The 144179-nt window shown below is 43.9% G+C and overlaps 1 protein-coding gene and 1 long non-coding RNA gene across 2 annotated transcripts; both read left to right on the forward strand.

Annotated features, from left to right (window-relative positions):
- The first annotated feature begins 49407 nt into the window (after positions 1-49407).
- NEUROG1 (neurogenin 1) lies at positions 49408-51662 on the forward strand. Its single transcript, XM_053300037.1, has 2 exons — positions 49408-49664; positions 49974-51662. The coding sequence occupies exons 1-2, from the start codon at positions 49657-49659 to the stop codon at positions 50656-50658; spliced, it is 693 nt and encodes a 230-aa protein (XP_053156012.1). The 5' UTR covers positions 49408-49656; the 3' UTR covers positions 50659-51662.
- Positions 51663-62527: 10865 nt separating this feature from the next.
- On the forward strand, positions 62528-109115 carry LOC128348220 (uncharacterized). Its single transcript, XR_008318006.1, has 3 exons — positions 62528-62685; positions 67597-67661; positions 108742-109115. It is a non-coding gene; the product is annotated as an uncharacterized LOC128348220 (long non-coding RNA).
- The last annotated feature ends 35064 nt before the right edge of the window (positions 109116-144179 follow it).

The following is a 144179-nucleotide window of genomic DNA, read 5'->3' on the forward strand; positions in this document are numbered from 1 at the left end:
ATTAATCAACTACAGATTGCCATCTTGGGCATCAGTGAATTAAAATCGACTGGAATGGGACACTTTCAGTCAGAAAACCATACCATTTACTACTCAGGACATGAAAACCAAAGAAAGAACGGTGTTGCTTTCATAATCAGGAACGATATAGCAGTGACAGTACTTGGGTACAATGTGGTCAGTGACCGACTAATATCAATTAGATTCCATGGACAAGCCCCTTTAACATGACAGTTCTTCAAGTCTATGCCCCAACAACTGATGCAGAAGAAGAGTAAGTTGATGAGTTTTATGCTCAAGTCCAGTCTGAAATTGACAGAACATGCAAGCAAGATGTGATGCTGGTGGTTGGAGACAGGAATGCCAAAGTTGGAAAAGGTAAGGAGGAAAACACAGTCAGCCTATATGGACTAGGAAACAGAAACGATGCAGGAGAATGACTTATTAGTTTCTGCCAAGCCAATGATCTCTTCACTGCTAACACATTCTTCAAACAACCAAATAGGGATGTGCAAACAGGTTCGGGGGTTCAGGTTTGGAGGTTCAACGGTTTGACCCCTGAACCAACCCCACCCCACCCCAGGTTCAGTACGAACACAGACCAAACCTCCCCCAAAGTTCGTGGACCAGTCAGTGACTCCTCATGAGTCACTGCGGTGCGGTGAGGAGCTGTGGTGCAGTGAGGAGCTGCGCTGTGGTGACACATGACCAGGTAAATAGGGTTAGTGGAGTGTTCGCTTCACTAACATGATTTAAGGGGGGAGAATTCAGAGGGCTTGTTGCCAGGAGCTGCACAGCTTTCAGCGGTTCACACACGTGGTGGAAACCAGGCTGGGCTCCCGGTTTCCACCATGTGTGAGAATAGCCTTGCAGAGTGTTAGATTTTGTGTGACATTGTGCTAATGGACGAGTGAAGAAGCAGACTGTGACATTTCCTGGAAGTCACTTTGTTTGTTTGCTAAAGATATATTCCTCTCTTTCCAACAGGCTCAGAGCAGTTTATAGCTTAAAAAAAAAAATCCTGTCCCAAAGGAGCTCACAATCTTTTTTAAAAAATTTTTTTAAAGGAAATAAAATGTTTCAGAGGGGAGGGTCCAGAAGGCACTTGGTCTTTCTCTGGTGAATGGAGGGGCCTCTGCTGCAGCCTGATGGTAATGGGCTATGGAGAAGACTTTTTTCTTGATACACCCACCTGATACATAGCTTGCATGCTACTGTATTCTGAGACAGACAGTCTCGACACAAAGGCCTACAGCACTCAGAACCCTTCCAAACCGGGATTTATTCCATCATGAACACTGATTGTGATGGGTAATTTTGCAGTGTCCAGATGATGTGCTCTGCATCCCATGTGAGTTTTTTTCTTCCTCCCATGAAATACCTGTTTCTGTTTGTGGTCAGTTATTCTGATTTGATAATGCTAGCCAAAACTGTGACATGAGGAAAGATGTAGATAGACCATAGAACCACCTGCACCTGCTGGGTCTAAGGAGAATGGTTTCCTGCATAAATTGTGGTGTTTTGGAGGAACGCCTCCTAAGGGCATGCCCCTCCTTCACACTTAAGCACACCTTTGCCTCTTAACTTCTGGTCATTGCCATTTACAGTTCTTAAATAAAATAAAGAACCTGAGGCCAGCATCATCATCATTATAATCTCCCACCTTCTATTTCTGGCTTTTAAAATAGAAGCCCGCTCCCATACACATTTATGCAGCTATTAAGTCTCACTGCTAGCCTTAAACATTAAGCATTAGTGAGAGGACAATCATGATTATTTAATAGGGTTCTGCTGTGTATCTATTCAGTTAATTGGATTTTAAAAAAAACACTGTTACTATCCCAATCATGGTGATTTAAATGGCAAACCCCTCAAACTTCAAACATTCAAGGTGTGTGCACACAGAAACCCCCACACCTTTCAGCCTGAAAATTGGGCAATATAATGGACCTACAGGGGTCTATCATACATGCAATTGTCATCCCATTTTAACAAGAAAAAAAAAGCTATTAAGTATTTCAGTGAATTCTTTCTTTAGTCTATTCTTTAGCAAAAAGAATAGCAGCAATAGCATTATATCCCTTATCCTCCTTCCAGTCCTTGTAATTGAAAGAATGCAAAAAATTGCAATATAACATAAAATTTAAAAAGCACAAAATGGTGGGCTCAGCAGCATGATGTATGCATGTTTACTTGGAAGTACGTTCCACTGTGTTCAAGGGGATTACTCCCAGGAAAGTGTGCATAGGATTGAAGCCAGTCATTAAAGTGAAGGTATGTTTCCCAAACTATATCGGGCAGCAGCAATATAAGAAGATGCCTGAAAGGAATCATCTCATACTATGCGGGAGGAGGCAATGGTAAACCTCTCCTGTATTCTACCAAAGACAACCACAGGGCTCTCTGGTTGCCAGGAGTCGAAACCGACTCGACAGCACACTTTGCCTTTATTTTCCCTGGGAAAAACCTATTTCAGGAAGTGACTAATTAAAGATAAGCAACAAGATCTGGAGACCAGTTGAACCTACATCAAACCTTTCCTCCCTTTTGTTTTGTTTTTTCCCCTTCCTGAGCTCCATGGGTGACTCAGCAGAAGGCAGGGGCAAATTATTCAGAATGTTAGTAAACTAGAAGTATGTGGCCACAGAATGAGATGGGGACCATGGGAGGGACAGAGACAGACAACGAACTGGCAATGTTTCATACTCCAGTGTATGAATGGAAAGCAAAAACATGAGTACAAAAAGAAGCATCGAAGCTGCTTGCATAGTGAGCCAGACTATTGGTCTATCTTGCTCAGTATTTAGTACTCTGACTGGCAGTGGTTCTCTAGATTTTTAGAATCTCTTGTATGCTTAGCTCTATCACTGAGCAACAGTCCAGTCCCACAAGCACTGATGTCTGTGGGCGCTCTGTTTCTCTTCTGCACGTGGCTCAGTGAGGAAGCCCATGGAAATAAGCACCAAAAAGAGAGCCTCCATGTGGAAGGGTCTGTTCATTTTTACATACACACAGGTCATTCCCACCCTTTGTTCCTTTGCCCCACACACCTCTACTTTCCACATTTTGTACTTTGCTGCCACAAAGTATTGGGCACTGAAGGCTGAGATGGCCTAGTAGTGACAATGTTTGCATTGTATCATGTTGGTAGTTGTTTTTTTTAGTCATAACTAGGTCAACTTAACAAGGGCATGATCTTCTGTAGGGGATACAAAGGCAACACAGATCTTAAGTAAATTGTAAATTATCACATTGTGTCACACCCATTGGAGTTTTAGCATTAGACTTCTGGCTGACAACTCAATCAACCCAGTGGCCTTTTATAAAAGCATGATATTCGCTGCCAGTTCTAGAGGGAGGTGAAGTTGTTTATTTCATAGGTTAAGATTGCCACCTAGTGACTACTACTTAAAGTTACATTACTTTGCAAAGGTAGATCCTTCTTGTTTCCCTGATGGCCACACCAAATGGATGAAATTACTAGAAGAGGATAAATGTGTATGTTGCATTGGAGCTGCTGAGTTCATGGAAAAATTGTCCACTTCACCATTTAGTATAATGACACTTTATTTTCAGTAACGGAAGAGTATTTCCTGTCCATTTCATGAAAAGGTGATCACATTGCTCCACTTAATGAATCACAACTTTGCCTGAACTAGCAGGGCTGTCCTTCGGGAGAAGCAGGGTTGGGGTTGAATGGTTAGCAGGGAGTGGTTAGCATATCATGGGGAGGTGATTGCAGGGAAGACTGAGTGTGTGACCCATGTGGGGCCTGCCTCCTCCTGCCTGCATGTCTCCTCCCAGCTGTAGGGAGAAAGAACGCAGCCACTGCACTGCAGATAGTTGCTCACCATCGCCCACCTGGCACCCACACTCCTGCCTGCTGTGGCCAGGAGGGTCGGTGGTGGAGTTGGGGGGGGCACAGGTAGGGAGTGGGGCTGCCACAGGGAGAGGGATGGAGGGTGGCAACCCTGCTTTGCACCCTAAGTGGGCTCTTAGCTCACTTTAATGGGCAGGTGAGCCCTGGAAAGGCTAGAAATGTCTTCAGAGTACAGCACCTGGATACCATCTTGCAGGACTCTTCCTATGGGGGCATGGTGCGGGGGGGGTCAATCGGCATGTGCGGGGAGGTGGCTGTTGGGGAGAGTGCATGTGCAACTGCAGATGGCTGGAGGAAGGAATATCCTCCCCAGGGCCAGCTCAAGGGTCACAGCTGCCCCAGGCAAATCCTGCCTGGGTGCCCCCTAGACACCCCTGTTGCTGACCCAGGCACCACCTGCCCTGGCACCACACCCAATGTCCTGTCACCTGCTTGGGCACCCTCCTGGCCACTGTGTTGGCACTGGGGAATGTGCCCTTGCCCTCCATCTCTACAGGCAGCCTTGGTCTGGCCCGCACAGCCACTCTGAGCAGCAGCCGCTCGGTGTACAGGGTCTGGGGTTCCAGGCCCCATGGATACATTCTCCTGCCTGCCCCAACCACCCCCCACAATCCAGTGCCCAGCAGCGGCAGATGTATCTAGGGAAAATAGCGCCTAGGGCAAGCACTGAAATTGTGCCCCTATCCAAACATCGGACATCCATCTTACAGATAGCTTTACCATAGTATCAGGTCAAAAATACAAGTCAAGCTTGTATTTCGCTTTCCTTTCACTGTCTCTACATCTGGACTAAATTTGGTGCAAATCAAGGTCCACATGTTAGATCTCTTGCACTTCAAATGTTCATGTGTCCATCATCTTGAATTGGGGTGGATGGCATTAGCAGTGCACAGCCAGGGAGGCAATAAAGACAAGTAAATGTCTTGTGGTTTTGCACTCACTAATAATGATGGCCTTACCCCAGGCCTCTACTCAATTACTAGCTATGGATACTAGCATTTATTATATTGCTCATCTGAAGTACACAAAGTGCTCCAGGTCCATGTTCTAAGTACAATATCGTGGAGTAGCAGACTTGATACATGTTTGCAAGGCTCCCCTTATTTAAAACAACAACAACAAAACAGTAAAGTTTCCTTCCTTCCTACACATACACACACTCACTCACTTTGCAAGGCAAATAGCAAGTGTAAACAACAATTCTCTCTGGCAGGGAAAAAGGCAAGACCTGCTTAAAGATGCAAGAGGTTTCCCATGGCTACAATTCAAGCTTAAAGATGCTTTCAGGCAGCAAGCCTGCCTGAAATGACTCCGAAGAGCTTGCTCAGGCTCTTCGGATCTCGAGACCATGCCCCTTTGACATCACATGCAAAGCGGGCATGGCCTCAAGCTATGAAGAGCATGAGCAAGCTCTTCGGCAGTCATTTCAGACAGGGCTTCCTGCCTGAAAGCATCTATGCTTCCTTTCTCTCCCTCTCTGGAGGGAGAAAAAGGGGGATAGATGCTTTCAGGCAGTAAATTCTGCCTGAAATAAGCGGCAAGTGCTCGCTGCGGGGGGCGACTCTCCGGACCAAAGTTGGGGGTGGGGCATGGCAGGCACTTTGCGCCCCCCTGCAATGGCGCCCAGGGTGCGTGCCCTGCCTGCTCCACCTTCATTACTCCCCTGGCGGCAGTGCAGCTGACTCTCAGAGGAGGCATGTGGGGCAGGCCAAGACTCGGAGGAACTTTCAGCACTCTCCTCTGTGAGAAGAGAGTGCCATGGGGTCCTCTGTATCCTGGGCCCAGCCTCCATACACCTCCTCCTCTGAGAAGCAGCTGCTCAATTTATTATTAATTTGTTATTTCTCTGTATAAACTGCCCTGAGCCATTTTTGGATGGGCGGTATAGAAATCGACTAAATAAATGTGTGTGTGTGTTTGGCTTACATCTGGGTGCACAACCCAAATGTCCTGGAGCCTTTACAGGCAGGGTTTCATGCTCTCGGACTATCCAGCTAGTGAAGCTACTTCAAATTAGACTTGTGCATTAGGGAAGCAGCGCCTCCCCTCTCTGCTCCGAGTTTTTTGTGTAGGTTCACACTCAGCTCACTTCCATGTTTTGCTTGTGGCCAATGGCCACAACTCCCTTCCCCCCGAAGGGTTTAGTACTGTAATTAAAACACCCTCTGTGATCTGGCACTGTTGGAGTCAATACACACACACACACACACAAACACACACTCACTTCTGCTTAATTCGCCATCAGCCTTGGCTTTCTATTCCCCCCTCACTGCATGACCCCAACACACACACACACACACACACACACACACACACACACACGTCTCTAGTATGTGTCTGCCTTTCTGCAGCCTCTCTTTTGCAACCCCCTTCTAGCTGTGTGCTCCTCAAACTCTCGCTTTGCATCCTTTATTTGTCTCCTTGCACTTCTTTTGGCAGAGTTTATGTTCATTTCTGTGCTCTTCATTGGGGCAAGACTTCCATTTTGTGAATTAAGTCTTCTTCCCTTTTATAACTTACAGTCGTACTGAGCAGATTCTATGATAGCAAGGAAATGCTCCTTTTCAGCAAGGAAAGCCCTCTGTAGACTGAAAAGTCTCTCTCCTACCCAGATCTCCACCCTCCAAAAACTTTCAAAGACCAGTAAAGAAAGAAATCCACTCTTTGCCTCTGAGTGGGCAGCTTTCTATAGTATTTGCATTTCATAAGCATGACTTGCTCATGCCATGTTAATATGAAGACTTTTGTCAGTGCCTGCTTTGATTTATCTCCAAAACTCTGAGGTAAAACAGGATTTTTTTAAAACTCGCACATAAATTGGGGTGAAGTGAAATCCAGAAGAAAAAGCCCGGTTTGTTGGGCGGGGGGCAGTGTTCCCTCTAATTTTTTTCATCAGTGAGCGAAATGAGGTTGGTTCTGGGTGGCAGAATCAAGGAGGTGTGTGCACATATGCATTATGTGCCACTATAGATACAACACGCATGCATGAAAACAAATACTGAAGGAAAGAAGTGTATTTTACAATTCTATTCTATTTATAAAATTATAATATAAAATAATATTTATTATATTAATAAAATTTGGATTTATAGCTATATAGTGTCAAACTGAGTATGTTAGCTTTTGGTCTGAAGCTGAGCTCTTAAAATTCCATAAAGACAAAATTTATTCTGTCTGAGCTTTTCTGAAAGTAGCGTCTTCTTGATATAGTGATTGGTTTTGACTTATGTAGTAGGGTCCTAATTGCTGTACTCTATTATCTTCTCTGACACTTATCAAAATTTGATAATTCTCAGGGAATAGTGCTAGATTCCCTCAGTAAACAAGATCTGGAATAACTGGATCACATAAAGAACAAAAACCTTCAATTAATTAACTAGGAAATATATTTATAGCTGTTTTCAAATGGCCCGCCGCGTCTGACATCAGATGCGGGGGGCGTGTCTGGGGCCACACTTGTGGCCCCTGATTGTGGTGGCCCGGGTTCTTTGAACCCATTTACCCAATAGTAGCTCTACCCCTGGAGCTGGGGAAGGGAGGCCGGGAAAGGAGCGAGCCAAGGTAGGCTGCTGGCTATTGGGGGCGGGGGATCCTTGCCAGGCACCTTGGCAAGAGGCTGAGCAGGAAAGGAGGATGTGAACCCAGGGATGGATGATGGCAGTGGCTCGCTCCTCCATGGTGAGCGCCTACTGGAAACAGCTGTGCAGGGGTCTGGAGTTTGGTGCATGCACGCTCACATGTGCACCTTAGAGGGAAGCTAAGTGTGGGGTGCTTCCAAAGAAATCAAACTGATCTCGGCAGGAATCTGGCTTCAGTGAAAACAAATACCCTCCCTTCCAGAGGAGATTCTGGGTAAAGCCCCTGTGTACGAAAGTTCCTGGTGAGCCAAAATCAACTATGGCCCTATGTCCAGGGCCAAGAACAATTTTCAGCACATTAATTTACACTAATTTTTATTTTATTGATGAAAGTGAGGGGGCGGAGGGTTGGAGGGTATAGGGAAAGGTGCAGGGAAAGAGAGATGAGGGATGGCATTAGCAGGTTTCAGTCCAGGGACTGAACTAGAAAGGCAGGTGAGGAACATCTGCTCTCAAGCAGACAAATGCATTGAGCTGTTGCTGTTGCTTGGCACAGGACAGGACAAGAGCTTTTCATTGTCCCTGCTGTTGCTAAAAGAGCTTTCCCAGACAGCCGGCTTTACCTCAGGATTAAGAGGGGTAAAGTACTGTGAATTATGGATATTTTGAATTTGCCTAAAAAGCTGACACAAAAAGTGGATGTTTCTACCCTGGACATAAATTGGGCTAAGTTCCAATGAGCAATGAAAAACCTGAATCCTATGGAGTGCTCCCCAATAGCTTGCAGGAACTTAGTCTTAAAGCTGGATGATTTGTGAATGCACACTTGCCCTTCTGTGGTTCATCAAAGTAAAACAGCCATTTGAGAACGTTCTAGGACTTTCTTTCCTGCAGGCCAGCAAAAGAGTCCACACAGGCCAGATCCGTCCTCCAGCCCTTTTGTTGTACAGGCCCAGCTTATATACAGCACAGCACCCTGCTGATTCACAAGCGAGCCATGCAGGCTCATTCTGTGCCTCTCCGAACTGTGTTCACACTGCTAATGCTTGGAGAGTATCTGTGGCATCTAAGAATTGTGTCATCACTGCAGTGATGAGCTTCCCATTATTCCCAATGGGAGGATCATCTCTACAGTGATGATGCTGTTGTCAGTAGCAATGGAGCCCTTGTGAACTTGTTAGCAGCACAGATGCAGTTTGGAATGGCACGAAATAAATGCACCCTTCTCTTGGATCAGCAGGCTGCTGTGCTATATGCAAGGTGTGTGTGTGTGTGATTGCTATTTGAATCAAACCAATTAATGTACACATGTTTATTTCATACCTATACCAAAAGGTGCTAATGTATATGCCAACTTACACATAATGCATTTCATGTTTTTAATTTGGTACATAACAATAACGTTTGCATGTTTGCAATAACAGTACTGCATGTATTTCACTTTTCCCCAAAAATCTTCTTTTTTTCCTGCCATCAAATTTTCTAGAAGCTTTACATTTCTGCTTGGGACACTACTTTTCCATATTCATGCCTTTAAAATACAAGAAGGAATGTGGTTTAAAAAACCCTATTCAAATATATATTTCATTGGATTTCTTAACATTCTAAGTATCAGGCTTACATTTATTGGATATACAGTGGTCCCTCGACCTACGAACTACTCGACATCCGATGTTTTCGAGTTACGAGCGACAAAAAAGACCAGAAGTAGTTGCCGGTTTAGATTCAGCTTACTCGACCTACAAATTTTTAGATGCGGTTTCCTCGACTTACGAATGTTTCCAGACTTCCGTGGTGTGCTCTTCGACTTACGAAAATTTCGACCTCCGAACGTGCGTTCGGAACGGATTAATTACGTAAGTCGAGGGACCACTGTATAACAAATTCTTTTAACTTAATTTCATCTTGTTATTGGACCAGAAATATGAAATGCTAAGCAAAATAGGTTCATATTTTTTTTACTGTCAGTCCAACAGATGGCGCCATCTTCTGCAAAAAGAAGACTGGAAAAGCTAAAATCCAAGAATGACATGGACATTAAAGATCATGGGACTACTGTAAAATAACAGGAATTTTATCCAAGAAGACTTTGCATTGAGCAGTCTACTGAAATTATGCAACACAAATAATGCAGTAGAAAGAAAAGCTATAAAGCTTGAGAAGAATAAAGTAGTGACATGTACTGTATTTGATAATACAGATAATAATAAATATATCTATTTTGCCAGGCTTTTAATTTTGTGTGTGGGGGGGGGGTGCCTTTGTTTTTTTGTTTGTTTTCACTGTTGTTGTTTTAATGTATGTAAACCTCCTCAAGTCTAAGGAAATTAAGAGGTCAATAAAGTTGCTAAATAAATAAATAATAGAAATGAATAGAAGAGCAATATCTTTCATTGTTTTTATTTCATGGTAGTATCTAAAGAAGAGTTTTTCTTCAAAGGAAAGAAGTAGTTGAATTACTTCAACATACCGAGATAAGCACATATTGACTTGTTTCCATTTTGGAGTGAAAGCAGCCCAATCAGAAACAGACCCACACCAGAATGATTGTTTTCAGCTGGATATCACAGGCACATCAACATGACGCTTATTTAGAGGCTCTTAGTGGGTACCTGGAATATATACACAATGGGTATTTTCGGACAAAGCGGGAAAAACCCGAGGTTAACTCTTGAATCTGGGAATCGTCCCACAGAGCATTGTCCAGTCATGATCTGGCAACCTCTATTTATTTGTTTATTTGTTTATTTGTTTATTTGTTTATTTGTTTATTTTATTTATATACCGCCCTTCCGAAATGGCTCAGGGCGGTTTACAATTAAAACAGAAAACATTAAAAACCATTAAAACAGAGATACAAATATAAATACCAATTTAAAACAACTTAAAAAACAATTAAACTATCAGAACAATTAAAACCCTGAAAACCAGGTATTAAAACAATTAAAACTGATTAAACACCCTGAAAGGCCAGGCCAAACAGATAGGTTTTAAGGGCTCTCTTGAAGGACAGTAAAGAATCAAGATTACGAATTTCTGCCGGGAGTGCATTCCACAGTCCAGGAGCAGCTACAGAGAAGGCCCGCCTCTGAGTCGTCACCAAACGAACTGGTGACAACTGGAGACGGACCTCCCCAGATGACCTTAACGTGCGGTGGGGATCATGTAAAAGAAGGCGCTCTCTAAGATATCTTGGACCCAAGCCATTCAGGGCTTTAAAGGTAATAACCAGCACTTTGTATTTTGCCCGGAAACATATTGGCAGCCAGTGTAACTGTTTCAAAACAGGCATCATATGGTCTCTCCGGGTTGCCCCAGAGGCCAATCTGGCTGCCGTATTCTGAACTAACTGAAGTTTCCGGACTACGTACAAAGGCAGCCCCACGTAGAGCGCATTGCAATAGTCAAGCCGGGAGGTTACCAGCTGATGCACCACTGTTTTGAGGTCATCCTCTTCGAGGAATGGGCGCAGCTGTCGAATCAGCCGGAGCTGATAGAAAGCACTCCTGGCCATGGCCTCCACCTGAGATACCAGGGTGAGGCCTGGATCCAGGAGTACTCCCAAGCTACGCACCTGCTCCTTCTGGGGGAGTGTAACCCCATCCAGCACAGGAAGATCTAACTCACCCCTCAGATTCTGAGCCCCAACAATGAGCACCTCCGTCTTGCTTGGATTCAGCTTCAATTTGTTCTCCCTCATCCAGCCCATTACTGCCTGTAGGCAGGCATTTAGAGAATGAGTGCCATTTCCTGGAGATGAAAAGGAGAAGTAGATTTGGGTGTCATCAGCATACTGATAACACCCAGCACCAAACCCCCTGATGACCTCATCCAGCGGTTTCATGTAGATGTTAAAAAGCATTGGTGACAGAATGGAGCCCTGAGGGACTCCATATAACAGTTCCCATTTTGAGGAGCAACTGTCACCAAGCTCCACCATCTGGAATCTGCCCGAGAGATAGGAACGGAACCACTGCAAAGCAGTGCCCCCTATCCCCAACTCCCCCAGGCGATCCAGAAGGATACCATGGTTTTTTGGGCAGAGGATCTTTGCCCTCTTCCTTGTCTGCCAGAGCTGAATCCCAGAAAGCCACAGGCCGCTCACGTTGCCAGACTGCGGGCAAGTCGTCAGCACCACAGTAGGGCTGCAACCATTGGCTGTGATTTTCAAGGCGTTGTGCTGAACACAATTGTGCCTTTTCAGCCTTTCCCTTGGGAGGGAAACCCTTCATTAAACCACTTCATTAAACCACTGGCAGCAGACCCCTTGCAAAGACCCAGCAGCTGCACAGTCTCACAAAAGCAGAACTACTGGTATCGGGGAATGAAGAGGGGCACTAGTTTTCTAGTGGGTCTGTTTCAGGAAGGGATCATGATTACGTCCTAGAAGGGAACATATATATGGGGAAAGGATCATGGGATTTGTTCCACCATGATGAAGGATGCTCTTGGACTCATAGACCCAGTGTCAGCAATCTGGCCACCTGGTAGGGAAGTCTAGGATGATAGTTCACAAAAGACCAGTCTGGGTTGCAGAAGCAAAACACGACTCGGAAATCTCTCTCTCTCTCTCTGGCTCAGGCTGAAGGCTGTCGACACTAGGGATGATGTACGGTGTCTTCCAGCAGCTAACTGCAAGCTGTAGATGTGCTTTATAGTCCAAGCTGATAACTCTCAGCTGGCAGGGATTCAAGGCTTATCAGCCCTCTGCAAGAGACGCTTACTTCTAGGCTTGTGTATTTCGATTCGGGTACAAAACGTTTTGTGCCCGAAAATGGCAATTTCGGAGGTTTTGTAACCAAAACAAAATCAAGAATTAAAAAACAGATTTTTGTTTCCAAATCGAAATGACTGTGTTTCGGACAGAATGCTTTGTTCTTCAGAAAAGCATTGCAATTCAAATTGACTTCTCTGACTCTCTCCACCCCAGCTGAGGCACTGAGTGATTAGCAGAAGATAAGATATGCAAAAAGCTGTTGAGCATGAATGGTTTAGTTAAGTATGTGTTGTAATCAGTGTGATTGAAATGCAAACTGACCTTGCAAAGGGATTTGGAAGACAGCATTTTGAGACAGAAATACCCAAATATCTTTGGGAGCTCAATGCAATTCCAAAGCGCTTGCTAAAAGCCATGGTATAAATTGTGTGGAGAAGCTTTTTGAGAAAGTTCTGAAATTACATAGGTTTTTCTTTCCAAAGGTTTAGAAAGAATCTCTTGACTTGTTCAAGGGTCTTTTGAAGAGCTATTTTGTTTTTCTTCTGATTTTTATGAGTAATAGTGGTGTCTAAGTTTTGTTGCCCAAGTTGATCAGTCTAATGTAATTTAGGCCACAATGTAATTTGATGGACATGATGTCTAAGCCAGTGGTTCACAACTTTTGCCATTGCAGGGACAGGTCATCCACATGGGACTACAGGAGACAAAAGGAAGGGGGTGGGAAATACCCCTGTCAATTTATTGACATCCCCAGGAATCTTAGTTGCTTCTCTCTTTCTTGTAACCATGATCCATGGTTTTGCACTTTCTTAAATGCAGTGATGATCAATCTCAACAGTTCTGAACAACAGGCTGATTTGTTTGGGCTATGAATTTTTGAGGTTTATGCATCTTTAAGATTTTTCCCCATAGGGAATAATGGAGGTCTCAGCAGCCCCATAACTCCACCTGGGGGGCACTGGGATGGCCCAAAGCGAGTGGTGGTGTAGTGCACAGAGAGTGCCAACCACACCCCTGGATTGTTAACCCATTGGGGTACTGGGCTTTGTTGTTTTCTGAGGTCTTGAATTTAGATTCTCTGGTGGCAAATGAGATTTTTTAATGAAAAACCATGAATCCACTCTCATATGCTGCTAGAGAATTTACTCTCAGAACACCTCTAGAACAACAAAACCCTGTACATCATGGGTTGGCAACCCATGTGGGTGTTTGGCACCCTATGTGCACTACACTGCCACTTGCTCTGGGCCACCCCAGTGCCCCTCATGTGGAGTTATGGGACTGCAGAAACCTCCATTATACCCTATGAGGAAAATCTGAAAGACACATAACTTCATTAATTCTTTAAAAATCAGCCCTTTGCCAAATTCCTCTGAAAAAATTGTGATAGCTTCCTTGTACCAACTGGACACTACCACCAACCACACTCCACTATGGGCCACCCCTCCCCCAACCCTGTGTGAAGCTATACTTTTCTGAAACCTCCATCATACCCTATGGGGAAAATCTGAAAGATGCGCAAACTTCAAAAATTCACCAAAAATCAGATGTTTTCCCAATTCCTTTGACATTTTTGTGGTAGCTTCCACTCATTGGGCACTATAACCGCCACCCACTCTTTTGACCATGTGACCCATTTTTAAATCTGAATTAATTCAGATTCAAATTAATTTGGATACAAAACAAAGCTGGGGTGATTCGGAAAGCTTAATTTTGAACAAAATATAAAATGGGGTTGATTCAGATTTGGTACAAATCAAAACAGAAAAAATACAAAGCGTGCAACCCTACTTACTTCTCCTGATAGATTCCAGCTGTGCCTGCTGCCTTGTGACCTGTCTCTGCTGTGGAATCAGTGGCGGGTTGCCTGCCCAGCTCATCCTCCAGTTTGTCAGTCCCTGTCTCTGCTGGCTCAGACTGCTGTGCATGCTCTGAGACATCAGCTGGACCTGCCTCAGCCATCTCTTGGGAACCGACAGCTGGGCTCTGCCCCTCAGGCACCCCTGCATCGGCTGAAGGGCTGTCAGCATCCCCTTCCTCCTCGCTATCTGAGAGCAAGGGCGTGACACCCAGGCCAAGCAGTACAGGGAGCACCAACACACTCCTGCCCCATTGTCAGCTTGCCAGCTGGGAAGGACCAGAGGCTCCTTGAGCTTTGGATCTCCATTCGACTGCACTCTCATGATATAGCAAGTCCAACTATACAGGGCCCCATTGATGTTCAGCCCCTGGTAAATGTGTTTAAGAATAGAACTCATACTCCATGCCTTCCCCTCTACATTCAACCTTTACAGACTCTCAAAGAGTCCTCCGGTATGGTGTTATGTGTGAAGGCGGCCATTGTATAGACTTCAGACCTCACTGGTTTGATGGGTCTGACCACATGACCACCACATTCTTCAGTGGGCTGGAAAACAATCAACAATCACAGATGATTCAAAAAAATGTAAGACTAACTAAATGCCCACCATTATGACAGATAATGAAAGGCAACTAAACCAGAAACCAAATAACTATAGGACTTCCGGTGGGCTTTTCCAGTTGGAATGTTGGCTTCTCTGTGAGCTCCATAATCCTCCCACCTGCATTCAACAAAATCTGGCCCCTTAATTCCCTCCTTGAACACCGGAGACCCACCTAAAGAAATCTCACAGACACAGCTCCTTGCCCATCACTTTAGACTGCTTGCTATTACTGATGGCCCTGATGTACCTGCCCTCGACATTCGGAAGACCCGGCTACTGGAGCCTCGTCACTTTCCCTTCCCTCTTCACCCCCCATGGAACAGAACAGAGACTATCTGCTTGAGAAGGTTTGTCAACAACAGTAGCTTCCTGAGAGCAGGAGGGAAGGGAGTGAACAAGGAGAGATGGAGGAGGAGGACAGGGCTGGGCCACATGGCAGAGGGACCGGGAGGAAAAGAAGCAGAGGGAGAACAAGTGAAGTAAAGTTCCATAACTACAACAAAACAGATTTCTGGGGATCCCTGCCTGCCTTTCAAATTCAAGAAAACCTGGCCCTGAACATCGGAGTACTGGAACTGACTGGCTTCTCCCTTCCCCGCCCAGAAGATACTACTGCCTGGGTAAGCTTTAATGGCCTCCCTTCCCTTCTCTTCCCTTCCCTTCCCTCCCCTCTCCATATGAAAGAACCGGCAATCAGAGGACCAATGGAGCAAGCTTAATCTTGGCCTGGCTACCTGAGAGGGGAGAACTAATGGAGGGGAGAGCGAGAGGGAGGAAGACAGAAGGGAAGGGCGATGTGGCAAAGAGTAAGGAGGGCAGTACAGACACACAGAGGGGGAAGCAGCCAAAACTACAAGTATAAATATAAATAAAAGTAAAGCTGTGTTCAGTAAAGCAACAGTATCTCCCCACCCCATTAACCCCATAACCAGCACAGGAGGGGGAGAGAAGAAAAGAAAGAGCAACAACCTGGGAGCAAGGGGCAAACAAATCAGAGTCCCTACGGGTGGGACTGAGGCAGACCCCAAGATGCCAAATACAGACAGCAAAACTGAGGAAGAGGCAGATACCAAAGCTCTCTTCTCACTCCTTAAGGCAGTAGCGAATAATACCAAAAGCCTAAAAATGGGATAGGAGAGAAGGCAGAGATAGGCGAAGTCTGGGCCTCTATGGAGCAGCTCACTTCCAGAGTGCAAGAAGTGGAGGAGCACATTTTGGTGGTAGAGGACAGGTCCAATGCCACAGAGGCCTCTCTCCAACAGATTAATTGTGAATGAGGAATCCTTAGAGATAAGCTAACGGACCTGGAGGGCCATAACCGAAGGAACAACTTGCACTTAGTTGGGGTGAAAGGAGGCATGGGAGAATGCAATATGATAAAGTTTGTGACCACTTCATTACATCAGGCTCTGGGCCTCCCCAATGACTATGTCCTTGAGATTGAGAAGACACGCAGAGCTCTGGGTACACCCCCAGCTGTATGTGCTCCTCCTCAGGCCATTGTTTTCAAATCGTTGAAATTTACAACTAAAGCAGATCTCCTGGCAAGGGCCAGAGATAAAGGCCCACTAAGGTGGGACCCAAATAACAACTGGATCTGTTTCAAGATTACCCAAAGGCGATCATGGGTCCAAGAAAGAAATTTCAGTTCTGCAGGACCATGGCAATAGAAAAGAAAGTAATCTGCTTCTTTTAGATTTTTAACAAGTATTTTTCTACAGTGCATTTTGTGTGCTACATTTCTTCTCTTGGTGAAGGTGCAGGGTTCTCTCCCTCTTAGCTTTAAAATGTTAAAGTAAAAGATTGGCTGGATGCATCGTGGAGGCTCCAAGGAAGCATATGAAATCTTTAGACGGCTACAGACTGCATAAGGATCTGGGAGTGGACAACCTATATACAGAAAAATGTCTTGGTCACAGTGTTCTCTCTAAAAAAAATTCATCTCTGTGCAGAATGAGTTTTGTTCTGGGCAGTAGTATCAGGGCAGTGTGTGTGCACATGCATTCAGAGTGGGGCCTTCCCAATTCAGCATGAGTGGGGTCTAAAATTAATTGAGTGGACATAAAAACAAACAAACTTGTGAGCGCAGACATGTGTGCATGCCTCAAAGGGAACACTGCTTGGGCATGGGGCCTGCATTAGAGGACACTTTCTCTTGATAACTGAAGATAGCAGCTATAACTTCCACAAAGTGCTTATACACAAAATGCCAAAGAGACTGCCAGAGAGAATGCAATATGTCAACCTTGGGGATATAGCTTAGGCTGTGCCCTTTGGCAGCAGCCACAAGAACCAAGGTTACTCTTGTCCTATTACCCTGCAATGGCTTTTTCAGCGGGAGGGTGGAAACAGGGGATATAGAGCACTGGGAGGGTGAGAATGGTATCAGGCTTTTAGTTTTTGTATTGGATGTGAGGCGGGGTGGGGGGAACATGGGAATTGCCTCATAACAGGCCCTTCTGAAACGTTTAATAATGATTGTCTTACTTTATTTACCTCTATCTCCTAACTTTCTCCTCCTCTTGGCTACTTTCTGCTTCTCTACTCCACTGTTCCCTACACACCTTACTCACCATTGCAGCCATACCAATAAATGCCAGAACTGCTAACCTGGCATACAAAGCATTATTATTATTATTTCTTGTTTACACAGTCAGACAGGTGTTATTGACTGGTTTGTTTTATCCAGACATCGAGTCCTTCCCAAGGACTTGAGATGCCAGAATTTTATTGTCAATTGTTATAGATATCGTCGCAGAATATAGGCTGTTCCCAGTAAAGCTGCTTTTTGTAATTGGCTGATGGTGATTTCTGTGGCCCCTATGGTGTTGAGGTACTCTTCAAGGTCTTTTGGAACTGCACCCAGGGCGCCAATTACCACTGGGGTTATTTTGGTCTTTTTCTGCCACAGCCTTTCAATTTCAATTTGTAGAACTTTGTATTTGGTGATTTTTTCTATTTATTTTTCTTCTATTCTGCTATCCCCTGGTATTGCTATGTCGATTATTTTCACTTGTTTTTCTTTCTTCTCGACTACAGTTATATCTGGTGTATTGTGTGGCAGATGTTTGTCTGTTTGTAGTCGGAAGTCCCATAATATTTTTACATCTTCATTTTCTTCAACTTTTTCAATTTTATGGTCCCACCAATTTTTGGCTACAGGTAGCTTGTATTTTTTGCAGATGTTCCAGTGTATCATCCCTGCTACCTTGTCATGCCTTTGTTTGTAGTCAGTCTGTGTGATCTTTTTACAACAGCTGATTAGGTGGTCCACTGTTTCATCTGCTTCTTTACAAAGGCGGCACTTGCTGTTTGTTGTTGACTTTTCTACTTTGGCTCTTATTGCATTTGTTCTTAGTGCCTGTTCTTGCGGAGCCAGTATTAAACCCTCTATTTCTTTCTTCAAGTTGCCATTCTTAAGCCATTGCCAGGTCTTGGTGATGTCTGATTTTCCATTTATATTGTGCAAATACTGACCATGCAGGGGCTTCTTTTTCCATTTTTCTGCTCGGTTCTTGACTTGTTCTTTCTTGTAGGCCTGCTTTGTTTCATTGGTGTTGAATAGTTTCGTGTTATTGACCATTTGAAGTGCATCTTCTTCACTGTCCTTGATATATTCTTCAAGGCCTCTTTTCTACTCCTCTACTGTTTGATGGACTTGCAGCATTCCTCTTCCACCTGAGCTGCGAGGGACGTATAGCCTATAGACATCACTGCGGGGGTGCAGAGCATGATTGAGTATTATTATTATTATTATTATTATTATTATTATTATTATTATTATTAATTCGATTTCTATACTGCCCTTCCAAAAACGGCTCAGGGCAGTTTACACAGAGAAATAATAAATAAATAAGATGGCTCCCTGTCTCCAAGGGGCTCACATTCTAAAAAGAAACACAAGATAGACACCAGCAACAGTCACTGGAGGTATTGTGCTGGGGGTGGATAGGGCCAGTTACTTTCCCCCTGCTAAATAAAGAGAATCACCACAGTAATAGGTGCCTCTTTGCCCAGTTAGCAGGGGATCATACAGGAGCTCCACTCCGATGTCTACTAATCCGTTTTCTAACACATTTCTATTGATTTCTAAAAGTCCAGATTGGGAGGGGCTCCCACTGAACCGAGCTGCCCAAACGACAGTTGACCTCTGGTGCCAGATGGAAGGATACCAGGCTACTTGCTTTAATGAATCAATCTGGGGAAGAGTGAGCAAGTGAAAGAGACCTGATGGATAACAGGCACTAGGGCAATAGATCATCAGGCAACTTGTATCTTTACAATTACCTCATGGAAGGACATATGAATTTTATTACTTGGAATGTTAAGGGGTTGGGAATGCTGCAAAAAAGAACCCAAATTCTCAGATATTTAAAGAGAAAAAATGTAGACATGGCCTTTTTACAAGTAACACATATGTCGGAAAAGGATATTCACAGGCTCTAACAGAGCTGGGTAGGCTATGTAGTAGGGGCCAGGTCCTTTTCCAAATCAAGAGGGGTGGCAATCCTAGTTCATAAGCACATCACATTTAACCCCCTTAATGTAGAGGCAGATCCTCTAGGAATGAAGCCCAAATAGGGCCCCAAAACTTCCTGTTAGATAACCTGTATGTCCCCAATGAGGATTGCCCCTCCTTCTTTGCAACACTACACTCTAAGCTTCTTACAAGGGAGAACAATAATCTAATCTATGGGGTAGACTTTAACGAGGTCTTGAACCCTCTAATGGATAGAAGCACGGGGCAATCCATGTTATCAAAATCACGTGCTGTGTTAAATGATATAATGGTGGACCTTGGCCTTTATGATGCATGGAGACTACTACATCCCAAATACGGGTATTACACTTTTTAAAAATCAAAAATCCATAGAACAAGCTCAAGGATTGATTTCTGGCTCCCCAATTTTGGGAAAACACATAATTGCATGTGAAATTGGTCCACTCATTATCTCAGAACATGCACAAGTAGTATTAAAAATACAAGTGACAGGTATTGGAAACCAGAAGCAGAAACAATCCCTGTTAAAGGACCCCAAATTCATTACAATGATTGGGTCTGAAATTCAAGAGTTCTTGATGTCTAATAGAACCTCAGGAATTAGCTGGGCGCTCCTTTGGGATACTCTCAAGGCATAGTTATGAGGCAGGATTATTGCATTTGCCTCATATTTTTTAAAAAAGGAACAGCTCAAGAGAAACAAGGAATCTGAAGAGAAAATCAAAGTGGCTTGGCTGGAGTATAATGCCAACCTGTCCCCTCATACCTATGCTAGGCTTCTGAAGCTATAGTATGAAGTAAATCTGATACGTGCCAAACAGGCTGTCTTCCTCCAAGCTTGGTTGAGGCAAACATATTGGGAATCAGGAGAAAATGCAGGCAAGCTTCTGGCCTATAGGATCAAACAAATACAGAATCGATCCCATATAACAGGCATCAGGGACAGTAAAGGGCAATTACATACAGACAACAAGGCAATTGATTTTGAAAAGTTTTATTCAGCACTATATAACCATGTCCCCTCCCATGATAGTGAAGGAATCCAGTGATTCCTTGATAAAATCCAGATGCAAACCTGTAACGAATCACGTTATACTCTTTGCTGCACCTATATTCTTAGCTGAAATCCAAGAAGCAATTAAAAACATTAAACTGGGAAAGGCCCCAGGCATGGGTGGCTACCCGTCTGATTTGTACAAAACATTCTCTGATAAACTAGCCACACTGTTGGCAGAGGTGGCTGCAGAAGCCATGAATACACATGAGTTGCCACAGATTATGAGGCAAACGTGTTTCTTATACTAAAGCCACAAAAGGATCCACACCAATGTGAAAACTATAGACCAATATCATTACTAAATGATGGCAAATATTTTACTACAATTTTGGCAACCTGTTTCAATAGCTGTGTACATACAATTGTACACCCAAGATTGGTGTACAATACCTTTATACCTAGGCGGCAGGGGACGGACAATATCCTTTTGGTGTACAATCTTAGTCATATCATGTCCCGGAGGAATAAACAGGCCCTCCTGCTGTCCCTTGATGCAGAGAAGACATTTGACAAAGTACAAAGGGACTTCCTTCTGGCAGGTTCCCAACTAACTTCCTAAACTGGGTATGTACAATTTATAAAATGCCTATAGCAAAGATTAATACTAATGGCCAGCAGAAATGAGCCATTTCTCTAAAGTGTGGGGTAACACAGGGCATGGAAAAACAAAGCAAGTTCTCCAAAGGTTCTCTGAACTCAGATGGGGGTTTGAACCTCAAATTGGCATATTAAGGGATGCCAAAGGACAGATAGTAACTGATTCAGAGAAGATCAAATAGAGATGGAAGGAGTATACTGAAAATCTGTACAGCAGGGATGTCAACATTCAAGAGACTTTAGAAGGTATTCCCTACTTGCAAGAACCTCTAGTACGGGAAAATGAAGTTAGATCAACACTCTGGTCATTACCAAGTTGGAAGGCTACAGGAGTTGATGGAATAACTATAGAAGTATGGCAGGCAACAGAAGAAGAATCTGCCAAGGCTCCAACCAAACTATGCCAGCAAATTTGGAGAATGACACAGTGGCCAATAGATTGAAAGAGGTCAATCTACATAGTCAATTACCCATACGAAAGAAAGGAGATTTAACTAATTGTGCAAATCATCGCACAATATCCTTAATTTCACATGCTAGCAAAATAATGCTCAGGATCATCCAATGTAGATTAGAACCCTAAATGGAAAGGGAAATGCCAGATGTTCAAGCTGGTTTCAGAAAAGGCCGAGGAACAAGAGACATCATTGCTGATGCACACTGGATAATTGAGAAAGCCAAAGAATACCAGAAAGAAGTCAATATAAGTTTCCGGGCAAAATACAAAGTGCTGGTTATAACCTATAAAGCACTAAACAGCTTAGGCCCACGGTACTTAAGAGAGTGTCTTTGTCTGCATGATCCCCATCATCCACTACATTCATCAGGGGAGGCTCGTCTGTGGCTACCTTCATGTCGTTTCGTGGCCACCCAGGGACTGGCCTTCTCTGTTGTCGCCCCCGAGACCTTGGAACGTGCTTCCCGTGGGAATAAGAGTCTCCACATCTCTAGTGGCTTTAAAAAAGTTTCTAAAGACTTATCTTTTTACCCAAGCCTTTTAGCTTTTTAGCTTTTTAACTTTTTAAACTTTTGATTGTTTATTATTTGTTTTAGACTGTTTTTAGTATTTGTTTGTTGTGAACCGCCCTGAGACCTTGGGTTAGGGCAGTATAAAAATGTGCTAAATAAATAAATAAATAAATATGTGCTTCATAGACTACAGAAAAGCCTTTGATTGTGTTGACCATGTCAAGTTGTGGAATTTCCTTAAGAAAATGGGCATCCCAGAACCTCATTGTTCTCATGAGAAACCTATACACAGGACAGGAAGCCACAGTCCAGACGGAACATGGTGAAACAGACTGGTTCCAGTTTGGCAAAGGAGTAAGACAAGGCTTTATATTTTCTCCTTCTTTATTCAATTTATATGCTGAACATATACTGAGGGAAGTTGGATGGGAAGAAGATGAGCGTGGTTTTAAAGTTGAGGAAGAGCCATCATAGGAACATAGGAAACTGCCATATACTGAGTCAGACCATTGGTCTATCTAGCTCATTTTTGTCTTCACAGACTGGCAGCAGCTTCTCCAAGGTTGCAGGCAGGAATCTCTCTCAGCCCTATCTTGGAGAAGCCAGGGAGGGAACTTGAAACCTTCTGCTCTTCCCAGAGCGGCTTCATCCCCTGAGGGGAATATCTTGCAGTGCTCACACATCAAGTCTCCCATTCATATGCAAACAGGACAGACCCTGCTTAGCTATGGGGACAAGTCATGCTTGCTATCACAAGACCAGCTCTCTTCTCCATCAATAACCTGTGCTGTGATGATGAGAATGTGAATGATCTGCAAGCTCTAGAATTGAAAGTCAAGGAGCACAGTGAAAAAATGGGACTACCACTAAATGAAAAGAAGACTAAACTAATGACAATAGGTACAGCAACCAGCCTCAGAATTGACAATGAAGACATTGAAATGGAGAATAGTTTCTGCCTTTTAGGATCGACTGCCAACAGTAAAGGATCCAGCAGTCAAGAAGTACGCCTCAGACGATCACTTGCCTAGCACAGACTAGCCTTGGAAAGGATATGTAGATGCCGTGATGTGTCTACACCTACAAAGATTAGAATCATTCGGACAATGGTTTTTCCTGTGACACTCTATGGATGCAAAAGCTGGACTTTGAAGAAGCAAGATAGAAAAAGTATTGACGCTTTTGAACTTTGGTGCTGGAGACGACTTTTGAGGATACCATGGACAGCCAGGAAACAAACAAATGGATCATAGAACAAATCAATCCAGAATTTTCACTTGAGGCACAAATGATCAGGTTCAAGCTATCATACTTCAGACATATTATGTGAAGACCCAGCTCCCTTGAGAAGTCCATAATGCTGGGAAAGGTTGAAGGAAAGGAAAGAAGGGGACGACCAGCAGCAAGGTGGATGGACTCGATTACGACAGCAATGAATGCACCACTGTGAGACCTTAAAGGCCAAGCTGAAGACACAGCATCCTGGAGAGAATCTATCTATGTGGTCTGTAAGAGTTGACACCAACTTGATGGCACTTAATCAATCAATCAATCAATCAATCAATCAATCAAGACAGGGCTGCCCTTTATCTCCACTGCTCTTTGATTTGGCCCTTGAACCCCTGGCCTGCGCAGTGAGGCAAGATGTATGTATTAAGGGGATTGAGGTGGATGGACAAGAACCTAAAATAGTGCTATATGCTGATTACACCCTCCTGTTTCCTGCTAAACCACAGGAATCCGTCCCTAAACTCATGGAACTACTGCACCAATTTGGGGACCTATCTGGATATAACATTAATTGGTGCAAATCTGAGGCTATGTCCATAGGGAAATTACCTCTCTCTCTCTGAAATACCTAGGAATTCTGATTACTAAACAACTAAATTTGGTAGCCGAGACTACCAAAATGAAATACTTATTCAGATTAAGATTGATGAAATACTTATACAGATTAAGATTGATTTTGTTCTCTGGGCTGACCTCCCTCTGTATTTGTGGGGCAAGATAGATGTTATAATGTTGAATTTTATGCCCATTATACTTTAAGAGGACTACCACTGCTTATTCCTCAAAGATACTTCAGAGAAATAATCAGATATGTGAGGAGGTTTTTCTGGGGAACTAGCAGGCCTCTAATTGCTTATACTAAGCTCCAACTAGCTGCAGGCACAAGGGGCTTCAATCTAGTGAATCTTAGATTGTATCATAACATGTTTTAAATTGCACAAACTAAACTAGCATGGAAGGGGAAAGGCCTAATGCATATATTCTGGGACTGTCCCATAGTGCAAGGCTTCTGGAGGGAGGTTATTATGTGAATAAACTTAGTGATGGATTCATCTCTTCTACTGAAAGACCTAAATGCAGTATTGGGGTATATCCCAACTGACTGTGGCCTAAAATCGTTCTAAACAATGGCTACGGTGGAGCTTACTGGTAGCCAAGAGATTAATATTGTGGCAATGGAAATCTCCCCAATCCCCTAGGAGTGAGGATTGGGTGCATGACCTGCTTGAGATAGCGGCACATGAAAAATGGGCCCTCATAAAAGTAAATAAATTGGATAAATGGTCAGAAATCTGGGAAAACCTCCTTGAACTATTCTTAGAATAAACCCCCCTCTGATCTACCCGCATCTACTGGTGCATCGGCATGTATCCCTTCTCCTCTTCCCTCTGATATCCTTTCTCCCCTCTATCTCTCCTTTCTTTTCTCGTCTCCCCCCAGCCAGCACTGGCTTTGGGAGGGGAGATCAGGCTTGGAGGTTGGGAACTGGGAAAGATGTTTGTAAAATACAAAATGTCAAAAAGCATTAAATTTAAAAAATAACTATAGGATACAAACATCTAAGGTATGGTGTCATACCTTTTAACACTGGGTACTCTGTCACAGGCCCCAACAAAGTAATTAACATAGTGCAAGGTTTCTACATATACACTAATATAATATATGTGACATCTTCTTGACAGTATCCAGCAACAATTTACATAGGCCTAACCAGTTCTTGGTTAAGGGAAAAGGATGACCAAACACAAATTTGGCAAAGAATGGGAATGCCTCAAAACCAGAGTGAGCAGCTCTTCCTCCCTCCCTCCCTTCTCCCTCCCTCTTTGAAACTTATATTATGTGTTATAGCCTCAAGAGGCTCTCAAAGCAATTTACAAAAGAACCCCATAATAAAATCACATTAAAGTGTGGAAGCAAGAACAGCATTGGTTCCAGATGGTTCCAGGATAATTTAGGCAGAATTTCCTGCCGTGAGATTTTGTCTTCCCTGGTTATAATTTGGTGTCATCTTTTGGCAACTTCCTTCCAGATAGTAGCTCCTTCTGAGGCAAGGGAGTGGGAGTTGTACTCATGTAGCATTTAATGGAGTCAAGTCTTCCCTTGCTGCTCGCCTTGCTTCCCTTGCATCAACAACCTCAAAGTGATTGCTCTAACAATATGTTCATCCACATAGGAAGTTTTTATTTTTTTATTATTTATTTATTTACACAGACAGTTGTTATTGACTGGTTTGTTTTATCCAGACATCGAGTCCTTCCCAAGGACCTGGGGTGGCTAAATTTTATTATCAATGTTGTTGCTATTATAGATATCGTTGCAGAATATAGGCCGTTCCCACTAAAGTTGCTTTTTGTAATTGGCTGATGGTGATTTCTGTGGCCCCTATGGTGTTGAGGTGCTCTTCAAGGCCTTTTGGAATTGCACCTAGGGCGCCAATTACCACTGGGATTATTTTGGTCTTTTTCTGCCACAGCCTTTCAATTTCAATTTGTCGATCTTTGTATTTTGTTATTTTTTTCTATTTCTTTTTCTTCTATTCTGCTATCCCCTGGTACTGCTATGTCTATTATTTTAACTTGTTTTTCTTTCTTCTCAACTACAGTTATATCTGGTGTATTGTGTGGCAGATGTTTGTCTGTGTGTAGTCGAAAGTCCCATAATATTTTTGCATCTTCGTTTTCTACAACTTTTTCAATTTTATGGTCCCACCAATTTTTGGCTACAGGTAGCTTGTATTTTTTTGCAGATGTTCCAGTGGATCATCCCTGCTATCTTGTCACGCCGTTGTTTGTAGTGAGTCTATGCAATCTTTTTACAACGGCTGATTAGGTGGTCCACTGTTTCATCTGCTTCTTTACAAAGGCGGCACTTGCTGTTTGTGGTTGATTTTTCTACTTTTGCTCTTATTGCATTTGTTCTTAGTGCCTGTTCCTTTGCAGCCAGTATTAAACCCTCTGTTTCTTCAAGTTGCCATTCTTAAACCAAAGCCAGGTCTTGGTGATGTCTGATTTTCCACTTATATTGTGCACATTTTGACCATGCAGTAGCTTATTTTTCCATTTTTCTGCTCGGTTCTTGACTTGTTCTTTCTTGTAGGCCTGCTTTGTTTCATTGGTATTTAATAGTTTCTCATTATTGACCTGAAGTGCATCTTCTTCACTGTCCTTTATATATTCTTCAAGGCCTCTTTTCTCCTCCTCTACTGTTTGATGGACTTGCAGCATTCATCATCATCATCATCATCATCATCATTACACATATTTTTATACCACCCAAAACTTACGATTGCAGAACAAGAACAAAAATTTTAAAAAGTAATTGCATGAACCAAAGCCCCATCAGGGACTTTTGGTTCCTTTCTTATTATAGATTGAAGAAATAATGGCCCCCTTCTGACATATCATGGAACTGTGGGTCCAATGGAACCACAGTTTGGCACACACACCCCTCCGCCAACTCTCCCTCCGCATTTGGATGAAATGGAGCGCTTCCTTTCTGCAGTCTCGCTGACTGCAGAGAGGGCTTTGGTGGTTTCCTTCTTTAATGGACAGCCCCAGCAGCCAACAGCAGCAGAGGCTCTCCCCCAACTCTAGTTGCATGAGATGGAAACTGTGGTGCCATCATTCGGACGTAACGCTGGCATCACAAAACTGGAGTTAAAGGCAGCGAAATGTCATTCAAAATAAAGGTACAAACAGTAGGCGCACTTTTTCACTAAATTGTAGTTGCCTGCATTCAGACATACACTTCCTGAAACCAGAGGTGAAGGGATGTGCATCAAGTATTTTGTGCATTGAGAGTGGGGTGGGGTGGCGGAGAGTGGTCACTTTAGAAGGAGGCAGGCAGGTCTTACCTGCCCCTCCCTTACACGTTCACCACCCCCCACTGCGGCGCTGTCCATATTAAACAGTCGCAGTGTCTGTTTTGAAAAGCCATGCTGCACGGCTGCTTCCTGATTGGGAACAGGATGTTCCTGGTTCCCAGCAGCCCATGGGCAGCATCGGCACGTAAATGGCATCTGCACATGTGGCAGCTCGAAGCGTTTTAGCACCTCAAATTTTAGGCGCCAAAATGCTTCACGCACATCCCTGTCTCTGGTTACGTGAGAATGCAGCCAACGTGTTTCTCTTAAAGAGGAAGATTCCACCAAGGTAAAGTCATTTCAAATAAAAACTGTTGACTTGATGTGCTTTTTCAGACCATTTCAGCATCTGAGTGGAGTGGAGTCTACAGAAACTCATGCTCTTAGAACAGTTTTTGAAGTGCTACAATCACCACATCTTTTCTCTTGGGAAAGCAGCCAGAGGAGCATCAGCAATCAGTGGCTGCTGCACTAGACTGCAGTCAGCAGGTCTAGAGCTTAACCCCCTTTCCTCAGCAGCGCACAAGGAAGCAGGACCTCTTCATGAGAAGCAATCACCATTCTCTCTTCTTCCCCTACAATGCTCAAGAAATGCTTTCTTTGCTCAGGTGATACATAAACAATGGCTTGCTATCATTCACTAAGGACTAACGGAGCCAACCTTTCAAAGACTCTAGAGAAACGGGAGTCATTTATGACACACTTGTACTACTGGTGCTGGCAAGGATATAGATCAGAGTAGGTAGAGGTGATAATTACCAATGAAGTCATTGTAACACTAGTTGAGCTTCAAATTTCCAAATAAAACACAGAATGGATGCTTCTGTCAATGCCAATAAGGGTGTGCACAAAACCAGGTTGCCCAGTTCGGTTCGAGTCATAGGAACATAGGAAGCTGCCATATACTGAATCAGACCATTGGTCTATCTAGCTCAATATTGTCTACACAGACTGGCAGAGGCTTCTCCAAGGTTGCTGGCAGAAGCCAGCGTGGTGTAGTGGTTAGAGTGCTGGACTAGGACCGGGGAGACCCAAGTTCAAATCCCCATTCAGCCATGAAACTAGCTGGGTGACTCTGGGCCAGTCACGTATCTCTCAGCCTAACCTACTTCACAGGGTTGTTGTGAGAAGAAACTCAAGTATGTAGTACACTCTGGTCTCCTTTGGAGGAAGAGCGGGATATAAATAAATAAATAAATAAATCTATCTCAGCCCTATTTTGGTGAAGCCAGAGAGGGAACTTGGAACCTTCTGCTCTTCCCAGAGCAGTTCCATCCCCTGTGGGGATTATCTTACAGTGCTCACATGTGGTCTCCCATTCAAATGCAACAAGGGCAGACCCTGCTTAGCTAGGGGGACAAGTCATGTTTGCTACCACAAGACCAGCTCTTCTGGACTCGAACCTGACTGGGCATGTTCAGTTTTGTGTATCTCAAATCCCACCCCAAGTTCGGTTCAGGGGGTTCACAAGTTTAAAAAGTTTTTTTTAAAAACTAAAACCACAGTGACTCTAGGGGCTTCTCTGAGGCCGGGGTGTGTGTGTGGTGGTTTCCAGAAGTTCCTCCTCCCCCGCCAGCCTCCATTAGCTTCCAAATTGCCCAGTTTGGGCGGCCTTCAGCCCATTCCGGGCCTCACCCCCATGGCGGTGGCCATTTTGGAGGCCACCACAAATGCCCAATGGCCCTTTGCATGACCCAGCCATAGATACAAGAATGCATAGGTACAAGAAGTTTAGATTTTGGTTGATAGGAAGGAAAATTTCTTTTGTTTAGAGTGAGGGCAAATCCCTGCACACTTTCTTTCTGTCCCCAAAAAAGAACAAAGTCTGTTACTTCACAAACACATATGGAAAAGCAAACAAATGTACAAACATAAAAATAAATAAAAAACACAAACACACAGAAGAGCAAGTAGAGGTTTAATACAAGTTATACATGAAATCTGCGTAGATAATGGAGAGAATGCCTGAAGCTTTACTAGAAATGTTCCCCTCTAATGCATATCTCTCTCTCTCTCTCTCTCTCTCTCTCTCTCTCTCTCTCTCTCCCTTCAGATGCAAAGCAAGTGGACATATGGCTCATCTCCATCTTGAGGGGCGGTTCCCTTCCTCGCAAAGTTTCAGATTGTATGACAAATCACGTCCTAAGCAGAGAGACTCTCGCACCAAGCAGAGGAGTTGAGGCGTGTGCCTCATTACCCCCAGACAACGGCTTCATTAGACTTGAAGGGGGGCTGGCAGCCCCACCCGCTCAGCACCACTGACCTCTCCTTCTCAATTTCTCTATTGTTTGTGCATTGCTGGTTATTGCTCTCTAAACCATATGGTTCAGCTGAACTTTTCCCCCACTTAAGTATAAAGCAAAAGATCCATGCTGTCTGTATTGGGAACATTCCAAACTTTTCACAGGCAGCTTGGGTATGAAAACACACTCCAAATGCAAAGATTTGGACAGCCTTTAATGCTGAGGGGACAGGAGGAGCTGTTTTTCTTTAGAATCACCCCTCCTGTAAATTGCACAGAAATGTGTACCTCAGCCAGTGTTACAATGACGCAATAATTACCCATCCTGATCCAAATCCTCGCTTGAATTCAATAAGGCAAATGTATTCATGCCTATTGGTTAATATTTCAGTATTGTTATTATCCTTGAAATACACCATTTTGCTCTGATGACGACCTCAGCTGAATAACACAGCACTGTATGTTCTAAGGTGCTGTTTGGAACTGCTGGATGCAAAGAAGAGTGAGTGGGGGAGAGAACACCCCTGATTTCAGTAGTATTTCAGTGGCCCTCTTGAAGCTGATAGCATTAAATTACGAACTGCAGAGTAGGCTGTTGTAATAAAGAGCTTATTCAGTCATGAGTTTTGGGGAAAGTAGCCTATAGCTGTGATCCACAAAGCAATCCTGAAATGTTTCCATAGGTTTTGTTTAGAAAAGTCACTCATATGAATGTAAAATGACTATACTATAGATTGCCACCTCAGTGCATATCACCACACATTTTTGGTGAAAATATGAAATACTATTATTTTAAGGGCAAATTGTTATTATCTTAATGATGACTTCTGGACTCACACAATGCATAATATTACAAATCTTTAAAATCTGCCCTCCTGCATGCTGAAATGCATGCAGGAGGGGAGATTTTTTTAGGATTTTTAAGTTCGTATTCTTAGCGTAGTTGTGCATACTTCCTAGGGGTTTTGCTGGTCATCTTTATACTTCGGCTAAATAGTGTCAGTTTTAAGAACACCATGGGGATTCCTCCACTTATAGGTGCTGCACTCACCAGGGACAAGACTGAGTCCATTATATATGCATCATACTTCATAAAGATCCTACTAACATATCCTCTAATAATTAACTGCTATTATTTCCTAGGTTTGCAGTGTGCTTTATTAATGAACATAATCATTTCCCAATCTGTTTACCATACCAAAGGAAAAAAGTTCAGAAATATTCTGAATTCCATATGTGAGGAAGAGACTGTGAGATCTTGTTCCCAAGAGAAGAGTACTGTGTAAACACTTAATTCATGTGAATAATAATTAGTTCTGTAGTCCGCTAGCCAGAAAAATTTCACAGGGAGGGGGGATCTTTTTGTCTCCATAGGGTATATATGCTTATGGTCCTGATTCAACTTATGTCGTATGCAAAACTTAGTGGGCCCAGAAAATGGATATGCACACTCCCAGTCTCATGGCCTTAAAATAGATCCAACATGTTTAGTAGACTAAGGTGAACTCACAACGTAGATATAGATGTGCATCCTTGGTTTCAGATCTATATCTGCATTCCTATTGGCTGCACATGCAGAGGTCATAAGGGCAATGGTACTGAATTTGCTGGTAAATACTCAAGATAATCACAATTTCTATCTTTGAAAAGAAAGGATGCTCGGGTTACTTCAGCTAACTTCTACGTTTAAATACACACACAGCCCAAATTCTTCACAATTTATCTGTCCAGCTGACCTGCCCACACCCCAGGCAGGGGCAGCATGGGTGGCCAGAGTCAGGCAGATAGCCCAATGGGCCAAGTGGTGCCCACTGATGACATCAGTCCAGAGGCATGGCTAATGGAAACGGTGAACACACGAGAGACAGGAGTGACTCAGGAGGAGGACAAAAAAGGAATGGAGGGGGGAAGGCCGAACTGGAGGGTCTAATAAAGCACATGGAGGAGAATATAGGAAGGGTGGGTCTTGGGTGCTCAGCTTGTGAAGCTGCCTTTAAATATGGCCCAGTCCATGATGAAAGGCAGAGAGAGATTACACGCTGCCACGTGTCCCATTAGTGCCCCTCCGTATTGCCACTGTTTTGACATCACGCTCGCTGCGCTGTCAGCAGGGTGCCGTCCATATTTCCAATGCTTTGTTTCAAATTTTAATGATGTATTATGGCCCTATAACATGGTAATTGTGGTGCAGGAAAGTAGTTGCATTTTTCCATGGTAGAGAAGCTTGCTATGGAGTTTATGCGTTGCAGTATGGACAGTTCTCCCCCTCCCTGGCCCGTGCTTGCTTCCTCTGCCCCCTTGCCATGGGGAGAGATGCGGGCAGGAAGAAATCTTGGCTTCCCCCTCCTTTCCTCCCCAAAGATCCCAAACCCCACACCTCCCCCCTCTTCTGCTTACTTCCAATATAACTTGAGCTTGTCAACACAGAAGGGAGGGTAGATGGAGGGTGGGGGGAGATCAGAGGATTTTTATCATTATTATTTTTCCACTGGGGTTCTTTTTAGACATGAGTCCGAACCGGTTCGGAGGCCATTGCAAAGGCCTCCGAACTGTCCGGACCAGTTCGGTTCGGGTGGGGGGTCTCCCTTTAAGGGCGGGGAGGGTTTACTTACCCCTCCCGCCACTTTGCCCCCTCCAGCGCCCGTATTCTTTGTAGAAATTGGGGCGGCAGGATACCTCCCCGCCGCCCCTTCTGCCTCCAATGCCGCCTCCAGGACGGGGTGGGCGCGCGCGCGGCTTCGCCTTGCAAAGATCCTGTTGCTGGTGCTGAGGGACTCACGGTTTAGTAATTACTGCTGCCAATGGTATTAAAAAACCCGAACAGAAGCCGGCACAGCACCGAGCCGGCCTCCACTCCGGCGCAGCCACTGAGAACCGCTCCGCCAGGGAGGACGCGCCGACGCGCCGACGCGCCCAGGCAACCCTCACTTCCGGCTTCCATGCGACTTCCCCCCCGCCCACATACAGAGTGGCAGAATGAAGGCTGCCACTCTGTATGTGGGGGGGGGGAGAAGTCGCATGGAAGCCGGAAGTGAGGGTTGCCTGTGTGCCGCGGCGCGTCGGCGACGCCGCGTCCTCCCTGGCGGAGGCGGCATTGGAGGCAGAAGGGGCGGCGGGGAGGTATCCTGCCGCCCCAATTTCTACAAAGAATACGGGCGCTGGAGGGGGCAAAGTGGCAGGAGGGGTAAGTAAACCCTCCCCGCCCTTAAAGGGAGACCCCCCTTCAGTGCTGGTCCGGACCGCTCCGGACCATGCACATCCGTAGTTCTTTTGTGCATTCCCCTTTTAATTTGCTACTTTGGCCAGAGACTCATACTAGTGCAGCTGAGCAGATTTCTGAATCCAACCCTTTCTTGTGCACTTTTTAATTAAGAGGAAGCCCACTGAACTAAATTATAGGAACACGGGAACATAGGAAGCTGCCATATACTGAGTCAGACCATTGGTCTATCTAGCTCAGTATTGTCTTCACAGACTGGCAGCGGCTTCTCCAAGGTTGCAGGCAGGAATCTCTCTCAGCCCTATCTTGGAGATGCCAGGGAAGGAACTTGGAACCTAGATGCTCTTCCCAGAGTGGCTCCATCCCCTAAGGGGAATATCTTACAGTGCTCCCACTTCTAGTCTCCCTTTCATATGCAACGAGGGCAGACCCTGCTTAGCTAAGGGGACAAGTCATGCTTGCTACCAAAAGACCAGCTCTCCTCTGGGTATCATTTACTTCTGTGCAATCCCACTTGCTTACTACAAGGCAAAGGGCAGGGAGAGAGAACAGTCACTTACTTAAAAGGAAGCCCATTGAACTGAATCATGATTCATTTATTTTTGTGCAAGTCCACTGCCCTCACTCCCCGCCACCTCCTCCCTCATATTTATTTATTTATTTATTTATTTATTTCTCTGGAGTCGTGGCAGTTCCTGTCTTTCCCCCTTCCTTGCTCACAACAGTATTCCCTTTGGCTCTCCCCCGCCATAAGCAGTTCACTTGTTTTGTCACTTCAAAGGATCTCCTCACGCACCCCCACTCCCCTCTCTCTCCCTCTCCCCAGTTATTGCTTGAGCAAAACTGGAATGATGCAAGACAAAGTTAGATTTTTGTTTTGGAATGGCGCTTCCCTCTGCTGGTGGATTTGCAAAAGGCAGTCAAGAAGTTACAACATAAAAGTGCTGGAAATGTAAAGATAGCGAGGGGTCCTTCTATCATATTTGGTGGTCCTGCAGAGAGGTAAAGAGGTTTTGGGATATGATTTATGATGAACCTTAAAAGATTTTAAAATGTGTATTTCATAAGAGACCTGAATACTTTCTGTTGGGCATAATTAATGAAGAAATCTCAAAAGAAAATAGAAATTTATTCCTATATCGATGGCTAGAATGGTTCTTGCTCAGAAATGGCTAGAATGACGATGGCTAGAATGACGATGGCTAGAATGGTTCTTGCTCAGAAATGGAGATCTGCAGAAATTCCAGCAAAAGAAGAATGGTTGATGAAGGCATATGAATATGCAGAAATGGCAAAACTTACTGTATTAGTAAGAGATAGTCACATAGAAAACTTTGTAGAAGATTGGAAACCCTTTTTGCGGTATATGAAAAACAAAGTGAATTTGGACTTATTAACGGGGGTTGAAATGTAAAAATAACAGTTGGGGAATTTGTTATAATAATGAAACTAATAGATTACTATGGTGATGAAAACAAGGATTAAGGCATAATAACTAGATATATAAATGCGAAGAAAATATTCATATGAGAGCAAATACGGATGTTGTAGTATAACTGTGTTGAAAGATGAACTGGAAGTCACACTGATATGTAGAAAATTAATAAAAAATAAAGTGCAAAAAAAAAGTTACAACATAAAATTTCATGTCACACCCCACCCCCCGCAACTCCACTGGCCCAAATGGAACAGAAGGAGGGGGAGATAAACATGTTTCAAGAAGAACATGGACAGTCCTGCCTTGAAAACACATTGCAATGGATGGAAAATATGAATGGCCACCAGCCTACAACGAAGCATTCAATAATGCTTTACTCTTGGTTTTAAACTGTAGTCCTGAATCTTGTAGTCCAGAAAACGCTCTGGTGAAGAGCCAGGCCCATTACTGAACTGCCAAGGTGGAGGACCCGGGTGCTGCTAAGCCCCTTCCCTTTCTCTGAGGCCTTGCTGAGGCATGTTCAACTGACCCCCTGTAAGGGGCCCAGGACATAACCAGACTGACATAATCTTGAAATGACATTCTTTCTATGTAGATCATCTGTCCATTGTATTACATAGATCATCTATGCTGTGCTAAAAGTGGTGATTTGACCAAAAGGGACAGTGGCTGACTTCAAGGGCAATATGACATGGGGCTGCTTAGCCACCCACACTGCTTGCAGTAAAGTGCTGGTGATCTTGCACTTTTGTGCAAGAGAGCAAATACTTCCAAAAGCACACCTGTCCTCTGGAAGTGCTAGTTAGATTGGAAACACAACCAGCATCAACATGTTCCCAATCTAACTAGATTTATGGAGTACATGCACACTACTCAGAGTCATTGCATTCTTACACAAAGTGCTAGACCGCTAGCACTTCTGGCTATGAATCTGCAGCAGCATGGGTGGATCAGCACTCCCCGCATTACACTGCACTGGATGTCATCCAGTGCCCATTTGTAGGCCTCAGTCCCAGATGGGTTCCAAATCCAGGATTCTCCTGCAAACTTCTTGTCTGAATCCCATGGGCAGCTCTTCATCCCAAGGATTTTTGCCTCCATTGTCAATAAAAAGATTCAGTGAGTGCTATTCTTTAGTCTGTATTTGGAACACAACACTGGCATATATTTGGAGAATTCTCAAACCGATCCCCATTCGAGAGCCAGCGTGGTGTAGTGGTTAGAGTGCTGATCTAGGACCGGGGAGACCCAAGTTCAAATCCTCATTCAGCCATGATACTTGCTGGGTGACTCTGGGCCAATCACTTCTCTCTCAGCCTAACCTACTTCACAGGGTTGTTGTGAAAGAGAAACTTAAGTATGTAGTACACCGCTCTGGGTTCCTCGGAGGAAGAGCGGGATATAAATGTAATAATAATAATAATAATTCCTGCAGATCTTCCACAGAAGAGGACAGTAGACACAACTCCGACCTCTCCTGCTTTCTCTTGTACCTATTACCTTTTTTACTGGAGGGAGGCCCAGTGACTTGGGCTTTTCTGATAAAAGGGCACCCTATGCCTCAGTCTCCAGGCTATCTCCATCTGGATAGTCTGGGCTCATTCCTTCTCTGGATTTTGCATAGGCGGGGATATCTCCTGCCATCTCAGTCACCCTCTTTGCTATGCTATCACTAGTATCCCTCTGATCCCTCCCCTCTTCTTGGAGCTGACACCTCTTGTGTCACTTCTAGATTCCTTTCTCCTGCATCAAAGGGATGAAGTTCACTTGGCTCCAGATCCCTTCTCTCAGGGCATTGGTGTTCTTTTAATCTTTGGAGGTCTGCCTTCTCACAAAACATCATGGGTCCCCTACCTGTAGGACCCACTCCAGCACTTTCCCACTGCCTCTTTTGGTGCCCAGACCACCTGAAGGTGACATATGCATTCAGAAGAAAGTTGGTCTTACCTTAGCTTAATTTTATTTGTTGAAGTCAGGACCCATAACAATTATACAGTAAGTTATGCATAACCCTTTCATTTTGGACAAACAGTCTGGGAGGTCATCAGGGTAGTCTTGCTGCTCGGCCATTGTGCTTAGTTTTGTATGTGCCACACCTTGCACGAGTTGAAATGGATTTGAAGCTTGATGTCAGACTGAATGGAATGTATTCATTACTTGCTCATATGAAATTCAATGCATGGAAAACAGCCATGTTCTACTCTTGTGTTCTTCGTACAGTGCCAGTGCTGAGCGCTGGGACATATACTAGAAACAAGGATGTATCATTCTTCATCACACCTTCCTTCATTTGATCTGTGTGATGAAGAATTATGTAGCTTGATTTTCTTTTTTCTAGAATTGACAATGTCCTAGTAAAATGTATTATCTTTCCTATTCTCTCTCTCTCTCAAAAAAAATTTTTTTTAAATTGACTGCAATACCTAAATTGGTGAGGTATGGAACTGAACTTTACCTTCAATATGAAATGGAGATGGGAATAAAGAGAACAGGAGCAGGAATACCAAAGAAGAATATTGGACAATACATCCTCTCCTATCTGGCCCACTGCATGGAGGGAATAAGATGTTTGGGGTGCCAGCCCTGCCTCTCTATGTCCTCAGGAGTCTAAACACAACCTACACACCTTAATCCATTGTGCCAAACAGATCCCTTGAAAACAATCCAGGAATGGACTGCACAATTTTTGCATATGAGTGCACAATCTGACCTATGTACAACTTTATTTCTGCAGATCAGATTTGGATGTTCCATCCCTGTATGAATGTGAGGGGCTGGCAGAGGCCAGGCCAGCATATCAGATGGGCATGGTCAGCAGGTGTGGACTTGTTCCCTTCTACACGATCACCCAGATTAGAGAAGACTAGACTGTCTCTTCTGCCAAGGAATAAAAATGAACCAGTAGATCCAAGGAAGCAAGTGCTCGGACAGTTACAAAGCAATTGGCCACCATCAGCTGTAAAAGCAATCTTTTCTAGTTTGCGTCCCAACACTGTGCACAGTTTGTTTGTTGTTAATTTGTTTTCAGCATTTATACCCCAAATTTATAATATAATTCAAGGTGGCTTACAATCAAAATAAAACTATCCCTCCAGCCCTCTCCTACCAAGATGAAGGGGAGAACTCCCAGGATCATGAGCTGCAGTGAGACACAATTGAAGCACTGAAGTAGAGAATTCATTATGATTCCAAGCAATGGGCCTATTTTGCCTTGCTTGGTTTCAAGCCTTCCTCCCCCACCCCCACCCCACCCTTCACTCTTTAAAAACAAGAGAGAGAGAGAACCAGAAAATCTCTTGTGGCTGCAGTACTTGTACAATGCCAAAGGAAGGGATTATGCCAGGGATTAACATTTTAAACTCTTACCAGAGTTTTGACTCAAAGATCTGTGGGACAGTAATCGTATTACTGTCTTCTTCAGGATTATTGCTTTACCAGATTCAAACTTGAATTTTAGAGCCCAGTGGAGATAAGTTACGTTGTTTTAACAGGACTCCAAAATAAAGTGGAGACTTCTTTTCTTTATTAGTGCAATCTTTCACCCTAGGCTTTCTTCCCTTCAAGCCAGGCTGGGGGAAGACCAAACAGTCTCTTTCTTGTCTCCTGCCTCCTCCTAATTCCTAGTAATTTATCCCATATTAAAACTTCTTTAACTAAGAATGAACAAGAATCAAGCACCTGCTATGCAAATGACAGCAAATCCATCCCTAGTTCTGCTGAAGGAAGTGGGGCGAGGGAGGGAGGCAGGGGGAGAAGGGAACAGAGGGGATTGCAAAGCAGAAAGTAAGCAACATGCATTCATCCTGCTTGAAAGTTAGGGTTGGTCGGCTGTTCATATGTAAACAGGTTTGGAGCCGTGGCAGATTGCTAAATGCTTCCCAAGAAAATTCTGATATTAAACAGGAATAAAGTAATTGCAGACAGAGATTTCCCCGCTCCACCCACCTTAGATGTCAGTTTGACAGTGTCACTTATACCATAAGTGAGTTTCCCTGCCCCTGCACATTCTAATTTTAAATTTGAACTGTCTGTACTCCAGAAAATCAGAGTATTATTTCTTACAAATGACCTACATTTGATAATGTTAAGACTGCTTATTAGCCTTACAGTTTGGGAAATGAAACCATTTCGCTCCTCTCCTTAATCCCACTTTTTCTTTTATTGCATAGATATTTTGTTCCTTCCTTAAGAAGACTTTGGGCTCCACTCACCCATTCCTATATTTATTTCCTTCCTAATATTTATTATATTCCTCTATAATAAATATTCCCCTCCCTTTCTATATGATACTATTGCCACCAAAAAGGAAAGATTGGAAGATAAGACAGCAGTTCTATTTCAAAGGTAGGTGGGTGGGTGGGTGGGTTTGTTTTGCAAAAAGGAGCATATACTCCAATTTTCTTTTGAAACTGATGTGTTCTTGTAATGGAACTGGAGGAAGAGGCAAAAGCAAAGTACCCATAAATTTCTAGCAACTTCAGCACTATTGTTTTCTCTAACTCTTCCCCCCACCTTCCATTTCCCCCACAACTCCCCCCCCCCGGCCGCTTCTTTGATAACATGGATTTTTTGGTGAAACTTTTAAAAATAGTTCCATTCTTTTTCCTCACATGTCTCTCGTGCAGTCTAATCCTCTCAGAGGATCTCCTTGGAGAATCCTCTCGGCTGCTCTCTTTCATTTCCAGGCAGGAGTGCCAAACACAAGGATCTCTTCAATGAAAGATGCTTCAGGACCTTCTCCCCATGATTGTACTCTTGTACAAAAAAAAATGTATGCTTTCACTTTATAGGGGGTAATAAGGTTAAATTGCAGCTATTGCCAGTGCAACAGGCATTCTCTATCACCAGCATTAGAATCTCTTTGAAAATGGCCTCCTTGATCAATTGGGGGTGGAATGAAGACTTTTACACTGTCCTGTGTCAGATCATTTATTTTCCACCGCTGAGAGCTTGACTGACATTTAAACTGTTACTCTGCCACAGATATTGTTTGGGTTGAAAATGCATTGTTTAGGCTGCTCATAAAAGAAATAAGTTAAATGCCCTGCTAACCCTCCCTTTCCCCATCCCTCCCCCACTACCCGCTCTCTCTCTCTCTCTCACACACACTGATCACCATAAAATCCATGGAACAGAGGTAGTGTTCAAAGAGACAAGACACAGCCAGTGGTTATCAGTCTGTGTGCAATCCTCTCTGCTTTGTCTTTTAAAAAACAAAACAAAAAAACAACCCAGAAACAAGGGAGTGAAAATTTTAAAACTCTCCATTTGAGATTAAGACCTTGAGATCGAGACCATCCACCAAGAACACCAATAATTGATGGATGTTATAATTCTTCATCATTGCCCTCCCCTCATCAATAGTCTGGGAAAATTGGAAGGGGGAAAAATCCAGAAAGTTATGGTAAAACTTAAGATGCGACAGAAGTAGCTTTCGCTGCTCACGCTGTGACTGTTTGAATAAGAAGAATGCCCTTGCACTGTAACACGCTAAAAAGAATGGAGAAGACAAAGGATTTCAAGAAAAAGGTTTGGATAGAATACAAGGCAAGTGAAACTGAAAGGAAGCACAAGGGGAAAAAACCATTTACAATGGAACAATGCATGTACTAATCGCTTTGATATATTATACAAGCCCAAAGACCCAAAACATTGTGTAATTATTTATAAATGACTTCTCCACTCCTGTGTATAATACTGGAGAAAGAATAAAACTGCAGGCTACTCTCTAAACTATTTCTAAATAGACCTACCTCAAAAGGACGCAGAAGTGCTTGAAAAAACATAATTAATGGTTGATTTTATGGTTGTCTCATTAAAACATTTTAATTGCTGCAAACATTGTGCTCATAGGCCACAGTAATTTAGTTTAGTCCTAAAAATGTGTATAAAATAAAGAGCAGGAAATATATGACTGTTTCTTTTCCTCATTTCTTAATGCCCTTGTGAGTTCAAAGTGCAGGTGATGTAATTAACATATTCATGCAAACTTGCACATAAAATCATTTAAAATATAGTTGCTTGAACATATCAATCCAGATATGAAAGATGAATGATCTAGAGGTTTTGAGTTTTTTTTTAAAAAAATGACTGTTTGTAATCTCCACTCATAACATTTCAGGTACATAGAGAAGCAAATTGAACGTTCCATTCTTGAAAAAGATTTTGAACTGAGATTTGCATCATTTATTTTGAAAGTTAATCTGAGAGCCATTTCTATAATTATCTTTAATTTAGAAAATAAGAATCTGGGCCTGATTCATACATTACTTCTGCAGTATAGGTGCTGTTTTCCTGTGGTCCAATTGCACCCCTGTCCCTCCAGCAATACCTTGAAGTAGAATTGTGAGGTGAGGTCAGGTTTGCATGGTTTGCATATAATTTGACCTGCTTTCACAGTTCCTCCATTTAGCCATTAACAGAGTGTTGTGTGTTCAGGCTACAGAAGAAGCCCCAACAAACAAGTAGCCAGATGGTCGTCACCTGAAACCAGCCCAAAGCCAGCCATTTGTGTGTAGCAGTTTATCCTATGGATCTCCCAATTTCACTATCCTATTCCAAATCACTGGAGAATTGTGGTGGCTGTAAAATCTGTACAGCCAACAACAAATCCATGTGACGAGGAACAGACTCATGTGGTAAGAAGCCATTCCAAGTACTGAGTGGCACTGACTGTTCACGGACACCATGCAGATCAACAATTTGGATTTCAAGAGGTTGCTGCTTTGGCTGAATTTGGCCTTGAAAAGTAGCGTGATTCAATTACTTTTAACAATCTTTAGCTACTCAGATGATCCTACTAGTTAATAATGTGTCAGCTAAAGACTGTTAAAAGTAGTTGAATCACCCTACTTTTCAAATTCAATCATACCAGCAGCCTCTTGATATCCAAATTGCACACATGGTGTCCGTGAGCAGTCAGAGCCTCCATTTCTTTTTGTAATGTCTAACTATTGAAGTATAAACTGATTCCGATGTGTTTTCTGGGGGCAGAAACCCTTATATCTCTTGTTCACTTTGACAATTCAGCAGTACAATCCTTAGCAGTCAGCAATATACAAGATATTCAGCAATTTCAAGGAACAGCTCCTCCTTAAAAAACATTCAGCTGCACAATATCAATAAGAATAGAGAAAAGGCAAGGATATGAGAATATGTATGTGTATCATTTCTTCTACCATTTACCAGCTCTGATGGCCTCCCCTCCTTAGCATAAGAAAGTCAAACTTCATAAAGCACACATGCTAGAAACAAATTCATATACATTATGCAGTCAGCACATTGTATTGTATTATTGAATTCTTAATATGAACATTAGTGTAGAGTTCATTTGCGAGACATTTCCCAGCTGACATATTTCAGATCCACCACCTCCATTATTTGGAAATTTCCACAAGGAAACTCTAGTTCATTATCTAAAACTGCACGCTGAAGAGAGAACATGCCCCACTGGACACAGGAGGACTTGCTTCTGAAAAAACATGCATAGGATTGTGATGCACAAGAACTCATTCTGAGACTACTCTTAGGGGAGAGAAATGTCTATTTTCTAATAAACTTAATTTTATAAACTTTGAGTAAATCTCATTTTAAATCATGAAGCTGCTGTGATATGAATGCCTTCCAAATGATATCCATTAATTATATCAGTACAGAAACTTCCATAATTAAATCATCAAAGTTAATAACACAATACATTAAATTTGTATTTTGCCAAGGCTATCAAAGTCTACATACCCATACCAAAGAAAGGAGACTTAAAAGATTGTGCAAACCAACGCAAAATATTCTTAATTTCACATGCTAGCAAAATAATGATCAGAATCATCCAGTGTAGATTAGAGCCCTACGGGGAAAGGGAAATGCTGGATGTTCAAGGTGGTTTCAGACAAGGCCGAGGAACAAGAGACATTATTGCCGGTGCACTCTGGATAACTGAGAAAGCCAAAGAATACCAGGAAGAAGTCAATATGGGCTTTATTGACTACAGAAATGACTTCAATTGTGTTGACCATGTCAAGTTGTGGAATGTCCTTAAGAAAATGGGCGTCCCAGAACACCTCTTGTCATGAGAACAATGTCATGAAAACAATACACAGGACAGGAAGCCACACTCCAGACGGAACATGGTGAAACAGACTAGTTCCAGATCAGCAAAGGAGTAAGACAAGGCTGTATATTTTCTAATTTATTCAATTTATATGCTGAACATATACTGAAAGACGTGGAATCGGAAGAAGATGAGCGTTGTTTTAAAGTTGGAGGAAGAAACATCAATAACCTGCACTATGCTAATCATACCACACTGATAGCTGAGAATGCAGATGGTCTACAAGCTCTAGTAATGAAAGTCAAAGAGAACAGTGAAAAAAATGGGACTACCATTAAATGTAAAGAAGACTAAACTAATGACAACAGGTACAGCAACCAGCCTCAGAATTGATAATGAAGACATTGAAGTGTTGGATAGCTTCTGCCTTTTAAGATTGACCATCAACAGTAAAGGATCCAGCAATCAAGAAATACACCGCAGACTAGCACTTGGTAGGGTTGAAATTAAGGCATTGGGAAGCATATTTAGATGTCATGACATGTCTACACCTACAAAGATTAGAATTGTTCAGGCAATGGTTTTTCCTGTGACACTCTATGGATGTGGAACCTGGACTTTGAAGAAGCAAGATAGATAAAACATTGAAGCTTTTAAATTTGGTGCTGGAAAAGACTTTTGAAGATACCATGGACAGCAAGGAAAACAAACAAATGGATCATAGAACAAATCAATCCAGAATTTTCACTTGAGACACAAATGACCAGGCTCAAACTGTCATACTTCGGAAACATTATGTGAAGACCCAGCTCTCTTGAGAAGTCCATAATGCTGGGGAAAGTTGAAGGAAAGAGAAGAAGAAGACGACTAGCAGCAAGGTGGATGGACTCGATTACGACAGCAATGAATGCACCACTGAGACCCCTTAAAGGCCAAATTGAAGACAGATCATCCTGGAAAGAATCTATCTATGTGGTCTCTAAGAGTCGACACTGACTTGACAGCACTCACTCAATGGATAGTGTATCACAACTTAGTTTCACATAAATACTGTACCTTCCAAAGTTTGATAACCAGCATTACCACTGAATGGACAGCAGTTACACAAATGGAATAAGTAATGAGAAATGTTCTTTCCAAAATCCTTGTTATGAAATAACAGTTGCAAATATTTCATTTTAAAAAGAAAAGAAATATAAAATAGGTAAATCAAGTCTGATATCACATCTCCTGCATACCAATAATTGAAAAAGAACAGTGAACAGAAAGTGACCATTTCAATCTCAGACAATATGGTGTTATGTTGGAAAGCAAACATATTCAAATGTTTTTTTTCAGTGGAACTGAATGATCTGGACACATGCTATTAATTCTCTTAACCATATTCTCCAATTATTCTCCTGTTCTTGATTTTTGAGAAGTCAATGAGTCTTTTGCAATTGACTTCCATTGCAAAAAGTATAAGTGGTATTATCTTTGTTGGCTGAACAATTTATTCACAAAATTAGTAGACTGACCGCTATTGAGCCAAGCTGAATTATTCATTAGGAATCAATTATCTAAGAAATTTAGCACTTCTTTCTGTCTGCAAATGAAACAGTCCTCATTCTCTCAGTGTATTGGCTATTCATAAGTATTTGCTGAATAGATTATGCAAACAAATTTCAACCGATGTGTGACTTGCAAAATTCTTTTCTATTTATGGTGCATTGTTACTGATCAATAAAGCACATGGCTTTTTTCTGTCTGACTCCTGACTGGATGAAGACAAAAATCTATTTAAACAAACGACAAAAACGTAGACTATAGGTAAGAATTGTTGAAAAGAATATGCTTCCTAAGGCATTTTCAATGCAAACAATCAATTGTGTGAAAATCTGAGGAAGTCCATAGTGCCATCTTGTTTTAGTGGCAAACTAACTGTTCATTTCAAAAACAGTCAAAAAGTAAGATTTCCCCTTACCTAACAGCAGCATATACAGTAGGTAGTATGCTCAAATGAAGAAAGCTGCAGCTTGTTTTGGGCAGACCTGCATCATTGTGTAGGCTTGGGGATTTCCCAGTCTGTAAAAGGAAGATAATAATGGCCTGCCTCACGAGAATGTGTGACGGAAAAACACAATAAAAACTGTTCATGTTTTTAACAAACTGTGAGGCTGTTCTCACAAGCAGCCAAGCCAGACTTAAGCAGCCAAGCCTGGGCTGCCCATGAGAACTTCCGGGACCTGCACGGATCCCAGCAGTGCTACAACACTAAACCTACTATCGTAGCCTGGCTCAAAGCCCAGGGTAAGGGTGCAAATGCACCCTCCACCTGGGCTCCGGGAATGTGGGTTAGCATGAGCTGCTTGCAGCTCACACTGACACAGAGACAGGCGCCTAGGGCCCCAGTGCACTGTACTCAGCACACAGTGCACTGTGGGATCCTTGGAGACTGGGACGACAACTCCCCGCCTCAGAGCAATATGTGCTGCTCCACAATACACAGAGCAGCAGGGATCTTATAGGAGCGCGGAACGCTAAGAAATGATCATCTGAGGGGAAGGCAAGGTTTGGGAAGCTTTTCTCCAGCCTGCCCGCCTGCCCAGCAGGTCACGTAAATGGCCCCTAAAAGTGCCCTGTAAATTAAAAGTAGAAGTCCAAAGTATCAGCAAGGAGTGGAGTTATATTTATTTCCATAATGCTCAACTTGATATTATGAGTACTAATTCTGTGGCCAAGTTTTGTTAGATTGCATGCAAGTTGCGTATTGCCATTTTATGATGTCTTTTTCTTTTCTTTTTTTGTTCTGGTCGTTGATCGAAATAAAGCTTAGGGCTCAACTAGTACTTCTGACTTTTCCTTTATTTATATTTCTATACCACCCCATCTATCAGCTCTGGATAGTTCACAGCAAACAAAACACACAAATAATCCATTAAAGCCAACAGAATATCAGTAACTAAAACAATATAAAACAATTTAAAAAAATTTAAACACAGTTTTAAAACCCTGGTAGCCCAGACCCAAACAGAAAGTCTTACGGGTCTCTTGAAAGCCACAAATGTTGTTAAACCTCAGATTTGTGCGGGGAGCACCCTAGGTGCAGTTGCGGAGAAGGCCCAGCCCTGAGTCACCAACAGACGAACTGGTGGCAGCTGGAGGCAGACAACCTTAATGTGTGGTGGGCATCATGTAGAAGACGGAGCTCTCCATGGTAACCCAGACTTAAACTGTGCAATGCTTTAAAAGTAATAACCAGCACTTTCTATTTTACCCAGAAACATACAGGCAGCCAGAGCAACTGTTTTAAGTACAGGCATAACATGGTCTCTCCAGGTTACCCCAGAGACCAATCTGGCTACTGCATTTTGAACTAATTGAAGTTTCCAGATTGTAAAGGCAGCCCTACATAAAGTGCATTATAGTAGTCAATTCTGGAAATCACCAGCTGGTGCACCATTCTTTTAAGATTGTTCTTTTCAAGGAATGGAAACAGCTGTCAATAGGGGTGTGCATGGAACCAGCTGGCCCAGTTCAGTTCAAGTCTGAACTGGAGTCAAACTGGTCCAGGCCAGTTCAGTCCAGCACGCCCTTGAACACACACACACACACACACACACACACCAAGTTCAGTTTGGTCCGGGGGGTTCATGGACCTTTTACTAAAAAAAAAATTTTAAACATTTTTTGAACCTTACCCCCTCAAGGGGGCTTCTCCAAGGTGGTGGCAGTGGGGGATCCACAGAGGTCCCCCACTGCCAGATTTCCTTCTCTCAAGAATGGCCCCATTCAGGAATTCTTTGCCCCCATGTGGCAGCCATTTTGGAGGCCGCCACACCTGCACAATGGGCCTCTTCATGGCCTGGGTCATGCCCAGGCCACGCAGAGGCCTATTGTATAGGCACGGCAGCCTCCAAATTGGCCACTGCACTGGGGGAAAGGTTTTGGGGCCATTTTTGAAAGAAGGTCGATGGGGGAGGGGAAACCTCCACAGACCACAACCCCACCATTTCAGAGAAGCCCCCCAGGGTAAGTTTAAAAAAACAATAAAAGGTCTGTGAACCTCCTGAACAGGCTGGGGGTGGTGGTGGTTCGGGTCAGGGTTGAGCTGAACCAGGAATGGTTTGGCTGAGCCCCAAGCCTTCAAACCAACCCGGTTCAACTTCAAACCAGTTCAGTTCTGAATCTGCTCGCACATCTCTAGCTGTCAAATCAGCTGAAGTGATGTAAAGCACTCATTTTCATAGCCTCCACCTGAGATACTAGGATGAGGTCAGGACCCAAGGGCACTCCCAAACTGCAAACATGGTCTTTCTTCAGGAGTGTAACCCATCCAGGATAGGAAGATCTATTCCATCCCTAAAGTTCCACTTCCCCACCAAGAGCACCACTGTCTTGTTTGGATTCAGCTTCAATTTATTATCCTTTATCAAGCCCATTACTGCTGGTGGACATTTCTGTTGACAGACAGGCATTTAGGGAGTGAATGCCATTTCGACAAGGCAAAGCTTCCCCTACTTTTATTCATTCATTTACTTACTTACTTGCAGATGTAGATGCATATTTCACCCTTTGATGTAAATATAAGTATTTCCAGAATGGTTTTTGATATCAGAAACAGTAAAAACAATAAAGAGTCTTGTGTCACTCTAAAGACAAACACATTTGTTGTAGCACAAATGTTTGTGTCCATTTCATCAGATGCATGGTTTAATCAAAGAGGCAAGAAAATATACATAGGTGTAGAGAACAAAAAAAATAAACACCATAGGAAATGGCAGGAAATGCCAGGGGCCTAGTGAGCCTTGTACTTTGTTGAGGATTGGGGCAAACTTTGTTGCCCTTTTCTGAATCACAGGAAAGTTCCCATGTTTGTGCTTCTACTACATAGTTCGTTTTTTGTTGTTGAGAACTCTTTGAAGAGTTCTCTCTATCTGTAAGCAAGAACAGGTTGATCATCACCCAAGGACTGTTCAGAAGTGTCATTTTCCACTACAGGCGGTATGTCATACATGAAACACTGGAGTGGTTTTAGTTGGGAATTATAGGTGACAACCTATGGTCTTTGTCTTTTTCACTGCTGTGCCTGCCCTGTAGTAGGTTGTCCCTCGATAACAATCTAGCACTGTCAAAAACCATTCCCACCCCCACCCCCTTTTCATTGGGTGAGTGTTATAATTTTAGGAATGCCTTTTGTGTGAATCCATAAGAATCTTCATTGTTTTGGCTGCCTTTGCTGGTTTTATTTTTGTGTGGCTTTATTCATTGTATTGTTAAAATGTCTTGTTTTTATTTCTGGGGGGATAGTCATATTAGTCTATCCCTCTGAGTATCCCTCTGGAAATAAAAACAAGACATCTTAAGAATACAACTAATAAAACCACACAAAAATAAAACCAGCAGATGAATTTAAAGCAGTGGTTCCCAACCTGGGTACCTCCAGATGTTTAATTTAATTTATTTATCAAATTTATAGCCCACCCAAACTTATGTCTCTGGGGGGCCAACCAGAGCTACAGCTGGGAATGATGGGAGTTGTAGTTCAGCAACATCTGGAGGTATCCAGGTTGGGAACCATTGATTTAAAGCATTACAATGATCTTGCCCAGGCTAAAAGACCTGGGAAAATAAAAAGATCTTGGCTTGGTACTGAGGGAGTGAGATGCTACAACTCTCTAGTGGCCATCCCCCTCAGCTCTGATGGCATTGGCACTTGAAGGAGGACTCCTGAAGAAGACCTTGGTGTTCAGGCAGGTTCATATTGGAGTGGATTATCTTTCATGCCTTCATTTCCAAGCTATTAGGATGTTATGGGTTAGGACCAGCACTTTGAATTGTGCTTGGAAATGGACTGGAAGCCATGAAAACTGCTCAGACACTTGCAAGCTATGTTCCTGCTGACCAGCAGTTCCAACTAGCAGCCGAGCAGATGTATTTCAGACTAAATGTAGTTTCTGAGCATAGAGATCACTATTTATACCTTAGAAGTTATGAGAGCACAGAGAACTATGGAGGGATTACAGCTGGAGCACCATTGTCAGCTGATGAAAGATGCTCGACACAAAGACCACTTGGGCTTCCAGTGGCAAAGCTGGATCTGTGAGTACCCTTAAAGTGAAGACTTGATTCTTTTGCATGAGTGCAACCCTGTCCAAAACAGCAGAGAATATTTACTTTAACTGTGTGCTTCATCCTTTACAAATATGCTTTTTTGTGGAGTGGGCAGTGTTTTCAGCACTGTATAAAAAATATCCACAGTGCAGAGCTGGAGGGCAAAGAAGTATATAAATTAATTATAACAACATGAATATTTTATCATCATTTTTTTAAAAAAATTACTGGCTAACAAGACACTCTCTTTATTCTCAATCCATTTATCTTAAAAAGATTTTTTTAAATCATTTGAATCAGAATCCAAACATATTTTATTGGTCACGCCTACATTACAGTACATAGCATTTTGGTAAAACCTAAAGATTTAAGTTTTTGTTTAAAATAAATACTTTAAGTAAAATTAAAGGTAGAGAATGCTACAAGGATAATGTAAATATATGTAAATTTGTAATATGTGTAAATAATGTAATATATGTAAATTTTTTCAGCCAGGGAAAAAAAGCAACAAATGCATAAGACTTATTGTTGTATTGGACCTCCAATACAAATATAACAACAAATTGCATCATAGGTGGGTGGCATAGACTCAGCTTGGCTAAAAGTTTCCAGTAGCAAAATATTTTTCCTTTGAGTAAAACTTCAACACTGAACAGCTACAAACCCCCAACCGCTTCCCCATAAAAGCCTGTCTGTTTTTAAAAATAGCTAACACGAAACCCACACGAACTGAGGATAAAGACATATTCGATTTCTCAATCGCCAACTGATTTAAACAACAACAAAAAATCCTATCCATTCTATCTCAGCTCTCTGCCACTGGTAGCAGCCCCCCGACACAGGCTTTGATATTATTAATAAATATCATCACCATCATCCAGCTCTTTTAAAAGAAGAGAGCACTGTGTCCTGACTAGCTGCGATGATATTATTTATCTTGATGCCTTTAGTCTTGTCACCCCATGCTTTCTTCACGAAGGCATGGAAAAGGGCCCGCTGAAAGAACCAGGGAGAAAAACCCCGCGGCCCACATTCCTGCCGGGTGCAGCAGGGCTGAATGCCTTGGACCATTCTGTTCCAAGAAGCAGGAGGTAACCACTCGCTTCGCCCTCCCTTCCCAAGGCTCCTTCAGGGACTTGTGCCTCTGGCCCTAAGGCTAATCACTTTGTTCCTCAGCACCCCCCTCCCCCCCCGCCCCCTCCCCTTTTAATAGACTAATGAAGCTCAAACAAGTAGGCTTAGCCTAGTGATAGCTCACGTGGCTCCCAGGCAGTTCTCGCTCGCCATTGGGCGTCAGTAATTATAGGCACACTCCCGGGAGAGAACGGAACCCTCGCAGCATAAATTATGCAAATATAGAAAAGTGCAGCACGGGGCAGACCTGATGCCTTGATTCATTCATTCCGCCTGAGCTTGCTGGGGGGAACAGGCAAGGGGGGTGGGGGGAGGAGAGGGAGAGGAAGAGGAGATCTATTGTTTTACAGGGTATATAAGATGTCTGAGGCCAGTCGTGTGCCAAACTCAGTGCTCACACGACTTGATAGCAGCGGAGATCACTTCATAGACAAGAGCTGTCGCGTGTCCTCCGCTCTCTCGCTTTTCTTCTCTCCAGGACCGCCGAGAGCTAAAGTTTTCCTCTTGTCTTCGAGTTACACTTGGAAACTTGGCGTGCGTGTATGTGTGGAGTGCCGCCCTGAATGTTCAAGTGAGTATGAAGCAAACAGAAAGAAAAACAGAGATCGATCCAGGGTATTTATAGGTTAGGTTGCAAGATCGGTTGCTTTTTCTCAAAGCCCTAACATGGAAGACAGTAACAATGAATTATGATTATATCTCAGACTCAGTCATCTTCAATTTCTTGACAATGTATTTTTATAATCAACCTAGCAACTTTGGTGTTTGATTTGGGTGTCTTCCTTTTAACCATTTCCACTTGGTTGGTTGACATTTCCATTTTACTTCTTTCCCTTTAAGTTGTGGTGACTAACAGTATTTCCTTTCCTCTCCTTCACAGAATGTCCTCTGCCCTGGAGACCAGTTACTCTGACTTGGAAACCAGCAGTGATGTGTCCTTTTGCTTCACTGATGATGAAGGAAGCCTCAGCAGCCTGCAGACCCCTTCCCTAGCCTCCCCCAAACATGCCACTTCCCCAGCACACAGCCCTGAAAAGGGTGAGGGAGAGAAAGAAAGGAAGAGGCGACGGGGCCGCACCAAGGTCAAGAATGAAGCTGTCCTCCACACCATCAAAAAGACTAGGCGGGTCAAGGCAAATGACAGGGAAAGGAACCGCATGCACAACCTCAATGCAGCCCTGGATGAACTCAGGAGTGTCCTGCCAACGTTCCCAGACGACACCAAGCTGACCAAGATAGAGACCTTGCGCTTTGCTTACAACTACATCTGGGCCCTCTCGGAGACTCTGAGGCTGGCTGATCACCGCCTGCAGAAACCTCCCAAAGAGATGCTTCTGCCCAGCTTCTTGAGCTCCACGGAGCCACCCAGCCCCAGCAGTGATGCAGGCTCCTGGGTGTCTGCTCCATCTCCGGCCACCTCTTCCCTCTCTGCCTACACGTCCAACCCTAGCAGCCCAGCAACCTCCGAAGACTATTGTTATGGGCACACAGAGAACCTCTTCTCCTTCCATGGCCTCCCTAAAGACTTGTTGGAAAGCACTCCCTGCCTTCTGCAGTACCATTAGATGAAGGCACGTCTACTACTACATGTGCTCACTGAAGCAAAAGCATCCTTTCTCTTATCGTTGCAAAATGATCATCTGTGCTTAGTCTGGTGTTCTTTTCTGGTTAAAAAGACAGGGCAGAGAGATGGACTTTGGCTTTTCAGATCAAAGCTTCTTTAGTTTATACTGTTTTCAATCAAAAATATCAAAGCTGAAGATGTAAGAAATGTTTACAAATCAAGCTAGCAGACTATTGAAAATGGAGGGGGGGGGATGTAGGAAGTATTTAGATTGGCCTACACAGTGTAGTTTTAAAACCAACCAAAACCAAACCTTTACTTAGCTGTAATGGCATCAGGATCCAGCTCACATGATTTTTATTATTTTTTCCCCTTTGCTTTCTAAGGATTTCTTTCTCCCCGTTTTTGCACTTCTATGAACGTCACATAGCCCACTTTGTTTCTTTCCTTTCCACTGACCTGAGCTCTTGGGCATCAATATGATTTAGAAAAGGGACAGATTTGCTGCTACAGACAAGGTGAAAAGTCAATTTTACAATTTGTAGAACTCTAATGAAGAAAAATGAGCATGAAAATTTGGTTTGAACGCCCTGACAATACATTGAAAAGGCTTAGGGAGGGGTGATTCAGCTGGGTGCACAGGGCTTCCTGCTTGATACTTAGCACACCAAATTCTTGGTGAGTACCCAGGTTGTGGATGGAGCTTTGCTTCTCCCTGGTGGGGCTCTGAACCCTGACATGATCAGCCCCTAGAGAGGGCAGACAAGGAACTAGGTTCATGCATTATGGATCTTGACCTCCAATGCCACTGTCTTGTTTTTGAGTAGGACTAGACGTGGGGCATTCAGTGACTTGGTCGGATGCTAGTTTAATTTATTCAAGAACTTTCATTGATATGAAAATTGTATTTTTGTACATACAGAGATTTATTCTTATTATTATGTCCACATCATAAAGATTAAAACAAGATGTACTTTTTAAAAAAAATTCTTGTTGTAAATAAATGTTCTTAACATTTGTAACATCTGTGCATTTGGATTAATTTTTTCCCCAAGGCTGGTGATTTTATGAAATGATCCTTTGTTTGGAGAAGGAGATGGTCAATTTTATTAAGGACTAGGAAAAAATGGATTATGGCACAAACATCCAAAATATAATTAAAAAGCAGCCATCCATTAAGCAAACAATACACGTTATAGAATACTCATACACCACCAAAAGTTGAATGCAAATATAAACCATTAATTCTCACAATGAAACAAATTAAAATTGGTGGCTGTGGTTTAACTCTCAGCAAGGGACTACCTGTGGGATTCACATACTGCAAAGAGAATTCTCTTTGGTGTAATGAAACATCAGCTGGCAACAGATTTTCAAAGAAAAGGGATTAAAAGGATCAATAAAAAGTGACAGTTGTGCATAAAGTGAGAAGTGACAGGTGGATGCCTAGAACACTAGCTTTTGAAGGTTTTATATTTTTGTATTTTATTAGGAACCCTGCAGCTCGTTAAAGATTTTAAGCTTTCCATCCTTCCTTTTATTATTTGTACATGTTTTATTTTGACTCAAGTGTACACAGTGAAAAGCCAATCAACATGTTGAAAAAAAACATGCAGAACAGCTCAAAACATATGTCTATTTTTGTCATTGTATCAGATTCTCTGGGTACTGTTCTTTCCTTTCATGTTTTAGGATCTCTTAATGATAAAGGTGGTGAGCTGGGCCATATTTTCTTGAGTATATAAACCAGTATCTTCTCATACCCTCCATTAAGCAAATCTCTGCTATGCCCTTTCTCCATGGAGCTCAGGGCAGCAGCATGCATGCGAGTCATTCCTGTTTACAACTCTCTTTACAAAGCTGAGAGCCAATGGGCTCCATGGCTGAGCAGTGATAGACATCTAGCTCTTCCTGTCCCAGGTCCAGAACTCTGCTGCATGACATTAGCTCCCCCCCACTCCGGCATTACTATTGGTGTAGCCAAAAAATCACAGTATGTGATAAGGTCTCTGTGCTATAGCCATAACATTTGCTGTAGCACAACATGGGGGTTGGATGGATCACGTGCTACAGTAAGTTGTAACCCACCTCAAAGTCCAACTTGTTGATGCAACATTTTGGTTTGACTCCACAGCTTCATCTGAAACAAAGCTAATGTGTATGCAACTGCATTTGCTAACATTAATCCCTTGTTATCGGTATTCACTTCTTTGTTATACCTCCCTTTCTGTCAGAATGTAGATACTAAGCACCTCAGGACAGGAAGCAGGATGTTCTTGTTTATGTTGCTTTATTAATGCAATAAGTTAGGAAGAATACATTCCCCATATGAGGACCACACCTCTTTGGGAGACCAGACGCCTTGATGTAAGAACTTACTGTAAAATCTGTCCAATTTGTGAACAGGGCTGGCCCTGCTATGCTGCCAGGTGAAGTGAACTAGTTCAGGCAGGCAGTTTGTGGAACTGGCTGGTTTCAGGTGCGTAAGCAAAGGGAAGTGCAGGGGGTGTGGCAGACACAGTTCACCAATGCCCGTTGGCCACCCTCCATGAATTCCCATCACCACGCGCCACTGCTGCTACTGATGGGTATGGGACCTTTGGGGGCCCCATGGGCTGTCCAGGCTTCCACTCACTGTTGCTGGCCTGCTTTCCTTTGCTGGCCATGATATGGTCAAATGATGCTCACACTGGTACATGATGTCATTAGACCATGTCGCAGCTGTCAAAGGGAGACAGGACGGGTGGCCAAGTGGTGTGTCAGTGACATGAGCGGAGTGAATGGTGTGGCTGGCGGGTTGCAGCCACTGCTGCAAATCTCACCCCAGGGCCGCTTTCAATGTTGCTATACTACTGGCCAATCTGGAGCAATTCCTCCCTGCTGTCTTATCTCTGTTGCACCCAGCAGCACCACAGAGTCAGCAGGGCCACCAAACCGGCTCACTTTATGGGTGTGCCCACTCTAGCACTTCTCTTCATGTCTCCTCTTCCACTCCCGCCCCATGGCTGCCTTTGTTGTCAGATGCAACAGTGTTCTCGGTTGCCACCAACCCAGCAACAAAGAGCAGAGGCAGGGTTATAAAAACTAACAGCAGTGTGCTGTTAAGAACATAAGAACAGCCCATTCTAGTCCAGCATCCTGTTTCACACAGTGGCCCACCAGATGCCGCTGGAAGCCTACAGGCAGGAGTTGAGGGCATGCCTTCTCTCCTGCTGTCACTCCCCTGCAACTGGTACTCAGGGGCATCCTGCCTTCGAGGCTGGAGGTGGCCTTTAGCCCTCCAACTAGTAGCCGATGATAGACCTCTCCTCCATGAAGTTATCCAAACCCCTCTTAAAGCCACCCAGGTGGTTGGCTGTCACCACATCTTGTGGTAGAGAATTCCACAAGTTGATTATTTATTTATCTATTTATTTATCTATCTATCTATCTATCTATCTATTTATTATGTCATGTTTACACAGTCAGGCAGGTATTATTGACTGGTTTCTTTTATCCAGACATCGAGTCCTTCCCAAAGACCTGGGATGTCAGAATTTTGTTATCAATATTGTTCTTGTTGTTGTTATAGATATTGTCACAGAATATAGGCTGTTCCCAGTAAAGCTGCTTTTTGTAATTGGCTGATGGTGATTTCTGTGGCCCCTATGGTCCACAGAAATCACCATCAGCCAATTACACTCACTGTATTGTATGTATGTATGTATGTATGTATGTATGTATGTATGTATGTATGTATGAGCCAATTACACTCACTGTACTCATTTTTTTATTTTTATTTTTATTAATAATTATTATTTTTTTTATTATTATTTTATTACATTTATAAACCGCCCCATCCAGAGGCTCTGAGATTATGCATTGTGTGAAAAAGTACCTCTGTTTGCTGGTCCTAAATTTCCTGGCAATCAATTTCATGGGTTGACCCCTGGTTCTAGCGTTATCTGAGAGGGAGAATAATTTCTCTCTGTCCACTTTCTCCACACCATGCATGATTTTATAGACCTCTAACATGTCTCCCCGCAGTCATCTTTTTTTTCTAAACTAAATAGCCCCAGGTGTTGTAGCCTAGCCTCATAGGAAAGGTGCTCTAGGCCCCTGATCATCTTGGTTGCCCTCTTCTGCACCTTTTCCAGTTCTACAATGTCCTTTTTTAGATGTGGTGACCAGTTCAGTCACTGGGTTTCTCATCCAGACAGGTGAGAGGCAGGAGATAAGTCCTTGGCTGCTACTCTTCATGAGTTTCCCAAGCGGCAGCAGTATGAAGCTCCTATAGTGGAAGAGCATTTTCAGAGGAAACTGCACTGCACTCATAGAGGCTATTCACACGATTGCAGAAAATCGGGCTAGCCTCCACTAGCCCGATTTTCTGCAATCATGAGAACCACTGGGCTCGGCTGCAAGGCCGGTGGTTCTTGAGTGGGTAACCCGCTCAAGTAGCCCATCCACAAAACTGGGTTTGCGGAGTGAGCGCTCCTCAAACCCGGTTTTTTTTATCGTGAGTAGCCGCGGTGCAACTCCGCACCATGGCTACTCATGAGGAGATCCCCGGAGGGGAGGTGAAAAGCTGCCTCCCAGCTCTGGGAGTCTCGTCAGCATGCCCTGCATGCTCACGCAGGGCATGCTGGAGCTTCCGGGGCCAATCGGCCCCTGCTCCCCGCAGCTCTGTCACGGAGCTGGCAGTCGTGTGGGCGGCCAATCCGGCCACCCAGGGCTCCCACCCTGCTCACCCAGCTTAGCCCGCTCTCCCCACTCACTCTCGCAAACCGGGTCTCACTGATCGTGAGACCCGGCTCAAAGGGTCTGCAGATTTGTGTCTCACTGCTACAAAGTTATGCATCTGTTTCTCCCCACCTCCTTTTTCTTCTTCTCATGTTTAAACTTCATTTTATTTTATTTTAAATTCCCTACATTTATTCTCCAAGGTGACTAGAAAAATCAACATGAAGTGAAACCTTTTGCAACAGAACATAAATGATTAGGATGGATGAAGAGTACCAGGTACTACACTAGGACAACCTTAAATTCAGCCCTGGGAGGTATTATTCTGCCATGCAGGCCAATATTTCAGGCCAGGAAATCTGAAGTCCAAGAATTCCAGTTTCACTAAAATATGAACAAGCTGAAAGGGAAATGAGATGTAAGGGACTAATAACCTAAAATTCTGCAAAGTGACTGTGAATTGAATCCCACTGAGTTCAATGGGACTTATTCCCAAGTAAGTGTGTATAGGACTGCAGCCTTACTTTCAATGAAATGTGCATAGAATTGTCTCCTAAAGCTTCAGTCCAAGTGCTCATAATGGGCTTGGAAACCAATTCAGTTTTCACTAGACAGAACCTGTAGAATTTCTGTGGCATTGTACTTCAACTCCTCTAACTGGACAGATAACTGTAGTCAGTAGGATTTCATGAAAAATGCCAGTTGCATTAGCTCTCAAATGGCAGACCCAAAGAAATAGCACATGTAAAATCCTCATCACTAGGGAAGAAAGAAACATAGCAGCTATTTTGTCCTTCAGTATGAATGCTATTTTTCAGCACTACTTTCCTTACCAAACAAATTCAAACAGAATAGTGATCTCAGCCAACTTGGGACAACATGCTCAGCAAACCAGTATGAGAGTCGTTTTGTTCGACAGAGAAGTTGTTCACACACTCAGTAGAAGCACAGTGGCTTTCTCCTTGTATATATGTCACATCATGTGTGAAAAGATTGGTTGTGATCAGAAGCAGAGCAGACAAAGAAAATAAAGTCTGGCCTGAGGGCAAAGGTATAAAGATGGATTAACCCCTATGTTGAAACCTGGAGAAATAAACTTATGGGCTTGAAAATTATCTTCGCTTTCCCCTGTCCATGTTTTCTCCATTTGAATTGTTCGACTCTCTTCACTTTAATAGCTGGCGTAGGGTATGCAAGGCAGGATTTGCAGCTCCCATTATGCAGGGGGGCTCTTGGAGAGGCTTATTCCATTTCTATAGTGGAGGGTAAATCCTCTATTTGTGAGTCCAGCAAGGGGTCTCTCCAATCCTCCTGTAGGTGCACGTGTCTGGGATAGAACACTGGTTTTCTTTTCCCTTAAGCCCTCAGGAGACGCACCAGGAAGCAAGTACCAAAGCCAGACTCGCATCCTGCTCCAGGGAGAGCACACCGTGCGGCTGCTTTCTGAGTTGGCAGCTGGCTGCAGCACTGCAGAATATAACGGAGAGATCAAGCTGATGACGACTATTGCATGGGTGGCGGGGGGAGGAATGTGCCCAGATAGCTACACCAAAGAGTGTTGCATGCACATAGCACTCTGACACAACAAGGATCAAACCAGGAGCCCTGCAATACACAAACGTGGCATTGCTAACCATCTTCTTCATCTCTCATATATAGAGGATGAAAGGGGAAAAGATGTTATCAATACAATGCATAGGATGTCTCACAGGAGAGGCAAAGCTACCTTTGATCTATGAAAAGTTCCTAACAATTAATAAATCTGCCTTCTCAAACTCAGGTCGCTACCACACTAAAATATAGCGCTACATAAAGCACATTAGTGATGGGGTGCAGATTGGGATGGCATGGCACTGAGACCAGTGGTGCTCTTTGGACTGGACCTCCACTCCGTAGTCTGGTCCTCTACCACCGGGGGGCCTCCAAATGTCCCACAGGCAGTGGCCGCACCAATGGCCTGTGATGTGCTGCCACTGGGTGCCCCACAGCAGCCCGCCCACCAATAATGCAGGTTTGCAGCCCACGCAGCCAGCCCGCCCACCTGATCCCCTGTTGCCAAGGGAGTCGGAGGTACTGTGGACCAGGTGTGGCTGGGGTCTCTGGAAGTATGACTTGTTGCTCCCAGCCCCCTGTGGGAACCTAAATGTATTATCTTCCAAAGGAGAAGATAATGTGCATTCCCAGACCAAAGTTCATTCAGCCTTGGAGATGGAGATTCAGCCATTCCAGAGAGAGAAATGTAACAGGCTGAGTGCACTTCCCTTGGGCACTCCTTTCTGACTTCCAATAAGGAACCTATTAGACCTTCTCCAGTAATGCCTGCCAGCCCAGAGTAGCTTTCCATGGAGAGACACAGACTAAGCTATCAAGATGGCCCCCACTTGGAGAGAGGGAGAGAGAGAGTGCGATGCCTCTGTGGTCTTGCTCTCCCCCAGCCAAGCGGTGACTACAGGTATGAGTGGAGATGCAGAGGCAAACAGTAGCACCGGGCAAATCTGCAGCAAGCCAGTGAGCACGTGCCTCCTTTTCTTGACACCATGCACCAGGTCTGTGCACCCAGACCAACAGAGAACAACCCCCAGAACAGATAACATGAGAGTGAGTGACTAATCAGTGGGCAGGGGTGTGTGTGTGGTGCATTCAGCTAATTGAAGTGGCAGGATTGTCCATGCAAAATGTGGTATCTGCAGGTCAGTGTGGGAAGTGACTTATTCATAATTTCTTCTAAATATATATATTTTTTAAATGTCCCAGCTTTCCCTGAGCATGTCCTGGTGTAAAAAGCATTGCAGCTTATCTGGCTAATGCAGTGGCAGGGGCGGGGCAGGCCTGAAAGGCCTTTAGGTCCAGGTTCCAAAATTACTTAGGTGCAACTCTGATAGGGACTATCTAAAAAATCCCACTTGAACTGGTTCAGTTTGAAGGCTTGTCCTTAGAACAAACCAAGTCCAGTTCGGTCTGAGGTAGAGCTGAACTGCTCCGGTCTGTATGGGCCTAGTTCGAGAAGGGTGGGAGTTCAAAGTACTTACTCCCAGTGGTGGCTGCGGCCACCACGGGGGTGCAGTGGCAGCCACGGGGGTGTGTGTGGCTGCAGCGGCTCCCCCTACCCTGCTGGCCTACCCCCAGGTCTCCCAGGTCCAGTTTGGTCCAGTTTGGCCCTCTGCACATGCATGGAGACCAAAGACATGTCTGCCACATGTGCAAAGAGGGCTGAACCAGGCCTGAACTGTGCCGAACTGTGCCTGGGAGACTTGGGAGAAGGCTGGCATGCATAGGGGGAGCCACCACAGTCCCCTGCCCATGGCCACCGCAGCGCCCCCTGCGGCCACCACAGCCACCACTAGGAATAAGTACTTTGATTTTACTAACTCATATAACACTTAGGGAAGCCCCTCGCACCCCTCAAATCGAGCCCAAACTGGCTCAAATGACTCAAGCTGGTTCCCAGTATGGCGAGAGCAAAAATGAACCAACCCGGATTTGAACAGAACCACAAAAACTGGTTTTGTGGACATCCCTACTAGACAGGAAAGGGCTCTGGATGGGGATCGGGGCATGCTTTACGCATAGCTCCAGTTCAATAATTCTATGACATATTTTACAAATGATGATATGTTTTGTTTCCCCAACCACTAGATTTCTGCAGTATTTAATTATGGTTGATACAATATTTTGATAGCTATTAAGGCCTATTTGTGACTAATGTATTAACTTTTCAAAATCTACTTGGTATCTGGATTTCATAGATAATTTATGGCAGAAAACATAGTTTATTGAATTCTTGTACCTTTGTAAACTAAGAAATCAGTTCCATTTGTGCAGACATATGCAGTACACATTGAAGCTATTCACACATCTGTGCAAAACTGGGCTAATGAAGCACAGCCTGGTTTTGTATGTGCATGTCAGCCTGATCCCAGCGGCACCACAGCAGCAAACCCAGCTGTGGAGACTCCCTCTAAAATGAGGTTAGGAGAGCGAGTGCTCTCCTACCCCCCCCCCCTTTTTTTTAAGATTGTCTGCCAGACGTGGCTGCTTGCAAACATGGCTGGCTGACTGTGAGACTCCCAGACAGCTCTGGGGAGGGGAGGAGGGATCCCCATCATGCTCCACACATTTGTGCGGTGCATTATGGGAGCTCCAGGGGGAGGGGCAACATGGGGCAAAGCACCCCGACTCTTGGAGCAACCAGCAGTAGCTGGTAATTGTCTGGGTGGGCAATCCGCTCGTCCAGAGGGAAGGACTTGCTCATCTGTGGGGAGGTAAGCTTTTTGATTCTTCCTCCCCATTTACCCTCTTGCCCTTTCTCACTGGTCATGAGAAAGGGCTCATTATGTGTCTGTATCATCATCATCATCATCATCATCATCCAATATGTGTATCATGAATTTCTGCCCCAGCACAGGGGCACCTAACTTATAGCACAATTAAAAGCAAAAATACACAAAATAAAAAACAAAACTATAAAAGATAATAATTAAAGTTAAGGAGCATCAGAAGCCAAATGAGATGAAGGTTTATTTAAAAGAAAACCCTTAAAACATTAGTGCATGTTTTAAGTGTGTGTGTGTGTGTGTGTGTGTGTGTGTGTATTTCCGTAAGTGAGAGGAGCAGCATTTATTAAAAGCATATTATTAACCACTTTGAGGCCTTTTTTCAACAAAAGACAGCATCAAATTTAAATGTACAATAAAATAAAATTAGGAAACAAACACATCTGTATGAATAAGTCATTCAGTCTTTAAGTGCCACAATACATGTTGTTTTTGTTTAATATCTCCGACTCTCTAGCACACATATGGATGATGCATGCAAATAACTATACCTGCCCAATAAAGCAATATTAACAATGCTGAGGAAATGCTATAAGAGTCACTAGTGAAAACCTTTAAGCTCAGGGTGTTGCAGTGCTAAACTCCAAGGAAAAAGCATTGTAAGCCAGATATTAATGCTTTAAATCTCTTTACACTGAAATCAATGTCACAGACCATTGGTCAAGTGCAGTCTCTAAACTACACAGGTATTCACTCTCTGTTAAGAAGACTGAAAAGAGTAGATGTATTTTAATGTTTATTTCTCTCTGCAATGGAAATCTTGTGGCTTGGGACACCTGTGATTTCAAATGACCTTTCATCTTCATGGGCACATTTCTGGCTCAAAAGGGTTCTATATAAAACCTCCTAAATTTTGGGGACATGTTCATGGAAAATATCCAGTGATTCTAAACATCAAGACATGCAATTGCCTCTACATCTAGAAATTAGAAAATCCTTATATTTAACATCATCTCCCTAAAGCAAAGACTTACATACTTACAAATGTGTCTGTTTCTTAATTTTATTGTACATTAAAATTTTATTTTATTTATAAATGTTAAATTCGTCTTTTGAAAAAATAATAATACTAAAAAAAGGCCTCAAGGTGGTTAATAAAGCACAAGCTTTAGTGGACTGGGGGAAATAACTGTGGTCCATGAAGGTTTATTTCACAATTAATCTGCTAACTGAGTGACAAAACTTTATACTGCTTTTTCTGCAACAGTGTAATGTAGCTTCCTCTTTCTTCTCAGATAGTCAAAGGATTTTATTTATGCGCACATACACGTTTCAAATGAATGACCCTCATAATACAGAAGACAATTACTTTCTCTTTCCAGCTATCTTTATATGGATCGTTCCATTTAGTTTATAAAGGCTTGAAAGTAGCGAATATGATCTCAAAGTATGTGCAATAGGTGATCACTCCATGGAATTATATATCCATATTAAAGGAACATTTTAGTCCTGAATTTGAATATGTCTGAAACATGGAAAACTCAACAGGTATAATTCATTAAAATGACAGCTTAATCACTGACACCTCTGTTTGGTGGAAGCCGGATGCACAAGCAGAAATTTCACAGGCCGTTAAAGCCGGCTTTCTCTGGAATTACAAGGTGCTACTGCCCAGCACACATTTAATAGGGGACATACTACATTGCTCTTTTATAAAGGAACATCTGTGACATCTCTCCAAGCCTAAAACTAGATCCCATCATTATATATCAAATTCAATACTTCCTATCACTTGTAGGTTCCCTGCTGCCAACTGGGATATTACTTGCAAAGCTAAAGCATCTTTATTGCTGGTATTAAACCTTGAACAATGCTTGAATTTCAGCAATTAACAAGAACATCTCTATAAGGGATCTCCGTCAATAGTAATCTGCTGTAGATGTGATTTACTGTCGACTTTTTCTGAATGCCTACCTTGGTACCCGTGAGCACATGAAAGGCAATACTATAATTATAGATCACAGTCACTCTAATGAACCATTAAGATTGATTTGTATAGCAGGTAGAGATTATAAAGGCAGAAGCAGGTGAGAACTAAATGTTCAGCATGACACTCTTTTTCATTGGTGGTATGTGAAATCCCAAAGAAATCATTTGGAGGATTAAAACAATGAAGGGTAGCAACGTTTTGATGATTACCGTATAGAGGTGGTTTTTAAGAAGTGCATGGCATAGTATATAGCTTGGTATATAGCTTGGTATATAGCTTGTGCATATGTATGAATCAAACACATTGGTGTGGTCTCATTGTGCTCAGTGTAATGAATGGTTAGAAATAGCATGCCATGGACTAGTTTGGACCCCAGTTTGAGTTAGAAGACTCTATGGTAGTTTAAGAAGTGTATAAAAATAACATGGTTAATTTTAGTATGCTCATTGTGTATATGTATGAACCAAATGTGATGGTAGGTCTCATATAATGGGGTGGATTGGGCCCTAGCTTGAGTTGGAAGTCTCTGTGGTTCTAAGTGATTGCTTCAATATCTCCTTAAGACAGGGCAGTCAGGTTCTTTCAGAAGAGTTGGTTGGCCTGAGCCCAAATGGAGCAAAGAAGCTCTCAGAGCAAGAGCTCTTTTTCTCTTTCCAGGCGCGTAACAATGATAGGGCAAGGGGAGACAGTTGTCTGGGGGCCCCACTGCCTGGAGGGGCACCCCAGAGGCACCTCACGTGACTCCCCATTGCCCCCTGCCCAGCCCCAAGGCCCCTCAGCCACTTGCCCTCTTCGCCGTCTCTCCTGCTTGTTCTGCTGGCCCGCAATGGAAGCAGCAGACAAGCTGCAAAGAGCTCCTTTTCTCCCGCCTCTCAGCTGATCGGCGGGTGGGCGGGGCTTCCACGGAGGCCTCCTTGTAGGCCGCAGTGAAGCCTGAACTCGAGTAGGGCCCAAGCAAGCCAGGAAGGAGGAGGCAGCCAGAGTGTTCTCTGCAGCAGAAGACCCCTTGCTGCCCTGCTTAACCCAGACCAGCATTTGCCAGGTAGAGTGTGAACTCCTTTTTGTGGTTACCTTTCCCGCCCCCCCGCCCCATATATAGGGATCTGCTTGCCATAGGGCTTGGATATGGGGGGGGGAGGGACCGAGAAGTCTCTGAATATTTATTTTGAAACAGCTTGGAAAATTTGCTGGCTTAAAAAAAAAACTATCTAAAAAGTCCTATAAGTGGCTTGTTTCATGGCAGAAAATTGCAAAAACTTCTGGAACAGTATTTTATTAATTTTATTTATTCATTCATTCATTTATAAATGCACTTATGTTCAAATTGTTTTGCAACCCAGAAGGTCTGAGTGAGAACTGTGAAGCATGTGTGGTGCTTTTATTTTATTTTTCTTGTGTGTGAACTGCTCCCCAATAACTTGCAGGGACTTCAGGGTAAATCTGGCCAACATGTGAATGCAGCACCTCCATTCCAGAGGAGATGTGTCTTAAAGGGCTTTAAAAGCCTCCTGTGAAAAACCTCCTGCAATCAAATTTGACTGAATTTGTTCAGAATTCTGGGAAAACAAACATAGGTTCACCCTGCATGGTTGAAAGTCTCCTTTGCTAATCTGCAGCGAGGGGCCCATTTTAATAATTCATCTTTCTAGTGTGTTCTAGGCATTAAAAGTAATACAAATGTATAGTACTCAATGTATATCACTATATATTGTGACGTGTGTGTGTGTATTCAGTGAAATGTATTTGCAGGCAGCATACTTATTTTGGAATATCAGACTTAAATCCTTGGGGGCCTGGGGTGTGCGGAGGCCCTGGACTTTGGGGGGGGGGGGGGGGCATTTTAAAATCTTGTCTCTGGGCCCACTCCAACCTTGCTACGCCCCTGGTCAAATCCTTTTTTTAGCCATAAATCAAGACAGTGCCCAGACTGGCTTGAGCACATAGCCTCAGATGGTAACTGGAAGCCTTTTGGACCTCATTCATCCAGGATATCCAGGCTTTATAGCATAATACTGATATCAACCATATTAACATACTACATTAACAAATGAACAAGTAGTGTGATGCAACTGTGAAAAAGCTAACACAGTCTTAGGCTACATTAACAGAGGCACAGTATCCATATTATGAGAAATAATAGTTCCACTCTGTTCTGCTCTGAAAAGGCTTTACTTGGAATACTGACTCCAGTTCTGGGCCATGCACTTTAGGAAGGACATTGATAAATTGGAATGGGTTCAGAGGAAGGCAACAACTATTGTGTGGGGTCTGGAGCTATGAATTCCTAAGAGGAACCACTGAAGAACTGGGTATGTTTAGCCTGGAAAAGAAACATATGATAAAGCAGTGATTCTCAAACTTGGGTCCTCAGGTGTTATTGGACTTCAACTCCCATAATCCCCAACCAAAGGCCACTGAGGCTGGGGATTATGGGAGTTGAAGTCCAATAACACCTGAGGACCCAAGTTTGAGAATCCCTGCGATAAAGGAACATATGATGGCCATCTTCTGATACATCTCCAGGGCTGTCACAGAGAAGGATCGGACTTGTTCTCTGTTGCTCCAGAGGGCAGAATTAGAACCAGTAAGCTAAAATTACAAGGAGGCAGATTTAGGCTGGGCATTCGGAAGGACTTCTTGACAGAAAGAGCCTCATGCAGTGGTAGGCTCGCCAATAGAGGCTGAAAGAATGGCTGCAGCAGAGGGATGCTGTAGCCGATTTGTGCAGGGAGCAAGAGGTGGATCCAAAGACCTTCCAAGTCCTGTCCAGCTCTTTTGTTAGCAGTTTTGTTACCTTTTGTTACCTTCATACTATAATGGATGATAGATAGAGAAATGCAGCAAAATAACGATTACCAAACCTAATCAATCAATGTGAGGAAGCTGCCTAGCACATTATTATATTGCTAAACAATATTAAATGGCTGACTAGGACATGTCCATAGCCAAGAAAGCTCTTAATAGTTTTAGGACTGCCAAGTTACAACCCTTATATCCCACTCCTCCAGTGCAATACTGCTCATGGTTGTGCATAACAATAAAAGCAGTATAAAATTAAAAACAAAACAATAAAACAGATAAAACACTAGACAGTGAGGTTGTTCTCCCAACGCATGAGCTACTTGGTTTACCCCAGGCAGCTCATGTCACCTGGAGTGCCAGGAGCCCTGTGGCCCCAGCTGCTTCAGACACAGGTAGCCCGACTTTGATACATGAGAGGAGAGCTGGTCTTGTGGTAGCAAGCATGACTTGACCCCCATTAGCTAAACAGGGTCTGCCTTGGTTGTATATGAATGAGAGACTTGTTGTGTGAGCACTGTAAGATATTTCCCCTTAGGGGATGGATCAGCAGATGGTGCCAAGTTCCCTCCCTGGCTTCTCCAAGATGGGGCTGAGAGAGATTCCTGCCTGCAACCTTGGAGAAGCCGCTGCCAGTCTGTGGAGACAATACTGAGCTAGCTAGACCAATGGTCTGACTCAGTACATGGCAGCTTCCTATGTTCCTACCTGCCATTTTACAACAGGCAATTGTGTGTGCTATCGCAGCCGGGTAGCTGGGCTTCCCCCCGGCCCATGGCCATTTGGGGCAGCAAGCTGGGGAGAAGGAGTGGCTGTGGAGAGCAGCAACTTCACTCCTCGTGCTGGGCACACTGGGATGCGGGAAGACTTCCTCCTCCCGATCCCAGCTCAGGACTCTGCCACAGCGCTGCTTGTGCAGGTGCATGGTGTGACAGAGCCTGAGACGGTCGCCCTCCTGCCTTCCCCCAGTCCCCCACACCCAGTCTTGCAGAAAAGTTGGTGAGACTGACCTTAGTATAAAAGAGATTAAAACAAACTCAATTAAAAATTTAAAAACCCCAACATTTAAAAGCATCTCTAAAATAGACCCAATTTTAGTCTAGTGTCGGGATGCCATGTTACCTGGTCGCTTGGGTGGCCCTGTGGAGGCTGGAGAAGGGCGTGGCATCCCTCCTCTGAGGCTTGTGTTCCCTTTAGGGGGCAGTGGGGATGAGAAGGGCCCAGGCTGGTCAGATCACAGTGGGGGTGAGAGGGCAAGGCAGGGAGAACTGCAGGAAACAGCTCTAGGGAGATAGCTAGGTTAGGCGGAGCAAGAAACAGGAAGCAAGGTGAGGAAGGGGGCAGGGCTGGAAGTAGGCTTTAAGCCCCATCAGCTCTGCACTGGGGCATTTAAAGACAAGGCAGTCAATGATGTGGGACTATTTCTGAGTAAGGGACCTGGGAGTTCTCCAGGAGAGGGAACCGGCTGAATGCAGCAAGCCAGGAGGAGGACAGGTGATAAACTAACCTCCTCCCCTGGCTGTTCCTGAGGCTGACCTTTTCTGTGCCTATGCAGTGATTCTGGAGTTCAAGAAGGGCCAGGATCCCACCTCTCCTGACAACTAGTCTGATGCATTCTTAAAAACATTAAAAAGCCCCTTTAAACAAATTAGTTTTAAGATCCTTTTTTTTTAAACCCTGAGGGAGTATGGTGAAGCTCTTCTGGGAGGTCATTCCAGAGCCGAGGGGCTACAACTGAGAAGGCCCTGTCCCCACTAACCAAATCTCAACCAATGGTGGGTTAATAAGCAGGATCTAAGATGATGAACCCTGGCAGATTTGTATGGGTGAATGCAGTCATACAGGTACTCTGGACCCAAGTTGTGTAGGGCTTCAAAGGTCCAACTCAGCACTTGGGCAATAGCTACAAGCAGACCATCAACCAATGAAGCTGCTGCAAGGTGGGTGTAATCTTCATGAAGTGATTAACACCCATGAACATCTTTGTGGCAGCATTCTGCAGTTTTTAAACCGTTTAAGGGGCAGAAGCTCACTGCACACACCTCACTCACCAATGCTGAGCAATGAGTGAGGAAATAAAAGTGCTCAGTTCACATGCAAAAGACTGTTGAACTCTTGATCTCTGCAGTCCTGTCAGTTGGTCATCCTTGTCAATCACAGCTCAGCTGCAGAGGTATAACACAGGCATCTGCAGTGATAGTGAGGTTATAGGCCCTTTCTCGTGATGTTTTGAAGTTCCTTTACATACTTTTTAAAAAAGGCTACCACATATACATTACCCATTTAACAGCCTGCTGCAATCCACACTCCCTTCTACCATACCTTTGTAGGAAAGGGAGGTGATCCAGCCAAAGTTCATCGCCTTTAAAGGGCTTTCGTGTTAACAGATGAATTAAGCATGTGTTTAACTCCATTGAAATCAATGAGAGTGAGGCTAAACTACACATTATGTTATGTTTTGGCCATTGGCCATAAATAAAGTATCTATCTATCACATTATGTTAAATATGTCATAGGCTTTAACTCTTTACACAGGGGTGTAGCTATAATTGAGCAGATGGCTTCAAAGAGCCTGGGGGCCCCAGCTCCTGAGGGGCCCCACAGCTCCACCCCTCCCCATTTTCTTCATTATCTCCCTCACTCTGAGCGGCTGCCAGGGAGAGGGGCAAATACGGCCCCCTCTCCCCTAGCCCAACCAAATTCCTATTCCTAATCTGGGTAGAGCAACTACTCTGCATGCAGAAGGTCCCAGGTTCAATCCTTGGCTTTTCCGGGAGCCACTGCCAGTCAGTAATACTGAGTTAGATGGACCAATGGTCTCACTCAGTATAAGGCGGCTTCCTCTGTTCCCCAAGGCTGCTATTTGCCATTGGAGGCAAGTTTCCATTGGCACCAACAAAACCTTCCCTTTGGGGAAGGAATAAGAAATAAATTAAAGCTTGCACACTACAACCTGTCTGTGGTTCCTGTCTGGATTGAGGCCCTCTGCAGCTGCTATTTAGTATACAAATGTTAAGCATGTCAGGGCCAACACATTTACTGTAACGTGGTTTGGCCCTTAAAATGCATTTCTTTGACTGAATTATTTCCTTTGGTTTGCTAGGCTGCAGCTAGTCTTAATTTCCAGTTTGGCTTCTTTTCCTTGTATTTGCAGGGCCCAGGGCAAGAAAAATGGCCTGGAAACACATGATGCAGTAATTTTGCTGAAGATAAACCGGAGTGAGTCTCAATAAAGGGCATTTTTTTAAAAAAGAGCCTTCTATTTGTTGGGTTTTCTCAGTTATTCACTTAATCTCGTCATGGCTCATGTCGGGATATATTTCCCCAACAGGGATTTGTTAGTCTTTCTTACACTTCCCTAAATGTTTCTTAGCTTATGACATACCTAGCATTCCAGGCAAAGCCTGAATAACATTGCTTTGCTTCTAAAAATGTATTGAGGGCTAGCTACTGGCAATCTTCAGCAATTAATGAACCATACGATATGTTGCACAAATAATGGATTATCCTCAGTTGCTAGTACTTAGTAGCACTTATTTGTACAAACAAACAACCTATCATACTCCTCTTCATATACTATTTCTGTCTCTCTCTCTTTCTCTCTCGCTCTCTCTCTCTCACACACACACACACACACACACACACACACACACACGTTCACTAAAGAACAGGTTGGTAATTCAGGAAAGCACAAAGTAGAACTGTCTCTACCCCAGCTACAACAGAACATGGCTCCAAGTTTGCCCTCCCAGAAAATATGATGGCATCTAGGAGAAGACATTTGCAAGCACTGATGTCTATACTTGGACAATGGGAGCCTGTAAGGGCCAAACTAGACAAAGTGCTAGAATATTTGTTTTCAGATCTTCCGTGTCTTGTTGTTGAAAACAGCCATGGGAGGAGGATTGGGAAGTGGTGCTGGGGAGGTTACCCAATCCTTTCCCCTTACTTAAAACAGTTTCCCCTTGGTTAATGGTTACTTAACATTGGCCGCATTCTCACTAAACATGAAACTGGAGGTGAAGGGGCCTCTGGTTTCATTTTCTGTATGTCCAAACACTGGCAACTGCAGTTTCACTGAAAAATGGACCTGTGGTTTCCCTCCCTGGACTCTGATCTGTACCTTCAGTTTGTACTAAGTTTCACTGCCTTCAACTCTGGTTTTGTGGCACCAGTGTTATGTTCGAATGTGGCACCACAGTCAGGCTCTTTTGCAACCACTGTTGAGGGAGGAAGTTCCTCCCTCACCCTGGCTGCTATTGGCTGCCAGGGCTATCCTTCTGTCATGAAGAAAGCCCAGGCAGCCAGTTCCCCCACCCTCTGAAGTCAGTGAACATGCAGAGAAGGAGCTCTCCACGATGTCTGAATTCAGATGGGAGAGCGGGGGAGGGGACGCGGAATTGTGGGTCCATTGGACTCAAGGTTCCATGTTATGTGCGAATGTGGCCATAATATTCTCAATCTAAATCATCCCCCAAAGTGGGTCCAGGAGTTATTTAACTTGAGAATATCAAACAGAAATTAAATAATTATTCTCCCAGTGTTACTTCTCCATTCTGATCCCACTCCAAATACACAACTGTTTTAAACTAAAGAACATGCAAAAAAAAAAAAATCTATTCATGGGCTTTTTAGCATCTTGTCTAATTTGGTTCAGTTTATCTGTAGGCAATGCAATGAGCCCTTTCTCAAGATCAGTGAGAAGGGCTACCAGGCGGGCGGCAGGGAAAGCTGAAGAAAATTACCTTCCCCACAGACAATCGCCTAATCCTTGCTGGACATGTGACTGCATGCCCAGATGCTCATCAGCTGCCTCTGGCAGCATGGAGCTTTGGGGGCTGTTTTGCAAGCAGCCGGCACTGACAGGTGAGCAAAAAAACCAGGCTAAGTGCTCACTCCCTTAATTTAATTTTAGAGGTGGGCTCCACAGGTAAGTTTGCCGCCGCAACACCACTGGCAGCCGCTCGCCTCCCACTGCTTCTCCCATGCAGCCAAGACCAGGCTTGGGGTCCTTACCCCAGTCTTGGCTGCCCGTGAGAACAGCCTCAAGGAGTTCTTAAGTGTAGCTTTTTAGTCAGGACTGAAAGCCTCAGTAACTCCCCTCCCTTTCATTCCCAGAGATAATACAACCACAGGGCAGAAAAAAGCTTGTAATCATCTGTGATGGTTAAAGAGGGAAGAGATATTAGCACATGAAGGGTTCTTGAAAGGTCTTTGTCATTTTTGTCAAAAAGGTCACTTTTGTGAGTGGATTGTCTTGAATCCTGTGAGTGGTGAAAGTGTTTGTATGGATCTTATTGGGGTAGCAGATCTTCTCACACCATCTCTTTTCATATCCTAAGAACAGCCCAGCGGAACAGGCCCAAAGCCCATCTAGTCCAGCATCCTGTACTTGTTGGTCCTAAATTTCGTGGCAGTCAATTTCATGGGATGACCCCTGGTTCTAGTGGAAGTCCAGGCATACTATGTCAACTGGATCACCTTTATACACACACTTGTTGACACTCTCAAAGAACTTACGTTCTTATGTTCTTATAGCCCTGGCAGCCAATAGCAGCCAGGGTGAGGGAGGAGCTTCCCCCCTCAACTCTGGTTGCAAAAGAGCCTGACTATGGTGCCACGTTTGGACATAACACTGGCACTGCAGAACCGAGGTTGAAGGCAGAAAAACAATACAAACTGAAGGTACTCCTCTCTATTATTATTATGTCTTGTTTACACAGTCAGGCAGGTGTTATTGACTGCTTTGTTTTATCCAGACATCGAGTCCTTCCCAAGGACCTGGGATGGCTGAATTTTGTTATCAATATTGTTCTTGTTGTTATTATAGATATTGTTGCAGAATGTAGGTTGTTCCCAGTAAAGTTGCTTTTTTTAATTGGCTGATGGTGATTTCTGTGGTCCCTATGGTGTTGAGGTGCTCTTCAAGATCTTTTGGAATTGCACCTAGGGTGCCAATTACTACTGGGATTATTTTGGTCTTCTTCTGCCACAGCCTTTCAATTTCAATTTGTAGATCTTTGTATTTTGTTATTTTTTCTATTTCTTTTTCTTCTATTCTGCTATCCCCCTGGTATTGCTATGTCAATTATTTTGACTTGTTTTTCTTTCTTCTCAACTACAGTTATATCTGGTGTATTGTGTGGCAGTTGTTTGTCTGTTTGTAATCGGAAGTCCCATAAAATTTTTGCATCTTCATTTTCTTCAACTTTTTCAATTTTATGGTCCCACCAATTTTTGGCTACAGGTAGCTTGTATTTTTTTTTGCAGATGTTCCAGTGGATCATCCCTGTTACCTTGTCATGCCTTTGTTTGTAGTCAGTCTGTGTGATCTTTTTACAACAGCTGATTAGGTGGTCCACTGTTTCATCTGCTTCTTTACAAAGGCGGCACTTGCTGTTTGTTGTTGACTTTTCTACTTTGGCTCTTATTGCATTTGTTCTTAATGCCTGTTCTTGTGCAGCCAGTATTAAACCCTCTGTTTCTTTCTTCAAGTTGCCATTCTTAAGCCATTGCCAGGTCTTGGTGATGTCTGATTTTCTACTTATATTGTGCAAATATTGGCCCTGCAGTTGCTTATTTTTCCATTTTTCTGCTCGGTTCTTGACTTGTTCTTTCTTGTAGGCCTGCTTTGTTTCATTGGTGTTGAATAGTTTCTTGTTATTGACCATTTGAAGTGCATCTTCTTCACTGTCCTTGATATATTCTTCAAGGCCTCTTTTCTCCTTATCTGCTGTTTGATGGACTTGCAGCATTCCTCTTCCACCTGAGCTGTGAGGGAGGTATAGCCTATCGACATCACTGCGGGGGTGCAGAGCATGATTGATGGTCATGATTTTCTTGGTCTTACGATCTAGCGTCTCTAACTCTGCCTGGGTTCATTCTTTTATTCCTGCAGTGCATCTGATGACAGGTATAGCCCAGGTGTTTATGGCGTGTATGGTGTTCCTGCCATTGAGTTTGGACTTTAGGATTTTTCTAACTCTCCTGATGTATACACTTCCCATTTTTCTTTTAACTTCAGTGTGTGCTAAATAATGATGATGATGATGATTTGATTTATATACCACCCTTTCAAAAATGGCTCAGGGCAGTTTACACGGAAAAATTATAAATAAATAAAATGGAACCCTGTCCTCAAAGGGCTCTACCACCTATGCAGGTGGTAGAACCCACACAGCACCTCTCTATTTACTAATTGGATGGTGAATCAAGAAAGGTGGTGTGGTCTACTTGCCAGTGAGGTAGAATAAGGCCGGATATCACATGAAAGCAAGTACAAGGTTGACAGGTTATTTAGTAAATTATATAGACCATACGAAGGTGAAGCATCTGTCCGCAGAATCTTGGACAAAGGGTTAGGCATGTGCAAACAGGTTCGACGTTGAACATGTTTGACATCAAACCACTTCGGTTCGACCGTTTGGGGTCGAACCGAACTTTCCTCCGTCCAACCCCGGACCGAACACCCCACAACTGATTGCGGGGTTCGCAGACTTTTTAAAAAATATTTATTTATTTATTTTACTTACACCCCCTTAGGGGGAGTTGTGGAAGCTGCAGCGGGGGTGGGGGGCGGCGGGGTCTGAGAAGGTTCACCCTCCCCCCGCCAGCCTCCATGCCTATACCAGCCGGCTCTTCAGCCCATTTGGACCTTTCCCCTCTGGCCCCCTCCAAAATGGCCACCGTGCCAGAGGAGGGAGGTCTGAATGGGCTGAAGAGCTGGCCGGTATAGGCATGAAGGGAGTCTGGTGGGGGGAGGGGGAACCTCTGTGGACACACACACACACACCCCGCCACCGCCACCATTTCCAACAACTCCCCCAAAGGGGGTAAGTAAAAAAAATGTTTTCACTTTAAAAAAAAAGTTTGCGAACCCCTCCCCGGACTGAACTGAACGGGGTGGGGGATGGGTTCCAAGGTGGTGCCAGACCGGAGTGGCCCGTTCCAGTTCAGGTCCAGTCCAGACTCGAACCAAACCGGACCAGCCGGTTCCATGCACAACCCCACAAAGGGTGGGTTGTAGCCATGCATAATCCCAGGTCCCAAACCACAGCATAGCCAACACATATACTAGACCTTTTAAAGCACTGCTGAGGCATTACTTTTCTAGAATTAAAAACATTCAACACATAACTTAATGGGCTCATTCTCATGATCAGCAAAATAAAGGTAGGAGGCAGCAAACCTAGCTATTGCTGCACGTGATAACTCATGGGAATCTCAACCCATTCAGATATGAATAGCCCAACTTTTTAACCTAGATGTATGTATGTATGTATTTATGTATGCATGCATTTACATCCCGCTCTCCCTCTAAAGAGCCCAGAGCCCAGAGTGTACATGGTTATGTTTATCTTCACAACAACCCTGTGAGATAGGTGAGGCTGAGAGATGAGTGAGAGTCATTATTTACCAAGATAAAATGAAAATAACAGTTGCCCTAACTCAGAGTCTGGTTATCTGTTGAATTTGCTGGTTAAAGCTATGCTTGGTAGCCGGCAGACATATTTGTCATAGAGTTCTGTGGCCAGAGGGGGCAAACAGAAGACAGCTGTTGCTGTATTAAAGGCTGCCTCTCTGTGAGTGCAATGCATAATGGGATATTTCTCTCAATCCTTGTAGGACTCAGTTTCATTTTTAGCCTGCTTTCCAGTAGGCTTATGAGACCACCCAGAATTCTGTGTGTGTGTCCGTGTGTGTCCATCCATGTGTCCCCCCCGCCCCCATCAACTTTGCAACGCCTGGAACAATATGAAACAAACCAGGTACAGTAGTAGGGACACATAGGGACACCACAATGGTTAAGTTTGTGATTATGTCATCCACCCTGATCCAAGATGGCAGATGTATAAACTTTTAAGGCACAAGTGGGCTAACTTGTGAACCGCTTAACCGATTTGAACCAAATTTGCTACAGATGTAGCATAGGAATGCCCAAATTGTGTGGTGTTTGCTGATGTCATCCACACCAAATCAAGATGGCTGCCCATCTGGAGGAACAAGTTTGCCCAGCCCTGCTGTAGCTGCTCCTTGTCGACTGTGGAATGTGCTCCCTATAGATATCCGAGGCTTAATATCTTTGCCAATCTTTAAAAGAACCCTAAAGATACATCCTTTTAACCTGGTCTTCAGTGATCTTTAAATGGTTTTTAATTGTTTTTATTTTAAATAGTTTTAATGGGTTATTTATTTTGTTTTTATCTGTTTTTATTTATCTGAACCACCTGGAGCCATCTGGGTTAGGCAGTATAAAAATTTAATAAACAAACGAACAATAACACAAGGTAGACACTAGCACCAACCACAGGAGGGATGTAGTGCTGCAGCTGGACACGGCCAGTTGCTCCCCCCGCTAAATATAAGAGAATCACGACTTAAAAAACCTAAGCCTCTTTGCTCAGCTGGTTTCATAACACTTTTTTGAGGTTACAACACTTTTCTCATGTGTCATATTTGATCACAAATAAATCTTATTCAGCAGATGTGCTTTCCAATGTGAATAAAAATGCTCCTGTTTGCAGGTCCTCCCTCTTTTATTGCACCCTACCAATCGCAACTTAGAGATTAGTGATTAATTGCCTGTTTTGCTCATTGTTGCTCCATTGTCTCTTTCTGCCATTGTTTTTGTTATCTCCCTCTCATCCTTTTCATAATTCAGTGTGAGATTCATATAATTGAACCTCTGACTTATTATAGCCACATTGAACAGGAAGCAATACAATAGAGACAACCTTCAAACAGAACCAAATTCGATGCATTTTAAAGTCTCAGTAACTCTTTGCCTGCCCACACTAGACAGGCTCCTGAACAGGTGACCAGCTAATCTCCCACTGAGAATTGGGTGAGTGTCTGGGTTCCAATCTAATACTAAACTGCAGCAGTTTGGAGCAGGAACAGCTTATAAAGCAGCTCTCCCATGCCTAACTGATTGGTCATGTGAACTCACATGACTAGGAAGATGTGCCAGGGTGTGTTTCTTGTCTCTCATGGATCAAGGTGCAACTCTGACATCCCACACAGGCCCCATTAAGAGATTAAATTTATTGGGTTGAAAGTCAGGGCACACTTTATTAAATAACTACAAAGGACTTAGATTGTTGTCAGGAGGCGAGAGGTAGGAGTGGAAGGATAGAGGCAGGTGACAGGTCTTATCTCTGGGGGGGTGGATGGGTGCATCTGTGGCTTTGTGTGCACTTCCTGATGGTGCCTCCTAATGATATGGCAGGTTGCACACAGCCGTGATGGAGGACCCCAAACCCAGCTGACCCTGTCAGGATGGGGCAGACCACATGAGAGGGAGAGGGAGAGGGAAAGGGAGAGAGAATTTGCAACTCCCATGGGACTTCCCCAAAAGTCCTGTTTGCAACTCTGGCTCTTGTGGAAATTGCAAAGAGTGTTCCAGACTATTTAAGGGGAGGAAGGCTGATGATGTGTGGCCAGCAATAGGTGAGGGCTGCTGGCTGCTGAAGAGCTATAATTGAGCAGATGGATTCAAAGAACCTGGGGCCCCCAGCTTCTGAGGTGCCCCCAGATCCACCCCTCTCTATTTTCTTCATTATCTCCCTCACTCTGAGGGGCCGCCAGAGAATGGGGTGAACATAGGCCTCCTCTCCGCTAGCTACGCCCCTGCCCGATGAGTCTGTGTGCCAGCACCATGACCAGAAGAGAGAAGGGGATAGAGGTGGTCGAACCTCCCCTCTCCCTGGTGGGAACTCTGAGTCTGCTGGGATTGGGATCCTCCTGGCTGGGGCAACCTGTGCGCCCTTGGCCTGGGAGCATCCACAATTGTTCTGAGAAATCCCATGCTGAGAAAGCCTCAACAGGTGATAATTGCTACCTTGCTGTCAAGTGAACCAGTCAGGCTTGGAGACCAGTACCAAAACCATGATTGCTTAGGCCTTTTCAGTGCTGCACAGTTCATTGTGTTGGGGTAGGATTGCTTAGAGTCAAAGCTCTTAGTGGGTGAGGTGAGCAACTCCTCAAAGGGGTTCCATTCCCAAATACCTACAGATCACAAAACCCATGGAAATCCTCCTTCGCTATAATAGCTCCTCCAGTTTCACATCAACTGAAATTACTTTCCCCTCATACCCACACTCACCTGCCATCAGAAGAAAGCAAACCCCTGTTTAGCCTTCTTTACCTAATCTGCTGAGAATAGCCTTGAGCAAAGTCCACTGCAGATCTAAAAAAAAAAGTCATTGATGCATGCTGTCCACCCTGTGAGTATGAAAAATTTAACTCAGGATGTAGAATAATACAGCCCAACCCCGAACCCCAGGGATGCCAATGCCTGTTGCACTTCATGACTGACTTTCTTCCAGGCTTAGCCAAAGTATCTAGGTCACCTTTCCCCCTCGAAGGTTGCCTTGGAATGAACTTGGACCAAAGCAGCATAACTCCAGGTCAACACCCCTGCAACTCATGGAAATTGTCCAATGCCTGCAATTACTTTATTCAAAACAAATGCCTGAAATTATTCAAAAATATGTCATTGGTCCACCCAAAAAAAGCGCTATAGCATTGTTCTCATGACCACAGATTGCTGGGTAGGAGGCAGTTAACGCAGGAATCTGTGGTCATCTGGGGTGACAGAAGTCCTCCCAAACCCAGATCCACTACCCAGGTTAAAAGTGAATTAGGACAAGAAAAGAGCTGTTTGGTTTTGTTTTGGTCAACTGAAGCACCAGCATGATTTAAACTGTTCCTGGGCTGTTGGTGGCTATGTTTACCATAGAGTCCTGTGTCTTGCAGGGCCAGGCAGAGCAGAACTGCTGCAATACTAAGGGCTTCTTCAGTGTATTGTGGGTAGGGTTACCAACCTTCTGTTGCCTGAAGAAGGGACACAAGTTGAGGGTGCATCTTGGTGGGGCTATCTCAGGGGCACATAAACATGTCTAAAAAGAGAAATCGAATCAATGTCAGCCACAAATTGAATGGATTTTGCCACTTGTCTATAGGATAAAATGAGTAAAAGCTGCAATCCTACATAAGCTTACATGGGAGCAAAAAAATGCCCACTGAACTCAATGATACTTACTTCCAAATAAATATGCATAGGTCAGATAACACATAAGTTAAATTATCTCGAGCATGTACACAGACTTCCAGCGTTTTGTAATGCAGCTTGGTTCAGGCTTCAGCCATGTCTCTTCTGCAATGGCTTCCTTCCTTATCCAACCCAAGCATTTTGGAGATGGAGAACATTTCATGATTGCAACCCCGTCGGTAATCCCCCTGCCCTGAGCTCCAGCCGGCGTGGCCAGTTGGAGGCTGCCCAGAGACAGCTCTGGAGGGAAGGAGGGGTGCTGCTGCTGAAGCTGCTTCCTGGCCACCTGGGGCTGGGAAGGAGCCACAGTCAAGGCGGCAGCAGCGGCAGCGGCTTTTCAGGGCAGCCCAGCAGGCAGCAGTGGAGGAAGGGAGAGGGAGCAAACCCTCCTCTAGGGCTCTGCAGGGAGAAACACTAGCCCAGCAGGGTCTCGTGGTGGTGGAGAGTGTGGCAACAAGGGCAGCCCACCCCTGCCTAGCTCTACCCCACTGCTGGTCCTGCTGGCCAGTCCTGCTACTGCCCTGTCAGAAGCAAGTGGCGCATGCCATGTAGCAGAGCTGAGGACAGTGCGGGGAGCCAAAATAGAGGAGAAATGGCATCCCAGATGGGATGACCACTTTCTCCTGTTAATGCAGTACATCCCTGATAATCCCAGACCGTTGGCAGCCCTATTTGTGGGATATGTGGAGGCCCCAGCTCCTAATTTCAGCAATGGAGCATGCCCATGCAGTGTTTGGTGGCCGTGTGAACTGCAGACCCCAAAGAAGTTTCTGGTCATCTGCGAGGCATGAGGTAAGCATGTGCCTGCCCTCTGGCCCAGCCCCATATGGCCATGTGAATGAGCCCACTATGTTGCATTTGTTGATCTTTCAACTTTGATCTTGCTTTTGACTCCATCAGTGAGCAGCACCTTTGGGGAAATTTGGCAGCCACTTGATTAGATAAATGATTGTTGTTCTTAATACATCTTAATGCTTTGTATTATAAAATATTAAGAAAAGGACAGCCATACCTAAATTGGTTATTTGCCTTTCCACATTACTAGCTCACCACTGTATACTCACACCCTTATGGGATTGGGACAGGGCTTTTAGCTCGTGGCTTTGAGGTAGATTTGAGTACTACACCACTGATATTCTTCAAAGGGGGTGTGGAGGGTGCAGGGGGGGAAGCAGGCTCGAATGTACTTCCCTCCCCCCCCGATGATTCTGTTGCTGGTTTTGGTCATGTGGCTTGTACCACCACAATGGCAGGAGCCATGTAGCCATTCGGAGCTGGGAAAATGCAGCCTGGCCCCTAGGAAGCCCTCAATGCACTACACAAGGAGTGTGGTGCATTGGGGTGGGGTCCTCACAAGCCTGTTGCTCTAGGTGCCCAGCTCTGTGTCTGCTCAGGCTGCCCAAGCAGACATACAATCGGGACCCCAGGTAGATGGGCACACATGCACCCTTTAACCTGGGTAATAGCCTGGGGCTAAAACCCTGTCTACCCAGGGGAGGGGGGCAGCACCAGAATTGACCCCGATCCCAACACTTCACATGAGCAACACTGCCATGGTAGGGCTGCGCAAGCCCGGGTAGAGCTGCTCATGTGAACAGCCTTTTATTCTTAGAAATTAAGCCATGTGTGGAGCCAGACTGCCAGTTCAGTTCACCCATGAGTGTTCTAAAAACGCTCTTGCACACATTTGCATAGACATGAGAGTAATCCTTGTCACGTTCTCACACTCGCCCACACAAAAGCGTACCATTAAAGACATGTCAAACAACTGTGTTTAAGTGCTTTATTTGATTAAAGAAAAGCTCTCAATATATACTAAATTGAGATTTAGCTGGCATATATATACCCTTCGAGCATTTCCCTCACGGCACAAATAAAAGCAACCTCTTTTTCTAATCTTTCTGTTTTAAAAACTTGAAGCTTGCTTATGTGGAAGGAAACTCTTCTGAACTCAGTGGAACTTTCTTTCTCATTTGTGTTTGGCCTTGGAACAAAAATGTCTTCAGAGACTAATTTTTCTAGGAGATTAACCAGCTCACATGCTTGTTTATGCAGATCACTGAAGCTTTTAACTGGTTAAAGGGAAAGGCTAATGAGTCTTTAATCAAGTTTTGCACTGCAGCACAATTTCCTCTCCTCTTGTTTGTACTCAGCCTGGATGGTCATTCCCCAAGAAACATCATGTTTCCAACAATGGCCCCTTGATAAGTCAAGTGGCAGCTAATTAGCCCTGAGTGGCTCTAGAGGAGGAGGAGGATCCATGTTACCTGAATGGCTGTGCATCATCACCTGCGGCACAATCTGTGTCACATACTAAACGGGGAGCACTTGTTCAAGCCCTTGGAGACTCACAGCAGCATATCGGATGCATCAGCCTGGCAAAGAGAATTGTCAATCAAGGCAAGACGGCAGCAGCTGCTCTCATTCAGCCTGAGCCACCAGAGGCAGGGTTTGTTTGTGTGTTTTCCTGCTCTAGGAACTTCTAGGAGAAATGAGAGAGATATAATGGAAATTCTATACACAGCCAGAAACGAGAAATAAATGGACATGTCTTTTTATAGCACTAAGTGATACCTCCTGAATACCATTGCAGCAGCATGGAGGACTTACATTTTATTGTATCAGATGAGCAATAACTTTAAATGTACTGAGAGATGTGTGTGGTGGGGCGGGGGAAGGGATTGCATTGTTAGGTATTAAAAGGGGTGTATTGTAAGCACATTCGCCTCCTGTTAATTACAGCACTTTCTAGCTCCCGAAAATAATCTTTCTAACACCTTTTTTCTCATTCTGATAATAGATTAATGTCCTTAAGTGATATGAGGAAAGAAGGCTTTGTGTGTTTAAAAATTGTGGCTTCCCCGAAGTCATTGATACAAATAAACTAAAAGCCAATTCATGTATTTAGGAAGAGTACATACTCTCAACTTTCTTGAACTTCTCTGCATCAGATTGCAAGGTGATCATATATTATAATGGTCCTCTGTTAGGAATTCACTTTATGACGGAAGATGTACCCTAGATGACACTACATCCTAGACTTTGGACAATTGCTTTTTACCAAGTGCCTATATAAATAATAATTTAAAAAAGCTAACCAACACCACTTATTCGATATATTCTGTGAGCATTTCTTCCCACAGTGGTCCAAAGAAACAATGTGTGTGCAAAAGGAAAATTACATGCTCAATCTGAGCTTTATTTGTGGTTTTCCCTTCCCTGGTGAAGGGACAAGCTTCTGCACAGCTTTAAACATGGCTTGTCTCTTTGGCGGTGCACACACTGTTTTGAGCCCTTTTGGTGCTGAGGCCTAGCTTGTCCCCATAATTAGCACAAGAAATCTACTACTGTCTCCTGGACATCAGCACCTTGACCCCAATCAGCTACTCTCATTTACTTTCTTGATGTTAAATAACCCTGCCTTTCTACCTCGCACTTCTTCATTATGAAATTTAGCACGCTTTTGGATAGATCAGGATCCCAGTAACCACTGGCTTATGGGAGAGGTATGCTGCCCATTACATATTATAAACATGACAGTATTTGGACATAAACTCAGAAATAAGAATTATACAAAGTAACTTTTTATGCTTAAAAAAACAAACAAACCATTTCCCTTTTTGAATTGGCTAGCAAGAAGCCAATCAAGAAGGGCAAGCTGCAGCAGACATAAAGTTGCTTGCACAGTAAGCAGTGACGGAGTCAATGACATGGTAGTGCTCGCTCCTTTTTTGTGTTGTAAATCAAGGGAGTGCATTGCACACAAGTCTGCTTTTCTAGAGGCATTCATGATGCCATTCTCCCCCTTCTCTTACTTTTGAAAAAGCTGAATTACTGCCTTTGAGTTCATATCTATTTTTCTCCAAAGTTACCATGAAGGAAAAAGTATAAATCACACTTTTAAGTGAGCCTGGCACTTAGTGCACACACACACACACACACACACACACACAAAGTGAGGGAGGGAGGTGAGAGAGAGGTAATGTCATAATGTAAAATAGTTAAAAGCTTATTAGAGCCGTTCAGGGCAGTATGATTTCCACTTTGTTTCAGAACACCCTGAGCCCATCCTTTCATGCTATTGTGAAGGCAGCAATTCAAATCTCCCTTTGTCAGTATGAATGGACCCTCTTAAAGCTCTTTTATGCCAACATATTCCCTACAGGCATATGCCCTTTAGCTCTATTACTGATTTACCCCAAGTATTCAGGCCATACCTTCTGCTTTTCTTTCTTTTACTTCCCAACTCATTCCAAATGACACGAGCACAACTTTCCCCTTTTCGCCTGCTCACTCAAATATGTCTTCTCATATAATGTGACGGCCTGTCTGTTGACATGGAGAGCAAGCCTTTAGTCTATGGAAATCTATAGACAGGAGGGGCAGAAACTCTCTCCTGCATCTCCCCAGTCCATCCCGTTCTGTTCCTGCTAAGCACAAATGTCTTAACAAGACCATATTCTTTGCCCTTCTTCTTGCCTTCCTCCACCCATGGCTACCATTAGTCCCAGTCAGCAGCCTTTTGCCGGCGGAGAGGGGTGGGATTAGAATGGAAAAACCCAAGTGGGCCCATTACCTCTACTTACTCTAATTAGACTGGCTTTGAAGGGCTATTCAGAGATTCTGAATGGCCAGACACTCCCTGAATCACATTGTGTAATGTTTGCAGTTTGCAGAGACATTTGCATCTGTTTGTGCTTCTGAAGACAGCGATGGATGCTTTCAAGGCAGCAAAGCCGCCAATTTGCAACTGCCCCTCCCCACCTTTCTCTGCACTAAGCTAAAATTATGCAGCTGGGGCAGAGCTGAGGTATGTGGAGCTCAAGCTGGAGTGGAGGTGGGGAAAGAGGGGTGGGGGTGGGAGGGGGTAGGCTTCAAAGATTTTCCAAGCATTCTTTCCTGATCCAAATTTTAAACAATTGTGGTTAACAGTGCAACTTTGGGCATAAAATCTTCTAACTAGATTAAATCCAGATGACATAGAGAGCCAGCATAAAAAGAGCCCTCAGCATTAAAGTAAATGGTAGGCACCCTAACAGGATAGAAAGTGTGAAATCCATGCAGAGGTAGAGAGAATGGCTGGAAACACAAGCTATTCTTTCCTACGCATATGGCCTTGACCATTTGACTCTAGACTCATTGAGGTGATCAGCTGGGGACAAGAAGAGAGCACACAATATATTGCAGGCACACCCCCAAGTTTTGCTTATCCACTAAGACCTACACACAACATTTGGCTAGGTAAAAGAGAATACAAAACCCTGTTGGTTCTTAGATACAGGCCTGGGTATTAATCACATGGTCAATGACAGTATGCTACTGGAAGGGAATCATAAATAGTTAACAACATGGATGTATTTTCCATCCATCCACAAACAAATCCACAGAAGACCTGCAAGGAGGTGTAGTGACTTAAACAGTAGGCTCATAATCAGGTTGAACAAAAATAAGAACGGGAAAGGAGATGGGACTGCCGGAGATCTTACGGAGCAATAGAGGCAGGCATTTTTGCAAATCTATATGGAGTTCCTTCCTGGTAGGATGTCGGATTGTTTTAAAAGACATGGAGAGTGAGCGGGGGTGGGTGTGTGTGTGTGTGCATCCCACAACGGAGCTCACACTGATCCATTCTCATATTGCCCCTGGCTATGTACAGAGGGGGCATTTTAGATGTATTAATCACTAGAAGGGGGAAAACATATAAAATGTTTCTTATGCTTTACAGCCCATCTTAGAAAGACAAGGACACTTCTGCAGCTCATATTTCAGTATTTGGATGTCAGAGTCAACACAAAAGAGAACTCTAAATGTAAAATAACTATCAGCAAGGCAGAGAGAGAATAAATGCATCTCAGTGATGTTTGAATTTTCAGGGCAAGAATGCAACCAAGGGATTTAGATTTTGTGTTTTAATAAATGGATATTAACAAATCTGTTGTTAACAAATCTGGATGCTAACAAATCATCATTGTGCTGTCTGTATAATATATTATAATTATGAAAAATGTTAGTGGTAATCAATGAGATTCTAACTATGCCTGACACCCTAGCCCTATTCAGACATTATGGCCTGGTTAATACGAAACATGGAACTTTGGGTCCAATTGACCCACAATTCCATGCCCCCTCCCCCCGATCTCCCACCTGCATTTGGATGTTGGGGAGAGTGTCTCTCTGCAGTCAGTGAGACTGTAGAGAGGTGGGAGAGGTGGCTGTACAGGCTTCCTTCTTCACAGAAGAACAACCCACACACGAAATCGGGCCAGAATGAGGGAGAAGCTTCCTGAATTCCAGCTCCATGGGACCAAAACTACGGTGCCAGCATTCATGCGTAACACTGGAACCACATAAATGGAATATGTGGAGGCAAAACTCCACTCTGAATGAAGGTTCAGAGTGGAGTTTGGTGAGGGAAACCTCAGATCACTTTCCCCCACAAATTCAATTTCCCTGCGTTCAGACATTCAGGTTTGGAAATTGGATGTGAAGGGACCTTTGGTTTCCCATTATGTATTAACCAAGCCTGTGTTGTATGCCTGTACACTTGTACAAAGTTTTGTGTGAATGACTGTACCTTCATTCCTTTTGAAAGTGAAGCTGGGTACAGGCCTTTCAACTGCATGGTACAGATAGGAAATACACTGCTGTACCTGTGTTCAGCATAATGTGTGAATAACTGTACCTGTATACAGATCTGTACCTGTGTACACTGTACACTTATTGTATACGTGTTGAACATAATGTTGAGTTGGGCCTCCTGACTAATGAAGCACTGGTGTAGCAGTGTTGTGTTCCAGACCAAAGCTGTGGTGGTACATGCAGGGGAAGAAACATGCAGCTGTCTTCTGCAGCTGCCTACACCACCCAAAAACATGCCCTGAGGCATAGGAACATATTTTCAGGTGGCATAGGCTACTGCAAAAGGAAAAGGATATTGGGGTTTTCCCCTACATGCGCCACCAAAACCTTCGTCTGAAATGCAACACTACTGTACTGTACCAGTGCTTCATTAGTCAAATGTTGGCCATTGTGAGGTTCTAGTGGTTATTAAGCTACATGTTCAGGCCACATAAATCTTCATGTTTTTTGGGGTTTTTTTAAATTAACTATTATGAGGAGGCTTATTTTCTTATGCCATGCCATATCCGTGCAGCTGCTCCTGGAGCCGAGGGCGGATCTCATGCAAATTATTTGAAGCTGGTGTTTCTCGGAACTATTACCTACCCAGAAAGGTGGTGCCTGGTGAAGCCATGTGGCCACCACCTTTGGTCAGGAGTGACCTGCATTTTAAGTATCCAAACTTAAAGAGAAGGGGAGATATAGGCATGCAGTTTATGATCACTGCACTTAAAATGGCAGCCATGGAAACTCCCCTCGGTAGCGATTGCAGTGCAAAACCATACCCTAACATTTGATGAGAGCCGACGACCAGCAAGTGGACTCTCCCTCAGGAGAATCTGCTGGCCGCATTGGAATTAAACATCCAGAAAAATGGGCTTTCACTCCTTGATGTGAGGATCCCAGAATACTTCTTGTGGGGGTCCTCTTTTAATCTCCCTGGGGAGAGAAGATTTGGCCCCTCTCCTTCCCAATTTACTTGTTAAAGATAGACTGCAGAAGTGTTCCCTCTACTTTTTCTCATATGGAAGTGGAATGAGTTACGCTTTGGGCATCAGTATCAAGGCAGTGTGCACATACATTCAGAACAGGGCCTTCCTGAGCAGGATCTAAAATAACCTGGCATTTTAAAAATCTATTGAATGCACACATGAGTATGCCTTAACAAGAACACCGTACTGTACCTAGAGATACCACCTCTGTCTGTTGGGAACTTCTTCACCACCACCACCACCACCACCACCCATTCTATTTTAGATTGACAATGGGGCAAAGGGTTATTTAGGAAGGGAAGAGAATGAAGGGAATATTGCATGAACTACTCCAAATTAGAGTTATCCAATTCATGGTTAGTTTTCCTTTGCAGGAATCCAATTGTGGAATTTTCTGCCACAAGATGTGGTGACAGCCAACAACCTGGATGGCTTTCAGATGGGTTTGGATAACTTCATGGAGGAGAGGTCTATCAACAGCTACTAGTCGGAGGGCTATAGGGCACCTCCAGCCTCAAAGTCAGGATGCCTCTGAGTACCAGTTACAGGGGAGTGACAGCAGGAGAGAGGGCATGCCTCTTTCAACTCCTGCCTGTGGCTTCCAGCAGCATCTGGTGGGCCATTGTGCGAAACAGGATGCTGGACTAGATGGGCCTTGAGCCTGATCCAGCAGGGCTGTTCTTATGTTCTTATGTACTGCACCAGTCTTAGATACCTCCTAAAAAGAGGGCCAGGCTATTGTTTAGAACACTTTAAAACAGATTCCCATGTGCAATTTGTGCCAGCTAAAGCAGTCATTTGTTACCTGTCCACCAGTGTTCCATCTCAGGCATGAGCATGTGTGTGCAGCTTTTTGATGTGCAAACAGTAAATTTTAGATCTTGCAGAAGTTGGATCAGGATGGCCACACTCTGAATACATGAGTGCACACACTGTCTTGATACTGGCCCCCAGAACAACACTCATTCTGCAACAGATGCTAAGAATTAGAGGGAACACATCCCCTTTAAAAATACAGATAATGGTCAACCATGCAAGGCACTCCATGTAATGCTGCCCAATCAGACAACACATGCAGCACCTTTACCAAAATGGCTTCCTGAGCAGCTGTGCTAGATCAGGTGTTAGGTCACTTAAAGGGTTCCTTGTAGGGATGTGCACAAAACTGGTTTGCCCAGTTCGGCTCGAATTCAAACCGGGTTCGAACCGGGAGGGGGAGGTTTGGTTTTGGTTTTGCTCAAATTCCCCTCACTTCGGTTTGAATTCGAACCAGTTTGCACATCCCTAGTTCCTTGCACATGTGCCACTTCTCCTTCTTTAATTTGATACCTTCACAATGTTGTCAATAGGAAATCTAAGGAAAGGTTCTGCATGCCAGGCAACGTGCCATGGGGCATGTTGTGGGGTGCTCACGCCAAGCCTCAATCCCTTCTGGCGCTACGCACACTGCAAACCAACCACACTCTTCTTCAAAGCAAGTCAGGCTTTGCCCTTTAAACCCCTTTAAACCCTTGCCTTTCAAATGTCAGCACAGGAGATGTACCACAGAACACCTGACTTCTCCTCCTCCCAGCACACAAGGCCCGCTGTTAATGAACACGAGTAATCAACAGAGACAGACATCACATCTGTATGGCAAAATGCTATCTCTTTAATTGACTGAACATGGAGGTTAGCATGGGCAGGGTTACTGCAGATGTATTCCTGCTGCAGCTTTGATTGAGTGGTGTCCAAGTCTCTGCACTTTGAAAGTGGTGTGCTCTGTCTGCCTTGCCGTTGGGGTGGTGGGAAATGCTCCCAGGCATATCTTGAGGAATCTGCTCTTACTGCCTGTGCTTCTCTGATGCTGTTCTGACTCCTCTCTGCTGTTGCTACTCTCATTTGCCTGAGGGGCTGGCAGACCTGGATAGTCCGGATGCAGGATGCCCCCCGCCCTCAACTAGGAGTGTGCACCGGACCGCGGACCTGCAGTTCGGCACTGGGGTGGGGGGTTCCATTAAGGGCGGGGGGGCTTTACTCACCCCTCCCGTGCTTTGCTGCTTTGGCGCCATAATTCGTTTAAAAAATGCGCCGCAGAATCACTCTCCGCCCGCTCGCCGCTCCTATGGCTCCGGACCGGGGCTCCTTCTTGTCTTCAAAATCGGGTGACAGGATACTTCCCTGCCGCCCCCTCAAGCCATTTTAGCTCTTTAAATCTCGCCCCGGACCGAGTCCTATAGCGCTCGGGCGGGCGGCGGGGAGATGTCCGTCCGTCCGCCCACCCCCTTCCCTGCCTTCTGCGAAGTGCAGGGAGCCTCTTCAGCCCAGCTTTTTAGCTGTTTAGCAGTTTTTATGGGTATTTTAATTTGATATTTTCATATCAAATATATTAAAATTTCTTGGTTTATTTTATTGCTGTAAACCGCCTAGAGACTTTGGAAGTGGGTATACATGCTAAAGGTGCCATTTGTTGGAGTGGCAACTGAAAACATTTTTCAAAGGGTTTTAACATTTATTATCACTCTGAAATCTCTGCTCTGTAGATCTCTGCTCTACAAGTTGTACCCAGGATCTTAAGTGGATGCCTGGAAGAACTGGGCTCTGTGAACATTGCTGGAGCACAACTCCCATCATCCCCAGCTGCAAAAGCCTTTGGCCAGAGCCTGATGGGAGCTGTATTTCAACAATTTCTGCTGGGCCAAGGGTGACCAGGCCTGTCCCAAGGTCTACAATTTGCACATCATTGCACCTGTTATTAATTGTAACAATGAATGCAAGAGTTGTTTGTGGCCAAGATGGATGGTGTGCTAATTGTGCATTATATTCTGTGATGATTACAGTTTGGGCATGGCTGTCCTTAACTCCAACTTGTTCAGTTTAGAAGGACAGGTGCGCTCACCAGGTATGTCTTCTTGCTGTAGATGGTACCCTTCTGAAGTGTTCTCTGAAGTGGGGTGCTACCCTGGTCTCTTCACATGAGGGAAAAGGTGGAGGGATGGGGTCATCTACTTTGTGCATGCAAAGCCAGCTTTGTGCATGTGTATGCAGGGGTGTGTGAGCATCAGGAGGGGTGTAGGCATAAATCATGTGCACACAAAGCAAGTGACATGGAATACAGGTGGGACATAGGTCTGGACGGAAACCTCCCACATGAAAATAAAGCCATGTGCAAGCCCTCATTCTTAAGACTGAAGAATAGTGGAACTGAGGATGATTGAGTGTGATTAAAAATGTGTCCATTTCTTTGTGTTCCAAGGGCTTAATGGTTTGTGCACAAAGCACTACTGTGATGAATTGCTGGAGACCTCTCATGTCCTTTCATCCATGTTTTGCTCAGGAATATGCAAGCAAAACTCACTACAACCCGAGGGTTAACATTCAGGTTTGGAAGAGATAATGCAGCCATGGTCGAGTGACAAAACTGTGGCTTCACAAATTTGGACAACCACAAACTCCAACCTCTGGCACATTTACCTCTGGTTTGGCATGATGCCTGAACTCTATCAAAAGAATCTAGCATTTCGATCCTTTCTAGGACTTTTTATTCTAAGATATGCTTTTAATTATTGGGCTCTTTCTCACAAGCAGTGAGAAATGGCTACCCGGTTTGTGGGGAAGAAGCCCAAAAGCTCTTACCTCCCTGCAGACGATTGTTCTGCTATCCCTGGGTGGGCAGATCACCCCCCTAGATGAGCACCGGCTGCTGCCAGCAGTTCCGAGGGTCAGGCTGCTGGGACTCACTGCCCCGAGTTGCCCTGCCCCCGGATCTCCAACAATGCACTGCGTGAGTGTGCGGTGCATTATCGGGATCCCCCCTCCCCTCCCCTCATCTGTGAGCCATGGCTGTAAGCAGCTGCATCTGACACATGAGCAACAAAACGAGGTTAGGAGAGCACTCTCTCTCTCTCAACCTCATCATTTTGAGGGGAGGCTCCGTAGGCAGGTTTGTTGCTGTGGTGCTGCTGGGATCAGGCCCAATGCCAGCCGTTCACACATGCATGCAAAACCAGGCTGGGCTCCCTTAGCCCAGTTTTGCATGCATGTGTGAACAGCCTCCGTGTGTTATCCTTAACTGGTATTTCCTCATTTAACCTACAGAACTGTGGCACTGGGCTCACTGTACTATCTATTGATTGATTGATTGATTGATTTCTATACCGCCCTTCCAAAAATGGCTCAGGGCAGTTTACACAGAGGATAGATAGATAGATAGATAGATAGATAGATAGATAGATAGATAGATAGATAGATAGATAGATAGATAGATAGATTGAATGAATGAGATGGCTCTTGACTGTAAAAAGACTGCCAAGTTTCTCCAGTAATTACTTCTTGGCATGTAGTGTAAGATGAAGAAAGAAGAACACAGACATGACTGGAAAAGAGTACACATTTACTTTTTAGAAGCGAAATGACCAGTCATCTGCTATGTTTGCAAAATGCCAGGCTATAGGTAGGAGTTGTGGTGGGCTCAGGACTGTGAACAGTCTTGTGATGTGCATGTTAATCAATGTGTGTGTGGAGTTATTCCAGTGGACTGATCTTGTGATATGGAAAGAGTTATCCATTTATCTTATATGAACGTATTAGGAATAAATATTGACAAAAAGGGCTCAGTGACAATAACAAGGAAGGAAGAGACACAAAAAAGCCATGTTAATTATTTCATTGTCTTATGGAATTAGGAACTGCAAGGCCAGGTTCTTACTCCCCACAGTGCTGAGTTTCACGCTGTCCTCTTGTATGTGTGCATGCCTGCATATATTCTCTCTTGCTCTGCGCTTCTGTCCCCCTCTACGGTTTCCAACGTTGGACTTTTATTTTCTGTTTCATTTTGTTTCTTTTGAGAACACACCATGTTTGTATTCTTCTTTCTTGCGCACACAAAAGCCCTCTCCGTTTCTTTGGACTGTGGTCACACAGCCTTCAGATCTTTACAGAAGGAAGATGCAGGGGTTAAAGGTCTGCGCAGGGCATTGGTAAGAGACAAAGTCCCTTCAGCTGCTAATGTAAGCTGTGGTAACAGCTCAAAGCACGTCCACTTGAGACAATCTACAAGACACTCAAACCTTTCTAAGAGCTTATAATGTTGACTCTTCTGTCACATCACAAGATCTAGCCTCAGTGGGCCGGAGGGTATAAGAAGACTTGGGAACAATTCATTCAACCACATCCAACCTACTGCTTCCATTTACAACAAAAGTGAAATATACTGCGTCAGCCAAGTTAAAGGCCTGCATCTCCATCATATCAACACTCCAAACTCCTTTTAGATGCTAAGGTTTGATAAGTCCATTACTGTACATGCCTTGCTATATTAGGGACATAAAATGGTTGTGACGTGTATGTGTGAAATATAGCTTTCTTCCTTTATATAGCTTTCTTTCTTTCCTTGTGGCATTATAGTGGTATTGTTAGCATGTATGTACATACTGCTGGTTCGATATGCTTCTGTACAATTTCTCAGTAATCCAAGGCATACTGATATTATTATACCCAGATTGCAAAAGGACCGAGATTTAGGGGTGTTCATGAACCGTTCAATGCCAAACCCGTGCACCTCGCACTGGGCCGGTTTGTCAGCTCAACTGTGAGCCGAACTGGGGATGGTTTGGTCTGCAATCAAACTGAAGCAAGGCCAGGTCAGGCGAACTGTTTTGGCATCAAACAGGTGGCTGGGCGGGGGAAGCAAGAGCAGTAGTAAGGTTCTTACCTAGTTGGTGTGGCTGGCGGGGCTGCTGTTCACCACCCTGGCACCACCCAACTGCACATAATACCTTGTTGGCAAGCCACCCATGCAGCAGCAGCACTGTTCTAGCCTCCGCAGTTTGCATGGCCATGCAAATGGCCTCCATGCCACTGCAGAGGCTGAAACCAGGGGCGTCACTAGCACTAGACAAGGGGAGACAGTTGTCTGGGGGCCCCCACTGCCTCAAGGCCCCCCCCCGAGGCACATCACATGACTCCCCACCCGCCCGTTTTGCACCCCCTATTAATTAATATTGAGTCTCTTGGAGATCGGCACTTTGGCAGTAAGCAGAGAGTCAAGAAAAGGCTAACTTTCTTGGGGTTAAGAAAGGGCTAACTCCCAGCCCTATTGGCTCTCTTGGCATCTTGTGTTCCTCTCCCACTTGGAATTTGTATGGAACTGCAAAGCCCAGGAAGCTGGCTGTTGACTTGTTGGTCTCCCTCCAAGAACAAAAGTAAGAAGAAGAAATTTTGTAAAAATCAATCCTTTGCTGTTTGGTTGGTTGGTTTGTGTGTGATTTGCGCTCTCTTCCCCCACCCCCATGAACCAAGTGTGTGTTGTACATGTGAGAGAAGTCCCATCCTGTGTGTGTGTGTGTGTGTGTGTGTGTGTGTGTTTGAGAGAGAGAGAGAGAGAGTTCTAAAGCTTAAAAAAAATTATCAAAGTATGCCAAAACTATTCTAGTGCAAACTTGTAAGAAAAACCCTCCCCATTCCAACAGTATACCTTGTTGTGGGGAAATTAGTTAGTGCAAAAGTATTAAAAGCTTTGAAAAGAATGGGGGGTGCTCTGACAAAATGGATGTTTTTGTTCCTTTTTATTCCTGAAGTTACACTGCTTATAGCTCTAATCTGGTATCTGTGTGTGTTGCTTTCTCTCCCCTGCCCTTATTAAAAATATTTATATGCTGCTTTTTTAGCAACAGAGTTCTCACAATGGCTTAAATAGCAAAATATGAGGAAATGGTTCTCTTAACATGTTTCCCCTTTTAAACATTACTATTTTATTTTATTTTGCCTTGTGCTTGTAGCATCCACCCCCCACCAAAAGTCTATTTTTGTACTGTGTACACTTGCTTCAAAATAAGGCTTTGCAAATCAGTTCACAAGAAACTCATTTTTAAATTGCACATGAAATGATTGGTTGTCTTTAAATTCTGCAAAATTGGGGTAACTCCATATATGACATTCTGCTGTCCTATTTGAAATCAAAATGGTGGCTTTTCTTTCTGTAGTGTATAGAAACACTATACGTTGTATATATACTGTGGTATATAGACATACACTATAGTTGCATATGATTTTTTTTGCATATGATTTTCTTGCTTAAATGAAATGTACTAAATAAAAGATCAAACTGAATTGCATGCTGCTGTGATTGGTGTAAAAATGCTATTTGAATGTGCTTCTGAGTACATGCTTAGGACTGGAGTGCATGTGGCTAAATGTCATTCATATATATATGAATATATATTAGAGTGTCGAGACTAGGACTGGGGGACTTGCGTTGCCCATTCAGTCATGAAACTCACTGTGGGACTTTAGCTGAGACACTCTCTCTCTTCTCTCCAAACCTGTCTCACAGGATTGTTGTGAGGATAAAAGTGGGGAGGAAGAATATGTTCTTCCTCCCCACTTTTATCCTCACAACAATCCTGTGAGACAGGTTTGGAGAGAAGAGAGAGAGTGTCTCAGCTAAAGTCTCACAGTGAGTTTCATGACTGAATGGGCAACGCAAGTCCCCCAGTCCTAGTCTCGACACTCTAATCACTACACCACACTGGTTCTCAGCTGTGCACATAGGATACAGGAGAAATCTGATGCAGGAGAAAAAGGAGATTCATTTTTAGCTGTGAAGCAAGCTAGTGGGGAGGAGAGTGTTGGATACCTTTAAGAGAGCATGAAAGGGTTTCATCAACAAAATGTGGGGAGGTTGTGGGCCCAAGCCCTGGAGATCTTTTAAGTACCTAGCAACACCTTTGTAAGGGAGAGAGTAAGAGTTGTAGGATTTTCCATGCAGAAGCTGGTATTAGCAGGTATGTTCCGCATTTCTTCTAAAAATAAAAAAACCAATCTTTCCCTGAGTGTATTTTAGTGTAAAAAGTAGTGAATTCTGCCAATTTGGCGGGGGGTGGGGGAGAAATGAGAGAAAGAGCGGAGAGGAGGAGGAAGATAGGTGGTGTGAGGTGGGTGCAAGACTCACCAGAGGTGCATCAGAATCTAATCTGGCCCACCACCAAATTTTAGTTTGACACCCCCTGGCATAGTGCATTTGCAAGAGAGAGAAAATCCAAGCCCCAGTATTTATAGGGGGGGATCTTTTAGGGGGGGAGGATTCTTGTTACTGCCTCTGTAATTTCCTGCTGGATCTGCCCCTGTGAACTAGATATTCACTGTATTTATAATGGGGATGTGAGTATGAGTGCACTATATAATGTGAAGTGTGTTTGTGTGTGTATATCAGCAAGGGGCCCATTTTAAAATCTTGTCTCTGGGCCCATTCCAACCTTGCTACGCCCCTAGCTGGAACTGTGCCACTGCCGCTGGAACCACACCACCGCCATGTGGGCAGCTTGCTAACAAGGCATCACACATACTTGGGCTGAGCCGGGGCGGGGGGCAAGTGGCAGCACCAGCAGCCATCCTGGCCAGTTAAGAGCCTTACCACATCCCTTGCCATCACCACCCCTCCGCACCGGATGCTCTTTAGGGGTTGGATTCTGAGGACCCCTACCCCTTTACTTGAAAAAGGGGAATCCTCTCCACTCGAACTGCTGAACCGGTTCAGTTAAATGGACCAGACCAGCCAGTCAGTTCAACTCAACCAGTTCAGCAGGATGCGGTTAGGTTCGAATTCAATCCAAATTTGAACCGAAACACGATTTTTGGCTTGTGCACATCGCTACTGAGATTAAAACCATATGCAGAGGCTTTGTATCTACAGCTTTATGTATATATACACACCCACATCTTGTTCATGTTCTCTCCCCCCTTCCCCTCCCTCTCCCTCTCCCCCCGCCTTTCTTTTGGTGGACTGTATTGTATTCTATCCAGTATTTTTTATATTTCATTGTTTAGAAGTTTGTCCCAGTGAGGATCCTGTAGAAAGTGTGAGGGGTGGAGTCAGAAAGAAAAAGGGAGGGAAAGGAGGATGAGAAAATTGAGTTGTTTCTGAATAAACTCTTAGTTAAATCTATATAAGATTACTTTGTGTTAGGGTTAGGGTTAGGGTTAGGGTTAGGGTTAGCAGCTATATCTGCTGATGAGATTTTGAATCAGCTAAGCATGTGAGCTTGCAAAGCTTGTGAATGTTGCATTACTGGGCCTACACTCCTGAACTGTCCTTGAATGCTCATCCACCACATACAGCTTGTGACTAATGCTCTAAAAGTGCTTGGGTATTACATCTTCTGTCTGATTTGGCTTTGGATGTCATCAATATAACCATGAGATGAGACACAAGGGCAATCTCTCTGTCCTCACTTTCAATTGGATTTGTGTTGTCATCACATAGCCAAATCAGATCAGCTATGTAGTGTCACAATAACGCCAAATCAGAGGGAAATGCTTCTATCCCTGACTGTGAATTTGTTGGGTATGGGGTGTTGGGGGGGGAAATATCTATGTCAAGCAGCAGTAGCAAGATGTGTGTACAACTACCACTAAATTGGGAGGTTACCATTTCTCCCTCTTTATTTCTTGTTCTGGGCTCACACAGTGACCCATGAAAAGTTATATGGCAAGATGAATATCATGGCAAAGCAAAGACCTCAGAGAGATGTAGGCTCCTGGGGCCCCTCACTGCCTTGTTCATCCTTGCTGCTAGGGATGTGCGAACAGGTTTGAAGTTGAACCAGTTCCGGGGGGGGGGCGCGTTCTGAGGGAGGGTTCACGAATATATATATATATATATATATATATATATATATATATATATATAATACTTGCCCCCGCTGGGGGGCTTCTTCAAGGCCATGGGGGGGTGTCCGCTGAGGTTCCCCCTCCCACCACCAGCCTTCGTTTTGTCAGAAAGCATCCGGTTTGGGCAGTGTTTGGCCCTTTGGGGGCCTTTCCCCATCATGGTGGCCATTTGGGAGGCTGCCATGCATGCGCAATGGCCCTGCATAGCCAGGTCATGACCCAGGCCATGCATGGGCCCATTGTGCATGTGTGGCAGCCTCCAAAATAGCCACTGTGATGGAGAAAGGCCCAGAAAGGGCCAAAGACCACCCAAATTGTGCAGTTTGGGGCAAAATGGAGGCTGGCAGGGGGAGTGGGAAACTCCATGGACATGCACACACCCCGGCCTCGGAGAAGCCTTCTGGAGGAGGTAAATACAAAAGATAAAAATTCTATTAAAAAAAATTTGGGACTCCCCACCCGAGCTGAACTGAACTGGGGAGGTTTGCAGGGGAGAAAGAGAACTGGCCCAGTAAGGTTCAAGGCCGGTTTGGAACTGAGCTGGGCCAGCCGGTTTTGTGCACACCCCTACTGCTGCCAGGGCCTGAGTCCTGCATCTTGGCAGTGGAAACAAAACAAACATAAATCTGAACAGGGATAGAGTAGCAGCCTCAACTTCCAGGCAGATAAAAAGCCTGCCAAAAAGGAAAAGGTAGAACACATGGATGGATACGGCTTGCCTGATCTCAAAAGACAGAGCGGTCATAAACTGGGCAGTACTGCAAAGAATGCCATACCAGATGACTTTAGGTGTTGAGCAGAAACACGGTGGGGTGGCGGGGAAGGCAATCTTTCAAGTAGTTGGGCCCTAAGTCATTTAGGGCTTCAAAGTGACCAGTACCTTGAACTGTGTCCAGAGACAGATCAGTAGCCAGTGTAGCTCAGATCAGTGGAGTCACAGGGTCGTGATACCTGAGTGCTTTCCAGATTACACTCTAGAGCAGCAGTAAAATGTTTCAGCTTGGCAGGATCATTTTTCTGTGGTAAGGGTTAATCTGGAAAGTGTTCTGGTGCCAGTCAGCATTGTAGCACCAGCATTTTGTAATAGTGTCTTGGCTACATGGGAATCTGTATTACTCCCCACACCTAATGCTGTGACTGAGGGGTCAGATGCTTTGTGTCTGTCAGGGGCAGGGGTATTTCAATCTTTCCCAGCACTTAAATCTCAGTTTGCTGAGTAAAATGTAGTTTCTATCTTGATTAGTCTTCCATTACTTGCACTAATGCTTTATGGACTGTAATTCTGTGAGTTTTCTAGCCACCTCTTGGCATCTACTGTAACCAGTGATCCAACTGTAACCCGTCCCATCCTTGTTCATTCTGTTCTGAAGTCTTCAGGCACAGGGGAAAATAAACCTTCCTTGACCTAAAAATTCTCAAAGCAAGAATCTATGCTCAGCAGCTTTACTGGGCAGTTGGTAGTTCTGCATAGCCAGATGCATCCAATATGGATATCGGAACAATAGCGGGGATATCGTACATATTGGAAATAATTCTGATTCAATATTTAGAAGCTTATATTGGATTGGAATGATCAGAATTGCTATCCTAATAATATCAAATTTTTAATATTAAAAAAAATCAGGGATCAGATTGGAAGACAAAATGGCATTAGAAATAAAAAATGGTGTTGTCATCTTCTAGCAGTCAGAGCAAATTTTTTGGAAGGCAGTTTGAAAAATGGTTGCAGTCTTCTGCCATCTGCCTGCCCATGCATTTACCCATGTTCCAGAGCATGGAACAACATCTCGTCTCAAATAGCAGCAGCTGGGATTATTGTTCCTTGAAGTTTATTTTTCTTTCTTTCTTTTTTAGGTTTGATAAGGTGTTCTTGTGCAAGAACACCTTTTTTGTTTGACAAAATGGTGCTGTTGCACAAGAACATGTTGCCAAACCATTGTCATTAAAAATCTGGGGAAATCCCCATAGATGTCTAAAAGAGAATAAAACTAAAAGAGAAAAAAATCAGAAATTTGGAATGCCTGGGCTGAGGGCTCTGAAATTTGGCACAGATGTAGTTCAGCATGACTGAATTCTGTGTATTACATTTTAAGTGAATCGGTCCATTCATTGATTTTTAAATTTTTAAAAAATAATTTTATAGTTTTGATAAGGTGCTCATGTGCAAAAAACGTTTTTGGTCTGAATCCTCACATTCTGAACTACATGTGTGCCAAATTTCAGAACTCTGTGCCCAGCCATTCCCAATTTCTGATCCCCCCACCCCCGCTCTTTTTCCATAGACATTTATGGGGATTTTTTGCACTTTTTATTGGATTTCTGATTGGAAATTTGATAGCTATACCATAGCCAATGTTTGCAAGGGGCCTTAAATTTTATTCTGATATTTATCAGATCTTTTCAAATCTGATATTTTCCATTGTACATAGGCCTAGTAGTTTGTAACTAGAAATGACAGAAATCAAACAAGCTAACCCCGCTTCTTTATTGATAAGTAAAATGCAGGAAGTTAATTTTCTTTGGGGTTAGTTTATGGGTGTTTAAATATTGGATCAGGTTACATCATATGAATGATGGATGATTGTCAGAGCTATGTCCTTTTAATAAGATAATACATTGATTCTTTATAAACATTCTTGATTATCATGTATATGATTTTTACAGCTATTGTTAGGCATCTTGGCTGCTAACAATTTCAATAAAGAATCCAACACAAAACAATTTTGCACTCATTTATAAATCAAACACCTCCCTGGAAGGGTGCATGGGGAAGCTGCATGGGGTAGTGGAGAGCACGTGAGGACCTGCTCTCCTCTCTCTTAAAGCTCCCGGTCCCTGCTTCCAAACTGTACTCGAACCACAGTTCATGCATATCCCTAATGCAAATATCAGAATGCTTCCACACTGCAAAACATCATGCAGCTCAATGTCAATGAAAGATGGAGTATCAGTTTGCAACCCAATTCTTTTTTAAACTTAGTGCGCAACGGGGAAATGTTTGACTAACAGGCAGAAGGTTGCCAGTTTGAATCTTCACTGGCACTATATTGGGCAGCAGCGATATAGGAAGGTGCTGAAAGGCATCATCTCATACTGCGTGGGAGGAGGCAATGGTAAACCCCTCCTGTATGCTACCAAAAGAAAACCCCAGGGTTCTGTGGGTGCCAGGAGTCAAAATCGACTTGATGGCACACTTTACCTTTACAGTAACATTATCAGTTCCTTGTGGAGTATTGTGGAGTACAGTACCTGTATTCTAGAATCTAATGCTCAGATCTTCTTGCTTTACATGTGTCTGAAAACACACACACACACACACAGCTCTCTTTAAGCATTACAACATAGCCATTTGCGAAGAACTTAACCACATATGTTTCCACATGAATCTCACAACTGAAAAGTTATTACCAGGGCAGTTGGACCTTTCAATGTACAGAAATACATCTGTGACCCACCTGGATGCAATACTAAGATACATATGCTGCATGTGTGTCGAATGAATAAATATCTTCTACTCTTTAGGATGGCCAAGTGGAACACCTATATAAGTGAGTACTTTTTTGTTTCGCAGTAGAATGGGGATGATGGAATTAATGTATCCATGGCCCTTGCCCAAATTGCCATGGTGTTATTGCTCTAGGAAACCTGAAGTTTCTTTGAACACAAGTATTCTCTTGGGAGGCCAATTCCATTCTTAACAGTAGAAGAAACCCTACTTTTAAGGGCTATCTTCAATGGTAGAAACCAATAGTTTTAACACTGTTTTAAAATATTGGTTTTTTTAAAAATTGTTGTAATCTTTTAACTTTTTTCTGTTATAATTTTGTTTGAACTAATGTTTTAACTTTTTCTGTTGTTTATTTTGCTTTATTGTAAACTGCCCAGAGATGTAAGTTTTGGGCAGTGTAAAAATATGTTAAATAAAAATAATAATTTGGGATTCTATACAACACTAAATTCTATATTTGGGATTCTATACAACACTAAATTCTAAAATGTTATGCGTGAAGTGGCAAAGGTGCCTTGTATGAACTCTACATAGTAGAAATGAAATTTGTCCCAATATAACTGCCTTTCCAAAGCATCAGATTCCCCTGATTTATAAATCACTGTATTCATTCTTTAAGTAAAGGATGTATTCTTTCTGATTTTTTGCCACTTCTGCATTAAAATGGCTATAATAAATCTGATAACAACAAATTTTGTTGTTTTTTCAGGTATAGTACAAATTCTGCAAGGAAAGTGCTGGTGGTTTGCTTTGCAAGCTATGAGTCAATGGATGTAATTCACATAATTTGGAGCTGGTGTGTGTGTGTGTCTTTGTGCAGCAGCAGCAGTAGTAGTAGCACAGAACCCAAACCATTCAGATCTCACAGAGGCTCAAAAGGTATAAAGGGGAGAAAGTTGTTGCCTTGGGAAGAGGAAACACTGAGCTGCTCAGTCTGCTGATCTAAAGGGGAAATAATAGGATTTTCTGGGATTCACATTGATCTTCAAATGAGAAAAGCCTCTGTTTGCCTCTCTTTTTTCCATGCTAGTGAACAAAAAAGCCAAAGCCTCTTTAAACTCTGCTTTTCTGAGCTAATTATTATCACAGGGGTTATTAGGATAAAAGTTAGTAGCTCCCCCAGTTTACTCATGACCAGTGGTGTTTGGGGTTTTTTTGTGTGTTTGTTGTTGTTGTTGTTGTTTTTAAGGAGGAGAGCTATTATTTGGTGTATTATTTTGTAGCAAAGTTGCTTCTATTTTTTTGTTGTTGTTCCTAGTACTCCCATTTACTTATCCAAACAAGTACTTATCCTTTTTACTTATCCTTGTGCCATTTTCTGAAACTTTTGATGAAGTTCCATCACAGGAGGAAGCTATTGGTTTTATATCTTTCCTGAAATCTGTCCCTTAAAAAAACATAGCAACAGCGTCAGCGCTTTCAATAGCCAAGGCAGATGCAGGGTCACTCTGGTAGGAAGTCATATAACCTATCTAAGACTATCCAATGACTCACTCAAGGAAGGTCATTCACACTTTGTCCCCAAGGAGACAGTTGTACCGATAAGTGACCAACCTCCTACCCTTTCCTGGGGCCACCGAAATAGAGAAGCATTTGTAGTGCTTTCTATATGGCAAGGTCACTAAAGAGATCTCATGACACAGAACTTGCCTGGAAATGTCAAACCCACAGGCTTTTGTTATCAGCAAAAAGTCTGAGATCTCTCCAAACAGATAAGCTATTCCTTCTCTTTCTACTTAGGTTTGTCTTTTCTTTTTCTTTAAGGCACAGCGTGATTCTTTTCTTCCATGGATCAAACATCCAGAGGTTTGGGATTAACCTTTGAAGTGATTTTAAAATATTGGTTGTTCATTAAGAGTCTTGTACCAATCTCATGGGAGGCCATTGGAGAAGCTTTCTAGGCATGAACTGAGGTATCTGTTTGACAGACTGAACTGACAGACTGAAATTATTTCTGGATATTGGACTCAGGGAGCATTTTCTGCTGATAAAATTCAATGTTATTATCTGTGACCTGTTCTGGTTTTTGGAGGCGGCACAATTCTCCAACTTCTCTTTGCTTTTATGGTAGTTTAGTGTGGTCAAGTGGTCATTACCAGTCATGTATTATGGACTGTTCAGCTGTGAAGTAATCTGGTACAGGGATAACTGGAACCTTTATGTTATCAATTCCTACTACCCAATTTCCATTTTGGTCTATATTGAGGATGGCTGGCCCAGGCAATATAGGAACCAATTTTCTTGCCAGTATATTTAGTACAACTTTTGCCATGGATATAAGCCTCACTGAACTTATGGAAAGTGTGGAAATGAGTCTGATATGTCATTATCCATGTTATCCAGATCTTCCATGGAAAACTCAAGTCTCTCAAGCAGAGGCCTTAATCCATTAGATGTGCTGTTCTTAGTACTTATTCTGAATCTTAGAGGAGTATTTCCCACTCTTCACTACACCCTTTTCTTTTCCCTTTTTCATACCACTCTGTTGCACCCTGCTCTCACTTGGAAGGGTTCTGTTTGTAGAATGGCTGAGATTAGGTTGTAGTAATATATTGGCAAAAATATCTCAGGAATCTTATTGGTTTTATTTAGATGTTGTCACATTACTGGTCAGTACCCAGGTTTTTCCAAAAATCTACTTGACTACAGCAATCTTTGGCAAAAGAGTCATTGGCTCAAATGTTCCACTGTGTTAGAAGTGCAGAACAGGAGTTACATCTGTGGAAGAGGTTGCATCAGAGTTCAGCCCAGAGGATTGTCGAGCAGCCAGACACACATAGAGCAAAAAGGGGTGATTTTCACTGTTCTTTTCTCCCTCCAGAAGGATGGGGAACTTTTGGCTTCTGAAGTATGTCCCTGAGGGTCACACAGCCCGTAGGGACGTATTTCTGAAGTCAAAAATTACTTTAGGAGGGAGGAGAGAACAGCAAAAATTGTTCCCTGCTCCATATGCATTTGACTGCTCAGCAATACTCTGGGCTGAGCTCCAATGCAGCTTCTTCCATGGACACAGCCCCTATTCTGCACTTTTAGCACTGCACAGCATGTGACTGCAGGGTTTAGAAGAAGATGGCAATAGGTGTTGCCCTTCCATTAAGGGATAACAGGTATAGAAATAAGCCTGATATATGAATATTAAATAGAGATAATCAAATCTCTAATGAAAATATTCAAAATCTTCACTGTACAATAGGAAGTGAAACTCAGACCGCACACGTACATCAGGGATTGCTTATTCTGAGTGTACAACAATATGTTTAAAATAGTTATCAAATTCTGTTGAATGCACATTGCATTCTGCACTTTAAAAAATAGGGGGTGAGATAGCTTTTTTAAAAATAGGGGGTGAGATAGCAGCAACGAAGCCATCCAGATATTTTTTCATGGACAGTTCTGCATTCTAACCTGTAGCAGTGCCATGCTGTAATTCTGATTTTGAAAAGGATCGATATATCTGGCACATTCATTGAACAAGTGAGGAATCTAAAGCCCACAGAAAAGGCCTTGCTAAATCAGACTAAAGTTCCATAAAATACATCATCCTGCATTACACAGTGGCACCCAGATGCCCCTGGGAAGCCCTTAGGCATGACACAAAGGCAACAAGCCTTCTCTGTTGCTTCTCCTCAGGGTATTTGTTCACAGGCTGCACTACATGCCTCTGAACATGAATGTTCCAACATGACTTTTTTCTGACTTTTTTAGGATGGTTTATTCCCATACCATCTGTATGGGAAAATCCAAGGTCACATGGGAGAAGTCCACACTGTGTGGCTTTCCTGTGCCAGTGTTATTCGAGTTCATGACAGAGACAACTCTAGCATGCTAAGGAACTATGGCGTGGAACCATTCCATGGTGGATTGTGTTGTCTATATGTAATTGATTCTATGGTATGAAATTGTAACTCCACCTGGTGATATCTTTACCTCATCTCTATAGTGATCTCATCTCTATAGTAATATATGTAACATCCCCTAACAGTGGGTTGGTACATTTATTGGTTAGCACTAAGTTCAGATGGGGATTTAGTTAAGAGTGAAAATGAGACTCAGGTAGTCAGATTAATTATGTGTCAACATATGTTGTTTCTAAAAGGTGTCACATTACCCACAATATCTCTAGGACTGTTAAGGTGATAAATGGAGGGGGGGAAGCGGTTGAGGAGAAATAGAATTAGCTGTTTCAGAAATCATGTTTACTGTCTTCATGTTGCAGTAGTTTGTGCAAGACAATCCTTGCAGTTGCTAACAGACCCCAGCTCAGCTACAAAGCAAGTCATTTGGCATTTATAAATCAAATACCATCAGATATAAGCAGCACAGCTAACATCCTCTTCAGATGCCAACATGAAAAGAAAGGAAGGGGCACGACATTTCAGTACTGTGAAAGCAATAAAGCAACTGTTGAGATGTCACATGTAGGAACAATAATCCAAAAGGGAAGGTTTTTGCAAACTTTTTCTTCAGTGGCAGCGATTGCTGCAAAAGGAGACAAACATGTATGTACATTTAGGAAGCATTTATTGATTATTTATGAGAAAACGTATGTCTCACTTTTTAGCCCCCAAAGAAGCTCCTAAGACACCTTACTAAACACCAGTTAATACAATAAATAAGATACACAATAAAGACAATGGCAATACTCAAGAGCTAGTATTCAAGAACTATAAAAATCACAGAAGGGGAGACTGAAATGAAGCTTGGTGAAACAAAAAGTTGCAACGGTTTGCTGAAAAGCTATTAAAGAAGGGATCAAACAAGTCCTTTACGGAGGGGAGTTCTACAGTCTGGGTGCTCAGTGCTGCAGCTGCAAGTCCCTGACTTATGTCCCCACCAACAGGACAATGTTCAGGGGCAATGGGGCATCACCCTTTGCGACCTTTAGTCCAGGTCAGTTCCACTCATTCCCAGAACGCTGTGAGTAAGCTCTTTCTGGGCATCAGTAACAACTGACTGCAGTTGTTTCCACCTGAAAGCAAGCACATTTACTAGCTTAGCTTCCACTTCCTGAAGAATCCCAGCAGCACCTTACCTGACCCTTCAGAATGCCTATGACAGAACAATCCAGAGTTGGTCGATTCATCTCAGTGCTCCACCTGTTATCTATATTACTCGGTATACAATCATGATAAATAAAAAATGACTATGCTCTAGACAACACTGGACTATTAGACTAGAACAGGCCTGCTCAACTTAGGCCCCCCCCAGCTGTTTTTGGACTACAATTCCCATAATTCTTAGCCACAGCAGCCAATAGCCAGGGATTATGGGAATTGTAGGCCAACATCTGCAGGAGGGCCAAAGTTGAGCAGGCCTGGACTAGAACCACATAGTCCAATAGGCCTTGAGGAATTAGGATGTTTCTTCTACAATGCCAGATCCATGATGAAATAATAATAATAAAAAATAAATCTTTCTAGACTTTAAAAAAAATTGTCCCAGACACCTGACACTGCCCTTGTGATGTTAGCAGTGTGAGGCATCATCATTTTTCTCTACACTTCTGTTACCAAGCTGCACAATCAAGTACAGTCCAGGCTTCCTTTGTCCTTGCACCAGTCAGTCCATGTTTCAGGTCTCTGCTCAGAACACCAAAGAAACCTTTCTCTTCTTTAAAGATGCATACCTTCACTGCCAGAGGCAAAGGGAAGATTCTCAAGTGAGGAGAGATCAGCCCAGCTCTTGGCCCAGCTGTGGTTTGGCCATTGTCATTTTGAGGCAACAAATCCATGTGGGAATCTGATGTACAACAAACAGGTGTGACAAAATGGAGTGTGTAACAAAGCTGTCGTCTTGTAACAAAGCTGTCGTCATGGTTTCTAGCTTCCAAAAAGACAGACATCAGTTCCAATGAAGAACACAAAACTTTTTATTTTGGTAAAACACAGAGCTGTGGCACAACCACCTTTAACAACAGTAATTTCAACAGCCATTGTACAAACTTGCATCAGTTCTCTTCATTGCAGGCTGCACCAGGAAACATGTTTTCATTCTGCATCAAGCTAGAACAAATATCTCCTCTTTGTCTGTTATAATAATCACCTGGGAATTCTATCCCAGAGAAAATATTCCCAATGGGCTAGTTCAGACAAACAAAGGCCTGCAACAACCCTTACATGTGATAACATGGAGGCCACGGTAGGGATGCACCTGCCCACTAGTCAGGTGCTGATGTGATGTGATCTCAACATGTCCTTTAATCACATATGAGGAGTGACCATTCACGAGGTTGAATGAGTTTACCAGCCCATGCAGATGACCAGTGAATGACTAGCCCATGCTGGTTAGAGGATACAGTGGGAGACAGTTCCCCGTCTATTATAGGGGCAAAACTTCAACACCTCTGAGAGGCAAAGATGCTGCTGTTGATTTGGAAATCCAGTCCAAGATATTTCTTTTTGGAAATGAATGTTGAGACTGGCAATTCATATTTAAGAGAGGGCGTGCAGCTTATGAAATTTGCTTTTTATTGGGGGCTACGGTGCAATGAGCAATGAAGACTGTGTATTGGGGTGGGGGCAGAATGTTCAGGCTCTTTGGGAAACAGGGTGCAGTATTACATATTACATTCTCACACAACTATGTAGTGCTTTGGAGCTATATTCTGCCAATGTTTCTGTACCCCAAAGAAAACACAAATCCTTGTTGGCAATATATCAAAATATATTTAAAAAGAAACAAAATACTATAAGTTTATGTTTTAATGTAATATTAATAGTAAAATTGTGATTGAAAACTAACCAAACTGCATTAGATATAATTAATCAAGATCAACGAAATATAGCCATACATCACAAGAAAGTTCATTAAAAATGATCAATAGGATCTCATAAGAGTAGACTCTGTATATCCAACTAAAAAGATTAAATCCAATGATTCATTTCCAGAATATCATACTGTCAATAGATGAGAGAAGTATACAAATATTCCCCTATGGTTGCAGTGTCACATTTTGATTGAAAGATAAAATATGAGGTCAATCTTGTAGTTTTGCCAATATCAGGTCTACCTTACAATTTTGCCAAACTGAGTCTTCTTCAGTGGCAATCTTGAAAAAATATTGTATTATGATATGAGATAAATATATATGCATATAACAATTAACATAAGACCACTAAGAAACTAGACAAAATAATATATCTTGATATAGACTGATGATCCAATGAATACAATATTGATATAAATTTCCAATTACCATAAAGGATACTCCAAGTAAACTGAATTAAATTAACTATATATCCAAAACAGAGCTTTCTTCAGAGAGCCCCCCCCGCCCCCCCAAGAATTGATGCCTGAGGTGACCACCAAAGTCTGCCTAGTGAGCAATTGGCCCTGGTTGCTACCACAGTAGTAAAATGATCAGGCAAGGGGCAAAGATGATCACTCTACAGAAACAGAAATGGTAGATGTGAAGGAAAGATAAGTAAGCGGGGAATCAAGGGGTTCCAGACTAGGCAGACAAAAAAGAAAACCAAAACCTGAATGGCTTTGCTCTTGCAAAAGAGAGATTAAGTCACAAGCCTGTTTCTGGACTATTACTTGAGACTATTACTTGAGATGATAGGTAGGGGTTCAAATGACTGTATAGTCCTCTATATAGTAAAATGGCAATGCTGACGACGACAACACATCCACAAAGAAAATAAGATATCAGGGGGGAGGACTGTAGTCTAACCTTCTCTTGGACATGCTAGTTTTCCATGTGCAGTGATTTTTGTTGTGCACAGGAGCATCCAGTCATGTGAATTTCCCATCTGCAGTCCAACACATTACATCCCAGAAGCAGGTCAAACTGTGTCCTCATTTGAGACCTATGTTTAGGGCCATTACGGGATGCTGGGAATCTAAGAGTGAACAGGTGCATTGGGTCAATGATAAATAGAAAGCAACAAACATTCTGTCCTGGGTGTGACACTAAGATATTTAAAAGCAACTGCCTTGCCCTGGCTGACCAACAGCCGAGCTTTCCAAAAGCCATCTATTTTGGCAGTGTGTACATAAAAACACAAGGCATTTCCTGTGCATAGCCCATTAAGCTATGACATCAACTTATTCTTCCCGAAAGTCTCCCATCTGGTTGTTGGTTTCAAACTCCTCCCCACTCACTCTCATTCTTCCTCCAGGTCATTTTTGCTTCCCTTCTCCTTTCTCTGGTCTTCGGCCCATGTGCAAAAGTAGCAGGGGAGCTCTTATTAAAGCCAAAGCCCCCTCGGCAGTGGCTTTCCAGCCAAACTGTTCTTGTATTACTTTTTGATGAGTTTTCAATTTAGGCCTTTGCAGATAGGAGGAAGAAAGCGACATGAGAGGGAGGAGGGGCCGGGAGGGAAGAAAAAATGCAACAGATGGGGTCGATTGTGTTCTCTAGGCAAATTAAGGAAGACATCTGTAGCTCCCAAATACTGGTGGTCTAAAGCAATTAGTCTCCTGTGAAAAGGGGCCTCTCGGAGACTCCTCTAGCCAATCCCATCCCAGGGAGTGCTCACGTTACAATGGCCTTGACCACAATTCATTGAGCCAAAGAAGGAAAAGAAAGAAAAAAGATTAATTCAGTAGGAGCTGTGCAGGAAGGCTGGAGTTGCTATGCTTTAAAATGCAAGGTTCCTTTTACACCTTCTGCATTAGAACATTTGGTGTATTTACAAAATAAATCCATTCCCTCAAACATATCTGCTTTATGTTTCAGACCTGTAGTAGACAAAAGGATGGTTTGGATGTACCTGTACATATCTCAGTTGTACAGGGTGTGTAATCTGTAAATTGCTCAGGGACCTCCATTTTCTTCTGACTTCTTTGGAAAATAATGAATGAAGACACAAGTCCCTGTGGTTGGAAGGATCACTCCACCCACCCTTCTGCCCCCTTAGGAGTGGGGTGGGGGGAGAAGCTGTTATATGATAAGCTCCCTTCTGTAAGTGATAATTATAATGATTGTTATGATTCTGCAGATTACGGGAACACCGGCAGAGTTAATCCAGTGGTGTTGTTTCCTATTTTCTGTGCCTGGAAGCAGAAAGTAGAAAACTCAGAAAGGACTCTCTCTAAGCTAGTTATGAGTCCTCACTGGGGTCTCTTTTATTCATGCATATTTATGATTAGGCAAGAACTCAGTGGGGGAGAAAAATCCCCTAACAACAATGGATGAAGCTGCTCACGGGAGGTCACAGCACCTTTAAATTACACCTCTTGGCTTTGTTCACCCAAGCACAATGGAGCTCAGAGATAGGAAGAAAGGCTCTATGTGTCTGGGCACATGACAATTCTCCTTGTGACTTAGAGAATAAAATAAAAGCCCAAACTGATTTGATATCTTATTGGATTTCTGTTAACCTCAGGACGTGTTCATGCTCAGCCATTGTAGCCGCTCAAGAGCAGATCTATTTAGCCTCTGGAGAGGGAGGAAGGGGGGGGAATCTATGTTTGTTGATAAAAAAAATTGCCTTCTTTGGGATTTCAAATGGATAGGGTTAAGGAATACAAAAGAACCATCTGCCCTCTTAACCCATTGCTTATTTTAATTAATTGATTACATTTCTTTACTGTTGTTGCTGTGATACTATTTTTATAGACCTAAAAATGTGAATAGCTTATGCTTGTAAATATTCTGAGGGAAGGTAAAATTGCTGAAGGAAAACTGTATTTTTCACCTTTGTGTACAGGCAACAAAATATTGGCTTTAAAAAAATAAAGAGGGGAGGAGGCAGTAATATAATAATCAAAGTTTTCATAAATACAAACACATTCACCGTTTTTGCACTAACTTTCCCATATTCCGATTTTGAGCAATTTGAGCATAACAGGGATTTAGAAATTATTATTCAGATGTGCAGTTTTAGTCTCCCACCTCTTGTATTCAGCCTGAAAGGGAAATATCCCCTTGTCATGATTATTGTTGCTATTATTGCCAGTCATATTTGAAATGTAAAATGAAGTGAGAAAACTCGATAAAGTGGATTTGACAACTGTGTGAAGTGATTCCACTGGAAAGCATTCGGTCTGAGATTAGCCTGATTAAGACATTATGCTGTATGAGTGTACAGATGTCTTCATACAAGTGTTTGTGTGTACCTATGTTCATTTTTAAAAATGTATGGTACAGATAGGAAGTGTACTTCTGTACCTGTGTTCAACATAATGTGTGAATGTCTGTAGCAGTGTACAATGTACACTCATTGTACAAATGTTGAACATAATGTGTGAATGTAATATGAGATCATGTTTTATCTGTGATGGCTATTTTACACATTCAGTTCACCACATGTTAAACATGCATATAAGAATGACCTTATGGGCGCATTCACACATAATGGGAAGCCAGAGGTGAAGGAGCCTGAGGTTGAATTTCTTGTATGTCCAAATAGTGCAACTGTGGTTCTGTCAGAAAAGCAACCTGAGGTTTCCCTCTCCAAACTCCAATTTGAACCCTCAGGTTGTAGTGAGTTTCACTGCTCCTACCTGAGGTTTGCATTAGGCAGAATTGGAGTTACAGAGAGCTGTAACCAGAGTTGAGGAAGGAAGCTCCTCCCTCCTTCCAGCTGTTGGGACTGTCCTTCATTCCAGAAAGAAGCCCATGAAGCCAGTTCTCCCTCTTCTCTTCAGACTGCAATTCTGAATGCCTGTGAAGTACAGGAAGGTGTGGGGGGGAGGGGGGGGTGACCCGCAGGTCCATTGGACCTGTGGTTTCCCATTACAAGCAAATGCAGCCACTGTCTCTAAAATACTGCAAGGTCTTTGTTGAGCACTTTTAAATTAGCAGAATCTTAATTTTAAATTAGCAGTATACTAGCAGTATTCAGTAGTTTCCTTTTCATTGTTGGGCAGTGTGCATTCATGTTCGACATGTTGCCAAACAGCAGTATTTTGGGGTCACAGGCACTCATCTCCGTGAAGCATCAAAAGCACCAAGGTGCAGGCTAATAATTTCCAGTAAACATTTCACCCCACACAGTCCCAGATCCTTTGGCATAAGCTGGTTATCAGCACAGGTGGGGCTTGGCAACACGACCCAGGTCAAAGATTCAAAGACTGCAGGTGATTGTTATGAACAGCTCCTTTTTGTAGTAAAGTCAGCTGTTAGACCTTCAAAAGAAAACTGTCCTGAGCGGGAAACTCCCATCCAGCAATAAGGCATAAGGACTCAACCAAATGAGCAAACACATGGCCATTTCCACCCTCGTTAGGATAACTGAGTGACTGGTAAAGATAAGGCAGAGAGCGCATCTGTAAATAAAAGGTTGCATTTTTGCACAGGGATGCCCAGTTTCAAGGATGTGAGAAAATACAGAACCATTTCACCATACACATAAACACATGCATGGCTTGAACTTGCCTTTGTCCAGAGGACACCCCTGCATGGATAAGCCCGCCCTAGCAATGGACACCTTTGTTTTGTGACAATCACCCTCCCCTCCAAGGAGGGATAGCCTTTTGATTAATGCAAACACAGCTCCAGGACTTGATTTTGTGTATATTTACCCTTAACAGGACACACGGAAGCGGCAGTTTGAAATGGTTGGCTGCTACTATCCAACTGACTCTCACACCAGTGAGCCACAGCTGCTGCCTCTCACCCCTTTTCTTCCCCTTCGTTCTGCCCTGCTCAGCTGCTCCCTACCATCAAGGAGGCTCTGGACTGAACTTTGTGCAACGAACGCACCCAGGAAGGACAGGTAACACTTCAATCTCAACCGGGCTTCCCCACCTCTCTGCCTTCTTCCTCTCTGCTCCTTTTCAGGCACCTTCAGTAAAGATTTCTAACCAAGCTCTCATTTTGCTTTCTGTAAGAAGTCAAACAATCTCTTAAAAATCCATAACTAAATTCCCTACTTCTGTCTGTAACCACCCAAGTCTACCTTAATAAAGCTTTGAAACTCTAATCCAATCTCTTTCATCCTTGGAAACATTTCCCAATAAACCTTCCTTGCTTAAATTTGATACTGTGTCAGAACTGCACCTCAGTTGAGCTAATTTCCCCCATTCAGCACAAAAGCCATAGCCAGAGTGAATAGCCAAGCACTCCTGTGCAGTCTTGGTAACATACATTCTACTGTATTCTGAGGTAAATGTTTCCAACCAAGTACAGTAAGAGAGCAGGGCTTAATTGGGCCAGGAACCAGTTTTCAGTGCCAGAGCACTGTTTTCAGTGCCTGCTTAATTGTTTTAGCACTAAATCAAATATTAAAGTGCCTTTAAACATGTGTAAAGTGCCTTTCCTTTAGCCACGAGTAACCACACCATCCTACACAGATGAGGGACTGGGATGTGATCTCCTGAGGTCTATCATGTCCATTTGAGAAACTGACCATTGCACAGAAGAACTGCTGGTGCTAGGTCTTCCTGTGATAACAATCATAGTGTGCTTGTGCAAATGCATCATGGGTTAAAATTACCTCTAAAAGTGTCTATATGCAGTAAATAGTGACATCCATTTCCTTTTTCTCTTTTCTTTTTTAAGACAGAAGGTTAAAAATTAAAAAATAACACACAGACACACACCCAAAAGGTCCTTCTCTTCATTTATCTTGTTTTCGGTGTATTATTTAATGCTTCTTCCCATTGTCACTCGATATGGCATGCTCTCTTTTATCCCTCAGGGGACAATCATTCAACACTGATGTCTTAGTGACATTCTTCTTTGCTAGTAACCTAATTCACAAAGGGAATCTACATAGGAGAAGGAGATACAGGACCTTCTTCACTTTGTTCATCCAGTCACTGTAAAGCTTTCTGAAGCAATAGGCACAGGGGATTCATCCTACATTATCTCATGCTTCAGCAGGATTATGACTTAGCTTCACCAGATCAGCCCCCACCTGTTCCCCCACCTTCATAACTGTAATTGCAGGTGTGTTGGCCGCCTTCGGACATAACGTGGAACGACGGGTCCAATAGACCCATGGTTCCGCACTCCCCTCCCACTGGTTTCCCATTCAAATTTGGACATTCAGGGGAGCTCCCTCTCTGCAATCTTGCTGACTGAAGAGAGGAGGGGAACTGGCTGCAAGGGCTTCCTTTTTTACTGAAGGACAGCCCTGGCAGCCAATAAAAGCTGGAGAGAGGGAGGAGCTCCCTCCCTCAACTCCGGTTGCAGAAGGGTGAGACCATAAATAGGGGGCCAGTCCGAGTTCGAATCAAACTGGGCCCAGTTCAGATTGAACAAGTTCGGCCTGGTTTGACCCAGTTAGAGGGCCATGCTTGTAAATACAAGCAAAGGGGGTTCCCTACCTATGAAGGGGTTTTAGGGGTGGGCATGGGGACGGGTGAGAAGGCACCTTACCAGTGGTGGTGGCAGTTCCTTAGCAGCAGTGGCTCCACAGCAGCAGTGGTGCCCTTGATCCTGGCAGTGGTGAACCTGACTGAGTTCATCATCAGTTTCATCAGTTCATCAGCAGTAGTGGTGAACTTGACTAAGTTCATCAGGTCCAGAAGTGTCTGTAGGCTCTCAGTGATGTACTTCAGATAGCTAGTCTGCAAGAGCCTGGGTTTAACAGGAACATTGGTGAAATGCACATGCAGAACCCCAACCAGCATCAGCTACTATACTGCCCTGGAAATATAGAATGTGCAAGAACACCAAATCCAGAAGTGCTTCATTATGAAACAGGAATATTATTGGATCAAGTCAGTCTACTAAAAAAGGATAGTCAACAGACATGATTAACAGGAGCATTGCTACAATCAACCAAGGGGGGACAAATGATGATGTGGATAAGCGGATGATGTGGACAAGCTGCTTGGAATGGTGTGGCCTACCACCTGTTCTCTTGACCCTTGTCCGTCATGGCTTATAATATCTGGCAGGGGGTTGTTGTAGAAGGTCTGGTAGAAATTATAAATGCTTCTGAGGGAGGGCAGGATTCCTCATTGCCTCAAGGAGACAATCATTAGACCTCTTCTGAAGAAGCTTACATTGGGTCCCTCAAAATTAAGCAACTATAGGCCTGTCTCCTCATAGTTGGACAAGGTAACTGAGAGGGTGGTGGGCTCCCAGCTCCAGGCAGTCTTGGAGGAAACTGGTTATCTAGACCCATTTCAAACTGGTTTTCAAGTGGACTATGTGGTAGAGATTGCCTTGTTAGGTCTGATGGATGATCTCCAATGCGGAATTGACAGGAGTTAACTCTGTTGGTCCTTTTGGATCTCTCAGTGGCTACTATCGACCATAGTATCCTTCTGGAGCATCTGAAAGTAGGGGTGTGCAAACTGGCTCAAAATCAAACTGATTTGCACTTGAAACAGTTCAGTTCAAGGGCTCGACTTTGGACCAAACTGGGTCTGGTTTGTTTCAAGGTTGAACCAAACCACTCAGGCCAATTTGGGCCTGGTATGAGTGGGTGGGGGGTTTCTGAAATTATTAACATTTGTTTTACTTACTTACTCCCATGGCAGCCTCAGAGGGGTACTGTGGTGGTCACAGGGGGTAAGGGGCTGCAGCAGGTCCCCCTACTCCCGCCGGCCTCCACCTGAGTCTCCTGAGGCCAGTTTGGCCAATTTTGGGCCTGTTTCAGCACTCCGTGCATGTGCAACAGCCACAGCCATTTTGGGGGGTGCCGCATATGAGCACTGGTCATTTGTGTGACCTCGGGATGAGCCAGCCCCGTGAAATTCATGGAGAGGCCAACGGGGGTAGAGGGAACCTCCGCAGCCCCCTGCCTTCAGCCGCCACAGCACCTCCTGAGTCCACCACAGGAGCAAGAACTTCACTTTTTAAAAGTATTTTAACAATAACAGAAGCACCTCACCCCCATCAAACTGGGCCTGAACCATCTCAAATCTGAGCCAAGCTGGGCCCCAGTCCACAGGGGGGCAAAACCGAACCAGTCTGGTTCAAATCCAGTTCAGATTCAAACTGAACTGGTAAAACCGGTTTTGTACACATCCCTATCTGAGGGTGTTGGGAGTGGGAGGAACTGCTTTGCAATGGTTCCGCTCTTACCTCTCAGGCAGGTTCCAGATGGTGTCACTTGGAGACTGTTCTTCAAAACATGAATGTCTGGCCAGTCTTCCTGCACCCCATATCTATTGCAGGAGTAGCAGCACTGGCGCTGGGTAGCCGAGCAGAAATTCGGGAGGAGTCAGCACCAGCCCAGGTCTGGAGAGCGCAGCGTCGGTGGCAAACAGCCAGGTGGACCAATCGGCACCCACTATTTGTGTCAGCCGGTACTTATGCAGTGCAGAATGCTGCGTCAGCCACCCCTTATCATGCTGATGACACCCAAATCGATTTCTCCTTGTCAACATCCATAAATCCTGCCTGGAAGCAGTGATGGGCTGGAGGAGGGATAACAGACAGACTGAATCCAAATAAGACAGAGATGCTTATTGTGCAGGGCCGGAACTCAGGAGACAATTTTGATCTGCCGGTTCTGGATGGGGTCACACTTCCCCAGAATAATCAGGTACACAGTCTGGAAGTGCTCCTGAATACAAACCTCTCCCTGGTATCTCAGGTTCAGGCAGTGGCCAGAGGTGCTTACTAATCAGCTTTGGGTGATAGGCAAGCTGCATCCATTTCTTGAGTTAAACAATCTCAGAACAGTAGTAAATATGCTGGGAACCTCCAGACTTGACTACTGCAATGTACTCTATGTGGGGCTGACTTGTACATAGTCTGGAAACTGCGTTTGGAACAGAATGCAGCAGCCAGGTTGGTCTCTGGGTCATCTCGGAGAGATCGTATTACTCCTATATTAAAAGAACTATACTGGCTACCAATACGTTTTGGGCGGTATTGATTGATTAAGTGCCGTCAAATTGGTGTTGACTCTTAGCAACCACATAGATAGATTCTCTCCAGGATGATCTGTCTTCAACTTGGCCTTTAAGGTCTCTCAGTGGTGGATTCATTTCTGTTGTAATTGAGTCCATCCACCTTGCTGCTAGTCGTCCTCTTCTTCTCTTTCCTTCAAATTTCCCCAGCATTAAGGATTTCTCAAGGGAGCTGGGTTTTCACATAATGTGTCTGAAGTATGCTAGCTTGAGCCTGGTCATTTGTGCCTTGAGTGAAAATTCTGGATTGATTTTTTCTAGTATCCATGGGCGGTATACAAATACGTTAACTAAATAAATAATATAGTTAAGTTTCCAAACAAAATACAGTGTGCTACATCTTAAGCCCAGGATATTTAAGATAATGTCTTCTTCCCTATGAGCCTCATCATCCATTGAGATAATCCAGGGAGGTTCATGTGCAGTTTCTACTAGTTTGTCTGGTGGCTACACAGGGACGAGTCTTCTCTCTCACTGCCCTGAGACTCTAAATGCACTCCCTGGTGATATAAGTTCCTCCCTCTCTCTGACATTAAGGCCATCCCTGGGGTATTTTTTACTTTTAAAAATCTCTAAAGACAAATTTATTCACCCAAGCCTTTTAACTAGACTTGTGTTTTTAAATTGTTTTAAGGTTTTATTTAATTTTAATTTGTTTTATGTTGCTGTAAACCACCCAAAGACAGAAGTTTGGGGCGGTGTAAAAATATAATAAATAAATAAATAAATAAATGGCCCTGGGCAGGGCTGGCATGGGAAGTGGAGCGGCATGTTTCAAGGTCTCTCTCTAAGTGCAGGCTTCTTTTTCTTTCTTTCTTTTTTTTAACTTAAATCTCCATAGAATCCTATGAGGATTTGAGGGAAGGTTTAAAAAATTAATTTGCTCACTTGCCCATTTCTTTTGTGGGTTGTATGGTAGGTAGCATCCATCATGCCCTACCCCAGCCCACTGTGGTGTCCATAGGACCTACCCATGGGGAACAATTGGGTGATTCAAGTTCCCCATTGTTCCCTTTTTAAAAAAAAACCATTCTATTCCTCGAACCAGCCAGCAATGTCCAGCTATTTTGACAAACCGATTTGCGTTTTTTGCGATTTGATTCAAAGTCGAATCAAATAGCAAAACATGATTCATGCGCATCTCTATTCCTAAGTGGATATCTCAACTCAAAACAGCTGCACCTTGAAAATATATGCTAAATCTTAAACACCCTGTAAAAGAAAAACAATGATTGATCTCCACCTAGTGGTAGAAACCTAAACTTCAGTGTGAATGTTTTTCTTTGACGTCCAGTCACTTCACTGGATGACATTGGTGCTTTTGACTGAATAGTTCTGTCCAAAAGAGGTAAAGTGGAAAAAAGCCTCTTATCTATTTTATTTTTAATGATATTTATTCAGATTTGCCTACTTTTCACTACCAGATTCACCTAGTTTCACCAAGCACAGTAAAACTATACTTTCATTTTTATCCACAAATATCCCCATATATGCAGCCTTAGATCCTTGGAGGAAAGATAGAATACAAGGATAATAAATAAAATAAATTTCCTCTTACATCCTTGTAGTTATATGTACATCGGACTTGCTTTTAGCAACACTTTCTACACATAGTTCTCATCTCCATTTCAATTGGTGAAAAGCACAGGTTTCTTCCAAACTATCATAATATTGTTTGTTGTCAGATTAAAGGTTACCTGAGCAGAAATGACTGCTAAGTAGCTGATATCACGGAAACCACAGACTGATTACTATCCTGGATCTACAGCAAGATAAATGCGATCTTGTAAACAGCTTTATGTCCTATTGGTGAGTAAAAGCAGTGAGAGAGACTGGTCTTGTGCTAGCAAGCACGGGTTGTCCCCTTTGCTAAGAAGGACCCACCTTGGTTTGTATTTGAATGAGAGACTACATGTGTGAGCACTGTAGGATATTCCTCTCATGGGATGGAGCCATTCTGGGAAGATCACCTGCATGCTTGCAGGCAGAAGGGTCCATGTTCCCTCCCTGGCATCTCCAAGATAGGGCTGAGAGAGACTCCTACCTGAAACCTTGGAGAAGCCTCTGCCAGTCTGTGAAGACAATACTGAGCGAGATGGACCCAATGGTCCAGCTCAGTAGAAGGCAGCTTCCTATGTTCAGTGATGTAGTGAGGAAAGAGAAGCCCATATTCAATACATGAACACGGGTGGCCCCTCTCACTCTGCGGCCCCACTGCGTTAGTCCCCCTGCTCACCCATGGTCGCAGTGATCGTCACTCTCACTGCCCACTCTGCCCCTCATCTGGCTCGTGGGTGGTGGGAAGCAGGGAAGCCCCGAACTGGGACTTCACACCAGCCTGGAACCAGCTGGGAATGCTGGCATGCATGTGCCCTGATGCAGACACAGGACACATGTGTGTTGTGCACTACTAGCCAGCCCGGGAACCTGGTGAGCAGTGGGATGTCACGGCAAGCAGCAGGAGTGGCAGGTCGGTGGGGCAAGAAGAGCGAGAAGCTGGCCAGCAGAGAGGGAAGCGGGGTGGGGGGGGAAGCAAGCGAGGTCACTCCTGAATGCTGGGTGACTCGTGTTCATAGAACCCATCTGCCCAATTATAAGTCCACCCTTGGATAATGTGACAGACCCTGTGCAGCCTTCACACTTGCACCACAAGGACACCATGGGTAAATTAAGTAACTAATGAGTATTTAAGTTTGTGAGTCCGTTGGGGACAGGCTAATAACAGAAAATATGTTGAAAGTCACTCTGAGCCCATGGGATAGAGTGAGATATACATCAAAACAAAACAAAGCAAAACAAAAGAAGTTTTAGATGCAAGTCTTGCCAGCTTTTGCTCAGATATAAACTCCATTCCATTCCATCTAAGTCAAACACTGCCTATGATATTATACATAAAATAAATCTTATACTTATACATATCAGGCGGTATATAAGTATGATAAACAAATAAAATTGTTACCAGTATCCTGCCTCAAGGTGGTCTACATGGGTCTTCACAACACCCTGGAGCAGATTAGGATGAGAGTTAGTAGCTTCTCCAAGGCCTCCCAGTCAAATTAGAGACAGAGGAAGAATCTGAACTCCTGTCACCAGTTCAAGCCCAGCCCTCCATCTGTTTCATCACAGTGGCTCTTCATCGTAGATATAGCATTGATGGGTCCACACTGAGAAGTTCAGCCTCAACAAGGAGTCTGGTCACAAAAGAGAACCTTCAGACTGATTTCAAACACATATTGGCAAAAGATGACACTCATGTTTTTAATGAAGAGTTCATGTTTTATTTCATTATACTAACCATCTTTTTCATATCGTTTAACTGCATATTTATTTCACAAAAGTAAAATACAACAAATTTTAACTATTTCATTCATAGACATGTGAGCCAAATGTGCTGAAAGTTAAATTCAATGTGTGTGTGTGTGTGTGCGCGCACGTAATAGCTCCTACCACAGCCCGATCGTGTGGTGTGTGTGTGTGTGTGTGTGTGTGTGTGTGTTCACTGGGGTGAATCCTTGACTGTAAAGGATTCAAAGTAGGCTGCCACCATCCACTTTATTTTAATGTGGGACGAACCACTCTTTCCACATAAGATTTCTGGGAGAGGTTAAAGTGGCAAAACCCTCCCCCCAAAAGGCTAAGCAGTCCTAGGCCTTCAAAGATGTGTGACTAAGGCAGACCCAAAATGAAGAGGTCCATCTAGCTCAGTATTATCTACACTGACTGGCAACAGCTCTCCAGGGTTTCCGGCAGGAATATTTCTCAGCTTTACCTGGAGAAGCCAAGGATTGGACCTGGGGCCTTCTGCATGCAAAGGAACATAGGAAGCTGCCATATTCTGAGTCAGACCATAGGTCCATCTAGCTCAGTATGGTCTACACAGGGTGGCAGTGGCTTCTCCAAGGTTGCAGGCAGGAATCTCTCCTAGCCCTATCTTGGAGATGCCAGGGATGGAACTAGCAGTTCACACATCAAGTCTCCCATTCAGATGCAACCAGGGCAGACCCTGCTTAGCTAAGGGGACAAGTCATGCTTGCTACCACAAGACCAGCTCTCCTCCAAACCATCTTTTAATGAAAGGCGGTATTTAAAACTAAAAATAAATAAAATCTCCAGAGCAGATGCTCTACGACTGATCTATGGCCCCATTCATATACAGTTTAACTCTGGCTAAATCATGCTCTGCATTAGTTCATAAGGCTGTTCACAATCGGATCCCAGTGCTGCCACGCTGCCAAACCCAGCGCCGTAACCCTGCTGTTAGTAGGGTTGCTATGTCCCCCAAAATTCTGGGTATCACCCAGATTTTAAGCATCTCACCTGAATTGCTTAGCCCACCTGGATTTGCCCAGATTTCAATTTTTTGTGGGTTTTTTAAAAACTAAGTTTATAGAAGTTGAGTTATGGAGCAAAACATGCAGTCACTATTATGCTCAACAGCTTGACTTGGATTAAGAGAGGAAAGGCACAGGAGGCTAGCTGGAAGGATTTCACTTTCACAAGTACAGTAATCCCATGAGGAATGTTGCCTTTGTTTTTTATCAGCAGGAGTCTCTATCAGGTAGTTGAGAGAATAGCTTGCTTTTGATGTGAATCATTACCTGCCTACCAGGCTGTGTGTTGTAATGTTTAAGGACTTTCTTGGCTTTACATTCAATGCATGCCTAGAAGTAAGCACTGATTTGGTTTAAATCAGATCTTCTCCCAAATAAGTGTGTACAGAATTGCAGCCTTAATTAAAAAGCTGTGCTCTTTTTTTCTTGTTGTTCTGTTCTTGCTGTTAATATGTCAAGGAAAATGGTCAGGCAAAGATATCTTCCCCAACTATTGTTGGTAGATATGCAGAGCAAATACAAGTCAATGGGAAAGCGCAGCTGCTAATTTGCATATATGCATACCTGTGAGCCAATTTACATAATATGCAAATCAGGCACCCAGATTTGGAGAGCCAGAATATGGCAACCCTAGCTGTTAGCCAGGGTTAATGGAGCAAGTGCACCCTTAACCGGCTGCTGTGATCACTGCTTGCACCCCAAGCAGATGCCTAGAGTCTGCTCAGGTGCCTAGAGTGTACACCCTAGGCACTCGGGCGCTTAGAGTACCCATCTCTTGGGGTAATCACCCAGTGCACCATGCTTATTGCATGGTGCATTAAGGGATCTCCAGAGGCCGGGACATGTCGTTCTAGCCTCCAGAGATCCACACTGCTTGGTGCAGTGTGGATCGTCTGGGAGCACAGTCCACGCTCCCAGCAACATTTACTTCATCATCTGGGGTGAAGGTGAGTTGTACCCAGTCCTTCCTCCCCACCACCTAGTCATATGAAAGGCCTCAATATTTGCTTAAGACAGAAATTATGGAATGTTTTTCCCTATAGTTTTGTATCTATTCCAGCAGATGGAGCTAGAAAGCAGCACAAATAATTTATGATTAAAAAAAAAAAGAAGTAATGTCACAACTCTACACATGATAACATGATAAAGGCTGGATTATGCCAATTATTATCACTTTCACCTTTAAAGAGCTCTCATAAATGGACATCTTTCATTTGATTTTATGGGAATAGAGTTGTGGCATCCTCCATAATCAATTGTCACAATGAAATGGAACAACAATCCTCCTATTTAATTATGACCTTTGATGGTAGCCATACTAATGTACTGTCTAATTGTCTATATAAAATACACATGATATGAATGAAAGCATTTCTGATAGCAGTTGTCAGGAAGGAGAGTGATACATTTCTCACCAAACAGACAGATAAATGCAGTTCTTAATATAGAGAGCATTCTTGTAGGAAATGACACTTAAGAAGTGTCTAAAACAATAAGTACAGCACAGCATATTAATCCAGAAGATCCTGTCCCACATTATACGGAACATTAAAAAGGGCTACTACATACAGAAAGGTTTTATACAATTACAGTGCCATATGCAAACAATAACATCATTGCATAACTAGGGCTCAAAAATGAAGCAAATACTGATGTATTCTTAAGGATATTTAAACAGAAGCAACTAGTAATTTAAGTGTTTGGAGGATTATTCAGATTAAACCACTTTAGCCTGGGCTAGGGGTTTTCAAATTGTGGCACAGTTAACTAGAAGAAGGAGCAATACGTTTCTGCTTTTCCGAAGCAGAAGGCGATTCTACTTCACTTTGTAGGACTTCCAGTTCAGTCACTGCAGTGTCTTTCCCCCCATTAAGCTTATTCCTTAATTATGCTACTTTTGACACAGTTACCTGGCCGGGCTCCATACTACAGTCATAGCCATGCAGGGAAGAGCGATTTGTTTATGACTCATTTAATTTGATCAGCTGACAGCAATGTTCCTCGAGTGCTGCTATTGATTTATGTCATGTTATGTGATACACCTCACAAAACTGCTTGGAAAGATATGAATGCCAAGCACTTTTTCAGTGTCTCATCAGGGTTTGATTCTTAAAACATGCGTTCTCATGAGGCTACAAGGAAAGAACACCGGGAGGGTGTGGGGTGGGGAATAAGAGAGCACGTAAAGATACACTGTGGCTTATAGTGGGGGAGGCACACTTAGGATCAAACAGGTTGTGCATGTTCAGTACATAATGCAAATGTGAAACTCTCAATAAATTGTACAGATTATATGACAAAAATGTAATACACTAGGTTTGTTGTGTTCACCTAATGTAATGCATCGCTTCAGTTAACAAGCATTGAACTGGTAAAGCACTTCTAACTGCCTGGCTGATGGGTATAGAACAAACGTGAACAGGATATTGATTTCTGTTCTAAGCACAGTAAATCTCTGGATCCTTGGAAAGACATAATTTGTCTTCACTAGAAAGGCATTCATAACAAAGGAAGCTGCCTTTTACCAGGTCAGACCATTGGTCCACCTAGCTCAGGACAGAGACTGGCAGCAATTTCTCCAAGGTTGCTGGCGGGAGTCTCTCTCAGCCCTATCTTGGAGATGCCAGGGAGGGAACTTGGAACCTTCTGCTCTTCCCAGAGCGGCTCCATCCCCCACTGGGAAGGGGAAATTTTATGGCACCCACACACATAGTCTCCCATTTGAATGCAAACCATAGTGGACCCTGCTTAGCAAAGGGGAGAATGCATATTTGCTACCACAAGACCAGCTCTCTTCCCATAGACAGACATTGCTTGTACTGTATTATGCATTTCTGAAATACATTTCAGGAAGGAAAGCATTTTATATTTCTTCTTTATCCTGACAAATGTCCTGTGAGATGGACTGAGTTCAGGGTTGGTTACTTGCACCAGGTTTCCAAGTGTGCTGCATAGCCCAAATTTGACTCCACATTTCTAGTGACTGAACACAGCACCTGTACCTATTGCACCACAGTGGTCTCACTGGACACTGATCACAGTATGGGGACTCCTTCAGGACTCTGAAGAGGTTTTCTTTTCTACACATCTGTTTTTCTTACAATGTGTCCCATAAACATCTGGTGTAGTCTGTACCTTAGGCTAGATGCTGCTGCTGCTGATCAAGGCTTCATTTCCAGGGTTTTGTTAATGGGAAAGTCAGTATTATACTGTTCCTCACAGTCTTTGCACAAATAGTACAGGTACCACTGTCCCCTGCTTGTCTGTTCTGGTTGAAATGCATTCCTGGGCTCCTAAGATAGGTATATTTTATTTTATATATCAGTCTCCACAAGAGACCCCAAGGTGACTTACAGAACTCAGTTAAGAATTACCCCAAATCCAATGTTAAAACAGAATTAACAACATCAACAATATGCTTTCCGGTCTTAAGTAGGCAGTTATTAGACTTCTTTTGAAGAAGCTTTCACTGGACCCCTCAGGCAATTATAGGCCAGTCGCTAACCTTCCATGCTTAGGCAAGATAACTGATAAGGTGGTGGACTCTCCATACAGTTTTGGATGAAACAGAATCTCTGGATCCATTTCAAACTGATTTTTGGCTTATCTCAGTGTGACTCTGTTAGTCCTTCTGGATCTCTTGGCTTTCGATACCATTAACCATGGTATCCTTCTGGATTGTCTGAGGGAGTTGAGAGTGGGGGGCAATCCACTCTTGGGCAGATTCTGGATGGTGTCATTTGGCGACTGTTACTCTTCATAACTATATGGAGTATCACAATGCTCCATACTGTCTCCAGTGCTTTTTAACTTCTACATGAAACCACTGGGAGGCATTTAGGGGTGTGCATGAACAGTCTGCGCTGAACCGGTTCAAATCTAACTGAGGCCTGCTCGTCGGTTTGATCATAGACCAAACCGGGTGTGGTTTGGTCCGTGGTAGAACTGAAACAGGCCCAGTTCAGGTGAACTGGTTTGACACGATAAGGGGGCTGGGTGGGGATGGTGAACGAATAAGTTGCGTGCCTGGCCGGCACAGCTGCCAATGCCACTGCTCAACCTCCCAGAGGCCCCAAGCAGCACACTTCCCCCCTCTTTTACCATGCCGCCAGCTTGGCAGCTCAGTTCTGGTCTCCACGCGTTGGAGGCCATTTCCATGGTATCCTCTGCATGCAAAGAGGCCAGAACTGAGCCTCCACAGAGCCACCAGCTTGGTAAAAGAGGGAGGAGCACATTGCTTGGGGCTGCTGGGAGGGTGAGCAGTGGTGAGCGGTGGCACCAGCAGCTGCACCAGCCAGATAAGCAGCTAACTTACTTGTCCAGCCATCCCTGTAATGACCTGCCTTGGCCAACTGCCCAGCAGCTGCAAAAACCACTCTTTTCGGAGGGGAAAGGAGGGACAGGAACGGAAAGTCAGACATAGCCAGGAGCCGACACCAGAGGATGGATGATTGGAGAGTCACAAACATTGTTGGAAGTCTAAACTGGGAAGTCCACAGGATCAGGGGTACACACAAAACAGAGTCAAGGTTGCTCATGGTAGGGTTGGTCACTACAGAGGTTATTTCCAGCACAGACCCAGCTTCCAGGCTGCTCTAAATAGGCAGTGCTGAGAGCCCAACCCCTCCCTGCATCTGGGTCTTATCAAGGAGATATGGCCGGGCCAGAGCTGGGACACCTGTTCCTTCTGGCTAGCCTCTCTGACTTATGGTGTTCCTCCCTCTGAGCCTGTACTCTGGCCAAATGTCGCTGCTGGGGATCTGGGACAGGTACTTCACCTCCAGCGGCCTCAGAGGCTTCATCAGGAGGAGGGAGGGAAGGAGGCAGAGGGGCTTGCAAGCCTGTCAGCTCTGGCTCTGTTGAGCTGGCTGAAATTTCAGCCTGCTCCCCTTGCTCTGGGTCTTCATCTGAAGAATCCTCCTCCATGGCCCCCATGGGAGTCATCACAACCCCTTACCCCTGAAAGGGTCCACCACCTGCTGTATTTGTAAAGAGCAATCCTAACCAGATCCCCCATTTACAAGTATATCCCCCAAACCAGTTCAGCCTGGTTCAATGGTCAGACTGGTTCGGGCAGACATGGAACTGGGCTGGGTTGGTTTTAATCCAGTTCGAATTCGAACTGAACCAGCCAAACCGGTTCTGTGCACACCCTTATAGACAGCATCAGAAGATTTGGTGCAGGGTGTTATCGGTATGTTGTCAATAACAACAGGAAAAGGCATAACCTCCCTAAATGCCTGCCTGGAGGCGGTAATGAGCTGGATGAGGGACAACAAATTGAGATTGAATCCAAATAAGACAGAAGTACTTATTTTGTGGGGTAGGAACTCAGGAGACAACTTTGAACTGCCTGTCGTGGATGAGGTTACACTTCCCAGAAGGAACAGGGACACAGTCTGGGAGTGCTTCTGGATCTAATCCTCTCTTTGGTGTCTCAGGTTGAGGCAGTGGCCTGAAGTGCTTTTTAAATCAACTTTGGCTAATACACTAGTTTTGTCCATTTCTTGAGATAAAGAACCTCAGAACAGTAGTGCATATGCTGGTACCCTTCAGACTTGACTACTAGAATGTACTCAATGTGGGGCTGCCTTTGTATGTAGTCTGGAAATTGCAACTGGTGCAAAATATGGCAGCCAGGCTGGTCTCTGGGTAATCTCATATATTACACCTATATTTCAAAGAATTACACTGGCTGAATATGTTTCTGGGTTAAATAAAAAGTGCGAGTTATAACCTGTAAAGCACTAAACAGCTTAGGCCCATGGCATTTAATAGAATGCCTTCAACATTCTGAGCTTCACTGCCTATCGAGATCATCTGGAGAGGTCTGTCTGCAGTTGCCACCAGCTCACCTGTTGGCTACTTAGGGACAGACCTTCTCTGTTGCTGCCCTGAAACTTTGGAATGCACTCCCTGCAGAAATAAGATCCTCCTCCACATCTCTTCGGCTTTTAAAAGGGTTGTGGAGACATATTTATTCACTTTTAATTAGATTTATAGAATCTGCTATTGTTTTAAATTATTATTTTATTACTATTATTTATTTGATTTCTATACCGCCCTTCCAAAAATGGCTCAGTGTGGTTTACACAGAGAAATTATAAGTAAATAAGATAGATCCCTGTCCCCAAAGGGCTCAAAATCTTTTAAAAAAAATTGTTTTAATGTTTTAATTCTTGTTTTAATTTATGTTTTTTCACTGTAAACTGCCCAGAGACTTGATTTTGGGGCAGTACATAAATATGCTTAATCAGTGGTTCCCAGCCTGGGGTCCTCCACACGTTGCTAAAGTACAACTCCCATCAGCCCTGCTACAATTATTGTGGCTGGTGATGATGGCAGTTGTAGTTCAGCAACATCTAGAAGGCCCCGGGTTAGGAATGACTGTGATAGATAGATAGATAGATAGATAGATAGATAGATAGATAGATAGATAGATAGATAGATAGATAGATCTGAGAAGCTGACAAATAGACTTGCCAAAAAAAAAACCCATAACATTTTAGAGCAGAATGATGAACTAGAAATCATTGGGGGGAGATGGCATTTACCCAAGAGTCCCTAAATATCTCAATTGCAATATACTGATCTTTTAACCATAAAATGCAACTTTTTGTTCAGACCAGACTCTTTTTCCAGAGGATTGGAAGGTATCCAATGTTATGCCAATATTTAAAACAAGATCCAGGAGTGATCCAATAAATTACAACCTATCTGTTTATGTTCAAGTTAATCGGTGGAAAGCTAATTAAAACTGTACCTGTTAAATACACAGCAGAAACGTCTGCACCTATTAAATATACAGGGCGCTTTCCAGACTAGCTGCTGGAACAGTAGCAAAATGCCTCTATTCAGTCAAGTCGCATTCGGAAGGTAAACAGTAGGGGGAGCAGTCTTGCAGCAACTAACAACCTGAAAAAACAGCAACTTTTCCACACTGGGTATATGATGTCCCTACTCTATATTGCAGCGATTAAATTTGCAACAAGGCATTGGAAATGTGAATGGTACCCTGCTGTCTGCATAGGGACTGCGGTGTCACGATGCAGGAAGTGTGAGAGAGGAGAGCTGGTCTTGTAGTAGCAAGCACGACCTGTCCCCATAGCTAAGCAGGGTCTGCCCTGGTTGCATCTGAATGGGAGACTTGATGTGTGAGCACTGCAAGATATTCCCCTCAGGGGATGAAGCTGCTCTGGGAAGAGCAGAAGGTTTCAATTTCCCTCCCTGGCATCTCCAGGATAGGGCTGAGAGAGATTCCTGCCTGCAACCTTGGAGAAGCTGCTGCCAGTCTGTGGAGACAATACTGAGCTAGATAGACCAATGGTCTCACTCAGTACATGGCAGTTTCCTATGTTCTATGTTCCTATGTGTGGAAGCACACTTCTGAGATGCTTCCTAACCCTTTTGTAGGGTCTAGTCTGGAAAGAGCCTATTTGGCCTGGCTGAGGGCCAAAGAGCAAAGCTTCTGCAATGGTAAGTCCAGAGCCCACAACAACTGTTTAACGTTCTTGCTCACATCAACAAGCAGTCAGGCAGTGTTGACTGGGTAGGCATTAATCGGTAGTGCAAAGCAGGGTAGTACCAGTGGTGGCCTGTGAATGCGCCTCGGGGGGGGGGGCGGGGGGCAGCTTTAAGAGTAAAGTAATTTGGGACTCACCTCCGCCGCGGCAGCACCTGAACGCTATTCGGAGCCACAACGTGCCGCCCAGCAGCCCCTACAGTGGGGAAGCGCCTCCACCACTCACCTGGCTTCCATGGAGCTGAGCCCCTGCCAGCGGCCAGGTGAGTGGCGGAGGCGCTTCCCCGCCATAGGGGGTGCTTGGCAGCACATTGCAGCTCCGAATAGTGTTCAGGTGCCACCACAGCAGAGGTGAGTCCCGAATTACTTTACTCTTAAAGCTGCCTCCCGCCGCGCCCCCCCCCCCCCCCGGAGGCACGTTCACGGGCTGCCACTGGGTAGTACTTCTATTAGGACCAACTTCAGAGTCACAAAACATTAAGAAGTTAGTTTGAGTTCTACATAAGTAGGCTCTGGAGTGCTCGCTCGGTGGCTATTCACTCCTCGGTCTCCATCACAGTTTTTAGAAAGCGTGTTAAATCTTGGCTTTTTACCCAGGCTTTTATATGATTGTTTCTACTGCTGCTTCTTTGCATTTTGTACAGTTCTTATGCTTGTATTTTAAATCTTTTTAGTCAGATTAGTTTTCTATTTTAGCTTAATATTTTGTGTCATTTTTGTAGTCTTGTTTTTAATTTTTGTGTAAACCGCCTTGGGATTGTTTTAATGAAAGGCAGTATACAAATTTAACAATCAATCAATCTTAATCAGGCCAGAAGGTAAGGAAAGGTTATGGCTTTTACCAACCATCTAGCCTGATGAAGAGTTCTATAGAACTTGAAAGCCTGTGCTTAAATGCTGTGTAACTCTAAAGTTGACCCTAATAAAAGTATTATCGCACCTTGCATTGTGGATTTTTCTTTTAATTGATCAAGACAGCTACCTACAATTTTGCTGATAGACAGTAAGCCTATTCATATGATCCTCGCTGGGTAGGGAGGGTGACAGGGGGAAAGGCAGGGTTTCCCCAGAAAATCCTTCATGTACTCGTGGGTGCACTGTTGCACGCCCACACAGTTCTGTGCAGTGCAGATCACTGGAGGCCAGGACATGTTTTCCTGGCCTCCATGAATCCCACAATGCACCATGCGATGTACATGGTACATTGGGGAATTCCCCTTGGAGTCGGGTGCTCTAGGCACCCGACTCTGTGTATGCTCATGTGCATGCTTCAGCCTGAGCATACACGCGACCCCTTACCTGGGGTAAAGGATGCACTTGTGCTCTTTAACCCAGATAAAAGCCCTGGTACAAAACCTGGGCTTGTGGGGAAGGCAGCGCCGGGATCGGGCCTGATTCTGGAGCTGTACATGAGCAGGACTGGTCATGTGCATAGCCTTAGACCCTTAAAAACCTTTTGACAAAGTCCTTCACCATGGCTCCTAAGTATTCAGGCTGAAGACAAACAAAACATATTAAGAAATGCATAACACGGTGTATTTATAGAAATATAAATGCTTGTCTCTAGCACACTGTGATCAATCACACATTTCGCCTTCCTTGTTCACTTGCCTTCCTGGTCACCACACCACTGCTGCAGCCTCTTTCTCCAGCTGGGAAACAAAGCAGTCACATATGCGAAGACCCAGCTCCCCTGAGAAGCCCATAATGCTGGGGAAAGTTGAAGGAAAGAGGACGACCAGCAGCAAGGTGGATGGACTCGATGATGATGATGGACTCGATGATGATGATGATGATGGTTTATTCAATTTCTATACCGCCCTTCCAAAAATGGCTCAGGGCGGTTTACACAGAGAAATAACAAACAAATAAGATGGATCCCTGTCCCCAAAGGGCTCACAATCGAAAAAGAAACATAAGATAGACACCAGCAATAGTCACTGGAGGTGTGCTGCGGGTGGATAGGGCCAGTTACTCTCCCCCTGCTAAATAAAGAGAATCACCACTGTAAAAGGTGCCTCTTTGCCAAGTTAGCAGGGGACATGGACAGTCTGGAAAACAAACGTATGGATCCTAGAACAAATCAATCCAGAATTTTCACTCGAGGCACAAATGACCAGGCTCAAACTATCATACTTCAGACATATTATGCTAAGATCCAGCTCCCTTGAGAAGTCCATAATGCCAGGGAAAGTTGAAGGAAAGAGAAGAAGAGGACGATCAGCAGCAAGTGGGATGGACTCAATTACAACAGCAATGAATGCACCACTGAGACCGTAAAAGCAAAGCTGAAGACAGATCATCCTGGAGAGAATCTATCTGTGTGCTCGCTAAGAGCCGATACCGACATAACAGCACTTAATCAATCAATCAATCAATCAATCAATCAATCAATCAATGTACATTGTAATGCTAAGTCATTCATAATATTTCTGCATCAACATGCAATTGTACAAAGTAAACTCCAAACCAGGTTTTCTATTCATTCACTCCACCTTGCTGCTATTCAGTTCAAATATCACTTGTTTTTACAGCAAAGGCATTTCAAGACTGCCACCTGTAAATTTGCCTAAAGCCTACCTTCATCTTGTATCCACAGGTGTAAACAGGACTCAATTAAAACAAAACAAAAATACAATACTCATGTTGTTACTTTCCAGAACCACAGAGTAGCTTAGCTTTCTTTCCCAGAATCTCAACAAGTTCATAAATGCTTTTTAATATCCAGACATAAAATCAGGGCCTCAGTTGAAGCAAAAGGGAGCAGGCCATGTCTGACCTGATGGTTTCCCATATTTTATAACTTCCAGAGGTACTCAGCAAATGCTACAGTTACTACTCCTCCAGTATGGCCCATTGCCTCATGAGACTTTCGTACATGGAGATGATTGGCAAACAGAATGCACCAACTGAAGTGAAAGTAATTTGGGACAATATTAATATACTGATTTTCATGGTAGAAGTGAAAGTAATTTGAGAATTGAAAGGAGGATGAAACAAAGATCAACAAATGCTGACACCTTCCCACCATCAAAAAGCCCTCCTTACAATTCTCTTCCTCCCCCCCCCCTTTTTTCTAAAAGCAAAGGCAAGCCACATTGCATTACCCAGTAAGATTAGTGCTTAACTGAACCTCATTATAGGTTCATGTCCTCCTATAGTCATAACCTCCTGTGTTATTTTTGGCGCATGAAACCTTCATGATTTAATGTTGTGTGTGAGAAAAATGAAGTCTGCCTCTAAAATATGTTGACTATTATTCCAGATGTGGTAGTTGCAGGAGATCCTTTTCATGCTGGTTTTTAATGGTTTGCATCGGGCATTATTTATTTATACGTTAAAGAAAAGCAAGGGGGTGTGGAGTTGTTTTTAATGAGAGAAAGGGAAAGGAGAGCTAAAAAGTTCCTTTGCTGAAAAATAAATATCTTTATGTAACCTTGTATGCTTCCTATTGGGGAAAAAAAAAGAATAATACTTTATTTTTGAGAATAACTCCTACACCAGCAAACCCCCAGGGAAATGTTACATTGAAATACAGTATAAAAGTTAATGGACTGACTGTAATTTAACTGGGTTATTGGCAAATGAACAGCAAGAAACAAATAATCGGAGCAGCTTCTTGGACATGGGGAAGCCCCAAAAGGCACATGGGATACTTATTTATACAAAGGCGTTTCTATCCCTTCTCCTGTCCACGCTGCATGCGTGAAACAACCCCCCAAACTGCAGTGAATGTGGATGTAATGAAGTTATGGGTGCATATTGGAGGACCTGTGGAACTTTTGAACAGGTTCAAAGAATGCTCTTTAAAGAGCATTCTTTTGTAGTTATAAGCTACAAAAGAATCAAAGTTGTGAATACATTAAGGATGGATCTCGAAAGCAAGGTTGGTTGAGTGCACTTCCAACTCTTAGAGCAGCGTTCTTCATCACTGCAAGACCCAGGAGCCAGTGGAGCACAGCAGCAGCATTCCTCCACCAACCCTAAGTGTGGCTCCTTGATAAATTGTCTATTAGGCCCCTGTGCCACATTGCCCCCCACCCCAGTACTCAGCAGAGGGAACTGGTCCTGCCACACAGTGCTTTTCCTTGTGCTGGAGATGGGCCCTTTAAGTAAAATGGAGTCCTGTCAAGCTCTGGTGATGTCTGAGAATGAGTGCATGGAGTGCTGGGAAATGTAGTCCTTCTCAGCACTTTCCCTAGAGCTCCATGGCTGTATGGTTGGGGCTTAACATAAGAATAGCCCTGCTGGATCAGGCCCAAGACCTATCTAGTCCAGCATCCTGTTTCACACAGTGGCCCGCCAGATGCCACTGGGGAGCCCACAGCCAAGAGGTATGTGCATGCCCTCTCGCCTGTGATTGCTCCCCTGCAACTGGTATTGCAGGTAGAGATCTGTCTCTAAGTTCTCTCATCACCACCACACGAGGAAAAGTGCAGCACTGGGAAAGCAGTGGGAAACGGCTCTTGCACTGAAGATTTTTGTGACCAAAGTGGCTTTCACTTGAAATATAGTGAGGATCACTGCCTTAGAGTCAACATCCACATATAACTTCATGCCTCTCTAGGTCCCCATTTCTGTTCTTGCCCATTCATACTTCAAGGTATGGCCAAGATTATGCGTTGGAGTGAAAAAATACCTGCATACCAACTAATGGCATATCATCCATTTCATTTGTCAATGTGTTTATTTATTTCTATCACACATATACTTACTCCCTTTTGTTAAAATACCCTCGGGGTGATCATCTCTGAATGAGTATATCAGTTAGTATCATGCAGAGGACAATAGCTTTAATAAAACGAAAACCTGCACTCTGTTTCCAGAGGAGAACTAAGAGTCAATCTACACATATTTTTCTTAACAAAAGCTGCCCATGTGGGCCAAACTCAGATCATGGTCACCGCATGTGGGAATTATTATTATTATTATTATTATTATTACATTTATATCCCACTCTTCCTCCAAGGAGCCCAGAGCGGTGTACTACATACTTGAGTTTCTCTTTCACAACAACCCTGTGAAGTAGGTTAGGCTGAGAGAGACGTGACTGGCCCAGAGTCACCCAGCTAGTTTCATGGCTGAATGGGGATTTGAACTCGGGTCTCCCTGGTCCTAGTCCAGCACTCTAACCACTACATCACGCTGGCTTTTAAGCCTTCTATGCTCTTTTACTGTTGAACACTGCTCCCACAAAGCTGCTATTTGCCCTCAAAACTGCTATCAAATATAGCAGCTGCATCTTCAGCAGTTTTTGTCAGGAAACTGGGGCAATAGAAACGATTAGAAATGCTTCCGGGTATCCAGATTGGGTTCCCCAATACCTCCTTTTTGTTAGAAAGATACACTGCCAGTCATAAGCACTTTTGGGTCCAAAATGCTCCTCTTTGATGGTCACTGTCTCAAAACTTTGCAATAAAATAAAACATTTCACACTTCTAGTCATTTAAAATCCCCCTTATATTCCCAGTTTAAGGCAGACCACTGGAGTTGCATACAAATATGCCCGTGGTACCAAGCCATTTCCCCCATTATCACTCTACCCACATTTTCCCTCCTGTCTTTATACCAGCATCTCATCCTAATGGTAACATCAACAAGCAGATAAGCTGACAACCAAAGCTATTCAGAATCCTCCATTGATCTTATGACATGTGCCAGCTTTAATGGACAAGGTCATGCTCTTTCCTGTCCCCACCCCACCCCTTTAATAGGAACTACTTGCAGGGGCAACCCTTTTAATAAGAGAGTTGAAGAGGTCAAAAGCCAGTACTAATTGCTGGTCCTTAAGATCTCTGGCTGTCTTTTTGTATGTTCAATACTTTACCTCCAGGGTGTAAAACGATGGCCTTCTTAAACTGTACTTGAGAGCTCACTGAGCATCACAGGCCTTGGTGCACCTGCAGCATTACCCAGGACTGGCCTACAAATGCAGATCTAAACATAAAATTAAATGCACAGTAGTATGGCTAAGTCAGAAAAGAGTTTTCTGGCATTGTAAAATCTAGTGAATTTATGATGGCATAAACTTTCATGGATTACCCCCTTTAAACTGCATTGTTACCCTCAGTTGGCAGATATATATTATATATCCATATGGATATAGAGGGGGATAAAGTAATAAGTGCTGCTGCTGCTGGGTTCAACTAACACAGCTCGGGAGTGGGGAGGGGTGTGCGGCAAATTTCAACAACCTCCCCTTTTGCCAGAAAGCACTCTGTGCCATGCAAATCGATGTCCCCAAGGGTCATAGCTAAAAATTGCTGGAATCTGCCCTCCCACGCAAATACCAGTGCTTGCATTGGAATTCAGCAACAGCACTAGCATTTCTCCTGTACACCTGCACTTGAGAAATGTCAGGATATCAACCAATGTCAGGAAAAGAGAAATGTCAATTGCAATAAGATGCAATGAGAAATCAGGCCCTGCAATCAAAGAGTATGAAATCACAAAGCAGGATCATAACAGTTCCTTTCTTTTCTAACAACATTGCCATGTCTTCATCTGTAGCTCCTTCTTCAGTGTTTTAGTACTAAAACACTCCCTCCAGCACGGCTCATGTGGGTGCATGAGCCACGCAGCCAGTCCAGTCAAGGCTCACCTGGTAGGGATGTGCAGAATGGTTTGTAGCTGGAATGTTCTGACCACGAACCTGGCAGTTCTGAATGTTCAAAGCTTGGAATAACCTGTTCCAAGCTCAGAATGGAATGATCCCATTCTGAACTTGGAACACTCTGAATGTTTCAAGTGCTATTTCGGACTCCAAAATGGTGCTCTTCCGGCCTCTGCGTATGTGTGGCAGGTGTTTGCATGGTCAGCACCACCATGAAAAAGTCTGCCCTGCAAACACAGAGGCCAGAAAAGCACCATCTTGGAGTCCAGAATGGTGCTTAGAATGTTCTGACAAAACGAGATTATTCTGTCAGAACAACCAGCAAAACAGGTTGTTCCAGTGGAATGTTCTGTGGATTTTGTTTTCCATTCTAAGCTTGGAAAGGAAAGAAAGATCATTTCATGCACATCCATATCACCTGAGGGGAAGGTAGGTGCAAACCTGCCTTCCTCCCCAGCCTTCTCTGCCCCAGTTTCAGCATCATGTGAACTACCGTATTGTGTGAATAGGACTTAAATGTAACTTATATGAAAACTTTAATCTTTAAATTCAGAGGTCAGGGGTGATGGGAACCAAACTTGGTCCTCTGCCTTACCTTATTTCACTGTCTCTTAGCCTTGCCATATTCCCCGGAATTTAGGGTAGCACCTGGATTTGGGCTCCACCCAGCTGCTAAATTCCACCTGGATCTACACAGAGATTTTACTCTGGATCTGATCACATGGGAGGGCAGAGAAGGAGGGGAAAGTATACAAATCTGTCAAATAAATAAATAAAATGCAAATCAGTTGCCACATAATTTGCATGATATGCAAATTAGGCCACCCGGATTTGAGAAGCTTGAATATGACAACCCTACTGTCACTCATTTTGCATCACAGCATCAGCAGCATTCTTCTAGCAGGGAGCAATGGGTGGATGTGACCCCTGCACAGCACATCACAACTAAGGCTGTGTGAGCAGAAAAAAGTTCCATGTGAACAATGGGGGAAGGGCAATTTTTGCCCATCTCCCCTTCATTCTGCTGACCACTGCACCTCCTGAAAATATATGTTGTTGAGGGTTGCAGGACCCTCAGGATCATATTTTTTGGGACGCACATTGGGCTGCAGGAAAAAAGGGGAAATTGGTGAAAATTACCCCTTCCTGTGGGACATTTTTCTGCAGGAACAACCTAAATCTTGATGTCGGCCAATAACATTTTTAAAGGTACTCTCAAAAGATGCCTTAAAGGGATACAAATACCCTATGACAAATGTTTATACACCGCTTTTCAACAAAAGCTCCCAAAGCAGTTTACATAGATATAAATAAATAAAATGGCTCCCTGTCCCCAAAGGGCTCACTATCTAAAAAAGAAACAGACACCAGCAACAGCCACTGGAGGGATATTGACATGGGATGCAATCCTAGAAAGTAAACAAAGATAGTTGGAACGTATTTATCAATACTTCATGTGGTGGAGATCTAGTAACCTGTATTTCATATCTCAGTAAGAAACTTAAGGCTTTTATCCCCAGTCATTAGGTATATTGCCAGAGCTTGTCAGATTAATAGACTCTTGCAGCTGAATCCTCAGGACATGTGTGACAGCTGCTGAGGAAATTCACTCATGCACTTGAAAGCCTGCTAGGATATCAGTAGCTGAGGCAAAACAGCTTCAGGCAAGATGGGGAAAAGCTAAGCCGGCTGAAATGTCATTTCACACCCATATTCCGACCCAGAAACAAACAATGCCGTTCTTGTTTACTGCTAGCCAAACACAGATGCTAAGTGACACTATGGCACAGGAAACATGCTGAGATAAGCACTATGTCAAAAAACAGCCTATCTCAATGAAATATAAAAATAATATTCCTGTGGAATTAATGGAGGCCTTTTAATCTTACTATCTCATCTGTGTACACTTGGATAAGTGTGTGCGGCCACCTTAATCTGTATTTAGGTGGAGACCTAAATAGTAGAGACCTGTATTCAAGAGTATTTTGAAACAATATGTGAGCTTGAGTTCACTTGACTTTTCTACATCCCTTCAATACAATCCTCATCAACCTCATGAGGCTTTTCCTCCATCTTCTCCTACCACCTTGGCACCCTCAGCTTCTTTTCCTTCTGTATCAACTATCTCCTCAACGCTCCTGCAACTCAGCACATCTTGTTCTTATACCCTGTATAAGACTATTTTCCTTAGCATCACCAATTTTAACTGACTGCTTTGGAAGAATAATGGAGAATCTATGAGAATCTATGGAACATTTTCTGAAATCTTAGGGGCTCAACTAGAGGCTGAGGTGAGGCTAAGATGGAAGATTCACAAAAAACACAGACATCAATTTTAGCCTGTCATCAAATATTTGGGGTTTTTTTATGTATACTTGCATTTATGCAATAATATTTATTAGAATGAACTCTTCCATCGATCTAAATGAGGCCTAAAATTAAGTCACTCTGGTTCATACCATACATAATATTTCTCACAACCTGCACAATGCCAGGAAAACAGGAAATGAAAGATTCATGAGGTGTGCATGCTCCCAATTTCTGATCATTATTTTATTTTATTTTATTTTGCAAATGTATTAACCACCTGGCTTCCTTAGACTCGAGGCAGTTTACATAAATTAAAACAATATGAAGACAAGAGAAGAACGGCGGTGAGAAAGAAAAGGAAAAAAGGGAAAAACACACACACACATGTTAAAAACTAAATCCCTGGCTTCTTAAAGGACAGACGAGAGGGGACATTACGAATCTCAGGAGGCAGAGTGTTCCATAAGGAGAGGGCTGCAACAGAGAAGGCCCTCCCACGTGCCTGGGCCCCACGTACCTCCCCTGAGTCCAGAACTGTGAGAAGGCCCACCTGAGATGACCTCACAGAGTGGGTCAAAGTTGGACAGGAGAAGTGGTCCTGAAGGTACACAGGCGCCAAACCCTGAAGGGTTTTATAGGTGATAACCAGCACCTTGAATTGGACCTGGAAGTGAAGTGGAATTGGACCAATGCAGAGGCCTCAGCAAAGGTGTAACATGATCATATTTTCTGCTGCCCATAAGCAGCTGGACTGCAGCATTTTGGGCCAGCTGAAGCATCCGAGTCATCTTCAAAGGCAACCCCAGGTAGAGTGCATTGCAGTAGTCCAACCGAGAGGTGACAAGGACATGAGTTATGATTGCCAGGGCCTGCCTTGAGGTACAGTTGAGGTAAGGCCTCAGTTGAATCACCAGACAAAGTTGGGCAGAGGCTCCCCTGGCCACAGCTTCTACCTGCTGTTCCAGCAAGAGTTGCAAGTCCAGGATAACCCTCAAATTGTGAGCCTGTTCTTTCAAGGGGAGTGCAACCCCATCAAGGGCAACACTTGAAATCAGAACCTGGCCAGATCGAGAACTGAACAAGAACAACTCTGTCTTGGAGGGATTAAGCCTGAGTTTGTTTGGGCCCATCCAAATCCTTCCTGCCTCCAGACACTGGGTCAGCTCATTCATGGTATCTACAGATCGGCCCGGGGTGGTGATGTACAATTGGGTATCATCAGCATACTGATAATACCTCACCCCAAACCAACGGATGACTGGAGCAAGGACTGAGCCCTGTGGCACTCCGCAAGAGAGAGGCCATGGGCTACAGCACTCACCTCCAAAGCAAACCATCCACTAAGGTAGGAACGGAACCAGCACAACACTGTGCCCCCAATTCCCAACCCACGCAGACGGCCCAGAAGGATACCATGGCCAATGATATCAAAAGCTACTGAGAGATCTAATAGAACCAAGAAAGGCACGCTCCCCTCATCGAGGCTCCAGTAGAGGTCATCCACCAGAGCGACCAATGCCATTTCCATGCTGTGCCATGACCTAAACCCTGACTGAAAAGTGTCAAGGAAATCTACTTCATCTAGGATTATCTGTAGTTGAGCAGTAATGACTTTCTCCAAAACCTTCCCCAAAAAGTGAAGGTTGGAGTTAGGTCTAAAATTATCTAATATCTCTGGGTCCAGGGAAGAAGACTTCAAGAGAGGGCGGACCACTGCTTCGCTCAAAGCTAGAGGAACCTCTTCCTCCCTGAGTGATGAATTCACTAGCTCCTGGACCCAGTACCTCACACACACCCGGCTGAATAAATCAACCAGGAGGTGCAAGGATCAAGCGAACAAGATGCTGTACTCATACCACAAAGAACCCTATCCACATCATCAGCCTCCACAAGCTCAAACATATCCCATATGACATCACATCACAGCCCTCTGTCCAGGGCTGTCCTTAGGGCATGGCAAGCAGGGCGACTGCCCTGGGCCCCACTCTTTTAACCCCCCATTAGAATTAACTGGAAGGGGGCCCTGCACTGGCTGATTTGCCCTGGGCCCGCACTCTAAGGATGCCCCTGCCTCTGCCACCTCCATGGACGTAACAAAATCAGAGTCCAACTCAGAGCAGAGATGAGCGACCTTATCGGCAAATAATTTGGCAAAAACGTCACAGCGGCCCCTTGGAAAGTCTTCCTTCACCTGTTTCCCCAAAAGAGTACAGGTGATCCAAAATAATGCCACTGGCGGGATTCCGCAAATGCAATGAGAGCGGAGAAACAAGCAGACTTTGCTACTCTCATTGCCACGGTATACTCCTGGACACAGGAATGCAACCGTGTTCGATCATCTTTGCTCCCAGTCTTCCTTCAGCGTCACTATAGGCGCCTTTTGATCTGTTTTATGCCCCTGAGTTCCTCTGAAAACCAAGGGGCACGAGACCCACAAGGCTGCTTAGGAGCAATCCTAAAAGGCCGCTTAGGAGCAATCTCATCCAGCGCCCTCATGGCCTCGATGTTCCAAGCCTCAACGAGTCGCCCTGGAGAGCTGCCCACAAGATTGCTGGGAAATACTACAAATATTTACTGTATATACCGCTTTTCAACAAAACTTCCCAAAGCAGTTTACATAGATATAAATAAATAAATAAATAAAATGCTTGGATTTCTCATGAACCTCTACAAATTTGCAATGCCCCTATCTACAGGGCTACAGTGGATCAAGGGTGGTCCTGTCAACTGCATTTTCCTCCTCAAGCCTTCAGGCCAAACCTTTAAACAGGCCCTTTGTACATTTGCAGGGGGTCGGACAGCTCACTATATGAAACCCTTGCTGTTAAATAAGTTCATTCAGACCCTAGAGTTAGGTTAAAAACTTCTCAAACATTATTCAACTCACTGAGAAGAAATAACCCCCATCATGCCTCTCGGTATCAATGGTTACAAAGGATCAAAACCTCCCCATGAACATTTCCTCTCAATGACTGTTCCCCAGATACAGCAGATGAACCTCAGGTAAATTTCTAACTAGCTTGTGAAATACACCCAGCATGTACTAAAGATATTGTACTGAACAGGAAACAAGTCCCCAACAATCCATTATGTTTCCAGAATTAAATGAAAACAGTATTCTTTAGAGATTATAGTTAGAGGAAAACAATATTCTTTATGGATTATAGTTAGAGGAAAATGAAAATTTAAAACATTTCTGAACTGCATGCAATGAAAGGAATGGCCCATTACAGAAAACATTTCCCTTGCCATTATGGAGAGGAGAGCTGGTCTTATGGTAGCAAGCATGACTTGTCCCCTTAGCTAAGCAGGGTCTGCCCTGGTTGCACATGAATGGGAGACTTGATGTGTGAGCACTGTAAGATATTCTCCTTAGGGGATGCAGCCACTCTGGAAAGAGCAGAAGGTTTCAAGTTCCCTCTCTGGCATCTCCCGATAGGGCTGAGAGAGACTCCTGCCTGCAACCTTGGAGAAGCCGCTGCCAGTCTGTGAAGATAATTCTGAACTAGATAGGCCAATGGTCTGACTCAGTATATGGCAGCTTCCTGTGTTCCTATGTATCATTACTTCAAGAGGAATGGCTGCAACAAACCCCTGGTAGAGAAGCCTGAGTTTAAAACTAGTTTGACCATAAGCACAAAGCTGGGGATTATCACACTGCTGTCGCTTTGCCAAACTCCTGCTTTTAGGTCAAGCATTCAAGGGCAAAGAGGTCTCAACCATCTTTTTACATGCTCTGCAGAATACATAGGGATGCACTACCAGGGCCAGCTCCAGGTTTCAAGTGGCCTTCATCAGACTGCTGCTCACTGGGCCGGGCTACGCCCCCCCCCCGGACTCACAATGGGCTTAGAGATGTGATGGCAGAGAGGAGAACAGAGTATCCTCCACCACCACTGCACAATGGCTATGGGCACAGAGTAAGTCTCGGGGATAGAGTAGGTCTCTGTCAACAGAGGCACAGGAAGAGGAAAAGCTTGAGGAGCAGGTCCTCACACGTTTTTGGGTAAAGAGGAAATACACTATCGGGGGAGAAAAACTAATTAAGGTTTGTCAGGAAGGTTCAATAAAATGAGGGGGGGAGTCCTCAAATGCCTAGGAGTAAGGGTGTGAATGAACGACTTGCCATGGTTTGGTCCGAATTTGGACTGAGCCTTGGGCCTGTGAGCCGGTTTAGTCAAACCAGGGGCGAAGCCACCATTGGGCCAACGGGTTCAAAGAACCCGGGCCACTGACCAATCAGGGGCCACATCTTGCGTGCAGCCCCTTTGGGAGCTAAACTAAGGCTTGTGCTGCATTTGCAGTGCCAGCCAGGAGCGGCTCTTCCCTGCAAAGGCAGGGAAGAGCCACTCCTGGCTGCATGCTGCGAACGCAGCACCAGCCTAACTAGCTCCTGAAGGGGCCGCACGTCCCCTTCAGAAGTTAAAAGGCTGGCGCCGCTTTCACAGCACAACCCAGGAATGGCTCTTCCCTGCCTTTTTCAGGGAAGAGCCGCTCATGGGCTACGCTGCGAAAGCAGCACAAGCCTTAGTTTAACTGCCGAAGGGGCCGCACAGCCCCTTCAGGAGTTAAACTGCAACTCCCGGTCCCGAATGGAGCCTAAAGGCTCCACTCCACCAAACCACGCCCCTGCGTCTGACGCCAGATGTGGGGGGCATGGCTAGCCCAGCGTCTGACGTCAGACACGGTCAGGGTCAGTGGGGCTGCGGCGGCGGCCGCACACAGGTCGCCAGCGGTCCCGCTCTGCGGCTGGGTCAAACTGAATGGAACCAGCTTGAACCACTTTGGAGACATTCATGATTGAGCTGCTTGAACTGGCCTGGTTCTCAATGGACTGGTTTGCACTCAAACCGTTTCTACACATCCCTACCTAGGAGTGGATCTGTTTCCCTGATTGGTTGTGGGGTCTTCTGAGGGCCTTGTGCTCTCAACAGCTGTCTGTTGATGTCAGCCCTGATAATGACAGCTCTATGCACTCTACTGCCACTGGGTCCTTACAATATACTAACCCTTCTTCCATGCAAACCCCATCTTTCATATTGGTGGCACTTTTCTAGAATGAAATAAAAGCACAAGTCTGGTAAACATCAGGAGCTGGCATTGTGGGCAGCTGCCCAGGGCCTTCATAAGGGTTCACTGCTGATTCTTGAGACAAGAATTGAGCTCATAGTCTTCATTTGATGACAACAGAGCACCTCTCTTAGGGTCCACCCAAGAGAGGGTGTATGCAAGGCAGCTATCAAGGATCTCCTGAAACCTGGATGACGCCCTATGACAATGTTCACCTTATTGCTGTGGGATGAACAAAGCCAAACTAGCCAGCCAGCTATATAGCAAATTTTATAACCAATCAATGTTTGTTATATTGCTGATCAGACAGCCTACTGAAGATGACAAAGCTTATTCTTATGTAAGCAGTTAGAGATGCTCTAGAGTGTTTGGCAATATTCCCTGCTCACATGTCCAGTCACAGAAATATACCTAAACTACCAGACATTCCTCCCTCTATTCTGAAGAACTAATTGTTGGAAGTGAAGGACTTTGCTCTGTCTCATGTCTCAATGACAGAGGGGGACAGACTAGTGAGTCAGAGGGCTAGAGAAGTCAAGACACTGGTCTTCCCTTCTCTACTGCTCTGACACGATCCCTTTGGAATGTAGATTGCTACTCTTAGGGACTAACTTCCTGCCTGCCTGCCTGCCACTTCCTTCCTTCTCTCTTCCCTTCCTTCTGCCTTGCAACATGCAAGCTCCTCTCTCCCTGCACTATGTTTGCAGAGATGCATCCATCTGCATCCAGCTAGCTAGCTAGATTAGAGATCCACTTTACTATCTAGAATGGAGTTCACTAATAAAGACTCCATATATTGATTTGAAACTATGAACTTGCTCCAAGTTATTTTACTCTTAGCATACACACATGCCTGGGCAGACTCCACTGTGTTGTGCCTCTGTGCACTCTGCTATATTAGAAGGGTATCTCTTACCAGAGAGAATTCCCAACACTAATTGAGGCTATTCTCATGCACAAGTGAGATGGGGCTAAGCAAGCCCAGTCTGGATCCATCTACGCATGAGAACCCCCGGGAGCCACCCGGCTCCTGGTGGCAATGAGACAGCAAAGCCGTCTCCGGAGCCCAAAATGAGGTTATGGGAGCAAGTGCTCCCTTAACCTCATTTTCCCAGTCATCTGCCAGCCCCAGCTGCTTGCAGTTGGAGCTGGGAGGCTACGAAGCTGCCAGCTGGCATGGGGGGGGGCATAACTCATGTGGTGCATTATTGGAGTTCAGGGGGCCTCCTGGCCCCTGAAACTTCCCTGCTGCCTGCAGAAGCCTGTCTGGGAAGGGGGAAATCCGCCCACCCAGCAAGCTGCTGAAGATTGTCAGAAGGGAGATAAGTATTTTAAGGCTTCCTCCCTGCTCTCCCTCAAGCCCTTTCTCGGCAGTCGTGAGAAAGGACTCAGTGGAGCTCTTCTCGTGATCAGTGAGAAATGCTCCTCGCAGGTCTGTGGGGAAAGCGGGTTTGCCCGACCCTCCTTGCAGACGAGCACTCACCCTTCTCTGGGCCGGCGGATCACCCGCCCAGACAACTGGCAGCTCACCTGCAGCCCACCCTCGGCTTGCCCGACAGCTCTGGGGGTTGGGTGCAGAGAAGCATCACCGCATGGCGCCCCCCGCCCCCCGGTGTCCCAGTAATGCACTGCACAAGCACATGAGTGTGTGAGTGCATGAGTGGGCTTGCATTACTGGGAGTTCCCCCGAGCTGCAGCAGACACATGATTTTTTTAAAAAATGAGGGTAAGGGAGTGCTCGCTCCCTTAACCTCATTTAAGCTGGAGGCACATAGGTGGGTTTGCCGCCATGTAGCCACCGGGATCAGGCCAGATCCCAGTGGTTCACACACAAGTGAGAAAAACCAGGCTGGGCTTCCTCAGTCTGGTTTTGCACACTCATGTGACGAGCCTCATTGTTTGCTAGTTCAGCTTAAAAATTAATAGTAGCTGCACACCAGCCAGTCACTGGCAGTTTCCTTCCATGGGTGCCATTTGAAGGATGGAGAGAAGCTGTTTTCACCACTTAGTGCTTCAGAACATATTTGATTCGGGTTCAGGATCATCTATGGCTAAGGTCTACACATTGGCCAACAGCCAAACTAGCAAAGCACTGATGCTCCATGAGATGTGGTAGTACTGTGCAGAAGACTGACTAACTCAGCACTGGCACTCACATGGGTGAGGCAAATTTTGACAACCTCCCCTTTCTCTGGAAACCTTCTGTGTCACCCAAAAATGCATTCCAGAGGCCATGGAGCCAACATGAACATATTTTTCATTCACAATAGCAGTGCATCCCACAGAGCACCAATGCTTCATTAGCTAGGATGTTGACCACTGTTCTATACACTTTTTGAACAGTCTTCTAAAGAAGCACCTTTTAACGTGGTGATTCCCTTTATTTAGCAGGGGGAGAGTAACCATCTTAGGATCCATCTTATTTATTTATTATTTCTCTGTGTAAACTGTCCTGAGCCATTTTTAGAAGGGCGGTATAGAAATCGAATAAACAAACAAACAAACATGGCTGAATGGCCCCCATTGCGGAAACATGAGCTTTGTCACTGCCTTTCCTATCCACATTTGTGGTTTCATAATGCTGCAATTTTTCTCCAATTTGTCCCCATATATTCTGCATCTTACATAATCCTGCGGTCAGAACCCTAGTCAGAGACAATATGGCATAAAGCAAGAGATAGGAAGATAGTCCAGATTTGTAGAGAACAGTAAGATAAATCAGATTTGTTATAAGACCTGAGAAGCTACTTTTACGAATTCTTGTCCTCCGGCTTCTGCAGTATGGGAATGAAAATGACTACAGTACACTCTGGAGCATTTGAAGGTAACCATAAGCATATTCCTACAGGAATGCCATAAGTTCTGTCATACAAGATCTTCAGCTCTTTGGAATATGTCACCAGTAACCATTTCCTTCCTCAACACAGAAGGTAACAATATCACTCTACATTCTGTAAAGAAAGCAGAATATTTCAACTCAAACAGTGCACCCCATCATGTGATTTAATAATGAAAGGTCCAGCAGTAGCATGTGTTGGTTTTATGATTCCACACAGCACAACAGCTGGCCCCTTCATCACACCATGGGATGCAGGAATTTCCATTGCTGATGTTGCCAGTGGGAATAATTAACTTTTGATTAGTGGGTTCAACAAGAATACAGACAGTGTAAAACAATAGATGAGAAAAGGACAGAGATGGGCAAAATACTCAGGAAAAGTATTTTAAATACAAAATACCAAAAACCTGAGAAAATGTATTTTAGATACAAAATACCAAATACTTAGTAAACAACCAATAAAAATACAAAATACAAAATAGTATTTTAAAATACATCTTTAAATACAAAATACAATGCCTGAAAAAAGAAACCATTTTGAGATGTTTGTTATTTATCCAAACTTGTTTCCATTTCCTTTAAGCAATACAAGTTTTTCAATTAAACTATACAAGATGTATACAGAGGAATAAATCATACTGTGAAAGTTCATTCAAGTATCAAAATTAGAATATATCTATTCCAACTCAGGTATGGTTAGCTTTGACAAGACAGCAGTGATTATAGAATATATATTCTCACTTTTATGAGGAAAAGTTAGAGATTTATTACAGTAGTGCTGTGAAAGTGATAATAGATGTTTCAGAAGTGAAAGGATTTATTGCTCTGCAGACATACAGTAAAAATTGCTTTAAAGAACAGTCAGCCATATAACGTGTGTACTTAATTAGCAGTATAATAAAGAAATTGCACACTGGATTTATAATCTAGGATGAGAAGTACTAAGAGGGGTGAGAATTCCTGTATTGTATTCAATTTGCAAAGTTATTCCAACATCCCTCAGTCACTGGCTTTGTGACACCTGTTTGTACCAACAAAGATTCTTGGATTTGTCACAGTTGAAAAGTGGGAGTGGCTTTATGATGGTAGGCCAGGGGTACTGAGACCAATACTGGAAAGGGAATGGAGGCAGAAGTAAGAGTTATAAAAATGCTCTTTGTTCAGGCAAAAATCATTGGATGCTGTTGCCCTCATAGTCACAAATGAGAAACCTACAGAAACACTGCTTCTGGGGGCTGCCTTAGAAATCCCTAGGCACAGTGTTATGATGCCACAACACTGCATATCATGTTAAGCAAGATATTTTATACCAGCTTAACCCACTCAGAGCATCTGCGCGCTAGTACTTGATTGCTCCCCTCACCCCCTGCCACAGCCTCCCTCACTTCAGAGATCTCTCCACTCTCACCTGAGCTGCACTCCTGCTCCGCCTCCTCCATTGGGTTGCTTCCATCTCCCTCCCTCTTGGTCACTCCTCCATCCCTTTACTTCATCCCCCTCACCCCTCTTGGTTGCAGCTGCAGCGTTGCTGCAGCCTATAGGCCAAGCTGCAGCCCCCTATCCCCAGAGACCTCCCCACCCTCACCCAAGCCCCACTCTTGCTCCTCCCCACAGGAGGAGGAGCAGAAGCAGCAGCAGTTGACTGGGCCCATCCTTGCTGCCACCACTGCCATGGCTGCTCATTCCCCTCAGGCCTCTGACAGGCTCGGGCCCGTCCCTCGCTCTTCCTTCTTTCTCTCTTCCCCTCCGTTCTTCCTCTCTCTTTCTCTCTCCTCCACTCACTCTCCCCCTCTGTCTTTCTTCCCCTCCCTCCCTCCCCTCCCTCCCTTCTTTCTTCCCACACCCCCTCTCCCTTCCTGAGTTAGCAGATCTTGTTCAAATTGTTTCCTCATCTAATTCACACAATGGCCGCCGCCTTCTCCTGAAGGGAACTCTTTCCTCCCTCACTACACCTCTCTTCACAGACCCCGCCCTCTATCTATCTATCTATCTATCTTCTTCTCTCCTCTACAATCAAGAACATCTTCGAACCAGGAACAGTTGCATTCCAACTGATCTTAACCATCACAGACTCCTCCTCCCTATCTGCATATGGAATCCCCACTGCACAATCACCATGGTCGCTAATTCTCACGAGAGCTGCCACACACGGGATTAGCCATGGGTACGCCTTAGAGAATTATATATAGATAGAAGATGTTTATAATTCTGTGTATGTTGACTTGAGTTCTAAAGCTGGAAAATAAATGTAGTTAATACATATATAAGTATTATATTTATTTGTTACATATACTTTCCAGCTTTAGAACACAAGTCAACATTCACAGACTTCCCAAGCAGACTCCCACCTAAGCATTGACCAAACCTAGACCTGCTTAGCTTCAGCAGCATTGCTGCACCCTGTGCTTATAGAGTAATTTGGCAGTTAGTGATGCCAAAAAGGTTATGAACATCTGTCTCCTGCAGCAC

The sequence above is a fragment of the Hemicordylus capensis genome, chromosome 2, assembly GCF_027244095.1.
Source record: "Hemicordylus capensis ecotype Gifberg chromosome 2, rHemCap1.1.pri, whole genome shotgun sequence".
In the NCBI taxonomy this organism is placed as follows: Eukaryota; Metazoa; Chordata; class Lepidosauria; order Squamata; family Cordylidae; genus Hemicordylus; species Hemicordylus capensis.